Here is a 144179-nt window from a genome sequence, read left to right on the forward strand (position 1 = left end):
GTAACCCCTGGGCTTTTTGAGAAGCGTCAGGCTGGATGAAGCTTCTTTTCCCAATGCAGCAGGATACATAAGTACAGGGGGCATCAGTGAGGGTGGGGTGAGTGTGAAGATACGACTACAGCAATGTTTTGTATTATTGTCTGATTTTATATTATCTGATAATAGCTGAGTTTAAGTCGGCAATATGTTTGTGGGACAAATTAATCCATTTTTACTTCGGGAAGTGAAATTCCACAAAAACAACAATTTTTTTTATAAGTGGAAAGTTTACTCTACTATAGGAAAAACCTATGTCTGTGAGTATTTTCTTAATAAAAGATTAAATAATTTCCAAAACAATATATTCACTTCTTAGTATCCTAAAAACCCTGTTTATGTCTGGCTGTAAACTGCACTCCATTCCGCATCACAGGGACCACAGAATCACAGCAACACTGGGCTTGGTGAACTCCAGTTCATCACGGTGCAACTTGTGCATGCTTTTTTACTTCAAGGGACAATTAAGAATAACCAGTCCACCTCTTAGAAGGTTTTGGAAGCTCGGAGGAAACCAGACAGCACAGAGGAAACACCTTCAACCATGCTATAACCAAACCCCTGACACCACCGCTAACCCCACCCATCCCAGCTCAGGGCTGAAGTGAAGACCCTAGAGCTGAGACATGGTAACTACCATCTGCAATATTTTGCTGCTCTTTTAAAGAGGGAAAATAGTTTGATTATTCTTAAATATTAAACAAAGGGTATGCCCAGTGTCTCACTCTGCATCTCTTTTCTCAGTTTACTTAGAGATGTGTCCCTCCCCCTCACACACACGCGCACACACACACACGCACACGCACACACGCACGCAAACTCTGACATATAGCGTGACCTGCTAGATGCTGCATGTCCACTAGGGGGCGCCGTCGCAGGATAAACACTTCAGTGACGAACCCCCAGGTTTCAAAGCCCGAATGTGTGTAGTGCGTACAGACGGACGGGCAGAGGGACATCAGGACAGAGCCGATCCGCGAGCAGGAGTTGCACAGTCCCTCAGCGCAGAGGACACGAGACACGAACGCATCTCCCCGGAGCCTCCCCTGCACTCACCCACAGGGGCACTTTAGTCTCAAACAAACAGGACAACAATATCAGGACTTTCGGATTTATTGCCCACATTTTTTTGGGGGACACGCAGAAAATTCCTCAAGGACACGTTTCCTGGCCGTGGCAGACATTTGACATTTTGGATCGGAGTGTTTGCGCGCTGCTTCGCGGATCGTTCATCTAATTGCAGCTTTGTTCGGGTTTCCCCCTGAAATCCGCGCAAGAATAAACTGCACAGCTGTTGCGAGCTGAAAGAAGGAAAACTGGACATATTTTTTGTACAAGTTGGCGGAATGGTAGAGGACTTTTGGAAACGGTTTCTGAACGAATGCGTCTGGAGAGTGGAAATGTCAACTTTACACAGGTACATCTCCAGCTTCCCCATCCATATTTCTCTAGACTTGTGTGCGCGTTGTGTGTGTGTGTGTGTGTGTGTGTGTTTAGAGAACCTCACTCTTATAGTCCGGTGTGTTTATCCTAATCATGCTTATGTGCCAAAAGTGCGTAAAACATGTGAAAACCTCAAAGAAACTAAAGCTTTTAAAGAAACAGTAATCGGACTTCATGACAGCACATTTTTACCAACCAGGTAAATGTCCATGTATATTTAAACAGAAATCATGCTTCATACTGAGTTATTTGTTTTTATTATATACTTAAATGCTTTTTTTTTTTTTTTTTTTCAAATTGATTCTGAAGGCGTACTGCTTCAGAATCTGACCCGGGGCTGTAGATCCTATATTTAGTTGACGCTTTAAATAAAATAATATATATATTTACACACACACACACACACACACACACACACACACACACACACACACACACACACACACACATGTATATATCAACTCTATTCATCTTTAATGCTCATTCTGATATTGTATTTATATATATATATATATATATATATATATATATATATATATATATATATATATAAATACAATATCAGAATGAGCATTAAAGATGAATAGAGTTGATTCGAGTAGAAATACACTTGGGACCGGTGCCATCTGTTTTCTTCTCAATTCTCATTGCCAGGCGCAACGCTTGCTTCCTGTCGGATCTCCCTCTGGATTATCACCCTGTAGTCTCCTATTAAAAGTGTGAAGTCTGTCCCTTCCGGTCCCCTTCTCATGTCTTTCCTCTCAGTGACAGGAATGGCTTTACGCACATAAGTTGCTTGACATTGTGGCTGGTTTGAGTGCGTTACCAGTTCAGTCGATCAGAAACGCGCACTTTGGAAACGCGATTGTTGAGCACGTCGGTTGTTGCGCGTAACTGCGGAGTTTGTGTAAAGAAAAAAACCCCTATAATTAAGCGATTACTGTACACGCGCGCATGTGTGTGCGCGTGTGCGCGCGCGTGCCTTCCTCGTGTAAATCCGTTAAATCTCCTGTGTGCGATATGAAGCGTTCCGTGGAAGAACGCACACGCATTTACTGCGTCTCTGCGGACACTGGACTAGTCCCAAAACATGTCTCATTTTAACAAGAAGATCTCCTTTTTCTGCCATGATGCTTACACAGTGCATGCACCTGTTATAAATAAGCACATGTTGCATTCATGATTTGCGCCTCCGAGCACACGAGAATGAGTGAGTCCGGGTTGCAGAAGGCGCCTGAGCGCACGGATTCTCGTCTGTAGTGTAGGCTTTGACCGATAGGGGGCGATGGTATGCGCGCACTATTTCCCTATTAACCAAAACGGGAGACACCTCATTGCGCACGACCAAGAGTCTCTATGGAACATATACCTAACCTCTGTCAGGGGGGCGCGCACACTCTTTCTATCTCTCTCTCGCTCTCTCACACACACACACACACACACACACACACGCACACACCTATGTGCTGCTCGAAGGTCCTCACCTTAGAGAAGTCTGAACGCTGACATTAAAATTGTCATGACATTTTTTATCGATTCTTTTCCCCCTTCAATGGTACCTGTAATATGCATCTTTTCACATGTAAGCACAAATATGTGTCTTTAAACAAGATCACTACATATATGTGCTGTAATGTTTATAGGTACACTGTACAAATTTGCAGGTAAAAGATAGAGGCTGAAGGTCAGGCGCTGTACCCTTGACTGTAACACGTCAGCTATAAAAAAACGGGGTAGTTTTTCTGTGAGTAAAGAGACAGCTTCATTGATTAAACAGCCGTAATGAGATGTGATCCTGCTGGGCTGGAATGGAAACTACTGATAAGACACCTGACCAAAAAGGGTATCATGACTTTCAGAAGAGGGAAGAAATACTCTATCAGTCATGTAATGCACTTATTCGTGTAACAGGAAAATGAACAACAAATGAATGTATTGTGTTTTCAATAATAATAAGGATAATAATAATAATAATAATAATAATAATAATAATAAGAGGAAGAAGAAGAAGAATAGATTTTTGTATTGTTATTAATTTGTTGCTTTTTTTATTGCTGTTTGTTTTGATGCTTCATTGCCTCCTTGTCATGCTTTTAACTTGGTTATTTCATGCTGCAGAAATTCAGCAGACAATGAAGTAACCCTGTGTTTACAGATGTTTGGCAAGCTTGGTTTACTTTTTTATTTTAATTTAAAGCAGAAGAAATAAGGGGCACATTAAGAGTGAAAATAGCCATTGCGAGAGCAGCCTGACAGCACTGTTTTAATCACAGAAGGGGATGAGATGGGGCACGCCGGCACAGTTGGCTTTTGGAGGGAAGCCATGCGTACCTTTCAGCCTAGATGTCTCCCTTTGTTTTTCTGCTGCCTCTACAGACTCTGTTTTCTCTCTCTCTCTCTCTCTCTCTCTCTCTCTCTCTCTATCCTGCTGTTTACTTCCCAATTTTGCCATTTGGGCTCCTTCACCCTGCCAGCAGACCCTTTATCTGCAAGCATGAACGTAAAAAGAGGAAAGGCTAACTACGTGTAAATATATATTCCCGTAAAGCAAGCCGGGCAAATACATTCCTCATTCTTCCATTTGCTCATCAACGTGTATGCCACCAGCACTCAGGACTGAGACTTGACACAAAGGTGTTTTCCTTTTTTTTTTTTTTTTTTATCAGTCTCTAGAAATAATATCAGCTCATTTCACACCAGGCTTTGAGATTCACAGCTGACAATTTAAGATTAGTGTAACTGAAAATAGAATATCTGCTGACGCTTTTGGTTGGAACAGATATGCTATGTGGAATGCATTGTAAATACAGTGTAAGAAAAAACACAGCAGGGTGTGCTGTTAGAGGAAATCTCTGACGAGGTGGTGTGGTGGGATGATGTTAACCCCAGGACGGTGGTAGATTATGAAGTGCTTTATTCTTCTTATACTACAGTGACTTGCCGATAAAGACCAAGGAAGCGTAAATCACAATGTTCACCGTCCTGAACACTCTCCCATTGCAGAAAACGAATTGACTATAATACCTGAGACTACTTCCATAAATAATAAGTTCTTTTTGCAGAAAACCTCACCATTTTCTTGATTAATAATAACACACTTTATTAATCTGTTTAAATTATGTGGAACATCTCCTATACATTATATGTTCCTATGGGTGAGTTGCTGCTATAGAAACAATAGCAGAGTACATTAAAATGAAGCTGTAATATGAAGTACAGCCCACGCTACTGTCTAAACACTAATCAACAACTTCCGACTAATCAGAAATGAAAATTAAACAATGTTGGGATATAAATGTCTATATATCACACATTATGTGGAGAGTGTAGGCACCTCAGCATACTGAAAGTGTAAGTGTAATTATACTTGACTCTGAATAATAGCTGCTATGTCTGTGAGCTAATTTGGCCACAATTAAGCGCATTGAATCTGCTAATTTTAAGGCTGACAACACTGCAGCCCTGTACAAGCAAAGGACATAGAAAATTTGTTCTCATTATACCAATTGAGCTCAGACACTCTGATGAAGCACCATGACCTTTTTGCTGAACATTTCCAGAGCTGGAACAGAGAAAGTTTGCGAGTATGAGGCAGGCTTCATGATTTGTGGGTTAGAAATTCAACCGAAAGAATTTCTCAGCCTCTGGCCGTCCTCAGGCCAGCAATCAGGACTCAACTAGATTGCATTTGGTGGCTCGTTCCTCAAATTGGGGTCCTAATCAGGGTCTGTGTTTCTCTCTAATGAAGCTTTGCCGGGCTGCTGGCGGACACACAAGTGACCATGGGCATAGAATAAAGAAGGGAGGAAAGACATAAAACATTAGCTGTCCCTGTCCACGTCCCCTGCCTTGTTAAAGAAGATGGCGACTTTCCACTGTCGCACAGAGATGCTGAGATGGATGCAACACTTTCATGCAATCTGCTCAAGCTGTTACTATGAACAGAACGTAATCTATGCTAAGAAAAGTACTGGATTTTTCCCCCTTGTTCTGCTACAGGAGAGAGAGCATACAGTAGGAAATCCTACCATGATGTGATTACATTTTCTAATCTGATTGGTAAGCAGGTGCTTCATTATTTTCTATAACAGCGGCTCAGACAACAACTTGGCTACAATTCAACGGATTTAAAGAAAGAAAACGGGTTTTTGTTTAACAAAGATTTTTCAGGACCGAGAAATTTTTAATATCGTTCCATATTGTGATTTGTATTTTAATAACATCAAGAAAAAGATACAGATGAAGAAAGCAGTGCTTATAGCTGCTATAATTTAATAACCAACCTGTATGTCTGAAAACATTAAATGTATAATAGATGGAAAGGCATAAAATTGGATAAATGGATAAAAAGCATTGCCAAAAACACCATTTATTAAAAAAAAAAAATATATATATATATATATATATATATATATATATATATAGAGAGAGAGAGAGAGAGAGAGAGAGAGAGAGAGAGAGAGAGAGACAGTAATCCCCATTTAGCACGATGGTTACGGTCCAAAACCGCCCGCGATAAACGGACGCCACCTCAAAAATGCTATTTTATGGATACAGTCCTGTACTATAGTAACAATTTACGTCATTTTATAATTAAAGCGGGAATATATTTATATATATATATTAATATATACTGTATATATATATATATATATATATATATATATATATATATATATATATATTATATATTTATATTTATATATATTTTTATTCCTCTCAAAGTATAGCAATTTGCCAACAAATTATATATATATTTATACATACATACATATATATATATATATATATATATATATATATATATATATATATATATATATATATATATATATTGTTGGTAAATTGCTATACTTTGAGAGGAATAAAAGCAACACCTTGCTCTTATGGGAATCGAATCACTCCACTCTGTCATGGGGTAATTTAACAATAACGGCAGCTTTTTAACATGTTTTCTGGCCATGACTGAGCGTCTTTTTGCCTGCAAGGGCATAGAGCACTAAAAATAATGCTGTGAGGCTTGTGAAGGAGAACACACCTCTATCACAGTGTTCTAATTAAGGAGTGTAACCTCATGAGAGGAAACAAAGTGGAATTCACATGTGCAGGCGCAAATTTGGTTGGAGAGACTTGCCACCTATCTTAGCTAATTGCATATGCTAAAATCAGAGTGATGCACGTCAGTGGGAACGCCACATATATAGTATATATTCTTGCTATTTGTCAGCCACAGGGTGCGTGGAAGTGCCGCTGATGCTAATGGCAGATGAGATAAAACACAGCAATGCATCGAATGCAGCTCTTTGTTGCTCTGTGAAGCTGCCTGCTCGGCACATATAGTCGATAAGCACTGATAACTCCCTGCTATTGAAGAAATGAACATCAGTTTTGGAGACTTTTGTTCAAATCAAGTCCCAGTCCTTATTGGTGAACAAGTTCATATAGGAGTTAAGGCAGTTACAATTACATACAAATGCAACACAATAACCAGCTGCAAAGAGAATAATTTTTACTTTATACTATACATTCTCAACTCTAATTTGACATGATACATGTAACGTTTTTCATTTTTTCTATTGTTTGCAACACACTTGCATACACTCACACATGAACCATGTGTGACGGAGATTGATGATGGTTGTTGTTCTATTTTTACATCCATTTTCCATTAAATGGTTTCTGACCTTTTAGTTACACTTTTAGTTACACAGAGTCCACGTGAAAGCAGCAGAATATCCTCACTGTTATCTTTTTCACAATACAGTACATTTAATAATCTTTCCATTATCTAGTGATTCATTTTGCTGTTGTTTACAAAATGCAACTGTCTGCATTTCATCCTAGGCTGGAAATCATTTCAGTGACTCTAAATTATTACATCTTGGACTGCCTGTGCAATTTTAGCCAATAAATGAATGAAGTTTTATTATTTCCATTGCTCCTTGGCGTCAGTTTAAAATCAGAGTGTGTACAAAATGCAATCAAAGCATCTTTTATGCAGCACTTTTATGAACTTGGTCTTTGTGTTTGTGAAGCGGTTCATAGAGCCAAGACACTACATGCTTTTATCTTGGTTCTATGATATGTCTATCTTGGAGCAAAGGTTAACATGCGAAATATGCAACAATTCTGAGAAAGTATTTATTTGGTCTAGTTCCAGGTCTTCGGTGCATTTTTGAAAAATGTTATTGGTATGGAAATGTTGCAAAAACCAATTAAATCATTTTTGCCTAAACACTAGTCTGTTTAGCTAAGGTTTAAACTGTTCAAAACAAGCTGCTGGACAGTTAGCAAGATCACATTGTTGTTTATTTTAACATGCCTAATACAGGGCTAAGCTTCATTCACACAAACGGCAACTCGCACCAACAAAGTGACTGGAAACCAATAATTTTACAGCCAGAGCTGGCAACCTAAGTAAAATTAACCATTAGTGATTAGATATGGGAGTCTCCAATGACACAAAATGTTGAAAAAAATGCAGCAACTAGCAATGGGAGCTACGGAAAGTGGTAGCTCAATACTTAATTTGTTTTACTTCTGAGCGGAATGGTTCAAATCCCAGCTCCACCAAGCTTCCACTGCTGGGTCATTGATCAAGGCCCTTAACATTTAATTCCTCAGCTGTATGACTGCCAAGTGGCATTAATGTAAATGTAATTTCATAGTACCAATAATATAGACTTTCAGTAATATAAAAACATTAATCAATTCAGTAAATAGGTTATGTCATTAATGTCATTCTGCCACATCAGGATCTATTGTAACACATTTTCAGCATACTGTTGCTAAAATATCTAGAACAATTTGGAACATTTAGAACTAAACGGTGTAGTTATCTTTTTTGGACTTTCAATAATGGAGTTGGTGCTAGGTTTTTCAAGAAAGTGCACTCATTTTCGAAACTCATTTGGTACTTTTGTGATATTGTGCCAACTATTGTAATTGTCTCATGCTGCTCTGTGCATATTGTGGAGGAACAGATGCATGCAAATGCGTCTTGTCCACTAATTTCTCATTTTGTAACGTGGCTGTGAGAAAACAGACTTTGAAGTTGACTGGAAAAAATTCTCAGTAATCAGGCTTAGATCTTCTTGTTTACTATAAATATATGTTTTTCATGTTTTCCCTTCAACAGAAGAGAAGAAAAAGAAGAGAAGACAGTAGAAGCAGCTGTTCACTGTAATGCAGACTGTCCAATCTGGTCCTGTCAGCATTTTGAGACTTATTTGTTTGAGGCGGCTCGACCTCTTTCTTTCCATCCCATTACCTTCCAAATTCTGCACAAATGTTTTTTTTTTTTTTCTTAAGGCGATCTACAGCTGCACATAGTGTTTAGTGTGCACATTTAAAGCTGTGTGCATGTGTGTGACTTATTGTGGCTCCCCAGAGTCCATTAAAAAGTCAAAGGTCCAAGCCTATCAGGTTAGAGATGTCCAATGTGTCTTCTCTATGTCTTTAGTATATATATATATATATATATATATATATATATATATATATATATATATATATATATATATAGGCAGTTTGATGGATTGAGCGGGTCATCTCTCAGTAACTGACACCAAACATCTGACTGTCAGCATTCAGATAACAGCAGAGCTCTTATCCCTCTTCAGCCATATAGCAGTGCTGAGGTGATGCTGCTGTCACTGCCACTAAGAGTCTACAGACAGGACAAAGTAACAGCTTTACTTATTTTTCCTGAGGCTGTGATGTTGAGGACATGAAACTGACACATATGGATAAGCAGACTATCAGTAGTACGCTCAGGGCTCTATGAGACCCTGCTGTGACGCCAGTATGTGAGTGAACTAACTGTTGACATTGGGTAATTATGCCCTGAAGGCCTGTTGTGCTTTATTCAGCTCTGTGATGAGCAATCGCATTAAAGCCCTACAGCTGCCTGAGCCACAGCACAGTCAGATACAGAGTTATAAAGGTTCCTACACTTAACTGTTCTTCAGTGGTGCTTTAAGAGTTGACTGGATAATTAAAGGTTCTGAGCTTCCAAAAATAAATTCTATTTCAAACTATTTCTGAGACAGAACGACTCTGCTGTATTGTATTATTCCACATCTTTTTCTTTTTAAGGGACAACCAAAAATACCTCCAAGAGTTTCATATTTTTAGTGAAAAGATGGACGATAATGTGCTAAAATGAAGCTCATGATTATTTTATTTTGTATAGACATTTGTATGAAATAAACATTGGCACAAAAATAGATTTACAAAAATCCAGATGTTCTGTAGTTCTAGATCCTTAAAGAGAAATCGTGAGGAAAAACCTCTTACACATATTGAAAGAAATCAGACACAGAATTCAACTTGATCCTAAAAATGATTTTAATTGCGCAGTATTATACAGTGCATCTTATCTTCAACTATGTACATTACAAGCGAGGATCTTTTATATATATTGGAATCTTCGAATCAGAATAGGAGTAATTAGTTACAGTTATTATCTGGATGAATATCTAAATGCTGAATATAGACACAGTTTAGGCTCAAAATTAAAATACATAAATACATAAATATGTCTGTGCGATCTGCTACCGCCTAAGGTACACTTTTAAATCATAATATTAAAATAAATCAGGTGTTTGTGATGTGTGTTGAATTAAGTAAAAGGTAACATATAATCTTAGTTACACAACTCTAGCTAAACTGGATTTCTGCTTTTGTTTCCTAATGTCCTGATAATAATAAAATATTCTGTATTTGAGGAAACTAAAAAACAATCACAATTTAAATACAAAGAATAGTAGAGTCATAAAGGTTTGTGTTTTACATTGAATGTGGGATTGATTGTATGGCTATTTACTGTTGCTATTATATTTCAACACAGTTTTTTGTACACTACTGAAGAAGTGTAACATGGCCTAAAAATCTTGTTACCTCCGAAAAGATCACAGTGTTTCCCCCTTTTATCTGCTGCTGCAGGTCTGAAGTGAACACATATCCTCACTTATTTTATGTGTTTATGTATGTTGATTCATGCCTGTGTACGGAGACATTAATGTCTGTTAGCTCAGTGATGCCTCATGTAAATTCCCCCTATTGATTTCTATTAGATATGGATTTCCCACTCTTTGCGAAGCGGCAAGCTAAAATAAGCTGTGTTTGGTAGGTTGGACTTGTGTAAATCTGCCTGTGACATTTTGATAGCCGACAAGTGTGCAGAGGAGAAGCAAATATCATTAGAGGAGGACAGGATTAAAAACTGTCACTCAGCATCACCATTATCAGCCAAAGCAGCACGCCAGGCTCAGTGTTGTGGGTTGGAGAGAAAGAGAGAGAGAGAGAGAGAGAGAGAGAGAGAGAGAGAGAGAGAGAGAGAGAGAATTTAGAGGGAGAAAGTGATGAACCCATGGGCTCATAAGTCAGGTTCTCTTTTGTTAAACAGCAAGTCGTAAATATTTCAGCCGTCATGGCAAAGTGTGGACAGATGTTCCCATCCGCATGTTAATGAAGGCAGAGGCGAGCAGCCCGTGTTCAATAGCTCCCTTCAACTCAGCTTTCCCAGAGATTCTCTACCCTCTATCTCATTCCCACATGCTCTCAGCCTCCCTCGCACTCTCACATCTCTCTTCCTCTCTCTCTCCCACACTCTGATTCTCAGTCCCTCTTTCTGTGTCCCCCTGACTCCCACAGCACTCGCACTGAGCTGGCATTGTGCACCCAGCGCCCCCACACACATAAACACACTCAAACACTTGTTTTCTTCCGAGCTGCAGTGAGGTCAGTGGGCTACAGTGTCTCTTGCCTTGTTCAGGGAAAGACAGGTGCTTGAAGGAGGCCAGCAGGACTGTTATGATTGAGAGTGAGGTCAAGTGAAGGTGAGTTTATGATCAACAGTGTCGCCTTAGGGTTCTTACGCTAACGTATTACTTTCAAGTACTGACGTTAACACCAGTGAAACAGTACAAGAATCATAGCTGAGGTAATCCGCTGCAGTGGCAGTATGTTCGTTGTCTCTGCTGCATTTTCCAAATGAGGGGGAAGAGTAGAATGTCTTCTGTGAAACTGATTGGCCAGGACAGTTTAAATTTTCATGGGGTAATGAGATGCTCCAAATTTTAAGATGCAGTGAATAGCATATACTGTATGTAGTAATCATAGACTAGATTTTTTAAAATGTTATTTTATTAAGAACAAAATACAGAAAAAAACTCTTATTTCGAAACTCATTTATAACAGAAGTCTGAGAGTGGTTTTGGAATTAAAACACCTTTTTCATCACATTGTGATGTATTTCTTTGTGATTGTGATTGTGAAGACGTAGGAAAAGAGATTTATCAAGACTCTTCTCTGTTGTGGCACCGAGGTGGAATGAACTTCCACAAGATGCTAAATCATCGGCTATCTTCAAGTGACGGGTGAAGACATACCTAAAACACTTAAACTAGCACTTATTTTTTACCTGTTTGTTTTTGTCATTGTTTATAAAAAAAAACACGTGCTATAATTTCTTTCAAATAAATTAATAATGAATGAATCTAGAGAACCAGTGTTGATTTATTCATTGATAGAGACTCTGAGCACTTTTTTATATGTCACTCCGGATAAGGGTGCCTGCTGAATGGCGTAAATGTAAATGTCAATGTAAAGAAAATGCCATATTTAAGTGGGTGTAATATAAGTGAAAACCAATGGATTGGTTTATCAGCCCATATCTACACGTAGTTAGGGTTGCTGCTTGCTAGTTTCACTTTGTTTTAAACACTTGCTCAAGTGTTGCAAGTTGACATCCTGATCATCAGAATTTGTATAAAGGTTGAAAAAGCCTCTTCAAACCGTCTTCTGTGTTTTTTGATACAAACGAATCATGCCTAGAAAAACAGTTTTGATTTTGATTTGACATTTTATTTTGTCTGTACATTCAACCACTCTGTTTCAGAGAGAAACATTGTTTTTTTTATATGTTCTACTTTGTAACATGTGGCAAGAGGCTAGCATGTAAATATCATTCATGAGCTTTATTGGTACAAATACAAGAATCATAATTCAAGTCCATAGCAGGGGTCAAACCACAGACAGGGATCATCAAGAAAGGATAATCTAATAATTCCTGACAAAACACCGTTAAGATTGAAAACCCGAATGAATGTGACAACAAGAAACCAAGTCACAGGTTTAATCAATTTCACGACAGGGCATACATAGACAAATTATTCAAAGACTATCACGTAACAGATGAACACAATCTGATAACAAACCAATGATTGGGCAAGGGCAGAGACAGGACTAAAACAATACCAAAATCTGGTACCAGTTTCTCCATGGTGTAGTTCATTTGTGGAGGTGAGAACACCGCAGCATTCAGACCATCTGAGCGAGGTGATCTTAGTACAGATCCAACTGAACTCGTGACATTTCTGAAGATCTGAGTTCCTAAATTGAGCCAAAAGAGGTGTAAACGGAACCAAGTGACAGAGCTGCGGAAATATGTGTATATGTGTAGAGATCTGGACTGGCAAAAAAAAGGAAAGATCAATATGTATGTGATGTTTTAAAATAGTAACTTTCTAATATTATGAGTGGGGCTTCTTGAACATGTATTTATTAGTTTTTTCCCTCAAGAACAATGAATGAGTTTTATGATGTTTGTTTTTGTTGTGTTGCTTTTGTTTCATTCAATTTCTGTTTTTTGTACAGTAAGAAAACAAATCAAACCGAATAGCCAACAACCCAAAAGTGTTAATTGTGAATGCCAGAAAAAAATAAAATCGCTAATAATCTGATGGGGTTTTTTTTTCCATGTAGTTCTCTGTCCACTGTTCATTTCATTTTGACTAGCGGTTAACTAAAGCACATCACTTCAAACTAGAGACTGTTCCAGACTGTTTTGTGCAAATGACATTGGTGTATCCTTATTTTACCAGTATTACCATGTTTTACAGATGTATGGTATATTTTGGTATAAATTGGTGTCATAGATATCTTCTCTTATCCTCCATCTACTTATGGAGATGTCAGACGTTCAGAATAGGCAAAGCCAACAGGCTACAAATGACAGTGAAGTCATGAGAGGAATTAAATGGAGGAATTGAACAGATCTTTGTGCTGTGTGTGTATGATTAAGGCAACTGAAGGGAAGTGAAAACTCAAAAGTGGCTTCTCTGTCTAACTATTACTGTTATTCAAATATACACTGGTCATGGAGTTACTTGCCTGAAGTTAAATAGCACATTGTTTGTTGCTAGTGACAATGCAAGTTTTTCATTGAGCAAATATTCTATATGATTTTGCATGTATATTTTTTTCTGGAGGGTAATGCTCTTTTCTCTTCATGAACGCCGGCGTTGTGATTGCAGTGTAATTTGCGTATAACTTGGCATTGTTTTCTTGGCCTGACTAGCAATTTACCGTGCGCTTACATTGATTCTCCTAAATGAGTCCATCTTATGTACTCTGGATAAAAGAGGTTACTGCGGCAGAATACAATACCCCGGAGTCCTAATCCATTCCTCTGTGCCTTTAAAATGAAACGAGCTGCCTGGCTCATTTGATCTGAATGTGATATGGCTTGATTTGATTTGCTATCCAATACAATTCCCTCTCATATGTACTGTATATGATTGTGCATTGGCACAAAGCCCTCATTATCTGTGCTATTATTTGTGATAGAGAGGAAGGGACGTTTTGACAGTCTCTCTGCCATCTGCAACATCTCCTTTGCGAGACATTTGAATTATGAGCGATTAGCCATTTCATCTTCAGAGTTCTGCCCAAGACACACACACACACACACATACACACACACATACACACACACACACTCCCAGAACACACACACACACACACACACGTTCTTGGCAGCAGACGAAAAAGGAAGCTAAAGGTCTTTTTTTTAAGGGCCTCTGCTTTCCAAAGGCCGGTATCTAAACTCCCCTGCAATGAATTTGTCATTAACACCTCATAAAAATGTTGGCAGTGCCACTTCTGTAATCTGTTTTGTGCTCTAGCACAATAATACAAATTACAAACAGATTTCGCTGGCGTGAAACCCAAATTAGGCTTGTATTAAATGTACCAGTCATATTATGCAGGAGGTAATTGCTTTCATTCACATTGCTTTCATGCGACGACGTTGCTGAGTATCACAAGACAAATGGGTGGAAAAGCTGAGCACAGATGCTGGACAAAACCAGGTGGATATACAGTGCAACGTCGACACTCGTGGGGGTTACGTTCTATGACCCGTTGTGAGTAACAAAAAATTGCGAGGTTTTGACTCTTTTTTTGATGGTTCCTTTTTCAAGGGGAATTGTACATGTACTGTACTGTAAACTCAACAAAAAGTGTGAATTACTTGTCAGAAATGTTTTATTTACTTTTTCAAATGAATAATACAATAATAAAATCGTTTTTGAAACATTTTTATATAATTTATTAGTACAAACTTTGTTTTGAAATGTTACTCCAAACTTTCTAGCCACTTACGGCGTCTCGCGATCAGATTTTCCGCGAGTTACTCTTAGTCCGGTTCCAAATGAAAAGTCGCAAACTATCGAAGTCGCGAGTGTCAAGGTCACGAGTATCGAGGTTCCACTGCATTCACTTAATTCACTGTTGCTTTACCTTTGTAATCAATCATTAAAAGAATTGGATATGGTGTAAGAGCTGTTTGTTTTTCATGAAGTTTCTAACCAAAGCTTTAAGAGAGATTAAAAGAGAATTTGAAGTGAGTAGCATGAAAAAATCAACAATTTCTACACTTGAAGAAAAAATTTAAATTAAAAAAAAAAAATATATATATATATATATATATATATATATATATATATATATATATATATATATATATATATATATAATAACAACAACAACAACATTAATAGTAATTGTAGTAGTAGTAGTAGTAATAGTATTTGGAATGTTGCTTTCTATTACATTGTCATTCTCAATGCAGCATGACAGTTTACACTTTTTTACACAAAATCCCAAATATTTTTTATTTTGTCCAAAACTATGATGAATGTGTATGAGTGTTTTAACTTAAATGTATTGTTAAAATATAAAATTGTTAAAATAATTTTATTTTAAAATAAACATTCTTTAAATATATTTTAGATCTGAATTTTGATTCCTATTTTAGGAACTATATATTTTACTTTTTTTTTTACTCCAGGCATTCTTACTCATGTACAATCCAATTAATTTTTAGAATAAGTGATTGTTAGAAAAGTCTAATTTGTAATCATTTTCAGTAGTTCAAAACATCTAAGGAATTGTGATATATTTTTGTGCACTGATGTTCTAAACTGATTGCAACACTAGCAAACATAGTATGGCTGAAAATATGATTGGAAATAACAAAAAAAAATTATTTTACAAATGTAATCATTTTTGAACATTTCTTACAAGATGAGTAACAAACATTGTTGTGAACCTGCATAGAAAAAAAATCTGTCTAGACTGAAACAATCTACATAGCTCTCTTTAGCACATGTATGCCTCATGCCACTGTTGCAGAAGTGTGATCATGTAAAAGAGTTGCGAGAGACCATGTCCCACTGCTACATCCTTAGCTTCATCCATTTCAGGAGACAGTTAGATGACTAATTGAAATTAGTCTCAGGTAAACAACCGTCTGGACTCTTGATAACAGCGTAAAAACAAACAGATCTGGGCTGGATGTGTTGAGGGAAAGGGTGCGTGCAGACACAGCCTGCTTCATCATTTTAGAAACAGATGTGAAGCGCTCTCTCCTCTCCACCAGCCGGTCTGTCTAACTCTTCCTCTTCTCGCTTGCTATGTCATTCAATGCCATATCTCTCTCTCTCTCTCTCTCTCACTCACTCTCTCTCCCTATTGCTCTCTCACTCTCTGTTGTTCAATAATTGCTTCAACTACTGAGAAGATGTTCTTTTGATTGTTCTCCTCAAGCACTGAGTCAGACTTCATCATTATCTGCTCCACACAGTCAAAATGCATGCAGTGTATAAAAAAATAAAAAGTTTGAGGGAACAGGTCCAACTGTCTGGCCACATGTCTGATCACAGGGAAGCTTGTACAGTTTAGCTCTCTTAATTCCTAAGTCAGAATCTTTAAATATAAATTTCAGAAGTCTGCAAATGTAAATATACCTTTTTTTTGTAAAACTAACTATTTTAGACATGTAAAGGAGATGGACAGTAAAACAGAAGGTATCATTCTAAATAAAGAGACCTGGATGGACAGTGTAAAAAAGCTTCATGACAAAAATCATTAAATCTTTCTTTGATAATGTTTGTATCATCTTATTTTAGGCTATTAGTAAAACAGCTGACCTTTTACATGTACAAGCTGTCACAGTGAGGTAAAGAGGTCACGTCTCACAGGGAAAGCAAGCCTAAGGCCATCATTTAAATGACTGAATCTTGTAAACAGGATGTGCTATGTAACAGTCATGTCAGACAAAGAAATGTCTTTCCCTATATCTCTACTGTGTAAAATAACAGGAAAAGTCCGTAGTCTGAGAAACTAAAACATCCGTTCAAAGGAAATGCAGCAATTGAATATCTTGTTGATATTAGTAATCCTGTTTTCTACAAAGGCTAGATATGGTTTAAGGTTGAATGTTTAAATTATTAATACAGTTTTATTTTTACACTGTTTTTTATAGTATTTTATAACAAATATAGACGTTATACAAAAATCCTGAGGTAGCTTTTAGACCCTGAATGAGAAAACCAGAATCAAAACTGGCAAAGAAAAGAAAAACTTCCTGAGACAACATGAGAAAGAAACCTTCAGAGATTTATATTTGGTTTTGTTCTAGAAACTTTGTTTCGTGGTATGAGAAATGAAGCACCCATTCAAAACAAAATGCAGCAATTTTACATCTTAACCACATGTTCTACTAAAGCTGTTTATTCAGCCACAATTTCCTTAGTAAAGTTCAGATGCTGATGTAGGGTGAGGAGGCCTGGGGTGTAGTCAGCATTCCAAGTCATCCCAAAGGTGTTCAATATGGTTGATGTTAAAAAAACCTCCTGGAAAAGGTTTGGCTCTCATATTTCATGTGGTACTCTGTTTGGTCATTTTATCCTTCAAACTATAAAAGCAGTTTTTTTAAAGCAGCACACTGGATACCATAAATGCAATTAATTATTAATATGATAATCACAGCAAAGGAGACTTTATGATTAGAAAAGCAGGTAGAAGATTTGAAGATATGTTATTACTGTGATTGTAGGAAAACCTAATCTTTAGGGTATCCTCATGTACAAACCACTGCAGCAGAAAGTGAGTCATAAATGTAAAAGCACCAAGCAGAAGAGGTATCAGGATGAATCAGGCAGGTCCTGAGGGTGAGATGAGCTTTAGAAGAATCAGGTACTAGCATCACATCCGGAAGCAGGAGAACACATCCAGCACAAAAAAAGGAGAACGAGAGAACAGATTATTAGGCATGCTCTTGCCCTGCAGTGGTTTAGGGGGTGTGTATTGTGATCAGAGTGCAAACACAGACTTCAGCTAGAAAGCTTGAGCCAGAAGGTAACACCATCTTTTATTTTAGGTTACTATAAGAGATTTTATTTCTGTCCACGTACTGAGGTGAAAGTAACCCAATTTTTACCAGTTTAAGCACTTTTTATTGGTCAGGAAAAATTATATTTATAAATAATCAAAAATGTATAAAGTAAGCAGAATGATGAAACAGGAATAATTGGTCCTGATTTTCAATGGGTGTAGAAAGGAAGTTGCTGTAGTAATACTTTTTCTACCAAAAAGTAAATAATTGATCAAGTGTCTAAGACTCTAAAGTGGTCATTAATTTAGGTTTGATTTATTTCCTCTGGGATGTGAAGCATTAGGGTTGCCTTTGAGTCTTTTTTTTTAATCCTTGGCATAAAATCATTGGCGCCAGCTGATTGTCAGTACGATGATGTACATACTTCCCCCCAAACACACACTTTTCTAATTGTCTAATGCTATTAAAGACTGTTTGCTAAATCTATCCAGTTTCATTGTGAAGTAAATCTTTCCACCTCCTCGAATATTAGCACCTCCATAATTTTCTTGTTGGACATTCCTGTCACCTTCGCAAGGCAGAATTGAACTTACTTCAGCGCTAATATTAGGAGAGGGAGACCATTTGTAATTTAACATGGTAGATGAAAGAGCTTTGCTAAGCAGAACATGAATTTTCCTTTCCTCTTTGTGTAATTTTTATTTTTTTTATTTCTTAATTACTAGACTTTTTGGAATTTCTGTTGCACCTCTTGGCAGTTTGCTATTATCCATCTCAACGTTACACATAGCCTAAGAAATGTTACTGAGTTTTCCAGATGTGTGTGAGTGACACAAATTCAGATAAATGATTAATCTCTGACCCTTAGAGGAACATAGCATTAGCAAAACCGCAGTGGCTTCAGGACATTCTCTTTCTGTCCCATAAATCTAAACTACCTTCTATTAAATTCAGCATCATTGGCAATCATGGTATAGCAGAATCCTTCAAAAATATACCGCTTGTCAAATTATATATTTTTTTGCCCTTTTTATGAAATTCTGCAAGTGATGTTCCAGTTGTAACCCATAAAACACCATAGAGCAATACAGCAGGTATATGGAGAGAGAGAGAGCGAGAGAGAGAGAGAGAGAGAGAGAGTGGTGGGGGGGACTGTGCTGAAAGTAAAACACTAGCATATTCAGCCTGACTTTAACCTTGTCACACTGCTCTACTAGAACTGAAACAATTTAAGCACAAACTTGTATAAAATTCTGCAGGAGGCATAGCAGAACACTGCTGGGGAAAAAAAACACCTGTCCATATGCCCTTATGTAAGTACAGTGTAAGTTCAGTTTTCTTGTCAGTTTCTAGAGAGAAGAGAGATATAGAAGAGAGATTGAACATACCTACATTCAGTTAAAAAAAACACAGTCAGCTAACAAACTTCATGCTGAGTTAATTTAGGATTGTGCATGTTCATAATGAACATTACAAGCACACTCATCACTCAAGTCTTGATCACTCAAGTCATCAATTATAACTTGCAGCTAAGAAAAACTGTATGTAAATTGTTTCAGCAGCAGGACAAAATTATGCATTTATGAATCATACAAAGACTGTCATATATGTAACTTGCTCACTCTTAGTTTTTACTGAGCACTTAGAATTTAATGAAGAGAGCGAAAGAGAAGAGAAGAGAAGAGAAGAGAAGAGAAGAGAAGAGAAGAGAAGAGAAGAGAAAGCGACATTTATCTATCGTACAGTGTATATTACAGCACTGCCAAATTCACAACTTCATTTGTTTATATATCTTGTTAGGAAGTTGGGGTCAGAGCACAGGGTCAGCCATAATAAAGCACCCCTGAGGCAGAAAAGGTTAAGGGACAAATAGTGGCAGCTTGGTGGTATTTGAACCTTTGACCTTTTAATCGATAACCCAATTGTTGATCCACCACTGTATACAGACTATTTTCAAAGTATTTATTTATTTAACATACAGTCAACCCCTAATAATATGCAATTCGGAACTCGCGGCTGGGAAAATCTGCGGGTTCTCATTTGGAACCTAACTAACAGCAAGTTAATCTCAAGGAATCCGCAGCAGGAACGAATGTTCAGGAACGTAAAACAATAACATTTTAAACTTTGTTTTCACTAACAAATTCCATAAAATAAAAAAAATGTATTATTGTATTAAAGTGATTGAATGTCTAGATGAATTTACTAAGGTACTATAGGGGCTGCGGGAGTGCGTCCAAAATTCACAGATTTTCAGAACTTTTCTAAGACGTATAACAATAAGCGAGTTCCGGGGGACCACTGGATGGATGGATGGATGGATGGATGGATGGATGGATGGATGGATGGATAGATGGATCAGGGACAGGTAGGCTTTGCTTTATATTTTGTGATTAATAATCACAAAATATATCAATAAGGCAAGCAGTATAGAACATACTTTATTAGTTATCATTACTTTTGAAATGAAAATAATTTTAAGAGCTATATTTATACAATGAAAGTTTTTTTTCATGCTGGATCTCAGGATCATCAGCCTAATTATCTAATTAGAGCAGGTGAAGAAGTCAAACTTACATTTTTTGACCTGTAATTTCACCAAAACTGCAGAAACAACATTATGAATTTAAGAAATTATACAAGTATTAACAAATTGTGCCCAGTCTTAACTTCCATTACATTTCAGAGGAATTATTTCTTGCAAATCATCATCATCTAAATTCGGAGGTGGTGGTGATATGTGATGGTGATACAGTCATTACACTGGGTGGCTATTGTAATTAAATTGATAATGAAATCACTCCAAGTGCTCATGCAGTTTTGTTTATTTATTCATTATTCTGCATACTCAGAGCACACCACTTCATCTTTTGTTTCCTAGCCAAGCTGCTGAAATGGTTTCAATTCAAATTATATACAGAATCCTTTCTGGCATGTGTTCCTGCTAAAAAGTAAGCAAATCTTCATTAAGGTGGTACATGTCCACAATCTATACTATATATAACAATTTTCTTTTTAGTTGCTCGGCAACTTTTTTAGTCACACAAAGCAACACTTCATTGACTTTTGACCTGAAGATAGATTTTCAATCAGATATATTTCACTGCTCAATACATCATCCTCATATTATAATCAGCAGATCACACATCATTGTAATCTCTGCCACTAGCCAATATTGGAGGTGTGTACTTTGTTTTAATAAGACAAACAGAAAATAATGTCTACAAGACATGAATGTTCTCTACATCATCCATTAGATAAAGAGTGTTAAACTGTAAAGCATGTGGTGAAAGGAGAAAGTAGCCGCTTCAAAGTTCATGACCCTTAAACAGGAATATGAAGTGCTGGGTATGGCAGCATATAATAATGTATTTTGCAGTCGTTTGCCTCGGAGCGAGAGCAGTTTCTGAGTTGATGAAAAAGCTCGGCATTTAGCACAGTAAACACATTCATCATCAGAGACAGATAATTATCTCTTTAATTCCAGAGCCATGTGAGGCCTCCCGTGCTGGTTGTCATAGACGTTAAAGTGTAGATAGAGGAGAATGTGAATAGTCTTGAACGAGGATAAGCCGCTTGTTGCTTTCCATTTTCTCAAATAACCTTGTTCACTGGGTTTGTCATTTATGCTTTTCATTTGGTGAACTGAAAAAAGAATGACATCATGTCAAGTAAGAAATATGATGAATGAGAGACATAAAGCATACCCAAGAGAGAAAGCAGTCACATGTGTTATGTAGTTTCTTTGTCCCCCTTACCTATGCTCTTGATCTTTCTCCTTCTGTCTCTCTGACTCTCTGAGTAAGGGCTTTGATTGCTGTAGTTTTTGACATAAAAGCTAACAGCAGCCACTATTATGGAAGCAACAGCAGAATGTACTGAAAATCCAGATGACTCCTTCTCATAGATTCCAAGAGCACAGTTCTCAGCATCCCACACCTGCTAAGTAAAGGATAACTGACCCAACTGACCAATTATTAATATAATAAATTATAATACTACTAAAGAACTTGTAAAATCTCCTGTAATTTCACCCTAGCATCACGTCAGTCATCATTATGAGCGCAGAGAGAGCTTAGGATTGTCATCTCATTACAGTGACTGTGCTATTGCTAAGAGATCCGGAGAAGGCTGTGGTGACTAACATCCTGGGAATGTGTGTATGACTCAACGTAGCACCTGCCTACTGATCCCACTTTGTTACAGCTTAGATTCTTCACAGCCTTTGTATACGTAACTGCAGAGTCATTTAGATGGTCCCACGCCATCAACTGGGAAATGTACTTTTCCAACTTTTTTTAGTTTCTTTCTATGTCATGCTTGAACAATTGTTTTGGCTCTTGGGTAATATTAAATATTGAGACAATATTTATTATTTTACCATATCATCTCTGCAAAGTCAATGGAATTATTTTTTCCACATTAAGGAGATAGGAAACTTTGAAGATCTTGATTATGATTAATGTTTTAATAATAATAAAAAAAACACAGGCTGTACTTAACTAAGTTCTGTTTTTTAAATGTCAAAATAATCAGGATGGAATGCATATTCTTAAACAAGTATTAAACTTGGAGGCAATAAATTTCATATTAATCATTTTGAAATTATTGAACTTGAGACCCTGACTAAATGTCCCTTTAGTAGTTTTGAGAGGTGCTTTAGAAAGGCAAACAGCATTCAATGTGTAAATGTGTTTACTTAGATTTAGAAAACATAATTTACCCATACAGTTACATGATTAGACATGCATACATATTTATCAGAATTTCTAACGAGCATAGAATAAACTGTAAACATACAGTAACATGCATGTGCATTGTGCTATGATTTGTATTCCAGTTATATGGTTATATCTAGTAAAATGGAAAATGTTGAATTTAATAAATGTTCTACTACTGATATTAGTAACATCAGGTCTGTCTGACTGGAAGCTTCTCCATTTATGCATCTCTTTCACTAAGCATAGTTTAGTTGAACTGTGTAAATTCAGCACCACGGAGAGCGACTAAATATCCTGGTTGACATTAAGGTTTATATTTAACAAGTATACATTTCCATATAAATACCCAAATAAAATTAAGAAAAGGTAAAATTTGTATTAATTCTTGATCTAACTGTTACAAGATCTTAATATAATCATTAGTTATAAAGGCTTCAACCAAAGGTTTTAACATTTTAATTTTTACTGTAGAGATTAATAGTTTGTACTGAGATTTTTTCACAGTTTAAAGGGCAATAGGCAATTCAATTATTTATCCAAAATCTAAAAAATTTAACAATCCAAATTCTCGTATTTTAAAATTCTCCATTTAGTAGCAATGGATTGATTTTATTTTACCTCCAGAATATGAATAGGGGTTTGTTTAAATAAATAAGAGCTACTTGGGTGTCCTTAAGAACTTCCCGTAGATGCTGGGAATGAAAACCTAATAAGGTGTCAAACATAAAGTGGAATTCTCTGTCAATATCACTGCCCAAACAGGCATATTACTTTGCATCCCATCATTTGCCCAACACTGATGGGGCCTATTAATCAGGCAGTACTCACATCTACTCACTCACATGGTTTTCTGCAAAGCATGAAGAAATGGATTAAGTGAGTAAATGTGCTTGGTCTGCTGTTAGCGAGCTCATTGATATACACCCTGATGTCATAATAATACAAGCATCATACAGTAGTGATAGCTTGCCTAGTGCATTAGATGATAGCAGAAGCCACTGGGCTGAAGAGGCTAAATAGATTCTGCCATAAGCTAAAAATCACATTATTTGCAGTTACTGGTTTTGACAGAGTTTACAGATGCCAAAGGGGTTAGGTCTGTGGAATCTTGGTGCTATCGCTAATTCTACGTTATCCCTGAGATTAAAAAAAGTAGCTACAGCTATACTCTTGTGATGTCTTTGCTTTTTAAACTCTGCTGCCCATGAAAAGTACAAGGTAGTTTTCTTTCAGCCATTTATTTACCTCGAAGCCTCCAGAGTGCATTCACAGAACACAGAGAAGTGCATGGCAGTGTGGGAGCATTCATGTGATGCTGAGTGCTGGAAGTCATGCTTTCATGCCAGATCGCTGCCTCCTGGGAAACATGGCTTCTCAGGAAATGAGACAAGCCAAACAGCTATGTTGATGCTCAGTGCAGCCCCCCTTTCCTAATGTTGGGTGCATGCCACTGGACACTTGCCTCTGTTTCCAGGGGAATCATGGCCTTCTATCTGCAGTAAAACAGTATGTGTGGAGCACTGCTTAGTTTAGTGCTTGTTTGGTTCCACTTTATGTAGAGAACATAAATGAAATAAATCCGATAGATAACCAGCAAGTAATTTTATCTACTGATCACTGAGGCATTGTACTTCTGAAACACCTACTGTAGGGTCTCTTTCTTATTCTCATCCCACATTGTTCCTTTCTTATTAAATATATACACAGCTGGATAATGCAGATGGGTTCTACTCATTTCAATCCATACTGGGGAAAAAGAGGAGAAAAATAGAGCTTTTAGCAAATGCTTATTAATCCAGAATAGAATCCCACATGGTGTGTGATTGCAGTGGCTCCTCAGTTCTTACAGTTGTTTTGGCAGCGTGCTTCCGTTTGCACAAAATAAATGCCTTCTGTTTGGCCTCCTCTTTATTCACTGCTGGAATATCTTCCATTAAATATACCAGAGTTGTACCCAGTATATGCTGTTGGAGTTATTGAATTATCTGTGGGAGTGGTGACAGACAGGCATGAAGAGTTGGTACATTTGCTTTTAGCTTAATGATTCACTAAGATTGAGGCTATTGATCATTTTGCCAAGCGGCAAATGCAGTGTGGTAATGATTGACTGCAGGTGTTCAGATTATTTTTTTTTAATTAATTGCTCTATAATTGGATAAAATATCAGGCTCACGGATGAAATACAGTAGGGTGACATTTTGTGAAAAGTAGCTGCCTCAAACCAAATGGGTTTTTGTCATGAGCAACAAAGATGTACAATTCCATTGTTAGTCCATGCAAGTGTCTGTCAAATTATACTTCATTACAACTCTGAAGTATGTATCTATGTCTATACTCATATTTGTTTGAATTTATTACATTTCAGGTTTTTGTTATTTTTCTGAATGATAATTTCATGACTGGCTTTTCTTCTTAATTCAAATGGATTTTTCATCTTAATTCAAATGTATTCTCTAATTTTACAGATCTGGCAAGGCATGAGGCATCATCAACATCAGTCTGGATCAGCGAATCAAAGCTGATTCTCATCCTGAGCAAGAAGCACAGCCAGCTTTGGCCCACTCCAGAAGATCTCTCTCTCTGTTATTCAAAAGACATCGTTGACTTCAAGACAGGGGTACAAGAGAAACCAATCTTGCTCTTTAGCCCTTATTTCCATTGGACAGCATTTATGACCATGATATCCAAAGTCTTGAGGACCTGTCCATTTTCACTCCAGCTCCTCCCTCTCCTGTTTCTGTTGTGGCTGGGTGGTCTCAGTGCTGCTCCCTCTGGCCCAGAGTCAGACACCTGCTCCACACTTGTCCAGAACCGCTTCTTTGGCTTCTTCTTTTCCTCGTTTGCCTTTCCCAATGCTCCTTGTTCGTGGACACTACAGAATCCAGACCCTAGGCGCTACACCATTTTCATCAAAGTCACCAAGCCCACAGAAGACTGTGTGCCTAGGCAACACCGCACCTTCCAATACGACTCCTTCTTGGAAACCACACGTACGTACCTGGGCATGGAAAGCTTTGATGAAGTCATGAAACTGTGTGATACCTCCACCCACATGGCCTTTTTGGAAGCAGGGAAGCAATTCTTGCAGATTAGGAAAGGACCAGTAAGAGAGGGTTCCGGTCAAGAAGAGGGGAATGGCGAGTTTAAGGTGGAGTACTTGGTGGTGGGCAAGCGGAACCCCAGCATGGCGGCCTGTCAGATGCTGTGCCAGTGGTTGGAGGACTGCTTGACTTACAGCACTTACAACCGGCCCTGCGGCATCATGCAGATTCCTTGCCAATGTGGCCATGCTCCACTGCATGACAAAGAGGGTAATGGATGCTACAGAGATGGACTCTACCTAGAGAACTGTTATCCCACCGTGAAAGGAACACCATCTGACACAGATACCACTGGTGAGTTGGTAGCTAATGGCTGCAGTTCTTTTTCATTACGATGGCACTGTTCTCATTAAAATATAGCTGCACATTAATTTCACTTATACTACGCTTCATTTTTCCTCTTGAAAGATGTTCACAAATTAAGAGAGTTTGTATTTTTGCTTAATAAACTCTAAGAACTTTCCAGTGTCTCAATTGTCATGTCACATGAAATAATATACCTCTTAGTATCATTTTATTTATGAATATTTCATCATGTTTATTGAATAATATGCTTATGATGGAAAGCTGTATCATAACCTAAGAAATTATGCGATGACTTTGTTTGGAACTTCCAGTGTTCAATGAGGTCTGACTTTACAAAGCTGTCATTTTCTCTTCTACTCTCTGAGCAAAGTGAACATATCATACACAGTATCAAATATGATTCTCTTCCTTTCCAGCACAATGAATGAAGGTACCTTTGTTGAATACTGATGACACATCTGGTGAATAAATCATTCATTTGTGCCTGTTCATGTTCTCCTACCCAATATCTATTCTTAACCAAAAAGTGTGAAACAGCTCAATGATAAGCGTAAAAGTGAAGGTTCACAGAACAGCTATTCTGAATAGAATGCATTGGAGATACTATATACCACATACAGGAAACTTATTTTACTAAATTTAGAATATTGCCAAAAACTGTATTTTCTTTATTTACAAATTGTGATCAGAATATAAATATTAAAACATTCCTGAAAAAGGTTTAATACCATCCTGTAATAACATGGTCCTAGGTAATTAATTAGTGCGTTTGGTTCATGACAAGTTGACAATTTATTGAAACGCCCACCGAAATCCAAATTTAGTTAGAACCGCCGAAATCTGTCAGGATGCTCAAAAGGGCACTAAAAACAGGGTTTCTCTTGGTGCTTATTTTCAAATTGCAAGCTTCTGTAAAATCATTACAACAAAGGTTAATAGTGGTATAATTAGCAAACTGTATTTTGTAGCTCTGCTTTGCATCATCTATGCCAAGCATGATTCGGTGCAGTTGCTCAATAAATAATCATTTCCCCAGTTGATTTAAGATGTACATATATGTATATTGCAAAAGCCAATGCATGTTTTTTCTATATTGTTTTTTATTCATTTTTTTTTTTTATCAGTACTCAGTGTGGTCCATCTCAAATTTGGAAAATGTAGAATTTTATAATATATTAATTTCCACATAAAGCCAAACGAGAACAAAAAGTTTTATAGTGAAATAACAGTAAATAAAACAAAGAAAAGTGAAGAAAAATAAATATCTCCACTGTTCACTTAAACAAATTGTGATAATCATGTTAATGCTGTTCTAGTTCTACAAAAGGTCAGATTTTCTTTAATATTTTTCCTTCCATTTAAACTCATATACATGGCTAGTGACGTATAGTATAAGCAAAAAGTCTCAAACAATACATAAAAGGATTTACAATGAAAAGTACTTCTTACTTTTTTCACTTCTTGGCTTGGCCTTTCGAACCACCTTGTCAATTCTACATGTTCATTTTCTTCGATCCAACCTATTGATAGTACTGTATATAATGTCAAATAAATCACACTCTTTAGGTCAAATGTGAAGTATTGTGTTCTAGTCTTTGCTAGAAGTGTCGACAATAAATGATGTAAGGTAGACAGAGAAGAAGAGAGAAAGGGAGAAGGGCAGAAATAGTGGTTTTAGATTTCGGCTGATGTGTCATGGTTGGGTGACCTTGGATGCCTGGCGCCACATGCTGCCTGTGAAGGGCTCAGCTGGGGATATCAGGTGGACTTGTGGGAGCATCTCTTTGGCAGGCAACCTTCCAGACTGATACAGGATAGGGATGGTGTTACACTGTGGGATTTGAGGATGGGAAGGGAAGGCTGGTCACTGAATCTTTTCGCTATGCTCTGATTTCTTAGAAGGGAGGGGATGTAGGTCGGCAACTTGATCCTTTATTGATACTGCTGCCATGACCATAGAGGACAGTTGCCCTTTGTGACTTTATAAAGTGTCATTTTTTTCCTTTCCTTTTTTAAAAAAAAATTTAGATTTTTCATTAGTGAATCATATTGTAAAATTTCTTTCCTTTGTAGTGTTTAAAAATATATAAATTATACATATTTGACAAGGAGAAGGTCATTTAGATGGTTAGATGGATAGATGGATGAGTGGTTGTCATCTGAGATAGATAGACAGTTACAGAGAGAGGGAGATAGAGCGAATAAATAATTGATTAATGTGGCATGAAGGTCCATTTTTTTCAAGAGGAGAGCTCAAAAAGAGAGCCAAGCAAGAGAGGAAATAACAAATGACTTATGGCAGACAGGTGGTTTATCAGTACAGTGCAACCCCCTCGGCTCTGCCTCTCTGTGCTCGCCCACAAGAGAATTAATGGAAAGCTGTCCGTCTCAAGCCGGCCCAATCAACTGAGCCCAGACTAAACCCTCCAGCAAAAATGCTTGGCTCTGGAAAGAGAGGGGAAAAAAAGATTCGAGTAGGGCGTGAGTGAGCACTTTCCTCGTTAAAATGCTAAAGGCGTGTCTGTTGTTTGAGTGTGACCCATTGCTCAGAGGCGTCATAGAGGACGAGGAGACTCATTACACACTCAATAGCTCAGAGCAGAAACAGATTATTGCCTGTGCTAGAAAGACTGATTGGAGAAAAAGTGAGTTTGCAGGGTTGAGGGTGGCTACGGAGGAATAAAGCGCATTTTCGAGGAGGCGGTGATGATAGACCTTCTTCGGTATTCTGGTCAAATGTGTTGCGGAGGATTTAGTAAAGTAAGATAAATGTGCATTGTGGTAATGTCTTTGCCATGCAGTGTGAACTTGGTTCAGCGTGATACCCCTGAGCTCGGCAAGAGGATTTTTTGAAAAACTGTCCCTAAAGAACTAAGTGTCTAAAAGCCGAAGCTAAAAATCCTCAAGCTATTGTACACTTTGCTATCTCTTTCTCACTCTCTTTTTTCTCACACTCTCTCTCTGACACACAGACACACACACACACACACACATTGTCCAAAAATCTGGACAGATATAGTGTAGGTGTCTGAAAACGATTGTGAGGGCACCATTCAGTGTGGAGGTGTGTTGTGGGACTGCTTGGCCACCTGGGGCATTCTTCTTTAACACATGACGTAGACAGCTCAACTGCCCATCTTCAACGAGTGATGAACACAGCGCTTATCTCGGCTAGATGAACAGCCATTCTCCCTCTTTTTCTCACTCTCTCTTTGTCTCTCTCTCTCTCTCTCTCTCTCTCTCTCTCTCTCTTTTTTATCACACTCACTCTCTCAGAGGGACGAGGTCTTAGTGCTTACTTTCTATCTCCTTGGCCTTCCTCGCAACCCCAGGGCTCATTAAAATTTCATGTTTTAATTAAGCAATTTTACTGCTGCTTCTTTACATCTGATAATAAACGACTGACCCGGCCGCGTGTCAGAACGTGTGCGTGAGTAAATGACTGCATTTGTTTCTCGAGTTTTTGCATGTATCATTAAGGAAGCTATCGATTTTCCGCTATAAATAGTCATCCGATAAGCAGATTCGAACTTTTTTGTGTTGTCTCTATTGCAGTCGAAGCACATTTCTCATCGGTGAATTGAGGATAATTTGCTGGAAAAGCACACTGAGCTCAACTCAGGAAAGCTGCAAGAATATTAGCTCTTACTTGATGGGGGGTCATCTCTTTTCATGGTTTACCCCCATCTCTCTGCCTCTGTTTCATGCTTTCATCTTTTTCCAACCCATCAGTTCGTATTTTTCATGAAACTGTACTTCTGTCATGCTCTTCCATGAGATAGATAGATATATATTTCAGAGTAGCATCCAATTGTGTTTTTTCCATGTACTTGTCCCCTGGACTCTCTGCAGTAAGTCATTAAAAAGCACATGCCTGTCTAAATAAACCTAACATTTGTAAAGGTCACCTTGAACTTCCAGTAGCATCTTCCAGTGTCAGGTTAAAGCCAATTTAGCTACTAAGCACATCAAATTTTCGTCATCAGTCTCAGCACAAAGCAAATGGGTAAAGAAAAAAATACTCTTCTGTTTGTTTTTCGAAGCTTTTTTAACATCTGAGTAAGTAAAACATTACCAGACTTCACCAGTAGAACATGTATGAGATTAAACATTTATTTTCATTGTTTTAAATATTTCCCAATTTTAAAACCTTTTAGGTGAAACACTTGACTAACAATAATAAACATAATGTGTAAATAAAATCTTATTTTTACAGACTTATGTTATATTTTAGGATAGGACAGTGCATTGTTTTAAACATTTAACAATATGTGGGCACTGTGTGTGTGTGTGTGTGTGTGTGTGTGTGTGTGTGTGTGTGTGTGTGTGTGTGTGTGCGCACATGTGGCTTGCACGGTGTATTTAAAATCGTAATCTGGACTTAATTTCCCCTGCACCATTACATCCTCAGTTCCAGTGAAAGCAGGAATCAGTGAATGAAGACAAATTGGCTTTGTATTTATTAGTATGTACATCACCGACACAGTAAACATGCTTTCCCCTCCTGAGGGCCGGCAATCAGGTGTGAGCTCAGGCAGAGGAGCTACCTCTCTCTCTCACTCTCTCTCTCTCTCTCTCTCTCTCTCTCTCTCTCTCTCTCTCTCTCTCACAAACACACACACACACACACACACACACACACACCTACACATTTTAGCCTGGCTGAGCTCCACCAAAGAGGCCCTGGAGAGCACTCCTTAATGAAAACATATCCCATCCCTTTTTTCTAGACAGACCTGCAGCAGAACTGTTGTGTTTCTGTTTCTCTTTTTGTGTGTGTGCGAGTAAGTGTGTATATGTGTGTGTCTGTGTGTAGAGGTGGGCTCTCAGGCTGCCTCTCTGTGTGAGTCATAGCTCTGGAGGTGGAGACATGTTCCACACACACAAGAACCCACACAGACACACATGCGCTTGCCGCTTACACAAACATCCTTATTTGCTTAAGAGCTTTAAGACAGAGAGAGAGGGAGACAAAATAAAATCTAATAACTTGAGATAAAATCAGCATGTGAGGAAAAAAAAACTTGATAATGAGAAGGAGTATTGGGAACTGTTTGATGGGATGTGTGTGTGTGTGGGGGGGGGGGTGTAAAATGTACACTTCCCCAAAAGGTCATACAGATGGCCATGTAGGATGTTATATACTCCAACTCACAACATTTGAACAGAGCCTGTGTGGTTTCCATAGGAACACTAGCTATACTGCTAACACGGAAGATTACTATTTTAAAACTTATAAGTTGGGCTCAAGGGTTCGACCTTTTTTTATCTATGATGTCAGGCTATATGTTGTGCAAAACATTCATACTGTATATACATACAGATTAAGATTAAATCTAAATATTTTTTATTGATACATTTTCTTTGTCGATTCTCATAAAGCATATTACACTAAATATGGTTTTACAACACCAGTCTGTTATGTACTATTTGGTCAGCATACTGTATATACAGTAGAAAGGAATTTAGTTGCATTGTATGTTAGACAGAGATGAATCCCGAATGAGGATGAGTTAAGTAATGCTGCCTCTTTTTTCATTATTATTATTAAATTTGAATACAAGTGACAAAACACAGGCAGGCAAAAGTTAAATATGGACAATCCATAATCAAAAATGAGAAACAGGAACTAGGGCAAAAAGCAGATGAACAGGGAACAGCAATAATAATCAACAGCAATAATCAGAGACCAAGGCTTCATGATGATATATTGACCCAACGGGCACATACAACAGAATTAAGGACTAACATGGAAAAGGTGGACACAGTCAATTAACAAGCCAATGAGAGGACCGGGGTAGAGACAGAGACTAGAACAAAACCGAATGACATATTAAATTGTTCTGTAAAATGTAGCCAAATATTATGATACTGCGATGTTGTGAATGTTTTTCACAACACTTACCATCTGTGGTTTATTGTGTAGCACTATTAGTAATGTCCATGCTGTCTGTGACAGTATAACATTTTAGTGCATTTGAATTTTTAAAGGAATTTGACAGCCCTGGCAGACTAGATGTTTAGTTCTCAAACCCCTTTATTGCCTATGTAGTAATTTGGATTCCAGCTGTCCTGACTTCCACACTGATGCCTGAATTAGGAACAGTTTGAGTATGAAATTAAATGGAGCAAGTCTGATTAGCTGTGCACACTGTGTGAAACAAATCAGAAGCATTGAAGGATTTAGTGCAAAAAATTCACTTTGTAGTATGGTGCTGTGAGTCCAGTTCATATGGTTACCTGAAGATCTAAACTATTTAGATGATAAATAAGTCAGGCAGTATATATTCATATATACACAGCACATAGTATTGGGTATGTGTCTGTATGGACTCTCAAAAATGCTCCTGATTAGATGGAAGATGGTGTACTGAGGGATCTCCTCCAAGACCTGCATCAGGGTCCTGGACAGTCTGTGATGCTACTTTAGATGCTCCTATGCATACCACACCAGAGGTTCTAAATTAGATTCAGGTTTGTGGACTGTGAGGGCCAGTCAATGGCATCAATGCTTTTATCATCAATAAGTCCATACATTCTGGCTAGATGAGGCCAGGCATTGTCATGCACCAGGAGGAATCCAGGGGCCACTGCACCAGTGTAAGGACTGACAATTGCTCTAAAGATTTCATCCTGGTATCTGACAGCAGTAAGGGTATCTGGCATATGCTATTCAAGCTTCATGGGCAGGGCTATGAGCACAGGCCCCATTAATAGATATAAGGCTCTAATGCCACCTAATGCCAAAGTCTGTTTCTGACAAGTTTGGTCACCTGTTAAAGGTCATTTTGTAAGGCTCTTATAATGCTCCTTCTGTTCCTCCTCACATAAAGGAGCAGATTCCAGCCCTGGTGCCTAATAGCTTCCCTTCTACATGCCTGTCCAACTGTCCTCCTGTAATGGCCCTTCTCCTGGTATCTCCTCCATGCATTTAAAACTGTGCTAGGAGACACAGCAAACCTCCTTCTCACGGCACATATCGAAGTGACATCCTGGAGTAGCTGGATATTCTGTACAAGCACTTTGGGCTGCAGTTACTGCCTCATGCTCATGCAAGTAGTGGCAAGGACTCTACACAAAACACAAAAATAGAGACAAATTACTTAGGAAGAAGGCTAACAGGAGACAATTGTCTTTGGCCACCACCTGCAAAACCATTCCCTTTTTGGGGGTTGTCTTGCTGCTGCATCTCCAGTGTAGCTGTTGCCAATTTCATTTGCAACAAAGCAGGTAAATCTGATTCACAATTACTTTCTAACCAATAAAGTTTAATCGACTAGTCTTTGTAGAAAGATTTTTTTTTACACAACAGCGTTGCCTCGATTTGTTTGATTGGTCATGCGGATGGAGATAACCTGTAATGCGGATAAGGAGGCGGAAGCCGAAGTAAACGCAAACAAAGTTTATTGAGAATACTCAGGAGATAATCCACCAATACTTGTAGTGAAGCAGTAATATCCAGTGGTGCGCTCCGGGAGCGCGGCCCACGAAGTTCTGTGAAACCAGAGACAGTGTAGAGAATCCACGCAGCAACGGATAAACGTGGTACAGACAGCGTGAACATGGAAAACAGCAGGATTGGGGTAATCCGGGGTGCCGTTGAGAGAATGCGGAGTCCGAGAAGAAGGGTACGTAGCGGGATACATATGCGCGATTACACAGACCGACATGAACCAATAATGAGGGGCTTAAATAGGAGATGGGATGAGTGAGTGAATGAGAGTCAGGTGTGTGTGATCAGCATGACTGCGACGAGCTCAGTGCTCAGAGAAGAAGCAGGGTGCTTCGGGGAATGCCGCCGCCGAAGGGGCCGTGGCAGGGGGATTCCTGACATAACCGACGTTAAGTGGCAAATTTGCCCCCCCTTGTGCTCGAGATATTAGGGTTCGGCGACATAACAAAATTTGGCGGTTCCACTTCAAAAACGTCGACTTAATAGGATTGCCGAGTTAACCGAGGTCGAGATAAGTGGGTTCGACTGTATATATATATATATATATATGGGGTGCTGCGCCAGATGACCTCGCCTCCACAGTCACCGGACCTGAACCCAATCGAGATGGTTTAGGGGTGAGCTGGACCGCAGAGTGAAGGCAAAAGGGCCGACAAGTGCAAAGCATCTCTCGGGGAACTCCTTCAAGACTGTTGGAAGACCATTTCAGGTGACTACCTCTTGAAGCTCATCAAGAGAATGCCAAGAGTGTGCAAAGCAGTAATCAAAGCAAAAGGTGGCTACTTTGAAGAACCTAGAATATGACATTTTCAGTTTTTCACACTTTTTGTTATGTATATAATTCCACATGTGTTAATTCATAGTTTTGATGCCTTCAGTGTGAATCTACAATTTTCATAGTCATGAAAATAAAGAAAACTCTTTGAATGAGAAGGTGTGTCCAAACTTTTGGTCTGTACTGTATATATATATATATATATATATATATATATATATATATATATATATATATATATATACACATGCTGTGAAAGAACTGGTGATGACCAGGTATTTCCCTGATGAAGATCGATCCACGTATCTCATCTGATCCCTTTAGCGGAGGTACATTTGATGTTTAGCTGATTTTTTTCCTTTTCATTTCTGCTGAGTAGAGGCATCCATCTTCGAAATTGAAACGTCGACTTGCCTGACCCACAGCTGCAACCAAAGAACGCTCTACCAAATACATGTTTTTATTGCTATTACATTCTTTATCCGTTTGACTTCATTCTCATTTTTATTCAAAATCACTGCTTTTGCTAATGTGTTTCTTGATATGCATCATAATCTACTCTCTCTCGGAAGTAAGCTAAATAATTTTTTTTTATATCTGAAGAAAAGGCGAACTGAAATAACTTTACCCATGATAGTAATGTGGGAAATATGGTGAAGAAAATTAGCAATTAAAGCAATCTGGTGCTTCAATAAATGGTCTAAAGCAAATTTTATGTTTTTTGCCTTGTTTGACAAGTCAAGTAGCCTGAAAGTGTTCTTAAAAAGTGTCATTACACCATAGTGTGTGTTTATATAATGGCACAACTATGCAAGCTACACATTGACACTTTTTATTTCTATATATGCTTAGTAATTTATATATATTTATACATTGTTTTGGTTTATTTTTGGTTTTAAATAATAACCCTGTGACCCTTGAAACACATTGAGTTCACTTGGGTTCATAATCCTTTAGTTATTTATTTAGTTTGTACCCATTTTTTTTCTAATTGATTTCTTTGTTCTACAGTATTTTCTAAAACATAAACAAATTACCACCTTAATATAAACCACTAAAACCCTGACAGGGGAGTTACTTATGACCAATGAACATTTATGTTTGCCCCTTGGGTGTTATATCTGTAAGTAAAAATCTCTCGCTCATTAACATTTTTGTTGTGTCCCACAGGACCCCAGCCTCATAGAGACTTTTGGTTGTGAGCTGGATAACCCATTCTTGCAATCCAAATAAAATCTAGTGCACTGTCTATTCATGTCTATATTTGAATTTGTTTAGAACACACAATCTGTTCATTCCAAATACTGCATTCATATTCAGTTGCACCCTAATGTAAGCATTTGTTCTATCGTCTGGAAATTCATCTGTAACTTCTAAATCCTGACAGTTTCACAGCCATCCATGTCTAAGACTTGAAGAGAGCATAATTAGCCCTGCTCTCAGGGTGGGAAAGCTGGCAGAACTCCCTCTGTTGTCAAGCAGAATGACAGTCATATGGAAGAAGACAGCTTGTGTCTCCACAAAGTGCTTTCTGATGCCTGTGAACAGAAAAAACAAAACAAATGCTGTAACTTCCTGTGTATCAGAGGTAGCACTTGCTAGCCTTTGACTGCACTGTTAGGAAAAAACTGCTAGTGGCTGAAAAATTGGGTTAATATAATAGCATAGACGTGGAATTTCCCAAATTTCCAGTGGAAGGCAGAGGGCACGAAGGAGACATGTAGACATGGGAGCAGCAGCGAGATTCGCTTCCTCCACCTGGAGTGAGATTAATCGACAACTTGCAATTGTGCGGGAGCAACTGTTCAAATATTTATCCTGAGCAGGATAGAGACCGCAGGCACATAGACAGAGAATACAGTGAATTAGACCTGTGAGCTTTTTTCTAGGAAAAAATGCAGAGAAAGTGAGAGAAAGAGAGAGAGAGAAAGAGAAAGAGAGAGAGGCTGAGAGAAAGCACTCTTCTCACCACATGAAGGAGCCTACATGCGGTTTATTTATCAACTTGAGCAAAGAAAAGTTAAAAATTTACCAGCATGATATTTTTGTGTCTATTTATATATATAAAAAGGATAAAATAATTCGTATGGGAATGTGATGCAAAAGATTATGTGGTTTGCATTTATTTCGCATTTCATCTCGCGTAGGCATCTGTGATTCATTCCGTTCCTCTCTTCTTTTCCCATCATAGCAATACTTGCTCCCACTTCACCGCCCTCTCCTTTCTCTCTTTCAGCCACTTGTGTGCTGTCTGTTTCTAAGTCGATGGTGTGTGTGTGTGTGTGTGTGTGTGTGTGTGTATGTGCAGTAGACTGTGTCTGTCCTCTGGGTGTCAGTAGCAGCCGTGTGTTGGAGAATCTGCTACTGTTCCCTGTGCTTTTCACTCCTCAACTAACAAAAAAACTGTGTGAACGTAACATCAGATCTTATTATGTAGCACATCTAAGGAGGCAGAATGATCTAGTGATTACAGAATGATATGGGAATAAGTATGGAAGATACTAGAACAATATGTAACCGGATCCTCCACTCGGCTTCTGCCAGGCGCCATACGGGAAAGCAGAGGTGACTTTGAGGCTCATTTGAGAAGGATGCACACATACACATGCACAAACAGGACACAAGTGCCAAAATGATGAGCAGCGTGACCCACATGGTCCCTGCAACGTGGTGCAGATAAACAGGGAGACGGATACACAATGGGCAAATGCACAGAGGGATGAGAAACACAAGAGAATGCGAGTTTAACGATGATAAAAAAAAAAAAATACTACACAAAGCCTGAATTTACAGGGGGTACCATGGGCAAGAGAAGCACAGTGAATTATTGAAGGCATAATAAAATGTCCTTGGGGTGAGAAAAAGAAAACATTACATTATTCTTCCTCCCTTTTCATGCCGAGGTTGTGATTACTGAGCCGAAAAAGTTCATATTCGCGGACCATTTTTCACCGGAGGAGAGAATCTTATCTCCAAATGGAGTTTGTTTTTTTATTTTTTGCCTTCTCATTTTTCCTGAGAGCTTTCATTTGACAGAAAGCCTTACCCTCTACGTCCCTACCGTATTAGCCAACCCTCTCTTGCTATTCATAAGACCCATTTGTTTTAAATAAGCTTGAAATCATTCTGAAGGGAAGCTGAAGGTTATTTCACTCAGGTTTTACTTCATTAGCATTCCCGTGAAAAATGTGACAGCCCTCAAAATGATTTCCCGTAATCCATGAGGGACTGGCCGAAAGCTCGCTGTTTATTCTGTTTACTCGCTGCATTATCGGTCGAGGGGAACAATCTGATCATGGGCGCGGCTCACCAGTGAGGTTAAGCAGGCTGCTGCTGGAAAGTCTTCAGGGTTCATTTTTGGCTCATAATTGTCACTGGCTGTATGGATTAGATGTTTTGTTGTGCATTCAAAGCTGGTCGTTTATGGATCGGGATCAATTATGTTGTTTGGCAGGTGAATTCGCCTGCAGCAAAACCAATTCCAACACCATGGGTAAACAGTGTGCCTTTAATCGCTCAATCTGCACAAACAAATAGATATTGATGCTGCTTGTCAGTGCATGTTTAACAGCCATAGGCCAGTTTTCCTTAAATGTGAATATTCCCAAAATTTTAAAGTTGAATGTTTTTTTTTTCAACACACAAAGGAAGTCATTAACAACTCAGCAGGTCAAGATTCCTGCGGTATCTGAAATCACACTCCTATGGCTTATCTTAAATATTTAAAATTGCACTTATAGTACAAAAACATTCATTCTAAAGCCCCCCCACCCTCCTTCATTCCATCTTTCGCTTTGTCTTTGGTCATTGAGGATGCATTATGATATCAGCTCCTGTCTTCCCACATAGTTGATTTGTGAGTAATTAAAATCGTCTGTGCCAGAACATGGGCCAGCTTCATGTTCTATTCATGCAGATTAATACATATTTGTCGGGGCCTGTGGGAGCAGACAGGCGGCACTGTCTGCTATTAAACATTCATGAGCGCACAGGACACGGAGAGTCACATTCTACTGGTATTTATGGGCCCATTCACACATCCGTATGCTATCATAATGGGATCATGAAACGGGAGACATCATTGCTGGACAGGGACTTTTAAATGACACTGCAATTTAATACATATAAATTAGCAAGGGAAAATTGGGTTGGCTCCAGAAAGACTGCAGTAGCCAGCTAATTTATGTATGTGTGTGTGTGTTGTTGTATCTCAGGAGGCTGGAGTAGCTGGGGGAACTGGGGAGAATGTAGCAGTGAGTGTGGGGGTGGTGTTCAGACACGTACACGTGTGTGTCAGTCATCGCCGGAGGAGGTGTACCTATGTTCTGGAGTGCTGGAGGAGGGCCGTCCTTGTAACCCTCAACCCTGCATTGGTGAGTTCTCCTGTGTGTCTCTGTGTTTCGTGTGTGTGTGTGTGTGTGTGTGTGTGTGTGTAGAAATAATCGCAGATGTTGCAAATGTTTATGTTTCTTCACAGTTCTTTTCCATGTCTGCCCCCTCTCTATCTCTCTATTTATATTTCTCCCTTAAGCGGGCATGCCGTGTACAATTTGTGATCAGATTGTGCTGTCACCCACAAAAAAAAGTCACATTGTGAAAATGTTTTTGGTCATGAGTTGAGAATTGCAATGTGACCGAAAACAGCTGACATCAAATTCGGATGCTGCTGCAATAAAAGCTGTTGATAGGAGGACAGCATAGGGTGACACAAAACATGATACATAAAAGTTAAATGTTTACATTTGAGCTCACAATAAAATAACAACAAAATAAAAATGTAATTACCACCTTACCAACAATAAGTATAATAAAGGATAGATAATGAAGGAAAGGCTTATGCTCGTCACATTATGCTTGTACTTTACAACAGAGTGAAGTATAGAAGCTGTGGCCAGAGTGCAGGGTCAGCCATGATACAGAACCCCTGGAGCACAGAGGGTTAAGGCCAACAGTGGCAGCTTGGCGATAATGGGGGTTGACCTTCCAATCAGTAAAACAGAGCTTGAAACACTGAGCTACCTACCTAATAAATATATACCAGGGCTCAAGTTTAGTGAGTTGCTATATATATATATAGTTTCACAAATTTCAAGCGGAAATTTCCGAACGGAAACGAAAAAACGCACCTCACCTGTGTGATAAACTCCCCAGTGAAATACAGTGGTACCTTGACCTACGACTTTAATTCGTTCCGTGGACGAGCTCGTATCTCAATTTGCTCGCACATCAAATCGGTTTTCCATATTGAAAATACTTAAAATGGCATTAATCCGTTCCAACCCTCAAAGTGACACCCCGTTTTTATGTTTCGTGTTATTAAATTGGAAAATACATTTCTAAATAACAAATCTAGTATAAAAACATAATAGAAAGAGTATGTAAAGATATAATAAGGTTTTATTCAGTGTATTTTCCTTGGAGATGAGACGACTTGAGCTAACGAAAACGCCGGTGGTGTGTGTGTGTGTGTGTGTGTGTGTGTGTGTGTGTGTGTGTGTGTGTGGAGGGGGGTAGAGGCGATAAGCGGAGGTGTGGAGGGAAAACTCGTTTTTTATTATCACTCCTGTACACTACGTATCCCTAAACTTTAAAATTTTTACTTCTTCTTTGCTTATCTTAATTTTCATCACAATCTTCACTTTCTGACTTCGCTTCGCCATCTAGCAGCGGCGTCTCGAGCGCGTACCTCAATTTTTTGCTCGCGTAACAAAGCAAAAAAATCGATGCGTGACCGCTCGTACCTCGGAAAACTCGTACATTAATGCACTTGTAGGTCAAGGTACCACTGTAGTTGTGAAAGGAAGGAGGAAGACAGTGAACAATGACTTTCTTGGTAGGCTACTGTTTAGATACAAGCCGTTGTAGCGCGTTAAATCTGGGTGAAGGGAGAGCTCGCTAACTCCAGTTGCAACAGAAATCATATAAGCACAGACAGGTTTCCAAAACTTGTGCTTTTTTATTTTTCTTTGCAACAGCTTTACAGGTTAGTCAAAGAAACTTAGAAATGAGCATCAGAAAAAAAAAAGCACATAATCCTCAGTCTCCACACACACAGTAATACTGAAAGAATGCAGTGCTGGTCTTTTCCCAAAATACCGCTATGCTCCTAATAGAAGCGCAACATATTTCACCCGTTACACCGTGTGTAACGTGTCTTTTGTTAAAGCCTGTGTAAAGTACATTAGTGTAGACACCTGCGGCTTATAGACAGGTGCGACTTATTTATGTTAAAAATAAAAATATTTGTCAAATTCAGTGGGTGCGACTTATATAAGGGTGCGCTTTATATTCCGGAAATTTTATTAGAGGATCTTCAGCGTATAATCTGACATGAAGAACACACCGCACAGTCTGTTATAGATTTGTTATAGATTATATTGGGATCATCTCTTATAGCTTGACAAGAAAAATATTGAACCAGCATAATCACGCAGTCTAAAACTGGCTGCACATTCTGTTTGCCTCTGTTTTTGAATCCAGTCATCCTCTCCTTCATAAGTTCATACTATACAGCTCGGGTTTCCCCGCTGTGAGCCTTGATAGAATGATTTTTCTTTTTCTTCCTCTCTGCATGTTGTTTAGGCTACAGCCAATACTCATCTAAAGCGAAGGTCTTAAACACGCTGAAATATACCGGCCTGGAGGACGGAAACCTTGGTAAGGACAGCTCTGACGTTATGACAGTGGCAGTGTGAATGAGGCTTACACTTCACAGTGAAGAAAAGGTCATGAGTTAATTGACAGATTCATGTTCAGGGTCATGAGCTGTAAATGTCCTCATTTATATATGTGTTCCATTCATGCATGATCCACGTTTGCCTTCATCCTACATCCACTGCTCACTCCATCTCACTCTCTCAGCCTTCCAATACACCAGCATGTTCAATCTGTCCAACACACTTCTTCTCTCATTCTCAAATAATTATACCATGATTCTATATTATTATTTAGACTCTACTGATCATACACACAGACACACACACACACAAAATATCTGCTCAACACCTCTGTGCCATTGTAAAACAACAAGGGAGAAAACAATCCCACAGGCACACATCCAATGCACACTTCTTATTGGAATGCGCATAGCCCCAGTAATCAGCATCGCCGTTATTTCCGTATCTCTCAAGCATGGCAGACGCTGATGAACAGCACCCACAGCTCTGTCCAATAGGAAATCCAGTCTAGTCGCTAACCCCACCCCATCCTGCAGGCACAGGCCGATACAGCTCTCGTAGCCAATCTCTGCGCTCGGCGGACAGCCGCAAACGAGAGGATGTGGACAAGAGCCGTGCTGGACAGCAATCTCCTCAGACAGGTAAGAATGCAGGCCTCTCTTTTACAGCTTGGGCTTACGCACAGGCATACACACAGGCACACACACACACACACACACACACACACACACACACACACACACACACACACACACAAGCCAAATTTAATTCTGTTATACTGTAGTAGTGTAGGATGATTAACACTGATGCTTGAGAAACAATTATTTACCAACTCTCATGTAAGAAAATTGATTGAGAAAATCAATTGATAAAATGGATACAATTTCAAGTCACACCCAAATCCATTGTCATTGTAACTTAAGTTACACTTAACACACATACCATGAAGCATGTCGATACACACACATATTTGTGGCCACCTATCACACCTAGGTACACGCAGGGGTGTAAATTGGATGTGCATGTGGCTATGGCCTCATCTTGTCTGAATATGAGTGGGATGTGTGTCCCATGATGTGTCTTGGCATGGTTCATAGTGAGACAGCAGTTTGTTTATGTTTTATGGACTCAATATTTCAAAATAGTCTTCCAATATATCCAAGAGCCTGTTGAGCCAACATCTCCACTCCATAACCATTAAAGGCAACACATGGCTTGGGTCTGGTCATGCTATCTTTTGTCTTTGCATGAGTGATTATTTGGTATTGAATTGAAGCTTGAGACTTCATATTAGACACTGATTCATGGTACAATATAACTGGCTGCATAGGGTTATGTGAAACATTGCATGCATCACTTTGTGTTCTTAATTATGCCCAAGACAGCCAGGGGAGGTGTTTATTTTAGGTTACATCAGAATAAAACATTTTCTCAGAATAGTTCAGATACTTTATTTGTTTTTAAAATTCTCTCACATTTTTTCTCCTTCACATCTTCTGCTGAAAACCCTTCACTGGATTTGATGTAGAAATTAGATTCGCCTTTATTTAAGTGAGGCTTTCTAGCTTGTATGCCCTGAATCCTTGACAACTCATATCATCTTACTGGATAGTCATGACAGCTCAACACGTCCTACTGAACTCTCATGAAAGCTCTTCAAGCCCACCATGCACATCTGCTTCGTGGAGAGTGATGAAAGTCTGCTGCTTTTTATTGAACAATTAAGATGGTCTTTGCATGATTGCCATGATTTTCCTGCTCCATCAAGTGTGCTTTGTCAGCCTGCTCTGTCACTTTTGCTCTGCTTCCCTACTGGCTGCAAATCACAGGTGTCTAAATCATCTGCTGAATAGCCATTTAGAAATATCACTTGACATATCCTGAAAAGAAGCATTCACTTATTTGGAGATGGATGCTCTGGATAATGAAGGAGGCCTGAGGGTGGTGAAGCCTTCGCTGTTAGCGTAGAAAAGCTGTTCCTGCATGTTGAATTCCTGAATTATTTTCAGCCCCCTTTCTTTCTGCTCCTTTATGAACGTGCCTCTTCCTCCCCCTTACTTCCTTTCCTCTACCCCCCCACCCTGCCCTGGTAGACTCTCCTGTGGGTGAGGAGTGGTCCCAATGGAGTGTGTGCTCAGCCACATGTGGCGAAGGCTGGCAGAGTCGTACGCGCTTCTGTGTTTCAGCCTCGTACAGCACGCAGTGCAGCGGGCCACTGCGTGAGCAGAGACCCTGTAACAACACAGCCGTGTGTCCAGGTAAGAGAAGGCCTCCCCACCCACCCCAATACCATCAACCTCTCTCTCCCTGAAGCTCAATGCCAAGTCCCCACACACCAGCTGTCCATCTCAGAACCCCCTCTCCCTGAGCCTGGCAAGAGAGTAATGGGTTAAAGTAGAGCCTAGCATGACATACAAAAAAAGCCAAACTTCTCCCATGGCATGATGGTCAGTGTCTCCCACTCCATCTTCTCCTCTTTTCCCCTCTCCCTCCTTTTTCTACTCCCTCACTCTTCGTCTCCAGCTTTTTGAAAGAAGTGCACATCAGACCAAACCCACATCTTAACTCCTCTGGGATACACATGAATATGCAAAGTGATCCTCGAACAGCCACCCACATACGAAATACACTGAATATTTCCAAACACACACACACACACACACACACACACACACACACACACACACACACACACAGTCATGCCTCATATTACTAAAATATTAAAGACCTCAGTTGCCTCATATGTGGTGGTTTGCAGGCATCAGAGTTGAAATAAAACAGTGAAGTTTTTATTTGTGTACACTTTTTTTTTAAGTGGGTACAGCAGTTGTTTGGTGGGTACCGATGTGTTTTTGTGTGTGTGGACCAGTGTTTTTCTCTCTATAAATCATCCCCTAGCCGCTCTGATTGCAGTGCATGGTGCGTGGGATGAGTGGTCTCCATGGAGCCTGTGTTCTTCTACCTGTGGCCGTGGATACAGGGACCGCACACGCACTTGCAAGCCGCCGCAGTTCGGAGGTGATGAGTGCGTGGGCCCAGAGAAACAGACCAAATTCTGCAACATCGCCGTCTGCCCAGGTGAAGATCTTTAAATAAAGAGTGCCTCATTTAGCTTTAATGACTTCCATCAAGTGTCACAATTAAAGGCAGATGAGAGTCTGTGTAGGAGGGTGGATATTGAAAGGTGGCTTTGTCAGCCTCATTCACAGAGATGGTGACTAAGGGAGCTTTTAAATCACGCTAGAATGGACTAAAGGTTTGGCAACAAAAAGCAACACCTCTCTCATTCTCTCTCTCTATATATATATTTCACCCTATGAATTCTTTTTCCTCTTAGTGGATGGTGTGTGGAATGAGTGGTCCAGTTGGAGCTCTTGCTCCGTTTCCTGCTCAAATGGGACCATGCAGCGTACACGAGAGTGTAATGGTCCGTCATATGGGGGCTCCGAATGCCAGGGTGACTGGGTGCAGACACGTGCCTGTTTTCTGAGAGATTGCCCTGTGGATGGACAGTGGCAGCCTTGGAGTTTGTGGTCAAGCTGTACTAAAACCTGTGGTGGGGGAGCCAGCAGAGGCAAAGAGTTTGCTATGGGCCCTTCTTTGCTGGGGAGCCATGCCCAGGAGACCGTGTAGAAGTACAGCGTTGTAATGAGAAAAGATGCCCAGGTACAATGCTAGTAATGACAGTCAGTGTTTTGCTTGTACTATATATATACATAAATTTTATTTATTTATTTATTTATTTATTTTTAATTTGTACATTTTGTTTTGATTTAACCCAGAGCCCCATGAGATTTGTGATGAAGAGAATTTTTCAAATGTAGTCTGGAAGAGAACCCCTGCTGGAGATACAGCAGCTGTCCGTTGTCCACCAAACGCTGCTGGTAAGAGACCAAACTTGTGGCACATCAGATTCAGTGTTATTAGCTTAATAAATTCAAGTGTAACTTATGGTTAACAATATTTCAGATCAATAGTTAACCTTAACAACTTCATTAACTAACTGAATGTATTTTCAACAATAATAAGCAAAGGCATTTTATCTACCCAGAGTATACTAATTACGGTATTGGTTCATAGTGGTTCCTGTGGACTTATGTTTAAGCAGGAATTGAATAAGAAATAAATAAATCATGACAGGGTGATTTAATGAGACCTGATGCAAAGCAAAGTTACTGTTGACATTCCAAAGTTGGATAATTTTTTTTACATTTCAAAAATATTATTATTATTATTATTTTTTTTATTTATTTATTTATTTATTTTTTTTTTTATTATTATTAGGTTGGGGTGTAATGGCACATGTATTCCTCAGGAATGTATAAAGTGGTGGAACACAAGTTAGTTTGATCTCTGCCTCACACATTGAGCATTTTTTTATTATTATTAATAAACATTTAAACATACACAACAATGCCAGCTAGCACAGTGGCTACTCACTTCGTACTGAAAATAAGACTTGTTTTGTGTAAGCATAAAAGAATCAACAGTGCTAGTGGTTAGCGGTTAACGCTAGCGATATGCATTCTTTGGCGTTTTATATCTGTTTCACGTAAATGGAAAAAATCCTTACAGTTCTGCATATTGAGGGAGTGACTGATTGGAAGAATTAATCTATATTATCCAAATGGGGTCTAACAAACATAACTATTTAATTACATTTAATAAAATTTCCATTTATTTAATATTATTCATTAATTTTAATTAGTGCTAATTTAATCCTTAATTTTGTGCCTGAGGAATGGTAAAAGGAGTGTACTGGTACCGTTTTTTAAGAATAAGGGAGATGTGCAGACCTGCAGTAACAACAAAGGAATAAAGTTGATCAGTCACAGCATGAAGTTATGGGAAAGAGTAGTGGAAGCCAGGCTGAGAGAAGAGGTGACCATCCCTGAGTAACTGTATGGCTCCATGCCGAGGAAGAGCACCACAGAAGCATTATTTGCTTTGAGAATGTTGATGGAAAAGTATAGAGAAGGTCAGAAGGAGTTGCATTGTGTGTTTGTGGATTTAGAGAAAGCACGACAGAGTCCTGAGAAAGGAGTTGTGGCATTGTATGAGGAAGTCTGGTGTGTCAGAGAAGTATGTGAGGGTGGTGCAGGACATGTATGAGGACAGTGTAACAGCAGTGAAGTGTGCAGTAGGAATGACAGACTGGTTTAAGGTGGAGGTTAGACTGCGTCAAGGATCGGCTCTGAGCCCTTTCCTGTTTGCAGTGGTGATGACAGGAGTCTCTGTGGACTTTGATGTTTGCGGATGATATTGTGATTCGTGGTGAGAGTAGGGAGCAGGTGGAGAAGAGACTGGAGAGGTGGAGGTATGCGCTGAAGAGAAGAGGAATGAAAGTGAGTAGGAGTAAGACAGTGTACATGTGTGTGAATGAGAGGGAGGGCAGTGGAGTGGTGCGGTGCGGTTGCAGGGAAAAGAGGTAGTGAAGGTGAAGGTGCCTGGGGTCAACAGTGCAAAGTAATGAAAAGTGTGTTAGAGAAGGGAAGAAAAAAGTGTAGGCAGGGTGGAGTGGGTGGAGAAGAGTGATAGCAGGAGTGATTTGTAATAGAAGAGTATCTACAAGAGTGAAAGGGAAAGTTTATAGGACTGTGGTGAGACCTGCAATGTTGTATGGTTTAGAGACAGTGGCATTGATTAAAGACAGGAGGTGGAGCTGGAGATAGCAGAGCTGAAGATGGACAGGTTTAGAAACAAGTTTATTAGAGGGATAGCCTATGTAGGACGTTTTGGGGACAAAGTAAGAGAAGCAAGATTGAGATAGTTTGGACATGTGCAGAGGAGGGACATGGGGTATATCGGTAGGAGAATGCTGAGGACTGAGCCACCAGGTAGGAGAAAAAGAGGAAGGCCATTGCGGAGGTTTATGGATGTGGTAAATGAAGACATGCAGGTAGTTGGTTTTAAAGAGACAGATGTGGAGAACAGAGTAGTATGGAGACGGATGATACGCTGTTGCGACCCCTAACGGGGAGCAGCCGAAAGAAGAAGTATTGCCTTAATTTATTCTATTACATTTTTATAAAATATTATAAAATATTTATTTGTATATTCTTGAACCAAGCTGGCATTTTATTTAAAATTAAAAAAAAATGTAAACTGTTTAAACGTTGATGATCACAAATATTATTGATAATGAACCGAGGTACATACCGAACTATGATTTTTGTGTACCCTTATACCCCAATTACTAGGATGCAATTAATACAAATAATTATAACAATGCATAACTAATTAATCATTTATAGCATTTTTCAACTTTTTGTTTATTTTTCTTTTATTTAATAAAAAAATATATTTGGATTGTCTCTGGGAATGAGTTGTTGCTATATAAGTGATAAAGTGCATAGAGTGCATAGATCTGTGTAGTCACTTGCACTACTGTCAAAGTAGAAATTACAAGGAAATATAACAAATCCTCATGACCAAATATGACCAAATACATGAAATCCAATTAATTGTTTATTGTACATTGTACATTGTTTATGTAAATTCATACACAAGTGCATGTGGTATTAACAACCTGCCTATTACAGGCTAGATTTATAGCTACTTAGTGTGTTACTTCTTCAGGCACCATATTTCGTCGCTGCTCTCTAGATGAAGAGGGGATTGCATACTGGGAAAGCCCATCTTACATGAAGTGCATTTCTAATGACTACCGCAGCATCCAAACCCTGGTAAGCCCTCTGATTACACCACGCTGACTAAAGCATCATCAAAACTGAAAAACGTTTCAAACGATAATCTTTTTTTTTTTTTTTTTTAGACCCGTGACCACCTGTCAAAGGCTCAAAGAGGGCTTGTGGGAGATGGAGTTTCAGAGGTTATAAACAAGCTGAGGGTGACTTCCAGTGAGGGGACTAGCTACAGCGGAGACCTGCTGGCTATAATTGACATCCTGAAGAACATGACAGAAATCTTTAGGAGATCATACTACAGCCCCAGCAGTGCTGACATGAGGGTAAGCGCAGGACAATATTTCACTCAACAAAAGACAATGAGGGGCATAAAGAAGAACTGTTCTATCCTGTTACACTAGATTAAACCTAATTGTGTGCTCGTTTGGTCTGCAGAACTTTGTTCAGTCAGTGAGTAATCTCCTGATGGAAGAAAACAGAGAGAGATGGGAAGAAGCACAGTTGGTGAGTTTTTTTTGTTCTTTCTTCCTTTTTGACCAGATCTGCTTTAAAGGTATTCAATTCACACATAAGAAGTGTGTATTTAATTTATTCCTGGTTAAGTTTTCTAGTTTTATTAGGAAGTTTTCTCTGACTTCATGAAAGAATGGCCTTTATGAAACCTATTATTTAACTGGGACCATATGACTAATGCATTATTACATTTAGTTTCTGAAGGTGGACTTATCACTTATTAAACTTTTGTTCTTGTACACATTTGTAAATGTCAGAGAGTGAGAGAGAGGGAAAGAAAGAGAGAGAAAAAGAGTGAAGCAGGTATGACTCAGTTTGCTGTGGTCTGGAAGAGGAGTGAGTGCCGTAGGAGCACTACAGAGTATTGAGTTTCCTATCCCTTCTATTAGTTCTTAAAAATTCAATAGTTCTGTTCATTACTGTCACTAATCAGCTATACATTAAGACCACTTCCACAAACTTAGAACACCAAGTAATTGATATACATTGGCGCATAGTTTTGGACTTTATAAACCTGACAATTTATGAATACAATTATAAAATGACATTTATGATTAATAAGGGTGGGCATGTGATAGATCAAATATGAATAGTAAAACTAATTCTCTGCAGTTATATCAATAATCCTGTCATCACATCCACAAATGGTTTTCTGAAGATCACTCTTTATACTCACTCTAACAGCAAACTTTTTCCAGTCTAGAATTGTTTAATCTTTTTTTTGGTATCTTTATTATTTAGCTAGGTCCTAACATTAAGGAGCTCTTTCGTCTGGTGGAGGATTTTGTTGATGTCGTCAGTCTCCGTATGAAAGACTTTCAAGATAACTATGAGGTCACCGACAACCTTGGTAAGTCAACTTATACTTTAACTGCAATTTTGGAAATATGATACATAACTGAGCATTCGAAAGTAAATATATGTCACATGTGGACCAAGAGTCGGAAACCGGAGTATGGTTAGACACTTTATAAGTTTGAATACACAAGGCAGGGGGTCTTGAGGAAAAGCACAAAATGGAGAGTAGGTATAATCCGTAATGCGTGTATAATCCGTAATGCGGGTCGTCCAGGGATGATCGCCAGTGCGAACCGTAGATCGGACGTTGAGCGAGTGGAAATGGGCTCCTGGGAGAGTAGATTGGAGACAGGTGAAGGTGATTAGGAGGGCGAGGCTGTGCGAGTGTGCTGCGTGTAGGAGGGAGGCGTGGCTGGTGGTTCGCGGACAATATAAGGATGCAGAAAATTTATTTATACATTTCAGTAGTGGGTTTTGGCACAAAGAGTTGGAAATTCACACTGAGAGGAAACCATTTCCCTGAGATGCTTACACTTCTTCTGGGAAAAGCAGGTGTATGTACATTTACCCAGATCCTCTAGCTCTGGGCATTCGCAGGGCATTCATATCCCACTGTGATCCACCCACAATTCCACAGCACAGGGCCCACATGGGAGATGTGCTTTACTCACACACAGAAACTGGCAGAGACAGGCAGGAGATGAGCTGTTTCTCACTAGGACACTCAGGGGGACAAAAATGACAGATTGGTGAGGAGCAGGTGGGGGCGTGTGGGCCGAGAGCAGTTCTTTACAATCACCTGTCAGAAATGCATGTCCAGCTATGGAACTGTCATCTGTCCTTGAGCAAATGGCTTCTTTCTCCCATGCTTAATCAGATGCATGCAATACACAGGCTGTAAACAAGCATTTTTAAGTGTATTCTGTCAAGCTATTAAACCATAGGAATTATCTCTGTAAACTGCACAAGAACAGGTTTGGTTAAGCACCATCCCTGTTTATTTTAGCTCTAATGGCTGTCTGTGTGTCTTTTCAGTGTTGAGCCTTCACAAGCGACCTGCTGCAGGCAACGCTGATATCACTTTTCCAAAAAAAGGCTGGATGGGAATGGAGGATTGGGCTCGCAACTCTGAGGACAAGGTCATCATCTCAAAAAGCATTGTCTCCTCTGGTAAATCAGGTGAGGAGCTGGGACCTATTTTATACAACATACACAAGGTGCATTTATGTTTACATATTTTTTTTGGTTTTTGTTGTACTTTGACCTGCATATTTCAGAAAGAGTCCCGGACCAATTTTTGCCATATTTTGGGAAGGGTCTTAAAATCTTATGTTTGTTGTCATGTTTAAGAATACCTTCTAACTGTGCAATTCTACAACTCACTTTTGGTTTGCACATTGGGAGGTACTCATTTCATCCATTTACCATTTTACTTCCGGTACAAATACTCAGACAGGGAAGAACAGCACTTTTCTTGGATGCACGGAATCTCGTTGTGTAGGAATATTTGCAGATGCAGAGATGAAAAGATTTTAACCATGCTTTATTTGTGATCCTTGTGATTTGTAAGGCGGCCGTCCCAGCGCTCTCCCTGCTATCATGAAAAGGAAAGTAAATGAATCACATTGCTTGGTTTGCATCATAGGGATTGAAATAGAAATTGCTTCCACACCTGATGTAGACTTTATCAGACTGCAGAACACTGATATCAAAAACAAGAAAATGACCCAAGACTTTACAAAGTAAAACATTATATAAGCATACACCTTTCAATGTAATGCAAATGACCCGTGTCTACAGATAGTATCAAACAAATGCAAGAGAAAAACCTTTTTTTCTTTTTTTTACTTTTGTTTCAGATCAGAGGGCTGAAAATGTGTTTGTCTAAATATGCACATCAGTTGAGAAGTTCCCTTCCCTGTGACTATGCTAATTGGGCAGTTGCTGCTTAATCAGGAGTCAACAGGAGCCAATCAAGAGCAATTAGGCCTAATTTTTCCACTCCCATTGGGGGCTCCGTTTCCATGACACTCTTAGCAGATTGATAACAAGTCAAGTTTGATGCATGCTGAGAGTGGTGCTTATAGGAAATAAACTTTGAGATCTTTGAGAGCTCAGAGGAGAAGCTCCAGAGGGTATTTTCACCATGACTCTACTTTTGGTCCCATAGTGGCTATAGCTGTTTTGTACTGACAGATAGTAAGTGGAGGCCGACAGGAATAAAACTGTCCCTAGGGATGGGAGGAAAGTAGCGCAGTCTTTTTCAGCTCTGCACTCCTCCATATCCGTGCAGGCTTAGCTGCAGCCCCAGAGGTGTAGTCTGTGCACACACTGTCTGGCTGCCAGGCTTTCCCTCCCTTTCCCTGAACTCTGCTTCTGCTAGCCACACACTGTGTGTGTTTGTGCTTGCATGCATTCATCCCTGGGTTCTGTCCACTTCTACTTTTTCCTTTCCAGCTGGGAAACATGCTTGCACTGTAGCACGTGTTTTCCCATGCTTCATCTCTCTGCTTACCTGACTTTAGGCAAAGCCTTGACAGTTCAAGTCAAGTGGGTTTTACTTCTATACTTTGAAACAAAGTGCCATTTCTGCAAGGCAATGGAGAAACACAGATCAGCATGCAAGACTAATACAATGAAATAAACTGTATGAGGTAAGTTAGGAAAAATCAGTGGTGGACAGTAATGAGTATCTGTACTTTACTGAAGTATTTCCATTTGGGGAAACTTTTACTTTACGTTCATTACATTTCAAAGTCAAATGTCTTACTTTTTCTCAACTACATTTTGAGAAATCAGTCGTTCCCTTTTATTTATAAGTATATAAAAACCGGTCAAGCACGCAGCAAGCCACCAATCAGGGTCAAGTCTACGCTCTGTTTTAAACTTGTATTGATTGCCGCTTGGTGGTATCTAACTTGTTGGTACCACAACACCCATGGCCTTATTTGCGCAATATAGTTGAAAAGAATGTTTCGGGCTCATGATCATTTTAATACATATTAATCAGATTTTAATAAGAGTAATATCAGAGTATTTCCACATATACTGATTTGATTAAGAATAGGACATTAAGGCCATAATAAATCATAGTACTTTGGATACGTATACATTTGAAGGGAATATTTTTGTACTTTTACTTAAGTGAAAGTTTAAAGAGAGCATTTTTACTTTTACTGGAGCAATATTTTAGGTAGTGCATCTCTACTTTAACTTACGAACATGGTTTGGTTACTTCATCCATTACTTGGAACAATAAATTTATTGAACAACAGATACATGGGACAATACATATACAAAACATGGACTGTGTACTTTAAAGTATTGTGCAGCTTAGCAGCAATATTGTAATAAAAAAAACTGTCTGATGCATCTTCAAAAAATGAGGTGTCCAGTGGGATTCTGTCTGCATTTGCCAGACACTCTTATCCAGAGCAACTTCCAATCAACTCATTTATACAATTGAGCAGTTTCAGCCTTTCTCAAAGGCTCAGCAGAGGCAGTTGATGTTCCTGGGATTTGAATTCACATCCTTTTGAAGTACAACATCTAAAGCACCGAGCTACCACTTTTTCTGTCATGGTGAGTTAAGTGTTTGCTAGTCCAGGTCAGCATTGAGAGATAGCGTGGTGTGGAGTAAGCTGACTGCCTCAGGAAGAAACTGTTGCAAAGTCTGGTGGTGGCACGGATGCTCTTGTACTTTCTGCCAGATGCCAGGAAAGTAAAGAGTCTATGAGAGGAGTGAGAGAGGCCATCTGCCATTCTGGTAGGTTTGCAGCTGCAGCATTTGTTGTCTGGGCAGAGAGACTGAGATGATCTTTTCAGTGTTTCTCACAATTTGCTGTAGGGACTTACAATTGAAGGCTGTGCATGTCCTATACCACTCTGTGAAACAGCTGGCCAGAATGCTCTCTATCCTCTCTTTGTATCTTTGTAACTTTGGAGTTCTTTAGTTTCTGTAGGAAATGGAGATGCTACTGGGCCTTCTGGGCTAGGCAGGTGGAGTAGAGTCCTGGAGTGGTCCTCCATCACATGCACACTGAGACACTTGAAACTTTTGATTCACTTCCTTATCGGTTTTTGATGTGCAATAATAAGTGGTCTACTCGAGTACTAATGATGTTAACATCATTTTAGTTTTATCTTCCTCTACTCCATTTTGCAAGCTGGTTTACCTCCTGTACGCGGATTCATTGTTGTTCATTAGGATGCACAACTATAAAGTCACTAGCAAATTTTATTGTATGATTTGAATGTGGTCATCTAGAAGGACACATGGACAACTGCTTGGCTCAGAGAAATATCGAAGATGTTTGTAAGCCAATTAGCAAGCAGATTGTGCAGCAGACCTAGTGTGGTGTTTCCATTCCTTACCATGTGGCAAATATATACAGAGTCTTCCTCACCTCTACTGCTGTTAGACAAAGTACTTGGTAGGTGAGAGCTGGATTTGTTTTTTTTCTGGTTCTTCACTTAAGTAGAAGTACAGATACTCATGTTTTAAAACACTGTTGAAAGTTGAAGTACTGACTATACATATTTATTCAAGTTAAAGTAAAGAAGTTTAGGCTCGGACATTTAAAAAGTAGCCATCACTACTACCTGTTTTAGAGTCACGTGGGTAACTGGACCTCTAATCAAATTAATACAAAACAAATTAAAAATGTTGTTACCTAATAGATGTATCCAGGCTGAACAGCCACCATATAGAACACAAGCATAGAAAAGATGATAATCAGGTGACCAGGAATGTGTCTGTTCTCAGTCATTTACATCAGTGACTCCCTCTGTCTCCTCCACGATAGCCATACTTTTTGTTGCCTTCTGCCCTGTTCGTTGTTAGCTTCACAGGCTAGTCTATGTCTGTGGTGTGTGAGAGCCAGGTAATGATACACCAATGGTAGATTGATAAAGGCCATGCAATGACAGGAAACAGGTTGATGGGGTAAAAAAAGGCACGAAATGAGAAGAAAAAATATTGACCATATCACCAAATATATTAAAACTAAAGTAACGAGGCTGGTTTGAATATGTAAGAAGTAGAAAGTACAGATATTTATGTAAAAAATAAATGAGTGCAAGTAAAATGTTGTCCAAAAATTAATAGTTAAGAAAAGTACTGATACCAGAAAAATCTACTTCAGCACTTTAACAAAGTATTTGTACTTCATTACTTCCCACCTCTGTGGCCCTGTATTCTTTTTTTGCATAGTTGCTCTTGATCTCTCTAGTAGTTGAGGGTTGTATGACAGCGCTTTCTACAGCAACAACACTTCAGCAGTCATCTCTGTTTTCTGGTTTGCCCACATGGTGATGGTCCTGAAGGACATGATGTCATTTTTTTTTACTTTTTGCAAATCACCAATACTATGTACCGAATCTGTGGTGGAATTTTAAAGTTGTGGGGTTAAATTCCATAGCAACAATAAAAAAATCTATCTAAGAGTGCTGTCTGTGATAGTTATGTAGAGTTTCTGCATTGGTGCCTAGTGGAATGTACATTGCAATAATGAGCAAACTGGTAAACTCTCTGGGCAGGAACTATGGCCATCACTTAATTGCCATAACTCCACCAGTGATGAACAGTACCCAGCATCATTCCTGCACCATTTGTTGTGTAAGCATACAGATCACCACCAAGTCTTACCAGACAGGGCTCATTTCCTGTTGGTGTTTAGCCTTGCTAGGTGCATGGCTATGTCCAGAATGTTGTTGTTGTATTAATAAAAATAATAACAGGACTGTCTCTGACTTCACACTGAGTAGCTTTAGTCTGAAGAAATTCTATTTATTGTTGAGGGAGTGAACATCAGAGTGGGGAATGGATGGCAGAACCAGGTTTCTATGGTTAGCCTTTAATTTAGGTCTGATATTAGGAGACTGTAGCATAGCCAGTCCAGGTATTAGCATGATTAATTGGACAACATGTGAAACTCAACACAGACTGTAACATGATCTTCAAATTGATTGGGGGTCCCTTTAGCTGTGAGATCTAACTGGTAATCCTTCCCACCCTTGCTGCCAAAGTAACTTTCCCTTACACATTTGTGTGTGTGTGTGTGTGTGTGTGTGTGTGTGTGTGTGTGTGTGTGTGTGTGCGTGATGCATTGCAGCTGAGGACGAGGCTTCAGAGTTTGTAACCGGCATTGTTCTCTACCGAAACATTGGCAGTATCCTGTCTCTTCAGAGGTAAGCAGCAATTGCATTTCTCATTTTCAGTCTTTTGAAGCTAATCCGGGCTAAAATGCAACGAACAGGAACTGATTGCAGTCATTTATTAATTTATCGGTATGCTTCTTTTTAAGTTATACACAATTATGGAGAAAGTACTTCAAGGTTAATAGCTGGGGAAGTAGAAATAGGGCTGATGTTTTCTCATTAGGTTAGTGTGTAGTAGTATTTTTTTTATTATTATTATAAAATGTATTTTGTTTTACTTCCCCCTGCTCTTAGCATACATTTTTATTCTAGTTATCTTTTTTTTATCACACTGAGTGTGATCATGTGGGGTTCTGAGAGAGACACCAGCTGACAGAAACACTCATGCTGACTGATTATGTACTTGTACAGGTGTGTGTGTGTGTGTGTGTGTGTGTGTGTGTGTGTGTGTGTGTGTGTGTGTGTGTGTGCTCAAACATATCAGTGCAGTACAAGTTTGCATTGCCCATTTGATACATAGTAATACAGTGGTAATCTGTATAGCAGTGGTCAGGCTGAAGCTCAAGGTCAGCTTCTCTTTTGTCTCCATTCCCCCTCGTTCTCTCACTGTCTTTTCTTTTTGTCCTCACAGAAACAGCACTGTGTTGAACTCCAAGGTGATCTCTGTGACGATCAAACCAACTCCCATTTCTCTCTCTGCCCCAGTGGAGATTGAATTTTCACACCTTTACAACGTAAGCCACTCTGACCCCTGAACTCAATCAGATGAAATGCACACAGATTAAAAAAATATAATAATGTTTTTGTCTTTTGGAACCTCAACACCAATAATAATAACAAAAATTATAATAATAAGAATAATTGTTATATGGCTAAAACAAAACAAAAAACCAAACTGTAAAAAGGTTGGTTACTTATTTCATGCAAGTACAACCTAAAGAAAGAGCATTTTGTTGTTTTAATAGCTTTCTTTGCCTGACTGCTTGCCGGGAGGGTAAATAGAAAATGTATTAGATCATTAATTTCTTTTGTAACAAGTAAGGTATAGCTTTTAAAGACTGAGAAAAAAGGCAGCAATATTTTTTGCCTTTTGATTTTGTGTAAAAGCAAACATTCCTACTTCCATACTTATTAGTACTTCCATACTTATACTGCATAATCTTTTTTGAATGTAAATTTACAAAAAAAAAATCAGACTTTTGTTTATAACCATTTAAGAATGATAATTGAAAAAAAAAATGAATTGATTGGTCAAGCCACATTCCAAGAATGCATATAGTATTTCCTATAGTGCACTGTTTCCCTGTTTCTAGCAGTCCACTTGTCTGTGGTCATCACAAAAAAATCCTATTTCTAAATAGTTCCTAAAGAAGAGTTAGCAAAATCATCAGCAGAAAGGCCAGCCTAAAATCTTTCAGCACTATTTTTAGCTAAAGGTTTAAAAGCATGTCAGTTAAAGATAAAAGGAAGAAGGAACACCAATAACCGGAGGTATCTTTAATGTAATGTACAAACCAGTGTCAGTTAGCTAGCCCACTACCCAGCATAAATACATAAAGTATAAAACATAAAGACAGAAAGAGTGTGTGCCTTCGTATGTCCAGAATGACTGTGTCATCCTGTGTCTGAGATATCTCTTACTTTATTATAATTTATTTTTTTATATATTGATCAACCATTACATTAAAACAACTAACAGGTGGAGTAAATAACCTGAATAAATTATCCCGTTACAATTTTGATTTGTTTGATTTGTTAAAAAATCACAAGTCAATTGTCACTCAGACACATTGTGATGGCTAGAGGACTGGGTGAGTGTCTCCAAAGGTCCAGGAAGGACCTTAGGGCTCAATGATGTGTGCAGGTATCAAAAGTTATTCTGGTTCAACTGCACAGTAGAGCTCTTGTAGCACTGTAGAAAATGTAAATGCTGGCTATCATAGAAAGGTGTCAGAACACACATTGCAGTGAAGATTGGTTGGAGTTCGCTTACTTACACCTGTCAACCACCAAAATCAACTGCAATGGCCACATACGCATTAAAAATGGATGAACGAATCATATGGATAGCCAGGTACATTTGTTTCAAGAATACACTATGGAAAGAAGGCAGGACAGTGGATGCAGCGTGATACCCTAAACAATTCTGCTTTGGGTCGTGACCTTTGGTCGTGGAACGCACATGTATGTTACTTTGTCTACTCTACCTAAACATTACCACAGACCAAACACATCCCTTCATTACAATTAAAAGCAACTGATTACAATTAAATTTTCAGCTGGATAATGCACCCTGCAGTGCACACTGTTCAAAAACGGTTTAAGCAGCAGGATCAAGGAGTTCAAGCTGTTCAAAAGTTTTGTGGAGTCCATATCTCTATGGGTCAGGACTGTTTTGTTTGCACAATATTAGGCTTTTAATGATGTGGATGATAAATGTAGAAATGTTAGAATCAGGTGTCTTGTATCTAATATACAAGAATAAGAGTCATAGAAAGCTAGAAATATATAAGCTAGAAGACCTAAGTCTCCGTGTGGTGTAGTTCAGTCACACAAGGTAATAGCCATCCCTTTCTTTTCTTCACACAGGGTACAACCAACCAAACATGCATTTCCTGGGATGAGAGTGACAGGTAAGAGGCTTGCTTTCATTGATCTGATCTCACAAACCCTTATTTTCACTCTTTGCCCTGTCTGTTGTGAAAGACTGGCACTCAAATGGGAGACAAGAGCAAGTGATTTTAAGAGGCTTGTCTCAGAGGACACTGAAGTGTCATAGTGGAAAGGTTCACTCGCCATTGCCTCTGTACTGCTAGCGATCAAACAGAGAGAACACAATCTATTACTCTTACCATTGTTCCCCTTCCACACTCACACAAGCAATCAGAATTAGGAAAGCATGTCTATCACATACAAAAACAGCCGGGTAGCAGATAGAAAATGAATGAAAAAAAAAATTTTGACTGAGTGAGAGTAAGTGAGAGGGACAATGGAAATTAAGCTGAGAAATAGTAGCATCATTCGGTGTAATCCTATGCCTTGTGTAGCCCTGTATCTGTCCTGTTTTCACTTCATGACATACACTTGCATCCTATTGCTTGCGTTTTTTATCTTTTGATTGAAACAGAAAGAGTGCATATATTGCATTGGCCAGCACATTTGCATTTAAATGGATAAAGTGCACAAAACCTACAAGCAAAATGCTTCCTGCATTGTTCCTTAAATGAGTGAAGTGGGAGACAGTTCGGGGTGACAAGACAGAGAAGGACGACAGCAAGAGTGAGGGGGGGACTAGGAAAGTCACAGTTTGATGAAAATACTAAAATGCAATCAAGGTGTATATTGAAGTGAAGGGCAGTGCGGTAGCATGTGGGTTTGGTGCAAAATTAAAATCTAACTTGGACAGCTGCTATGATTAATGAGTTAATATTTGGGAAAGAAATTGGAATGTGAAGAGGCGCCCTTGTCACTGCGTGTTTTCTTGATAACAGCTTGAAGGCGTGTGGTCCTTGTGTTGCCTCACACTCTTCAATCTGCACAATCAATATGACTGACTGCTACCAAGACTTCCACTGGCAAAAATAATACAATAAACATTTATACATGATAAATGCTAATAGAAAATTAATTATTAGGTATTTGTAGGGTTTAGTATATGATTTTTGTCATTATGATCATTTTGCCTTTGGCCTATGGACTTTTTTTTTTTTACTTCAGTTATGCTCTCTCTCTCTCTCTCTCTCTCTCTCCATCTCTCTTTGCATTACTGTAATTTCCCTGTGTCTCTTGTACCCAATTCTCTGTTATAGGTGTGTAGTGAATACCACTGTTCTTGTTTCTGTGCATGCCCTATATATACAGTAGACATTAAAGAATACACTATAAAACTCCAAAACATAACTACTTAAACACAAAGTGAGTACTTACACTTAATCGAGGCACAATGAGCTCTGATACTGCCTTCTAAGCTTTTATTTTTCTTCTTATTGTCTTTATACACATTAAATAAGCGGTCGTATATGGCAGGATAATAACAAACCATGGTCAGAACATTTTGCTCCATCCTTATATGAAAGTCAGATAGTAAATGTTATTAATTGCCAGTAGGAACTAAAGTGAGTAGAAATGTCAGACAATGCCGGAGTGCTTTGAGAATCTTTTGGATTTATAGCATCTCAGTTCCAATGTTGTGCCTGTCTCGCTGTCACTTTGAAGCTTGCTGCTGTTGCTGAAATCACGTCTCGGTGTCGTGCACTTACATAAAAAATAAATGATCGCCTGCCCTGTTGTTACTTGCTAGTGTAAATGCAAAGACACATAGACCTGCTGACACAATTTTATAGAATAAACACACCACAGACCTGCCAACTGAGCGGTTTAAAAATCCAGCTGTGCTGACTGTAAAAATCTGTGTGGTCGACAGAGTTAATCTCATTATTTACACAAACTCTGCTGGGGTAATAATATATTGGATTCCAGAAAAAATGCTGTTAACATTGAGCCTTCTCCTGGAGCCACAGACATGACCCTTATTGCCTTTCCATTTGCCCCGAGCTGTTCTCTATGCCCCACTACACAATGGGTAATGGGGGTTCAGGTTATTTGCAGTTACTATATGTAACCCTGTTTGGACCTGTGTGGTATCCCAGGGTCTCAACTGCCCATATCTGATGCTGGATATGTATTACAGAGTTGTTATACTATGTTGTAAAGCATATGCTTCCTGCCTATGGTTCCATAACTCAATATGATCACATTTTTATCATAGCCAATTCCCATCTGCTATATAAGTTTCCTGTAATGGACACCTACCACCAACCTAGGAGGATTAGAGGTTGGATGTGCTTTGATGTAGCCAGGTTATAAAGCCACTTCATCTTCAGGCATCTGAACATGTTAGAGAAAAGCCCCTGACTGAACAGTTTTTTCATGTATCTTTAAATAGCTTGTGTGGATCTGATCAACAAGTGTAAAAGGTAGGCTGCTTCTCCCATCCAGAAATTAGGGCCGATAATTCCTAAGGTGCAAAAAAAAAAAAAAAAAAAAATATATATATATATATATATATATATATATATATATATATATACACACATTTTCACAATTGGGTTCTTAATTCAGCTTCTAATCAAGATACTCAGTTTCAAGTGTAATCAAACTTGCAGTTGATGTGTTAATAAATTTAGGTCTGGTTTGCGTGGATGTGAAACCACTGCCATAAGAAATATTACACTGGATTTTTATTCAGGAAAGAACCTGTAAAGCTGTTGCTTTCAATCTGTCACAAATGCCTTAAGCCAAATGAGAGAACCTGGCACACAAAGTTGCGGCTAATTTTGTCTGGCAAAAACACTAACCAGGCCAAGCACACTAAAGTGAGCCACCAGTATTAGTTCTTATCCAAATCTTAATTAGGGAGGACAAGTCCCCAGTCACCATTCAAATATCAATTTCTAATGCAAAAGTAATTGCAACACCATCACTGATGAATGTAAAGTCAGGCCAGGAAGACCTTAACAAGAGGTGTAGCACACAGGTTAAAATAAACCTCGCCAAGCCAATTTTCATCCCAGCTCTGACCTCAAATCACAATCTCTAAATAAATACTTCTATACAGTTCATGAGGATTTAAGGGGAGCAATTAAAAGCAGTTTAAATTTATTGTTAAACCTAATTTTTTTAGCAAATTCTGTATACAATATAACAAATAAAAATTTGTTTTACAAATAATTACCAGTCATTGAGTTCTACGTTTTTTAGATTTATTTGTAACTCCTATTAATTATTTTAATTCCACACCAGTTTTGGCATATACTATTATCAGATTAACCTGGACAAAGGTTATCAAAGGAACTTTAAATACTTTACATGGTCTGCTTATAATGGGCCAATTAACTTATAGCAAAATCACCAAACAGGAAGTGTGGCTGTATCTCAGCAATGATTTTGTGCATTTTGTATGTTTCGATACCTTGCTAAAAAGTTACAACATGCAAAAAATGTTTGTCTAATTGCCATTTTTGTTACTCTTCCTCCAAAACCTTCACTAGATTTGGCTTGCATCATCTTGACACCCTGCTGCCCATATGTTCATCTAGACCAGAGGTGCCCAGTTTCTTTTTCTATGAAAGGCCAAAAATCAATCTTAATTGAGGGCTGTGGCCAAAAATACATGTTGCAATACACCAAATTTTATATTCAAATGAAAGATACATTGGTTCCTATCATTATGATTTTTATTATGTAAATACAGTGGAACCCGGTTATGTCGATGTCCTAGGGGGTCGCCAAAAAGCATCGAGATAACCGATGATCGAGATAAACGAAAATGGCGGCAATATATTAACGTGCTTGAAATTTCTTTATGTACATGATGTGCATTAATAAATGAGAATGTGCATGCACGTGTTTTTGGAGGTTTTTTTACACAACAGCATTGCCACGATTTGTTTGATGAAGGCATGCTATAAAAATACATACAGTACATGTTTGTTAACTGTCAGGAATCCACCTGCCACGCCCCTTCGCGCCTTCGCGTAGTAGGTGCTTTCGGCCGCTTTCTGAAGCTCCCGGCTTCAATCGCGCACATATGGTGCTCGTTTAGCATCATCACCAGCTCCTATTTAAACTTCCACACTCTCACCGTCTGTTATTGTTGGTATATGTTGGTTCACGGCGGTCGTTGTTATCGCTCATGTGTATCCGCTTTTCTTCCCAAAACGCACCGCGGATTCCCCCCGATCCTGCCGGTGTTCATTCTATGCTTTTGCTGCTCATCTCACGTTCTCCCGTGTGCTGTTCACCAGTATACAATACAACACCTGTAGCAGCTGTAAGGCTTGATTTTTCCGCCACTTTCGCGAGTTCTTCTGCGGCTGCACCGAGATAACCGACGTTAAATGGCAAATTTTCCCCCCCTTGTGCTCAAGATATTAGGGTTCGGCGACATAAAAAAGTCGACATAACCGATTAAAAAATGCGTAGACAAAGCGAGAATTTGGCGGTTCCACTTCAAAAACGTCGACTTAATAGGGTTGTCGAGTTAACCGAGGTCGAGATAAGTGGGTTCCACTGTATATACATGTATTAAATAGAAATCAATAAATAGAACATTTTACTATGTAATCTGCTTAAATAATTGATATTTAATTTTTATTTTTCTAGTTTAGTGAAACTTAAAGCACAATGAAAACATCCTAAATGAAACATTTGCTTAAACCATTGCAATTGCTTCTCAGTTCCTCCTATAGTCAGAATTTTACCAATTACCGTGGTCAAAACATACACATCACCCTTGGGTAAGTAGTAGTATTTAATAATCAATGTGAGATTTAACTGGGTGCTAGTGTGGACTGATTAAAACAGGGGTGATGTGGTCATATTTTCTAAATGTAATAAGGACTCTTGCTGCTGCATTCTGGACCTCCTGAAGCTTATTTATGCAATTACTAGGACACCCAGACAGTAAAGCGTTACAGTAGTCTAATCTAGATGTAACAGAAGCATAAACAAGTTTGTTTGCATTCTGTATTGACATCAAATTTAAAATTGTAATAATATTTCTAAGGTGGTAATATTATTCACATGAGCCTCGAAGGAAAGACTAGGGTCAGTGATCACAGGAATGGTCTTTGACAGCTGTACACAATGTGATGGAAAGACGATCCATAGGTGCCACATACTGTAATCCGAAAAAGTATTCCCAAAAGTAAGTTATCAAGCATTTACATTCAAATGTCCTTCACACACTCCTAAACATTGTTAGGCTGATCTCTCTCATCTGGCTTTGCTGAGATATACAACTGTGTATCATAAGCATAGCAATGAAAGCTAATACCATATTTATGTATAATTTCCCCCCCGAGGCATCATATATGATGAGAAAAGCAGTGGGCCTAAGACAGATCCTTGCAGAACACCAAACTTCACCTCAAAGAGTGTGAAGAACTCACCATTTACATCAACAATAGTAGCAATATTGCTAAGAGTAATAATAGTAGTGGTAGTAATATAGTAATAGTAGTAGTGGAAGTAATAGTAGTAGTGGTGGTAGTAGGAGTAGTAATAGAAGTAGTGGTAGTAATAGTAGTGGTGGTAGTAGGAGTAGTAGTGGTAGTAATAGTAATATTTCTAGTAGAAGTAGTTATAGTAGTAGTGATAGTAATAGTAGTGTTAGTAGGAACAGTAATAGTAGTAGTGGTGGTAGTAGGAGTAGTAGTGGTAGTAATAGTAATATTGCTAGTAGAAGTAGTTAAAGTAGTAGTGGTAGTAATAGTAGTGGTAGTATGAACAGTAATAGTAGTAGTGGTGGTAGTAGGAGTAGTAATAGTAGTAGTGGTAGTAATAGTAGTAGGAGTAGAAATAGTATTAGTGGTGTTGGTAATAGTATTAATGGTAGCAATAGTTGTATAGCTAGTAGAAGTAGTAATAGTAGCAGTGGCAGTATTGTTGTTGTTGTTCCAAGTTAAATTATATCCATAGCTATCCATAGTTTATGCATGAAACATGAGATTCATCCTATCCAATAGCCAATCTGTCCATACAGAAATACAGAATAGCATCGCAGCTTTCTTCCATACTCTCTCTCTCTCTCTCTCTCTCTCTCTCTCTCTCTCTCTCTCTCTCTTTGTCTCTGATTATTTCCCATTTTGTTCTCTGGCTCGGGCTCTGTTGAACAGTGCGTATGACCGCGGATGAAACTGGAGCAGCTCAAGGGTTTTGGTTTGGTCCTTTTTCCGAGTGGGATTGAGCTTACTCTGTCCCTCTGTCTCTCTCTCTCTCTCTCCTCGGCTCAGCTCGTCGCCGCTGGGCTCGTGGTCGGCGCGCGCCTGCAGAGCCGTGCCCGTGCACGCCTTCAGGACCAAGTGCGTGTGCGAGCGCCTGTCCGCCTTCGCCATTTTGGCCCGTCTGAGTCCCGACGCGGTAAGTGCAGCTCGTCTTCTTGTCTCTTCGACGCCGCAGAACGCGTTTGTGTGAATGTGTCAGTCGTTCTTGTGCTTTTTCGGCGCCCTCTCGGTAACGTATCCACACGTCCCTGTGACGGTTCTCTCCCACCCCTCTGTCCTTCTTCCCTCCCTCCCCCATTTCTCCATTAAGCGCACTCTCCAGCAGGTCAGGGGAAAAACATTTTAGCATGTTTGTGTAACATGTAGCCGCATAAAACGAACAGAATCTAAAATGTATTACAACAAAAGCCTCAGTGCCATATAGAATGCAGATGGGAGCGCAGCCATTGTCTAAGGATGTCTGTGGGTACATGATATCAGCTCATGCAAACGACCAATTTCATGTATGAAAAGATTTTGTTCTTGAATCTTTACTGTTAAGTGCAGGAGAGAAAAATGTGACTATTTTAAAGAATTATTTTAAACCTGAATCTTACAGTTAAATGCAATCACAATACCTGCATTATGAAGCTTTGTGATGATATCCACAGCTGGACACTGACTACAGACAACTACATTTCTTTTGCATGTACTGTATTTACTTTTTACCCCCTCTATATAGAAATATATATGATAATGGATCCTATTATTTACCCCCTTTGTTTTTGTTGCAAAAACAGAAGCTTGGCTGCAATTCCCAATCCAGATGTGGCCTATGATAAGCAGCCTGACATAGTGCTTTTATTCCCAAAATCTGATTTCTTTTTTTAAAGCATCAGATGTGCATTCAGGTTGATGATCAGTGTCTTTCGGTGCATATTTTTCATTCAATGTGATTAGTTATTATTAGCCTGGAAACTGCCTGGAAAGCAGTTTGTTCACCAGTTGCCCTGGTAACAACATGGCCAGCCAAGGCTCTTAAAGCTACACAAGGCACAGTAACGTTCCCTTTCTGCTGCTTGGCCCACATCGCCATCAGGCCACACGGTCCCAATGGGAAAAGAGAAGCCACCCACCCCAGTCACTCTTTCTCTGTCTTTCATAAACCAGAGATGTGCTTTTTTTTCATTCTGAGCATCGAAAGGTTTGTGTACACATAACCGCGAAAGCATGAAGCATCACAGTGCAGACTGAAAATGAAACCTCAACTAGGTTTTACTGCATCGGGTAGGAGTTTGGAATGAATTCAGCCCGCAGTGCTTCAGTATACGGTACAGTAGGTCTACAATAGACGTGTGTGTGTGTGTGTGTGTGTGTGTGTGTGTGTACAGTATGTATGTATATATTTGATGGACAATGATTCTGTTACCCTATCCCAGCCCATGTGGAACAAACTAAAATAATTCCTCATACGACTTATAGTGGTTTTAAAGGTTGCAACAGGAATTGTTTTATTTTTTAATAAAAATTGTAATGTCCCTGTAGGTTTTTTGACATTTGTAGCATTCTGTTGATAGCATGCTATATATGGTGTACTAATCAGCCTGCCGATTAATCAGGCCAATTAATGCCATTTTTTTTATTAATCCGCAAATTGGACAGTTTATTAGGCAGGCGCATCTGAGACACAAAACCGCACGTGAACGTTCTGCGTTTGCGTGAGAGGACAATACTCCCTTGTACCAGCAGGTGGCGTTAGTGTGTATTCGGCATCCAAACAGGGAACCCGGAAGGGCCAGAACTGTAAATAAATCAAGCGGCGTTTCCACTCATGGAGTTTCCACTCACTATTCCACTTATTACCAACAGATTCGTCTAGATTTTTTCAATCATATCTGCTAAGTTGCAAAGACAAGAGAAAGAAAATTGTGTTAATTTGCTATGTTAATTAGCCAATCAGATTCTCCTTTTCTCACCAACGAGCTCTATCGCCAACAGTGCGGGAAAAATCTAAAGCCGTCCGACACTCAAAACGCCTCCTGACATTCACCGATGGTCAACACATCAGCTTGTTGTGTACCAGGCTTCAAGTTTTTATCGTTCGTTTTTAATCTTGCCTTATATTTCATTGCTTAAATGTGATGCTGCTTTTGGAGCGAGAATAAGGATAACATTTTGAGATAATCAGCAACTTTTAATCAAAATTTAGAAAAAAAAATAAGAATAGCATTTGTTTATGTGGTCTTCAAGCATAGATTTACTTTGTGGTAAAAGCAAACATAACCTTATTGTGTCTTAAAATCATACTTTTATACACTTAATACGACAGGGGGGCTTTTTAAATATGTGCTGTTCTTTTTTCTCTCACCATGTTCTGTATATGCACATTAAGCTTGATCCATGTGCGAAGCCTCTCCAGTCCTGGAACAAGCTCATTGCCCTCTGTAGGCATCTTAGCCTACCTGGGCAGATGATAGCATACTCATGAAGGGTGGCACTTAGCTTGTTAAATTCCTCCTGTTGAAGCATATTGGGCCATTTTAATCGGTCATGCAGTGTGCCAGCTAAGTAGCATGTCCTCCTTCCCTGTCCTCTCTCCTTTTTGGCTCTGTGTCCTGCCCCCCCACCACTGCACTGCTAATTATTCCTGCCACTACACTAACCACCTCCTGAATGCTCCAAATGATGTTCCCTCTGTCTGCAACTAACCTTCTACAGCTTCAGAATGAGAATGAGCCAGAGGAAATGTCCCACAGACCTTCTTAATTCATGTCTTTCTCACGTCTATCTCGTATGACTCCCTCTGCATGATGTGGAAATTTTAGACCAAAATCAGACTTTGGTGAAGTCACTTATGTACTATGTAACCACTGGCATTCTGGTGTGTGTTTGCTTTTTTTTTTCCAGGATGTAATTGAGTTTAATAAGTTATTTTGCCCTGTAGCTTATCCTTCACAATTGTAGCTGCAGGGGTGAAAAAATGATAAATCCATTAGCAAGCTCACTATATAAGTGTGAGCTCCAGTGTGCTTGATCATACCCGTGTTTTGGGATGCAGTTTGCATCGATAGTCCTTTTTCTGTTTATAATGTAGCACTCATACTCCTCCTAGCAAAAAATAAATAAAAATCAAAAAAAAAGTTGCACACTAGTTAGTAATTAGTTTCACTTTGGTTAAGACACATTTATGCCATTGTTTTGATAAGCTTATGCAATGTTGCAACATTTACTTCTATCCAAATTTGCATTCTTTCCTCGCCAGATCTTGTATTGATAATGGGAGGGTCAGACCACTGTGTAAAGTCTCCTTCAGCACATCCCAATGATTCTTAATGCAGTTAACTCATTGGTGGCCAATCCATTTGTGAAAATAATGTCTCATATTTCCTAACCCACTCTTTCACAATTTGAGCTGTCGTCAGAGAAGCAAAAAAAAAAATCTATTGATGTATGTTCAGGAAGTACATTTTTGGCCACATAACATTGCTGAACCAAGACCTGACCAACTAAATCAACCCCAGATCATAACTCTGCCCCCACGGTCTTGTACAGTAGGCGCTAGTCATGATGGGTGCATCACTTCATCCGCTTCTAATTCTTACCCTCATGAGTCCATCACTCTGAAACAGGGTAGATCTGTACTCATCAGGCCACATTACCTTTTTTCATTTCTCCAGAGACCAATCTTTATGCTCCCTAGCAAATTGAAGCTTTCGTCCTTATTATCCTCACTGATCCACTGAGCTCCTTTTGCAGGGTTTCCGTAGGGTCTTAACAAGTCTAAAATCTAAAACACAACGTTTTAGGCCTTTAAAAGTCTTAAGTTCGCTGTTATATGTCTAAAAATAATTTTAAACAGGTCTTAATTTCCCAATTTCAAACAAACACTACCTCTGCCGCACTTTAGAATGTTTTTTTGTTAGTTTCCGTGGTGTAGTTCTTTCTTTCGGTAGTCCAAATATAATTCACTGTATTAAGACTACAAATAAGACCAACATTTAACAGCCAATGGGCTTTCTGTTATTAGCGCAAATCTCTCTTGGATTGTACCACAGACGTGAAACAGACTTTGGGTTTTTTTCCAGCTATGGAGAAGTGCAAGTTGGCTTGAAAAAAAATTAATTGATGGCTTAGTTAAGGCCAGTTGCTAACAATGTATTTGTGTGTGATTTTGATGTCATGATACAGGTCTTACATTTCATCATTAATGGTCGTAAACCTGCAGAAACCCTGCTTTACATTGTGCATGTGTGGAACTATTTTCACTATTCAGCTTAGCTGTTTTTTTTTTTTTACGATTTGGTTTCACCAAATTTAATCATGATCATTCATGACTGATGGTTTACCACTGTCTTTTCAGGTTTTAATATTGTGTTCAGTTTTAATCAAATTATAGCTTCAGCAATCTCTTTAGATGTTTTTTGGTTGATGCAGGCCAAAAACTTGGCCCCTCTGAAAGACAGTAACATCTTTTCCATGACCACAGGATCAGCATGTATGTTTTAAAAAATGAGACACTGCCCATTAACCCTCAGTTATCCATCAGTTAGATTTAAATAACTGTCTGTCGGATGAAACGTATTAATCACTGCAGTAATTATCCAATAGAACACTTCCTTATTTGTGTTGTTAAATCCAGGTGGTGGTATTTGCTCAAAACTCACCACCGTGCTTTCTTAGTAAAAGTAAAAGCTATTATGTGAGTGTGGTTACCATCTTTCTTTTCTTGATATGTTTAAATGCAAGAGAAGGCAGTAAGCAGTATGAGCACAGCGTTTCCATACACCTGCATGATTGTGGAAAACAGTTTCTGTCATTCTTGTGTCCTAAGTAATCTGCCTAGTAGAAAACGTCTTTCCATCAGACAGATTATTTTTCAGCTGGTGTTTAAAGGGAGTATGGTGGAGTATCACACCACAAAGGCAATATGGTTAAACATAGACAGCAGTTTTTTGGTTTGCAAAATATTTTGCTGAACCTACTTGACCTCTAAACAAGCTTGAATAAAGCCTAATCACCAAGACACAGAAATCTGCGTGTCTCGTGTCGCTACACCAGATTTTCCCACCCCTGAACATATGAGGCTTCACAGAACTGAAGGTAAGACTGAAATAACGTAGCATTGAATTGACATGCATCAGTTGTATGTTTTAAATGAGATGAATAAATAATAAATTCATTTTAAATCAATTTATTCACCACATCCATATTTCAAGTGTTTGCGCTGGCGCTTCACTTGACCGGTCCAGAGCATTTGCCCTTAAGTTGCAAAAGATGATAGATTTCTAAAAAGCTCTGAGTCATCAAAAATTCCTGGCAATATTTATTACAAGTGTTGCAGTAATTCATTAACTGACAGTTTATGACTTCATCCAGTTCGACTGTATCGATCCTGTAAAATGCTACAGCGTTCTTGAGTTGCCCCGAAGAAATCGTAATTTAGTTTGTATCTCCGTAACCCGTCTGGCCAGAATATTTATTTAGATCCACAAACACTGTATTTTAATAGTGAAAAATGTGCTGCATCACACGTTTATGTCCCTTTGAGGATTGTTTTTGATGCATTTGCATGTGGAATTAGCAGATTATTATTGTACAGGCACTTTTCTGACTTTCATACAGGAAGCCAGTGTGAGTATAGGGCATAGATTGAGATCTGTGGGAGGGGCGATTCAGATGATGTAGGCGCTCAGCATGTATTTTCCCTTACCAAAATTAGATTTTACACTTTGGTACTTAAACGCTGCTCATCTACTCTATTATCTGCACTTGTACCACAATGCATAAAATCATGCAGATCAAGAGTTTCACTTAATATTCACATCAAACATGATAATAGGAAAAAGTATGATCTTAGTGACTTTGACCGTTGAATATATTTTAGTGCCAGACAGGCTGTATTTTAAACTCAGGGATTTTCTGAGATTTTCAGACCCTGGGACATGGGATTTTCACACATAGCTGATTCTCGGGTTTACACATAATAGTGCTGAAAAAAACAACAACAAAAACATCCATTTAAAAAAAGTCTAAGATCTGAATATCTAAATTTTAGGCTTTAAAAAGTCATAAATTCGCTATTCTTGGTCTTTAATACTTTAAAACTGGTCTTAATTTTCTGATTTCCATGTAACGCAGTAATGCATCTAATGTTCATTGAAATGCTCCCCGTAGCACGTTTGTTTGTTTTCGTGGTGTTGTAGTTCTTTCTTTCGCTAGTCCAAATATAATTCCCTGTCTTACGACTACAAATAAGACCAACATGCAGTCAGCCAATCATTTTCTTTTTTAGCTATGGGGAAGTGCAGGTTTACCGATACTTGGCTTGAAAAAAAAAATAATTTTGGGTTTGGTTAAGGCCAGTTTCTGATATTGTGATTTGTGGTGAGAGTAGGGAGCAGGTTGAGAAGAGCCTGGAGAGGTGGAGGTACATGCTGGAGAGAAGGGGAATGAAAGTCAGTAAGAGTAAGACAGAGTACATGTGTGTGAATGAGAGGGAGGGCAGTGGAGTGGTTACAGGGAGAAGAGGTGGAGAAGGTGGAGGAGTTCAGGTACCTGGGGTCAACCGTGCAAAGTAATGGAGATTGTGTTAGAGAAGTGAAGAAAAGAGTGCAGGCAGGGTGAAGTGGGTGGAGAAGAGTGGCAGGAGTGATTTGTGATAGAAGAGTATCTGCAAGAGTGAAAGGGAAAGTTTATAGGACTGTGGTGAGACCTGCGATGTTGTATGGTTTAGAGACAGTGGCATTGAGTAAAAGACAGGAGGTGCAGCTGGAGGTAGCAGAGCTGAAGATGTTGAGGTTTTCGTTGGGAGTGACGACGATGGACAGGATTAAAAATTAGTTTATTAGTGGAAGAGCACATGTAGGACGTTTTGGAGACAAGTGAGGGGGGCGCAATTGAGATGGTGAGGATGAAGCCACCAGGTAGGAGGAAAAGAGGAAGACCAAGGAGCAGGTTCATGGATGTGGTGAGGGAAGACATGCAGGTAGTTGGTGTGAAAGAAGCAGATGTAGTGTCAGGAGGGTATGGAGACGGATGATCCGCTGTGGCGACCCCTAATGGGAGCTGCCAAAAGAAGAAGAAGGTAAAGACCAGTTGCTAACAACATGTTTTCCCTGTGTTTTTGATATTGTGACACAGGTCTTACATTTCATTCTTAATGGTTTTAAAAAGGTCTATAAAAGTCATACCTTCCATTCGAAACCTGCAGAAACCCTGTGTTAAGAGAAGTGAAGAAGAGTGGCCAGGCTAAGAGAATTATTTGAGCTGTGAAAAAAATTAACTCAAATAATAATTTTAATCAATGTTTAAATAATGCTTTTGATTTTATTGTGCATGGGCTTGAACAGGGACCACACTGGGTTCTGCTTTTGGAGACCAAGAAGACAAGACTCTGAAAATGCTAAATGAACATCTCGTCTCCACAACATCTCCAGGAATGTTTTAAATTCATTTCTGCTATTTAGGCACCTGTGTAAGTTACAGTATAAAAACATTAACATATTAGAATGCATACATTAACATACAGTAAACCTTGCAGCCAAAATAATATCAGAGTTGCAGTTATAGAAAATAAATCAGCACCTAATAATGAATAAATATTATATATAGTATAATGAATGGACATTCGGTGATTCCCAGATGAAGTTGGTTTCTCTTTTGAGTCTGGTTCCTCTCAAGGTTTCTCATTTGTCACATTCTCCACTGTCTCAATCATTAGGGATAAACCAATAAAGGACAAACTTATAGGCACTAAACTTATACTCTCCAACTTCATAACCTCTTTATCTCTGTAAAGCCACTTTGGGACAATGTCCAATGTTTAAAGCACTACACTGTGCTATAACTCAAAATAACTAAATCACTTCTCCTGGACAGTTCTGATAAACTATTCATGCAAAGTAAATTCTTCATGGTTTTGTTTGCGATGACATAAATTGTTTCCCGATTTTCAGCATGTGTACTGCACGTCGAGGTCTCCAGCGCCTCACACTGAACAGATCACACCGCCTTAGAATCAATTCCCGAGCCAAAATATCATCCAGACCCTCAAAGCTCCAGTAAGGGAATCAGCCGTCCCATTTAGGGAAGAGGAACATGTTCTAGGTACAAGCCAGTTATTTTGATCTAGTGAAGCGTGTAATTAGAGATGTGCTTAGGTGGGATTTGCTGTCTTTTTCATTAGGGTATAGCGCAGAACGGTTGTTGTCTATTACAAGCGCCGGGTTGATTCCACATGACTCTGTGGATTTTGCAACGATCAGGATTCTTTGAGGCAATATATATATATATATATATATATATATATATATATATATATATATATATATATATATATATATATATATATGAGAGAGAGAGAGAGAGAGAGAGAGATGTGTACAAACAATTTGAATGACAGTGCTCAGGATTATGTGTGGGGATGTTTCGGAATTATCACCAAGAATTATTCTTTCGAAAAGTACTTGAAAATCGCTGTATGTACATTAGTAATAATAAGAATAGTAGAAAAGAATTATGAACTCACCCCCCTGAGAAGAAGGTGAGCAATGTGTGGTGTGGGCTCTGAAAGTTGCTGTAGTTAAGAGTCCTTATGTTGGTTAATTCTGTAGATAATCAGGGCTCAAACCACACAGATAATCTTATAGACATTTGCGTTCTCAGAAAGCCCTCTACTGCAGAACTAAATGGGCTTTTACATTTTTGACATTGTAGTAAGTTTTAAAGGGAAATAATACTTTTGATTTTGATACCGCCTCGTATTACATGTAAAGTACATGCCAATCGTTTGCTCTATTTCCTCTGTATTGGGGTTTATGGATGCTCCATTATTTTGAACAGTTTTTTAATTAATTTTTTTTATTTGACAGTATGGTGTGTGTGTGGCAACAATTTAGGTACAGTATGTATCTATGTATATTTCATTGTAAAAAGAAGAAATCACTGCAGTGCTGAATAATCAGAAGGGTTTAATTAACTTTGTTAATTAACAAAATCTCCTGGCCTTCAGACCTGGAGATGTGAAAAGCTATAAACTTGCCTACAGTAATTGTGTGTGTGTGTGTGTGTGTGTGTGTGTGTGTGCGTGCGTGTACGTAGGTGATTTGCAGAGCATGCGACATGTCCTGTCCTTCATGCAACGTCTGAGTGCACACAGCATGTCTACAATCCTCCTTGAAAGCTCACATAGGACACAGTGTAGCAGCTTTTCCTAAAGTCCATGTCCATAGGACATCTGCCATGACTTCATCTGTTGAGTTTTGGTCAACATCTGTGCAGGACAGCTGTTCCTTTTTGCTCCTTTTTTGTTTATCAAACATTTGGTATATTAGCAATAATTTGACAGACATCATAATTTGATGTCTGTATTACAGTAGCCTAATTTTAAAACAAATTTCCTTCCAATGCAGTCATTTATCAGTTCCCAAATATTGGCTAGGCCTCCCCATCACAAAACAGATACCAACCAGAGATGGTGAAGGCTAGCAGCAACCTTCAAACTTCTGCCCATGCTACGAGTCTGAGAAAAGCATATACAAGTAGTCCCTGAGTTACGAGAATGCCACTAAAACTTTTTTTTATCTCACGACAATAATAGCGATAGGAAAATGTACAAATATTAGAGTTTTCGCGCATAATTTTTGTACGATAGGTTGGGACGTTGCCAGGTTGTGCGCATCTCCCCCTTTTGTGAGATGCCTTACTTTCGCCGGCGTTTAGTTGTCTCGGTGTTAGAGCGCGTATATTTCTTATGTGTTTTTTGGTGTTTCAAAGCCAATTTACCTAGCTCTGTCTTTTTTGTCTGCGTGAACCGGTGCTTGTGCACGTGCCGATTGCCACATACATATATGCTGTAAAGTATATATTACGGTAATGTAAATTGCTCTGTTTTGCTAAACTACGTACTTTAATTTTTTCAGGCTAGGACATGTCTCGATCTCAAAAGTATGTAACTGTACTCTACTCTTTTAGCATACACAAACTTACAGAAGCCCATAATTGGCTAGTGTCTCTTTGATTGACAGGTGGGGGGAGTATCAACCCTGAGAGCATGGACTTGGGTTTTTGTGCTCCTGTTCACAGATGGATTTTTATAATTTAAATATGTAGGTGAAATATATTGAAGGATTAAAATCAGTGTGATGTGATTTATCTGGTTGTATAGTATTGGCTAAAGAAAAACAGGCTCTTGATATACATAGTGAATATACACCTATGGAGTAGAAGCAGACACACAGATACACGTGCACAGTCGCATAAACGAATCAACGCAGACGCTCAGCACACACACTGTAGCTCATGTTGAACGCACAAACCGCCACCTTTAGTCGGGTTAATGCTGCATCCACCACTGCAGTGGCCGCTGTTTCTCAACTCCATCACCATGGAAACTGGAGCATCGGCTGCACCAGCATGGAAATGGCGAGATTCGTTTCACAAGGGTGACAGTAGCAGCGTGTTTACTAAATTTCTCTCGCACAGCGGCGTTATGGGCGTTTGCAGCAGGATTGTACGCGAGGACTGCCGTGACGGTTTTGCAGTTTGTCTCTGGTGTGTGTGTGTGTGTGTGTGTGTGTGTGGGCCTTCAGCAAGCAGCTTCTTGCTGAGTAACCTTGACTTGACCTTGCTCCTCAGCCAGTGCTTCGTGGACAGCACTAGTCTCACTGCAGCTTTCTGAAGAGGAGAAGAAGACAAACTCGTGCTATTCAAGCACTCCATTAGCTTTAACACAACAGTCTTTTTTTTTTTTTTTCCCTCACTGACAGAGCATGGATCCCTCCAAGAGCCAGCTTCCATCCGTGACGCTGATTGTGGGCTGTGGGGTCTCCTCGCTCACGCTCCTGCTCCTCATCATCATCTACGTCTCTGTGTGGAGGTATGCATCAGCTTAAAAAAAGAGATGAAACCGGCTTATTTGAAGCAAAACGCAAATGAGAGTTAAGGAGGTGTACGCGTATATCCATAGAAGATACGCATGCGTATGTATATACCACCATGGATTTGATTAAAGGAAAAAAGAAAGCAGATCATCAGAGAACATATACAGTATCATCATTATGCTTAACAAAATTTCCAAGCAGTAGGTCTTTTTTTTTTTTTTGCTTGAATTGTGTTTAAATGTTTGAAGGTTTAAGGGGACGTTTTTTTCAGGATGTAAAGTTGATAACGTGACGTTTGTTATAGCGACGCTCTTCGGTATATTTTCATAATTGTAAAATGGTGCATAGAGATCTAGTGCAGGGATACTCAACAGGCAATCTGCAGGCCAGGCGTGATGCCAATTAATGTAATCAATAGGAAAATTAAATCAGACACTGAAAAGATAACGAAGATTTTTTTCCTATATGTACCATTTGTCAGAAAACTGTATAATGCTACACTTTTACTATATCCTTTCTATGATCTATGGTGTGTGTACATATGCACAGATAATCATGCATAACATTATGACCGGTGAAGGGAATAATACTGATTATGTCTTCCTAATGGTACCTGTTAGTGGGTGGGATATATTAGGCAGCAAGTAAACATTTTAACATTTTTCTCAAATTTGATTTGCAGGAAAAATAGGCGAGGGCCAAATTGTGATGGCTAGACAACTAGGTCAGAGCTACTCCAAAACTGCAGCTCTTGTGGGTAGCGTCCGAGCTGCAGTGGTCAGTACCTATCAAAAGGATCTATCTCAATCTCTTGTCTTGAGATGGTTCAAAAACGTGATCACACCCTCCAAATTTTGACGTTTGCCAGTACGCTGCCGTATTAATTTTAAAATCGTAGTTTTTGTCTATAAAGCTTGCTGCATCCAAGCCTCGCTGACCTAATTATTCCTCATAATTCATATAGAACACTTAGATCAAGAGATCAACATCTCTTTTTCTCTGTCCCACGATTTCACCTACAAACGGAGGGGTGATCGAGGTTTCGCAGTTACTGTGGATCAACCCACCACTACACATTAGAACTGGTTCTACATAAGCTGAATTTAAATCCATGCTGAAAACTCATTTTGTTTTCTCTGTGCTTTCACTGTTGTACTATTCTATCTATGTTATTTGTTTTATTTTCTTTCTTTTTTACTATTATGTTCAGCACTTTGGCCAACCAGGGTTGATTTAAAAATGTGCTTTATAAATACAAATTTGATTCGATTTAATATGAAAAGTTTCCAATGAAGCCAAGGCTCAATGTTGCATGTCGGGTGCGACGGCTGGCCCAACAGATAAGCTCCAGTAACTCAAATTGCTGAAGAAGTTAATGCTGTTAATGCTTGACAGGTCAGAACTGTATTCTCATCAAAAGGGGGACCAACACAATATTAGGCAGGTGGTCATAATGTTATGCCAGATCGGTAAGCAAACGTAAGCAGAAGTGCACTGCAATTACGCCCTCTTCTTCTTCTTCAGAATTTTCTGTAATGGATAGCTCGCTTGCTGGTGGAGTTAAACAGCCCTAACTTATTCATCAAAGTCAGATATTCCTAATTAACAGCTCCAGTCAGGCAAACAACAATCAAACAGCTCATAGAAAACATGCTGAGAGCACGCGGACCAATTTCAGATTTCCGCTGAGTACAGTGTGCGCCTGCTGGTTGAATCGTAGGCATTCACACAGTTTGACAAATGCACAATCGTTGTGCAGCCATTTTTTATTTTATTTTACCATGCCATTAAAAAATTCTTTCCCCATATATTTCAAAGGAGTTTTTTATAGTAATATTCTGTTATAATAGGTAGAGCATCAATCTAGTATATCTAAGGACAAATTCTCTGTATTAAAATCTCAGCTCATATACACAGCTTCGAACATGGCTGTTTATGAATTTCATCATGGTATGTGGTGTCTGGATGAGTCATTGTGTGGAGGCTGCAGAATTTTCTAAGCAGACTTTCTCTTTTCTCCTGAAGGTACATCCGCTCCGAGCGCTCCGTCATTCTCATCAACTTCTGCCTGTCCATCATCTCGTCTAATGCACTAATCCTTATTGGTCAGACTCAGACACGAAACAAGGTACCTGCTTATAAGAGGAAAGTACAAAATGAATATACAATTTGCTCTAAACTTTATAAAAGCTTGTTGTCTCTTTCTGTTCTTCTACTCGTCAGGTTGTTTGTACTCTTGTGGCAGCTTTCCTGCACTTTTTCTTTCTCTCCTCGTTCTGCTGGGTTCTTACGGAGGCCTGGCAGTCTTATATGGCTGTGACTGGCCGTTTGAGAAACCGCATCATACGCAAACGCTTCCTTTGCCTGGGATGGGGTGAGCTCTGTCTGTCTGCTCTATATTTAGCGGTCTTAAATCAGTGTTTGCTACTCTCTTTGATTCAGTTTCTCACACGCCATATGTAGCCTCGACCGCCAGACCAATAGACCTTGTTCTATTCACTGACTGTTAAAACACACAGGAGTCACTAGAGAGACACTAGAATGGTGGCAGAAACCTCAAGTGTGGACCAGCGAACCAACAAACTCCAGTAATTAAAATAAAAGTCATAGGATTGCATTCTGCTGGGACCTTCTTATATTTTCATCCAATCACCAGCTTGCTATCTTTTATCACACAACAGCTACCACACACTTTTTTAATTTTAAATTTTTTTTTCTCTCGAGAAAAATACATGAAGTGTATCAGCATATATGAAGATACAGGTTCCTACGGTTGGCCACCATTGCTGCTATTGACAGTGAAGAGACTTTACTATCCCTCCCTCCCTCCCTCCCTCCCTTCCAGTTGTTCTGTTGGCTCTCAGCTGGATGAGGATTAGAATCGAGCTCTCGATTTCCTAAGAGTAGTGCATTATTATGGCAAATTCCACCTTCTTGGCTTGTAGTTGTTATATATAAACAGTCCAAATATGATTAGAATGGTTGATAAATTAAAATATTTAGGAATGAATTAAAGGGTGGAAAAGCAAAAAAGGTTTTTTAGTACCGTTGAAAGTAAAGTGTTTTTTCATGCTTGCTATGTAGCTGCGATCTTTACTAGCCATACCCGTTTTGATTAAATGTATGCATATTATCTGATCCCGAGATCCTGATCCTGTCTAATCATTCATCTCCCTTTCTGTTCTACAGGCTTACCTGCTCTTGTTGTGGCCATCTCTGTTGGCTTTACCAAGGCCAAAGGATACGGTACCGTTAACTAGTAAGTCTCCGTTTCTTACAGCTTTAGCAGTCTGCTGGAATCGATTACTAGATCTTCCGCAAACATGCAGACGTCATCGTCTTCTATATTCAGGGTTTCCGCGGGGTTTTAAAAAGGCCTTGAAAAGTGGCTGTTCTATGTCTTCAACTATTATAATTATGTCTTATATATTTTCTGATGTCCATGTAAAGCTACATTTATGCTCATTGAAATGCTCTATTTAGCACTTTGAAATGCTTTTTTATTTAATATTGTTATTAGAGCAAATCTCTTTTGATTGTACGACAGAAATAAAACGGATTTTATTTTTCAGCTATGGGGAAGTGCCAGTTTAGTGATACTTGATGCTTGAAAAATAAAATAAATTGATGGCTTTGTTAAGTCTAGTTGCTAACAATGTATTTGTGTGTTTTTGATACAGGTCTTGCCTTTCATTCGTAATAATCCTTAAAAGGTTTTAAAAAGTCGTGCATTTGACTTTTTTCTGTAGAAACCCTGAGATTGGATTCACACAGTCTGAAATTACTGTTCTCAGTCTGACCAGCTTATATCCTTTACCTGTCTATTTTTCCTAACCCTTCCTTCTCTCTCTCTCTTTCTTTCTATCTCTCTCCAACTTCCTTTCTTCTTATTCTGCTAGCTGCTGGTTGTCTCTGGAAGGAGGGCTCTTGTACGCATTTGTTGGACCGGCTGCAGCTGTAGTCTTGGTACTTTCTTGGTCTTTGCTTTTCTGTTTTGAGAGAAAGATTTCTTGCCAGCACTTCTCCTAGCCAGCTTCTTCAAAAAAATTACAATCTTTTAGGGCAGGCACTAAGAGGTTTGTTCGGAATAGATAGACAATACTTTTCGGCTTATCACAAGTTGGCCATTGAATTAGCTAAAACACCAGTCCCAGAAAGCCTGCAGCGCAATATCTGGTGGAGAACATTTATGGATTTTGGTGTCTGTTTAAACAGAATAGCATAGACTAATCTCTATAATTGAATCTAGAGAGTTAATCTCTGCTTTGTGTAATCGTGTTTTGGGATTTTTATTTTTATTTTTTAATCAGTGAGAGTGTTGTGTTTTGTTTTGTGCATGTCCTTTCAACTCTGTGTTCTCTCTTCTCCAGGTTAACATGGTTATCGGGATTCTGGTTTTTAACAAACTGGTGTCCAAAGACGGCATTACTGATATGAAACTGAAGGAGAGGGCAGGGTATGCCTCATATCATATATCCATCCAAGCCACAGAGCATACAGACTCAGCAGCCAAGCTTCTGTCTCTCTCTCTCTCTCTCTCTCTCCCTGCAGAGTGCACAAAGAAAAAGTAGATTAGTCACTGATCAAGTCTGAAAGAGAGGCCACGATTTAAACAGAATAAAAAAGGTCAAGAATAGGCATCATTTGTTCTAACAGTGCAATAAGAATAATCTAATGGTCTCTTAAGGATGGAAGTAGACAAAAGACACAGGGAAGGAAGTGAGGCATAGAGACCAGAGGGAGAGATCAGACAGGACTGGCTGTTGATCCTTTCAAAAGCACATGTATACAGCCCTGCATTCCTTTTTCCCTTTAATATGTTTCCTCAGCTTAGTTTTTATTTCTGGTAGTGCAATTTTTAGTAGATGTTCCTAAATTTGTATATGTCCATGTCTGTTTAGTTTTTCTTTCTTTGTTTTTTTTATTTATTTTTTTATATTTTATGAGAATGGTTGTTTAATGGAAAGCAGTCAAGCCCAGCAGAGGCAAACATCAAACAATAATCCTCTAACATTCCATATATCTAATCAATATAGTTCAGCCTGAGCAGTTTTCCTATTACCTTTCATCGATTTCCACACGTTTTAAATCATAGAACTTAAAGGGGCTACTGATCATAATCCGTAGTGAGAATTGTTATAGCTTTAAATATAGTGCTGTATGGATTAGTAATATTGTCCAACTTTATGCTTGTACACTCGGGACAGTTATTCTACTGTGGTCATGGATCATTAATACCACAGATGAGTAATCAGGTTCTTCCACAGTCATTTATGTGGGACAATTTATTTCTGACACTAGACTGCTCTTTCTGATATTTCTGTCCTGTGCTGGGCACCTGCTTATGTTTGCCTGCTCGCTGCTGCGTGGCTGTTTCTGCCATTGTTTCTGCATCGAGCAGCTTCACGTTTCTCCTTTATTTTTTATTTATTTATTTACTTCTCACTCTTTTTCAGAACACAAGAGTGTCTTCTGTCTGTGCAAACGATTTTTATGACCTCTTTCATTTTTGGTTTGTTTGTTTGTTTGTTTTTTGTTTTGTTTTATTGTGTCAGGGTTACCACAGCATCCCTCTTTGCTCCCACTCAGGGCTGATCTTTCTGCCCACCTGGGCACTGATTGGCACAGACAAAGGCCCCTCAGATCACCTTGATAGCTGGCTAATGTCAATATTACTAGCTCTTGGTAGAGTGCCGAGATTAATTCTCAGACTTTTTCCACAGCCCATTTGACAGAATAAGTGGCTCTCAAGGCTTTGACTTGATTATTTAAAATTTAGCTATGTCAAATTAAGGAATGCAAATGAATCCAGAAATGAGACCAGGAGGTAAATTTGAATTAATCTCCTTCTGCCTCTTTTCTCTCTCTCTCTCTCTCTCTCTCTCTCTCTCTCTCTCTCTCTCTCTCTCTCTCACACTCTCTCTCTTTCTTTCTCTCACACTCTCTCTCCTGCTCCGTGTATGTGTGTGCGTGTGTGTTGTTAAGCTTCAGAAGGACATCTATTCCTTTAAAGGCTCCCTCTCCCCTTCTGTCTTTCCCTCGGCCTCATGGAGGTTCAAATCCATAGCATGCTTAATTAAAATGTGTGCTGTGCCTAAGCACAGTCAAGAACCTGCACATGGCCAGTGTGTTAACACCTTCGAGATCTGGCAATGCAGGTTGGGATTTATATTCTAATGAAAAGCACAAATAAAAAATTAAAAAGGCCGGACTAATGGTACGCATTCTTATAGTACAGAACTTAGAAGGTGAATAATATTATGTCGTTTCAATTTGAACGCTAGCATGTACTCTATTTGTGTAGACTACACAAACACAAAACGCATTCAACATTTCACATATAGTAAGCAAATTATTGAATTGTTATGGAAAAGTGTAGGGGTCATCAGCTGGCATTTCAGCAGACTGAAGGGGTGGGGGGGGTAACATTGCTGTTAAAATGTATTTAAAAAACTGCTCTGCTACAGCTATTTTTTAATTAGCACAAGGCATCTTATCAGATTAATGACTAGCTACAGGGCTAGAGACATTAAAACAGAAATAAGAGAGATGGTTTTTTCTTTGCCACTTTTTTGCCGAGTAGTAAACTGATAACATGGCTTGCGTAAAGAAAAGTAGCCAGTGAAACCTTCTAAATGTTTTATTCCCGATGTAGTCTCCCTTTGCTGTTCTAATAATAAAGCCCACTCTTCTGGAAAGGATTTCCTCTAGATTTTGTAAGGCTGTAAAGATTTGCCCATTCAGCCACGAGCGCATTATTGAGGTTAGGCACTGATGTCGGGAGCAGAAGTCTGGCACAGTAAGCATTCCTATTCAGCCCGAAAGGGTTCAGTGGGGTTAAACACGGGGCTTTGTGCAGGCCACTTAAGTTTTTCCCACTGAGCATTGACAAACCATGTCTTAATAGATGGTGGTTTGTGCAAAGTGGTATGGTCCTGTCCCTTAGTTCCAGTAAAGAGGAATCGTAATGCTTCATCATACCACACTATAATATACTTTGTTTGGAAGTGCACATGTGAGACTGATGGTCAGTTGTTCACAAATCTTATTTGATATGCTTGAAGGTGAATGGATAAAGAAGTATGCGTTTCTTTACCTTGGATTAGATGCAAAGTGTTTTACATCTGTTCAGAATCTGGGGTTCTGAATCGAGAAATGCCACTTGAAATCAAACATAACCACTTCAAATTGACTTCTTTGTAACCAGAGATTATTGTAAGTAAATAGTCTAAGCATTAAAAGATAGCTTTCAGTCATGTGAGTTTCTTTGATCTTTATTTTGATACGTAATTACTTTTAATATGTAATTTATTAGAACCACACTTTTTCTGTAGGAACTTTAATTTAGTATTGAGAAAAGCTATTTATATGCTTCGCAATATATCAAGTGCTTGCTGTTACAGTAGTAGAATGATTCATATAATTAACATTTTTTTAATTCTCTTGCTTCATTAGGATTGATGAAGATCCTAAGAAAAAAAATGACACAAGTCAGAAGTTTCAGTAACATGAAAATCAGGTATACGTTTATTAGACCTGCTAGAGGCTAAGCATAGTGGTGGAATAACAGTTACCTCAATCCCAGCCTGGTTCACATGCCAGGCAGGGGAAGCTCCTGTTGGTTTCTTTGAAAAAAATCTCGCTTTAAGAGATGCAGGGCAGAAGGAGGATGTCTGTGCTGTCGAACTGAATAACCGGACAACGGGAGATGAAACCAGGAGGAGTGCGGTGTATTAAGAGTTGATCAGCAATGAGCTGCTGCAGTAAAGCTGTGCTTCTGAAATGCCTCTAGCCTTCACCATAAAGACTAGTAAAATGACCTTGTAATTCACAAAAACACTGATTGCTTTTTAATATCACCGCCTGCAGCCACCTTTTATTGGTTGGAATGGCCTTTAGCATGGAATTGGATTTTTGATATTATGTGGAGTTTAATCTACATGTCTGCCAGATGCAGGATCGATTTGTCGGCCATGAGACCAACCGTGTCGTGCTGATGGCTTTAATTGCTATTTCACAAGTGGCCATTTTGTGTCTGTGGACAACAGTAGAAATCACAACTAAGCAGCCTTTTACACATCAGAGATGCGAGCATAATGTTCTTTGTTTAGTTCAGTTGGCGAACATGGCAGGCTCTGGAGATGTTTGCAGTGAACTTATTGTGTTTTACACATGGTAACTATATTTCTGCAAGCATTCAGAGAGCAGCGATGAAATTGAAGAATACAGATGGTCTCGCGATGGTTCGTTTTTATGATCTTATGAGGACGATAGCGATACGACAAAATAGTAAATATATTTTTGGTTTTGCGTGGCAGGCAAACAAAGCAGCGTGCGCTCGCGAATCGGCACTCGTCACCGTACTCGTTTACAATTCGGTACTTTCAATTGCTCGGTTTTGCTAAATGATTAACTGTAAATTGACGAATTAATTATTAAAAATAACAGTATTCCTTCCCTATACTGATTATTCTTTAAGACTCCTGGGTAGGCCAGGCCATGTCTCGACTTACAATATTTTTATTATTATTATTATTATTATTATTATTATTATTATTATTATTATTATTTTAGCTATGATGGGGTTGTCGGAACGCATTTCCATCATAAGTTGGGGACTCCCTGTACCCATAAAGAGATGCCAGCTATATTCATTTAACAGGATTTTGTATGCACTTTGTATAATTGGTGCAATGCGTGTGTGTGTGTGTGTGAATCTGAGTGTGTTAGGTTAAGGTATAGGTGTAATTAATTATATCAGTGGAAGGTCTTTAAAAGGTTACAGTAAGTTAAATATGTTTTTGTGTGTGTGTGAAATTTTATACCCTGGTGGAGATGAAATATCCCAGCAAAGCTAGAAATACATGACAGTTTGACCTTGATTAGATATTTGTCAGGTCCACAAGGAGGAAAGAAAAAGAGAGACATTTGATTACTGAGGTAAAGGTTAGGGTTAGATTTAGTTGTTAGCATAAAAATGTTATTACCTGCATGTATAATGATGTGAATGGAAGAAAATGAAGTCGTGTGCGTGTGTGTGTGTGTGTGTGTGTGTGTGTGTGTGTGTGTGTGTGTGTGTGTGTGTGTGTGCGCGCACTTGTATAATATTAACATAGCTTTGAGTGTGTATGTGTGTAAGATATTGTTATCTGGTTGAGTGATAAAGACTCTATGATGAAGTTGTAAACATAAAGTAGCTGGAATCTGGAATGAAGCATAATGTTAAACTGTGTAGAAACTATCAGGATTTCAATATGTCAATCACATCTCATAACAGCTATATAGCAATAAATTTTGGCAGTCACACAGTAATGAAAAGTTCTTTAGCATGTGCCACATCTGGAATGTGGCCAATTAGTAAATTGCCATTTCCCCAGTCCCCAAAAGTCACCCCATAGCCCTGACAGAGAGCTGGAGAGGGGATCCTGTGGCCAAAGCTTCAGTTTGTGTATATTTGTTAGTGAATGTGTGTATTTTCAGTGTGTTGATTTGACTTTGCAGTCAGATGACAGTCCCACTGTACAATATGACGCTCAAATGTGCCAAGTGCGGAGTTATCTCGTCGGCCGACCTTTCCACCACAGCTACCAGTAACGCCATGTTAGTCCTGCTAATTATTTACCAATTCTCTACCGCTCGACCTTCAGTTCTCTTTTCCTTTCCTGCTTATTTCTTACCTCACTCTTCTTTGGTTCCGGTTTTCTCCTGATACATTCTCCACTCCCCTTTGGTTCGTCTGCTCGAGGGAGCTAGTGAGAAGCACCACCATGTTTCATGTTAGGGAATAGGATATGCTACGAGAGATTATGAAAAACGTTAAGAATTTGTTCATTTTGTGTGCATGAGTATGTGTAGCACTGTATGTTAACATGATAGATAAAAGTGTGAGATTACTGTGAGAGTCCTTATTTTACAGTGACAGGATATTTAATACAAACGTCATTTAGGTTTCCAGTTTCTCTGGAAATTTTGTGTACAACACTGTTTTTTTAATAACTATAATAATACTGATTATAGAAGAACTCGGCAGTTACCCTTCATATATATTACTACAGAAAACATGTTTCCTAATAAGAAAGGTGTTGTAAAGTTTGTTTAGATAGTGTATTAGTCTCTTACTTGCAGTGTGCATGTGTGTGTGTGGGTGTCTGTGTGTGTGTATGCAGAAGGGAAGCAGGTGATGAAAAGTGTAAACTTATAGTAAATACATGGGGTTATCATATATCATATTCTGTGGCTTCATCTGACCTAAAACAGTTTTTTTATTAGTTTTATATTTATTAATGCACAGGCCTCCATTAAGGGTCATAGAATAAAAATTGCAAGAATAGTTGTTGCTGATTGGTCAGTTCAGTTTAACTACGGCTGAATTTAAGGAAATGACTGATGAGGTTACAATCCCAAATCCACAAGAACAATAATATAAAATATTCTTGAAAAAAAAATTTAAGACAATTTTATTATCATGCTATGGATGAGGACAGGGAGCTTTCCATGTCCATCACTGAGTCAAATCTTTTTCATTTTCTCATTCACCTTTCATTTATCTTTCTCTTGGGTTCTTCATAGTCCTTCATTAAGATTTTAACTGCTGTTCCTTCTTCCAGGTTCATTCATATCAAACATGCATTTATATTGTATATGTGAATTATACACATATAAGAATATAATTAAAGGATGTATGATGTGTGTGTGTGTGTGTGTGTGTGTGTATATATATATATATATATATATATATATATATATATATATATATATATATATATATATATATATATATATATGTATACATGTACATACATACACACACACACACAGTGATGGGTAGTATTAATGATACTGTAGATGTATTTCAAATACGTATTTAGACTTAGAGACTTTATTGTTATTGTAAAATTTGTTTGGTGACTCTCAGAGTCCAGCAGCAAAAAGAAATAGGAATAAAAAGGAAATATAAAAATAAACAAAAGATAATTGCACTAACATATTTCAAATATAAAATAGGATTTTGTCATTTTTATTTGACAGGGTTAATGAAATGTATCAAAATACTGTTTTGTGTTTTTAAAATTTTTTTAATTCTGTAAAATATTTTGTTAAAAGTCTACACGAAGACATCATAAAAATACAGCATCTGATTGGTGCCTACTCATACCCTACTGATTGGTTTGCCCAGACTTAAGATCAGGGCTTTTAAATAGGTGTCCAATGATCGATAAATAAATAATAAATTGCAGAATATTGTACCCTTATTGAAGTTGAAGCCGTTTAGTAGGTTAATGATTTTGCATACCATTGCATGAATGACTGCCTGGCACATAATATATTATATTTATAATTAACAATCAAATGATTAATTAGTTAGAAACTAGTTGCCATGAATACTGGTGCCATCAGTTGTCTTCTTATTGAATGACTTTTTGCTGATGTAAAGTAGCCCTTCGTTACCAAACACAAAGTAACTAAATTAGGATACAATTATGAGTCATTCACAAACTGTTCAACATTAAACTGTTGGTTACTTAAAAAACTACCTTAATGTGGGAGATCACAGAAAAATGCATGTAAATATTTTATCTGTTAACTGGTGCATATGTCAAATTTTTTGTGTGACTCGGCCCGAGAGAAGCTGTTGCTATCAAACATTGTTTACGAAATTAGTCAGTGTAATAGTCACTGAATACAGTAGATCAAATTGGCCAAATGATTGAAGGTTTGTAAATACTTCTTTTAGGCTCCGTTATAAAAAAAAAAAAAAAATACAGTGGTTTATTTTGATACAAGGTATTTGGTATTTTAAAATACATTTTGATGTATCATTGCCCAACCCTGTATGTATGTATATATATATATATATATATATATATATATATATATATATATATATATATATAAAATATTGAGTATTTCACACTGTTATACTGAATGCTCAATAGATCTTAAAATTGAAAACAGAATATAAATTATTTTACTTCTTTGTTATTTGATTATGTTGTACAGCAGTAAAGGTAGGAGTGCTTACCTGTAGACTTTGCTTTTCCCCTCTTTTCCTGCAGGGCATCATTGTGGAGCTCCTGTGTGGTTCTGCCACTGTTAGCGCTCACCTGGATGTCTGCAGTGTTGGCCATCACTGACCGCCGCTCGGCTCTCTTCCAAATCCTTTTCGCGATCTTCGATTCTCTTGAAGGCTTTGTCATCGTGATGGTGCACTGCATCCTGCGCAGAGAGGTGTGCGAATATAAGCAAAACTGAACCTTTAAATAAATAAATATAAAGAAGTTAAATCTTACAGTTTGTTATTTGCGCCGGGTTTTTGGCTTTCTTCACATGGTATTTAGGTCCAAGAAGCAGTAAAGTGTCGAGTCGTTGACCGCCAAGAAGACGGAAATGGCGACTCGGGTGGATCGTTCCAAAACGGTCATGCGCAGCTCATGGTAATTAACTCAGTAATTCTCCACAGCAAGGATGTAAGTGTACTAACTCTGTCCTTTCTGTCACTACTTTTCTACTAACAGTAACCTTTCTATTTGCATTTCCCACAGACTGACTTTGAGAAGGACGTCGACATTGCTTGCAGATCAGGTACGCCATCGCTCGAGATGTTTTAGAGCCTCTAAGTGAGAATTGATTTTTTTTTTCAAACTGCTTCACATACTGAGAGCCATTGCAACGGTGACAGCCTCTTGGGGGTGCGGCCGGCTGTTTTGACAAGAAGCACACCACATTACATACCCATAATGCAATTTCTGCCTTGAGGGCCGCAGTGTGATTGCCGCTGAGTTGTAATGTTCAGGTAAATAGGGCTGCCTGTCCCTTGTTGCGTCTCAGATCCTCTGCTCCTAATTAAGTCCCTCCCGACGTCTCACCATCAAACAGCACTCTCTTCTCTGATATCCATCAGAGCTGTGAATCTGATTATCTCTGTAGACACCATATCACACCGGCATCTAGCCGCATAGCATGGCTAAGACACACAGCAAGGCTGACAGTGCGTTTAAGGAGTGATTTTTATTTTCCACTTTGTGTGTATGTGTGTGTGTGTGTAGATCTGGCCAGTTACAGTATATCAAAGATGGCTGCATAAGGAATGTGTTTCTAGTGACAGCACTAGCATCTGTTTATATTGTCATTGTTGTCATTGGCAGCGTTGCATTCTCTTCCCAGCTTCCAGCACATAATGATTATTTTCCAGAACATCTCTTATTATTTGCTTAAATCGAGTAGAAGCAGTAAGCCAAGTGCTGTGTGCTATATGAAATAACAAGCTACTTTGGTCTCTTAACCGATCATAAACAGAGGCATTACGCACTAGTTGCATATTTATGTCTTTCGAATAAACAGATATGGATAAAACTGTACTCAGTCCAGAAGTCATAATCAAGAATTGGAGCCAACATAATGGAGCTGTTATAGTCCGGGCAAAAGTGTGATGCTTCAGTGAATAAATAAATGAATTAATTCAATTATAGATTATGAATGTCAATTTTATTTATGGTTAATAAAATTGAAACCGTTATACCATTAATATTAATCTATACTAGTGCTGATAATTACAGCACAATTAATGAATGCTACATACAGTACGTTGCTACGTCCTTAGAGATGTTCTAGTAGAGATTTTTTTTTTTTTAAATGTATCTTTGAAAGTACAAATATCATTTCTATAATGTCCCTGCTGCTGCAGTGTAATATGTCATTTAATGTCAACCTTTTATAGCAGGCTGTAGGATCAGTCAGGCTCACAGACTCGGTTCCATGAAGATAAACCATCAATCTTTTAATCTTGCACTAATGCCAGATTCTGATCCACCAAAAACCTGTGATATTGGGCTATTTGGTTATCATATCGTTATAATGCCACTTCTTTTGCACGTGGAGAGTATATACTGTAGCAGTAAATACACTATATAGACAAATGTATTGGGACACCAATATGTTTTTTTTCTCCAAACTGTTACCACAAAGCTGGAGGCACACAATTGTATAGGTCGTCTTTAAATGCAGTATAAAAATACTTTGCAGAAAGCTGACTTTTCTAACACCTTTGTGGCTGAATAACACACAAATGTCCACAAGCACACTTCAAAATCTAGTTGGACATCTTCCCAAAAGAGTGGAGGAAATTATAAGAGCAAATTGGGACTTAATGTGAATGCGATTCTCAAAAAAGCACATACCATACTTATGACTGGGTGTCCACATATAATGTATCTGTCTGTATGATTAGTAGCAACGAAGTTGTTTCTGTGGAATTTATATTGCCTATGCCAGTAGTAAATTGCAAATGTTATGTAAGTTTGCAACGGAATCTAATTAATCTTCAGATTGAAAAAACATTTCACATCTTCAAAGTTGCCATAGCAACAACAGGGATATTTATGGGTACATGTTAAAACAAAACAAAAAAACAAACAAAAAACAACCTTTTCTGCTACTGGCATGTTTTTATAAATAAAAACCCAGACAAAGATGCTGTCAGGTAAGTTTCCTAGCTACAACAGAGGAACCCAACATTTGTTTCTGTGGTAATTGCACCCCCTGGTGTTTGTTTTTTATTGTTATTTTCCTAAGCAGATCTTACAAATGTTGGCTTAGGATTGTGATGCTAAAAATAGTGCATCGTGATCTTAATAAGTTCCTCATGCTACAAGCAAATATCCAGAGGGTGGAGTCAGAATTGATCCAGGGTCTGCTATCTGAGACAAAAGCAAAAATCAAAGGGTGGCACTATGTTTTAGGCTGAAGTATGATAGGTGAGATGTAGAGTCTCTTGTGGGTTAGGGTTTATAGGATTGTTGGTTGAGTTTGATTGGGTCCGTCTCCACACTCTATCTCGAGCTGTGTATTGATGCCTGTTCTTTTTTTCTTCCAGGTCCCGGTAAACGCTCTTCCCTGCAAGGTGAGGAGAAGTTGGCCTCTCAGCAGCTAACAGTGCAGAAAGGCTCCAACTTTAACACGATGCCTGCCAGCATGGCCAAAGTCCATCTGCAGAATGTGGCAGAATATGGCAGCCACACGCTCACACTGCGCCGTGACAAAGGAGCTACAGCAGGCATCAGCACCGAGCTGCCTGGTGCCAAAGCCATCTACGTATGTGACGGAGAGCTTTTCAAACAACTAGAGGGGGACAATGCAGGGTCCGATGGAGGTGGAGTGACACAAGGCTACAATAACAATACCATAACTGCCACCACCCTCAGGACGACCAAGCCAACCAAAGAGGACTCCAAATACAACATCAGCATCGAGCATGTGCCACAGACCAGACTCATCCATCTCAGCAACACAGCTAGCACAGAGCCTGTGCCGGGGTATGGGCTAAAAAGTTTTCCTGCTGAACGAGTGAATGTACAATGCTCAGAGAAGGATCCCCCCTTGCAGAACATCTCCGGTGAGGCGCACAGGACTAACATCGCATTAGAGCCAGTGGACTCAGGGAATTCAGGCATGATGTCGAAGAGCGAGACCATCTCCACACTGTCCATGAGCTCCTTAGAGGTGAGCCAGTAAGACAACAGTTTATAAGGCTATATTTTAGGATTACACGGGAGTGTAAATTGCTCTTTCCACATTTTAATTCATAGATTATAGAGTCCATTTGCTTTTGTGCAACAATCAATCAACAATTGATTAATGAGGATGCTCTCTTACTGATTTTTGTTTATTTTGCTATCGCTGAAATCAAGTCTAATTTACTATATATACTATAAACAATCTTGCAGTCCGCCCATTAATCCATTCCCGAGGGAACTCAGTTTGCACACGTAAAAAGGATTGCATTCGGTCTGACAGAATTGATACGTTAATAATGCATTAAAGCACGATTAATGCAGCACGCATTTCTAATTGACCAATTTTAATTAAAAATATAAATAAATATAAAAGAGGTGAAATTAAAACCTGTAACACAACACGCATTTATTTACGACATCCTTTCTTTTCTAAAATAAAATAATAAACTCCAGCAAAAAATGTTTTTTACTTATGCACCAGGTCGCAAATCACCACCAAAATGCGCCACGATTCTTCTTCTTCTTTGTGGGTGGTTCGCATTTTTAAGTAGAGCATTGCCGCCATCTTTGGTGGTAAAGGATCAGAGACTTATTCCCCAGTCCAAAAACGCATGATGCCCACATCTGGCAATTAAAACCGTCCAAAAACTTTTGCTATGTTTCCAAACGCAATTTAAAAAACAATAATTCCTTTAAAAAACATTTACAATTCAAGTCTTCGTGCTCTATGTTGCATCTGGTTTCACTTATAATAAACATACAATCGCATAAAGCATCCATTTTTTTGTCCGTACCCATGTTGATTAGAGTATTAAAAACTTGAAAAGTATTAATTTAGGGTACATTTAATTTAATTAATCGTGAGTGACAGTCGTGCGATTAATCGCGATTACATATTTTACCTGACCCTCCGGCGCAAACCAACAATTATGACTAGAAGAGAATTTAGCTGAATACTGAGTGTAAAATCAACCCAGTGGAATGAGAAGGATTACATGTCATTTGTTTGTAGCAAATGTAACTTTTAAACAGTCCAGAGCCACAAAATAGAATTACAGTAGATAGAGTGGATCTGCTGAGGGAACTTTAGAGTTACATAAATGATTTTTTTAATGTTTTTTTAAAGCAACTAAATTTCATTTAAAGCCTGTAACTCACTGCACATAATCTTTACACTTGCCCTGAATGCCTGTGAAATCCAGGCAGTGTGCGGCTTTGTTTCTATTGTAACATGTAAATCTTATGAGACTCTACATATCAGCTCTGTATCAGAGTTCATTAAATACACAAGTGGCATAGATTCAAATGGAAAGTGTTGTTTTTAGTGTATTCGATTTTTACAAATGTCTACAAAAACACACAAGAACTTCACCAATTAGTTCAGAAATTTGATTAACATGTTTGATTCCAGAAAAGAAAAAAAATTGCAGCATGTGGAGTGTTGGGTCAGTTGACAAGCGTGTCTAATATAATTTTTATCATTTACTAGAAGGTTATTAGCATGGCCCTTAGTTTAACCGGGCAGAAAAGTGAGCTAGTGTTAATGAAACTCCATGTATCAGTGTACCTGCGGGCTGTATGAGGATGGAACTTAGCTACTGCGGCACCGTTCTCGTGAAGCTTAATTAAGAGAGGATGCGCAGCCTGAATTATTCATGACTCCGCTCATACTTTGTTTTCTAAATGGCTGTGCATTAACTATACATGCCAAAAGGCACTATCATAAACCTCTCGTAGCATTCAAAGGGAACATGCAGTTTGTTTAATTGTTGTGGCTTCCTTAATTTAGATTATGCCTGTTTTATTTTCTTATTCTTTTTTTTCTCTCTCTCCGTATTATCTTGTACATATTTTGTATAATAGTTGTTTCTATTTTTCTTAACGGGAACCTTTGGATATTTTATTTGAAGTTTTTTTATATATATGTATGTATGTAGGATATAAAGGATAATGCTGAAAGAACATTTCTGAGCAGAGAGTGCAACGGCTTGAGAAATGAGGCATAGAAATGAATTAAAAGCATTTTTAGACAGATTTATTATCAGAACAAAAGCAAATCAGAAAAATCTGTCGTTCTGGAGGTTTTTCCCCCCGAAATAAAAGTGGCACAGACACCCAAAATTAGCCTCTTCAGCATTAAGGATGTTCTCCAAAGGTCAGATCTTGTTCACGTTTTTTGAATGTTAGCCAGTGACTAGTGCGGACAGCCACAGAGTGACCACACAGCCCAGGGTGCTTTTTCTGACCTCAGGCCAAACATGTTCCCAGAATGCAGTGCAAGGTTGCAGCTTCAAGCAGAAGGTCAAGTTGTCCTCAGACACTTTGAGACAGGCTAACGAAAGGCCATGAGGTCACAAGCTGTTTACTGTATGCTCATGCCAAGTTCTCGGTGGAAGATACGGTACAGACTTTGCCCTTATATTATTGTGCTCTGTGCTCTTTTCTGTGCTCTTTTCTTATATTACAAAAAAAAGGCCATAAATGGTGACACTGAAGATCCTAACAGTTTTGTTTTTTATATTTACTCATTGCAGAGACGAAAATCACGCTATGCAGAGTTGGATTTTGAGGTATCTGCAGCATCCTTTCATAACCAATATTCATCTGTAGTTTTTGGTAAGGAACGTATTTTCATGTATGCACGTTGCACGTTGATATTTGTATTATGGTATGTACTCTTGCACAGAAGATCATGCACACGAGAAAACGCCACCAAGACATGTTCCAGGACCTGAACAGAAAACTGCAGCATGCTGAGAAAGACAGAGAATCTCCGCCAGTGGACAGCAAGCCTGGGAAGAGGTGGAGCGTGTCATCTGGAGGCAGCGATAAGACCAACCTTAGCGTAAGCTTGCTTGCCAGTCTCTCTTTTTTTTTATTTTGTATTCCGTTTTTTTCTCAGTGGCACTTGTCCTGTTAATTTCGCTGCCAGAGTGGAGATATATCAGGTGATTATCAGCATGATGTGTAGCTGGAGGGAAGTACTGGTTCAGTGCGTAGGTAACATTAGCCAGATAACTAGTTTGTTGTTTGTGAGTGATAAGGCACATTGTGACTGAGAAGCGTAAAGTCCTTCTTGTCAAGGAGAAACTGTAAGAATAAGCAATTTCTCCATGCTGAGCATTCCAAAAAAAAAATCCCAGGCTCTGTATTTGATTTCTATTGGGCCATGACTTTCGAAATTCAGTGGACTAACAAGGTTAAACTCAGCATGTAATCTGAGAAGGTGGATGTGAAATTGTCTGCTGCTTGAAGTGAATGCTACATTCTGTTCCATTCGTGTTAAGGGACAGTTTGAGAGGTGGCTAATATTTGTTAAAAATTTCAATTTAAGGCTGCTGTAAAATTACTTTATTCGATTTTTCCTTTTCTGTTCCTCCATTGGATTATTTGATTGCGCCCAAGGTTCCATTTAAAATGACTAATATAAATTGGAACACTTTTTAATGTGCAAAGACTGAATCAGTCACTCAATTAGTTATTCTCTGAATAACTTATCAAGTCCATCATTTATTCACTCGGGCACTAACTCACTTGGTCTTTTACTTACTATGGCTTTCAGATTTTTGCTTTCAGTCACAAAAATGACACTCATAACTCAGTTTATTAGGTCAATCACACACTCACTCATTCACTCTTAGTTACTCATTACTGTCAGTTGGTCACTCACTTGACTGTTTAATCATGCATTTAGTTCATCCCTCACTTATTTACTCATTCACTCTCTCACTCACTCAATTCACATGAATTCACGTAGACACACACTCATTGAGCCAGTCAGCCATTCAGTCAGGATTCACACAGTTAGCCACTCAGTTGGTCAAACACGCACACAGCATTTGTTTGTGTGAAAATGGGACGAGGCAGCAGGGGTGCTATGTAGTAGTGTTGTGTTGTATGAGTAACACTATTCCATATAAGTTCATGTGCTTTTGTACTGTGTAATGTCTAATGAGCATAAAACTGCATTATATTATATTTAATATATGCACCGAGCTGGCATAACATTATGACCACTGACAGGTGAACTGAATAACACTGATTATCTCTTCATCATGGCCCCTGTTAGTGAGTGGGTTACATTATGTAACAATTGAACATTTTCTCCTCAAAGTTGACGTGTTAGAGGCGGGAAAAATGGGCAACCATAAGGATTTGAGTTAGTTTGACAAGGACCAAATTGTGATGGCTAGACGACTGGGGGTCAGAGCATCTCCAAAACTGCAGCTCTTCTGGGATGTTCCCGGTCTGCAGTGGTCGGTATCTATCGAAATTGGTCCAAGAAAGCAACAGTGGTGAACCAGCAACAGGGTGATGGGCGGTCAAGGCACATTAATGCATGTGGGGAGCGAAAGCGGGCTCCGGTGGTCCGATCCAACAGACGAGCTCCTGTAGCTCAAACTGCTGAAGAAGTTAATGCTGGTTTGTTGCGAATGTGGCTGCGTATGTCTGATCAGTAGCTTCGGGGTAAGTTCGGGATGATTTGTTATTTGTCAGTTTCCATAAAACCCCTTGATCCTTATATGTCCCGATTTTGTTTGTCCCATTAACAGGACAAGCAGCAGACGCCCAGCAAGCGAGCATGGGAGGGCATCAGAAAGACTCACTCTCCCCCGTCGTGGGTGCGGAAGGAGCTGGAGCCATTACAGGCTTCTCCCCTGGAGCTGCAGGCTGTGGAGTGGGAGAAGACCAGCGCCACCATCCCATTAGTGGGTCAAGAGATCATGGACCTGCAGACGGAAGTCTGAGCAGCCTACAGCTCCACACAGAGGTGTAAAAACAACAAAAAAACTCCACTGGCAGGGAAAAAGAGAGAGACATGCAGGGAGAGTGAGATGTGAAAGAGCGATGAAACAGGGCAATTTTGCTAGTGTACAATTTGTTTTATATTGACGCTGGAATGGCAATCATACTACGTGGAATTAAAGTGGCCTGAACATGTTGTTGTATAAACAGCCTGGGATTGGTCAGTCTGTTGAGACTGGCTGAGTGTAGTCTTGACATTTTGGGGTTTCTATGGGAACAAAAAAGGGAAAATAGAGGACAGAAATTCAGGTGGTTGGATGGAGGATCCTGAATGTGTGGCCTTCCGTTTCTTACATTTTTTTTGGACACACACACAGACACACACACAACAGTTTTACACCATTCTGGAGAAAGGATCTTGAAAGGTATCTTGAAAAAACCTTAGCATTTCATATCCTTAATCTGTCATCATGAATGTAATGTTTTATTATTATTATTATTATTATTATTATTATTATTAATGTTCATGTGCCACATAAGATTCTGTGCTGCTTCGGCTGTGATTGGCGGCATGACAGTAAAGTTTCCATTAAACAAACGTAGAGCCCAAAGACATCAAAACATGACTGTTATTGTAAGAAAGAGCTGCCCATGTTCTCTCCACTATCCCAAAAAGCAAGAATTGACCACACAACCCTCCTCAAACTAAAGTGCCCGTGTCAGTGCCACTCCTGTCTCCAGCGAGCCACCCATCCATGGATGCTTTGGAACCATCTGTGCAAGTCTGCAGTTTTTAATCCGCAGCATCTCACCGATTCAAGTAAATCGAATTCAGTGTTTTTGATGGATACTTCAGTCCAGTTTTGAAGAGAAAGGACATGTGGTTGAATGAGAACATATTACCCATCTGTGCTGTGCCCATGGCATGTTAGCATGATGCTCTTCAATTTATGGTGATGCCTTGACACGCTCGTCAGAACTCTCAAACGTGTCAATCACTAAGCACGAGAAAGCAAAAGGAAAAGGTGTTTCACGTATAAAGAGTGTGAATTTGCAGAGTTTATGAAATGATGATGGTTGCACACAGAGAAAGCACAAGGCTCACTCTTCAGAGTCCTGTTGTATTGTACAGTATTGTAATTATTTCCAAAAGAGTTCTACACAACAAATTTTAGCCTATAAATATCTTTCTTACTGTGCTTGGGGAAAATATTGTTATTCTTATTATAAAAATCATTACGGAATCCCCAAATCTTGTCAGGTTACTGGACTATATGAGTGTTCTGTAACTTTATGTAACAGTGTGTGTTTTAATATCACTGACTGTCACTCAAGATCTGTTCTTGTCCAAAGTCCCTGTTCCCTGCCATCTCCTCCCCACTCTCTTTTTTTTTTTTTTTTTACGTTCTCTGGGTCTTTTTTGTTAATGTACAGTTTTCAGAGCACAAGATGAATGTGTCATATTTCTAATAAAATGTCTATATAATCGTTTGTAATGTGGGACACACTGCCTGTTCGTTTCTTATTCTCGATAAGTGCGTCTCGGTGCATTTGTGCTCCCAAACATGTAAATACGTAAATTAGCAGAGGCAGACAATCATCATGGAGAATATTGAGGTCTAGAGTTGCTTATTTTTGTGATTAGAGGAGGCAGAGAGGATGACTGGAGTGGCCTTGAAGTTATTTACACTCTGTGAGCAGGAATCCAATCTGAACAGCACAGCAGTGTACTGATTTCACCCATCATAAATAGAGGTTTTAAAAGGATGAGTTATTAGTTTTTTAGTTTGTGCACTCTTGCATAAACATTTAAGAAAAAATTCTGGTGACTGTGATTGGTGGCATGATGGTAAAGTATAAAATGTAGAGCCCAAAGACCTTAAAACATGATTGTTACTGTAAGAAAGAGCTGCCCATGTTCTCTCCACTATATTGAGAATTGACCACACAACCCCCCTCAAACCAAAGCGGCCGTCTCAGTGTCACTTCTGTCTCCAGCGAGCCACCCATCGTAAGCCAACCATGGATGCTTTGGAACCATCCGTGAAAGTCTGCAGTTTTTACTCTGCAGCATCCCACCAATTCAAGTGAATTCTTTTTGAGGGATTGAATCAAATTGCCCCATCCTAATTATTCTACCATTATTCATTTTTCTTAATATTTCATTAAAGATTAGATACAATTTCATAAAAAAAAAAGACTGAATGCAGACAGGAGATATGCAATTTTATTTCCACATACAATGCAAAGTTTGGAAATACCCTGACTTTTATGGTTTTGAAAGACACATGCATGTTCTTTAATTTTATAGCAAACAAACTAGATATTCTTACAGTGTGTACTTTGACCAGAAAAATATATAAATGTACAGATGTTGAACTATATTTAATTGAATAATCCCACCCTTTAACCGCTTTAATAACAGCTTTACACACTCTTGGGATCCGGACAGTTAGTTTCTTTAAACATTCAGCTGAAATAGTTTGCCATGCCTTGTGTAAAACTTGCCCAAGGAGTTCTGTGCTTTTTGGATATTTCTTTTCTACCTTGTGATCCAGTTTTATCCCAGAGCAGTTCAATAGGGTTTAGGTGCAGTAACTGGGCAGGCCATTCTGTGTACTGTAGATCAGACTCTGGCAGACTGTTTGCTCTCTAAATAATGCTTACACATTGGACATATGCATTGGGTCATTGTCTTGTATGGTGAAATCCAGTTAAAATCGTACGGTGTAGTCATGTTAGGGGTTTAGTATTCCCATTCGATATTTAACCTACATGTGTATAATGATTTAGCATGTTCTCCGAATATAAACAGGAACTTGTGGAAAGTGTCATATCTAAATGTAATTAACCCAAAATCTAATGTTTTTGCCTAAGGAGACAGACTGATGGTTAATTAGTATTTAATTCATACTGTTTAATTACTTACTTTCTTACATATAAAAAAAGGCTCAAAAATGGGACTAGATTAGACAAACTTTTGACAGCACTATAGTACTTTACAAGGTTGAGCTTAATTTGAGCAGTCTAGTTCGAACTGATTACATTGTTATAGTTTTTTCCACATTGAATCGGCTTATGTTGTACTGTTGTACACTGAAATATTCTTTAGAACTGATTAGGTGCTGTTGTGAAACTAATCTGTTTTTTTTTTTTTAACCCTATGAACTTGTGTATATATGTCTTCTAGGATCCTGTGCCTCTGTGAATGTTCAGTTCTAGCATCAAGTCCACACACATACACACACCTACACATAACTAGGAGGGCTAAAGTCACTGAATGATATGAAAGTAATAATTAAATGAACATTTCCCCTCTAGCATATTTTATAAGGCAATATTTCATAGTTGACTAATTAATTCATGAGGACATCTGTTTTCACAATTTCCTCTTCGCTCGGTTGGGCGAAATCTAGCTGCTAAGTGTTGTACAAAATGACTGTTCTGCTTGCTTTGAGTCTTACATGGCCAGGACAATTCTGTGGTATTCTGGTGAGGACAGTCATTTAAATACTGACTCATCTGACCAGAATTATATAAATGATGAAAACATGCTTATATTTATATCAACAGTGCTACTTAAACAGCTTGATATACAACGTGTATAACAGTAGACAGGTTTTAAATCTTTAGTGGACCAAATAAAATACTTGTATTAAAAAGTTATCAGTTTTGACTATTCATGTAAGTATCGTTTCAAAGTGATTAGTTCATTTATAACGATTCTTCAATATAATTTAGAACGATTCATTTAGCACTTTCTTTTTTAGAACTATTTTACAAATGTATGAATGGAATTGTTGAAATTCACTGTGGTAACAGTGCAAACCATTTACAAAACCTCAGCTGGGAGGAAGAGTTTTTTGTCATATAAATCTTTCACAAATAAAGTTAGTTAAAAAAGTCTTAAGAGAGTTCTGATTGCTGATTAACTGTAATTATGGTATTTAATAGCAATTAGTAACTAGGATTTGTCCATAAGTTAGTCATTTAATTAAAATTATTTTTGTAGTCTTTATTTGTCACATTCATTCATTACAGCACAGTGAAAATCTTTCTTTGCATATCCTTGAAGGCTGGGGTCTGAGCGCAGGGTCAGCCATGATACGGCACCTCTGGAGCAAGAGAGAGTTAAGGGCCTTGCTCAAGGGCCCAAGAGCGGCAGCTTCACAATACTGGGGCTTGAACAACCTTCCGATCGGTAACCCAGCACCTTAACCTCTGAGCTACCACCTGCAGGAACATTTTTGGGCCTCTTAGTTAACAATGTATATGCTACCTATATCAGTAATTATATAAAAAATATATAAAAATGTAAATTACTCAGTGTGTATTAATGACCTAGAGGTCCCTGGAGTAATGGATAACATTTTTCTTTGGTAATAAACAAGTTAAAAACACGTAAACAATTTATTAATATTGTCCTACTTATGGTATTAAATTATAATTATTATATTTTAAAAGTAAGTTGTATTTTTATATGTTCAAAATTGAAATTTGTTCATAATGTATTCATATTCAGGTATTAATAAAAAAACATTATTTAAAATTGTGAATTATTCATAGGTCATATTATAATTATAATAAGTCTTATTAGGTATGCAGATGCTTTGAGAGCAGAGAAACTGAATATTTGGGTTAGTAAAAATTGAGCGCCATTAACTAGAGGTAAACAAAAAAATATTTTATTAATGTCTGGTGATTTAGTAACAACATTGGAAACAAACTATTACACTAATTACTAGTTAATAGCTATACAATAGGATGATGATTCAAGTGAAAACCTTTTTTGCACTATGCAAGAGTGTTGACTCCTTCAGGAAAAATTATTTAATTCTAAATTTTTGTTCCCTTTTATTTGACTTACTCTCATTATTTAAAATATTATATTAACATATGTTTTACATATAAGCTTTCCAAAATATTATGTATTCATTTAATTTATTCATTTTTATATTCTTCTAAAGATACCCGTCTCTTTTACATAAAATGGCTCAAGATTTTCAGGACCGATTTACATACCCAATAATTTTGCTTTTTATAAAAAAATATTTTAGCTCATATCGGTGAAAGCATCAAAGTAAATATATTTTTTATTATGAAGATATATTTTTGGCTTTGCCGAAAGCTTTACATATTATTCGTGCTTTTTGGTTTGTAGTTTAGGTTTTATTATAGTTTGTCTTGTGTTTTCAGTGAAATGCTTGAGCTCATGCCAGCTAAAATGACTAATTAAATGTAATCTGGATTCAATTATATGGAAATCACCCCTCTCAGTGCATCTGCTATGTAATTATGCTCTGCATGTGTTTGCTCATCAGGTAAAATCAACAAGATAACTTTGAAAATTCTCACCTAGGATGACTTGATTAGATCCCATATGATGCAGCCCTATAAACTCAGGGAACAAAAAAGTAGTTACAGTCTAAAAATAACACTGGGCTTATTAGATAAAAGGTGACTCGGCTATTATAGTATACGAAAGTGTCAGGGCATAACCTTCAAAAATGTGCCAAATGTACAGTTGTGTGCCTCCAGCTTTGTTCTAACAGTTTAGAGAAAGAACTGCATATGGCAGGAACGGTTATGTGTCCCAGTATTATTGCCTATATAGTGTATGTATGGATGCTTATACCTGTATCTGCTGTCTAGCTTTTATCAGCCAGTGATGCTGGGCAAAGTCAAAGTGATGCATTTTTTTTCTTCTAGCTCTCATTACTTTTCTCAACCTTCTCCTCACTGTTCAGGGCAACAGTTTGCTTCTGAAATTTCTGTTAAATTTATAACAGTTATAGAATGTATAATAGTTGAAAACTTTAGTTGACTTGTTTTTTTCCCTTTTAAAAGCCTCTACACCAAGCCATTGTGCATTCAACAATTCAGTTTCCCTCTTTTTAAAATGTGGTCCTAAAACTTTGAAGTGCTATACAACAGAGAAGAATAAAGAGTCATTTAAAAATGTCCACTCTAGGGGTTTCTCCTTCTCTATGGCTTGTTTGCTTGTTAGTTCCTGACCTCCCTCGTGCCTGTAAGTCTACTTTTGTGGCAAATCCCGCTCAGATCCATCTACTGTGACAGCCGCAGACAGGCTCTGATTTACAACCTGTCATTCCCTCTCTCTTGACTGGAGTGCTTCCAGAGAGACCTGGACTTACCCATCCACAATAATCTGTGTCTGCTCTAGTCAGTGATTAATGTTCCCCCCCTATTTTGAACACCTACTTGGATACACCCCCTCACAAATAGGCATGCTCTTTACGTCTTTTACACACAAACACACACACACACACACACACACACACACACACACACACACACCGCAGCAGGTGTTGTTACCACTGCTTTGTGCTACTTTACTTTTACTTTACTTCACTGAAAGAACATTTCATCTGCATTCAAAAAGACTAATGTGCCATTAATTGAGTTTGTTGGCATGCCAAGGAGCTTTTATTGCCATTTCAACCATATACAGCTTCCAAAGTACACAGTGAAATGAGACAACGTTCCCCCAGAACCCTGGTGCTACATAAAACAACAAAGAGCTACATCACACAACATAGAGCACAACGAGAGCTACATACAGAGCACAAAGCAAAGGACTACAGAGCACAAAGCAAAGGACTGAAGCAAGTTGTCCTAGCAACATAAAGTGTATTGTGTGCAACCGAGTGCAAACAGTGCAAGATAAAGACAGTGCAAACAGACAACACAATGTGGGACAGATACACAAAACACAAAATAGTGCCGACCAGTAAACCTTTTGTATAATATACAGTACAATGTGCAAAAGAAAGAACTATAAAGAGTGTACTTGTAAACATGAATACAATGGTGTGCAAAAACAGCAATAGCAGCAATCAGGAGGTGCAAAACAGCATGTAAACAGTATAATATCATTAAACATAATATGAGTGGTGCTGAAGACATGGATGTGTATGAAGTAAAGTGAAATCAGTATTGAATGTGTGTTTCAGTTCAGGTTGTAACAGTTCAGTAACACACAATTGAGTGTGTGTGTTAGTTTTGTGTGTTAAGGAACCTGATGGCTTGAGGGAAAAAACTGTTGCACAGTCTGGATGTGAGGCCCGAATGCTTCGGAACTTTCCTGATGGTAGGAGAGTGTGTGTGTGTGTGTGTGTGTGGGTTCACGCACAATGCTGTTGGCTTTGTGGATGCAGCGTGTGGTGTAAATGTCCATGATAGAGGGGAGAGAGACTCGGATGATCTTCTCTGCCTGATGAACACCAAGGAATTTGGTGCTCTTGACAATCTTCACAGAGGATCCATCGATGATCAGTGGCGAATAGCCGCTTTGTGCTCTCCTAAAGTCAACAACCATCTCTTTAGTTAATTATCTGTTTTTAGCTTACAATCTTTTTATGTACAGACTTTACCTTAGTAATTTTCCCTCATGTTATTCACGACAATTACACACATACAGGTGAGTCTCAATAAATTAGAATATCATTAAAAAGTTTATTTATTTTAGTGATTTAACACAAAAAGTGAAACTTGTATATTATATAGATTCATCACACACAGACTGATATATTTCAAGCAGTGGCAGGTCGTGCATTTGGTACCTGGGCCTTCATTAAAGATTTACCCGACTTAATCCACCTCTTAATACCACCTCCACTTTCACATTGTGACCATCACAATATAACAACGTGTGGCATTACAGAGAGAGAGGCATTTCACATATGGAGGGTGAATATCATTTTTACTAAAGCAAGAAACCCACTTAAGACTCTACACTACAACTGCAACTGTGCCACCTACATCATCAAAAACATTGAAAATGTAAACAAAATACAACCTACTCACCAGAGATGCAGACTAATTTGCACCGCTCCTCAGAGGCTGTAATCCAGTGGTACAACTCGTATTCACTGGTCTGGGAGTGGCAAACAAACCCTTTCCCGGGATGAGACAAGCTAGCTAGCTTCGGTGTTGGCCAAACTCTCCTCACAACGTCTAGCTTTACTTCTAAATGTATTTTTAAGTATGTCTGAGACCAAATCAATTTCTCTTCCTCCATAGGCATAAAAAAGTCTAACTCAGACGTATTAATGTGTGCCGCGCTACACACGTTTTTTGCCAGTCAAACTTGGCTATAACAGTTTCCTTCTGACCAACCAATCAGAGGATGGAAAAATGCTGACGCTATTCTGGGCCAGTTAGCTGGCCCTGTGAGGCGAATATGAAATCTGATTGGTTAAACAAACAGACTCATTGCTAATATTCTCTATGGCCAAAGAGTCAGCAGTACTGACTTTGAAGGCCCTGGGCAGATTAGATTGACATGGCAGCACATAGAGGCTGAAATCTGATTGGACAAAAAATCTAACATACACGTTCTGGAAGCAGTTCAGCCAAAAGAAACGCTACGAAATGAAGAGAATAAACTGTTGGGAATAAATTAATACAATTTCATGGAACAAATATTAGAATTTATGTTGTAAATGTAGGTCAGTGCTTCTGATAGTGTTTAGGCCAGCAGAGAAGGCTTTGCTGACCCTGATTGCCACCACTGATTTCAAGTGTTTATTTATTTTAATTTTTTTATGATTATGGCTTACAGCTAAAGAAAACCAAAAATTCTGTATCTCACAAAATGAGAATATTGTAAAAAAAGTTCAATATTTGAGACTCGTAGTGTCACACTGTAATTAAATCCAAATACCTGCAAAGGTTCAGGCTACAAAATCAGACTGCTGACTTGACAGTTGTACAGAAGATGAACATTGACACCCTGCACATGGAGGGTAAGACACAAAAGTTTATCGCTAAAGAAGCTGCTGTTCACAAAGTGCTGTATTCAAGCACATTAATTGAAAGTTGAATAGAAGTCAAAAATGTGGTTGAAAAAGATGAAACGAAGCCCATTCAAGAATTTGGTGGAGATTCACAAAGAGTGGACTGCAGCTGGATTCAGTGCTTCAAGAGCCACCACATACAGATGTATCCATGGGCTACAACTGACCCATTCCTTGTGTCAAGCCACTCCTGAACCAGAGACAATGTCAGAGGTGTCTTACCTGGGCAAAGGACAAAAAGGACTGGACTGTCGCTCAGTGGGCCAAAGTCGTCTTTTCAAATGAAAGGAAAAAAATTTTGCATTTTATTTAGAAATTAACTTGCGGGGTACAGTGATGGTGATCAGACGCAAACTGTAGTCCTGAGTCAGTGTAGCAGACTGTTGACATCAACTACAGTCCAAATCCATTCTCAAAGCTCCCGTTCTTACTCCAGAATTTCATGAAACCACCCAAGGCGTTGTGAGAAACCGTCCCCAGCTGCACAGAGTGGCTTCCATTCGAAAAGAACAATATCCAGAGGCAGGCCTGGACAAAGTGGGAAGATCCACAGAGGCAGTAAAGGAGCCCCTACCAAGTATTAAGTAGTACAGTAAATGAATTTCCAGAAGGCCAACAATTCACTAAAAATGTTTTTTTGATTGGTCTTATTAAGTATTCACATTTTTTGTTAAATGTGAGCCAAAATCATCAAAAATAAATGAAATAAATAAATACTTGGAATATATCAGTGTGTGTGTGATGAATCTATTTAATATACAAGTTTTACTTTTTTTATTGAATTACTAAAATATATAAACTTTTTAATGATATGGACTGGTCTGTGTCAATATATATATATATATATATATATATATATATATATATATATATATATATATATATATATATATATATACCTACTAAATACAAACAGTGTACAGTATATGTGTGTACAAATCAATCCAGTTCTATTGTCTTCATATATAGCATTTTTTTTGGTTGTTTTATCTGTTGGCTTGCCTTTCTTTTTAATTTTTACAATCCTATGCAAAATAACATTAAGACAGGGCAACACGATGTTGTTGCTAGCTAAGCTGCTAAATAAAACAGTTTTAATCATGGAGGATCTAGACCTAAATATATGCAAACAAAAATTTTAATGATCAAATTCTATGACTTCAGACTTACAATTTATTTAGAATAACTTTAATTTTATAGTGAACCAATGATAAACTATACTAGTTGTGTAATACAATTAATGAACAACTGTGCTCTGTCTGATTGGCACCAATGATTGACAGTCATGTTCATTACCATTTAATTGACAGGCAGTCGGTTATGATGTCCATTATAGTGAGAAGTGAGGGTCTATGTAAGAAGGGCAAATGTACACTGTCCAATTAACATTTTCCACCCAAAAACATGCCTCACAAAACGTGTGTGTGTGTGTGTGTGTGTGTGTGTGTGTGTGATGTCCTGCAACAGAATGTATGCCATCCAGGTTGTATTCCCATTTCAAAGCTTTTGTCTCCAGTATGGGCCACAGAGAAAAAGCAGTTTAATCGAACAACAAAGAATGACTGTCTTGATAAATGGGTGATTCATTAGTTCTTGTTACTTGAAGTTGAGTATTAATACTGATTCCAACGACATATGCAGCAGTTAGAGCTCTGACATAAACCAAATCATCAGTTTACATCATCCACAACTCCACAGAAATACCCGTTCCCATCGTTTCACAGTAAATGATGAATACTTCGAAAGCAGCGAAAGAAAAGAAATAAAATAATTCATGACCACTGTTGTCCAAGTGCTTTATTTGGCTGTTCAAATTCATCTGAGTATAGACCGAGAGTTCCTGATTCATAACAGCAGACTAGACAAAGATAATCAAAGTGATGACAAAGCTAACTACGGAACGGCACTTCAATTGCACCAGCATACGTCAACAATAACTTCTAATGGATACTGTTGCTTTCATAATTGGAAAAGCCATTAAAAATAAATCAACAATAGTGCTTAGCTCCACAGCCATAATAGCCAACCCATCAGCCACTCATTCATTTGAGACGCAATATTGGAGGAGTGCGCAGTCATTTCACAAGACAAACAATGGGTCGTTTAATCAAAGGACATTCAGCACCAATGCCAGACCATACCTTCTCAAAGTGAAGATTATTTTGATGATGATATTATATGATACATCATACATAGCTATATATCTCCGAACAGTTCTATCATAACCAATTTTTTTTCTGACCACTGTTTCTTACTACTGATTATGGAAGTCCTACGAGGCCAAGCATTGTTTTTATATGAGCTCGACATAACAGAAGTTTCTTTCTTGTAATCAGAGCTTTAATTTTCAGTGTACTGACCATTACAAAATGCGTTTTTATTGTTAAAAGTATAGCACAATACAGCAGCACCATAGATGAACAAATTTGGTTTTAATTTGATTAGGGATTCACTCATGCTGAAATAGCTCAAACTCTGTCAGTGATTGACAACTTCCACATCAGTTTTCAACAACCCACCATTAAAACATGCATATAAATAATGTCAGCTGAAATGTAATTATTTTAATTTTTTGTTGCAAAAAGGGGACTTAGAAAACAAGCTCAAATTGAACAAGCAAATATTATATATATAATATTATATATTCTCATTTGGAACCTAACTAACAGCAAGTTGCGGATTATCTTAAACTTCCCAGGAATCTGCATCATTTTAAACCTTTTCACTAACAAATTTCAGAAAAATGTAAAAACACATTATTGTATTAAAGTGAAATAATGTCTACATGTATTCACTAAAGTACCAAAAGGGCTGCAGGGGGCGTCCAAAATTCACGGATTTTCCCTGAGAGTTCCGGGAGACCACTGTATATATATATATATATATATATATATATATATATATATATATATATATATATATATATATATATATTATTATTATTAAGCAATTATTGTCTAAATACCTGGCAACAAAAGTGAGTACACAAGTGATAACAGCTGTATGTTGATATACCATGCAAAGCCACATGTTCTATTCATCATGTTAACACAAAGATGGCAGAGGCTATAAGAAGATCATTTACACCCTGAAACTGAGTAACAGTACAGTGGCCAGGGTCATACAGAGGTTTACCAAGATGGGTTCCACTTGGAACAGGCAAGGGTCGATCAAAGAAGTTGCTGTGCGTCAGGTGCAAAAGACAATAATGGTTGTATGTTTAGTTATTTTCAGAGGACAGTAAATCTGTACTGCTATACAAGCTGCACATTGACTACTTTAAAATATATTTTAATAATTTAATTTCTATGTTATTGTCCCTTAAGAAGATTATACCAAAATGGTTGCTGAGATGTGAGAGGTGTACTCACTTTTGTGAGATACATTTACATAATTTACATTTACATTTGCAGCATTTAGCAGACGCCCTTATCCAGAGTGACGTAGAAAAGGGTTTTAAGTCTCTTGGCATAAATACACTGGTACGCCAGATTACAAACTTAATATACAGTAAATATAACTTTTGAATTCTAAAAATCTAACTTGGAAAGTGCTAATTTCAGTGTTTCAGGAAGAGGTAGGTTTTCAATCATTGCTTGAAGATAGTCAGGGACTCCGCTGTACGGACATTTAGGGGAAGTTCATTTCACCACCTCGGTGCCAGAACAGAGAAGAGCCTTGAAGTATACTTACCTCTTATTCTGAGAGAAGGTGGTACCAGTTGAGCAGTGCTGGAGGATCTCAGACAGCGTGGTGCAGTGCGAGATATGATGAGGTCTCTGAGGTAAGATGGCAGTGGTCCATTTTTGGTCTTGTAGGCAAGCATCAGTGTTTTGAATCTGATACGTGCAGCTACTGGAAGCCAGTAAATGGGAGCGCAGCAGTGGGGTGGTGTGGGAGAACTTGGGCAGATTGAACACAAGCTGTGCAGCTGTGCTTTGGATCATTTGCAGTGGACGAATAGCGTTCAGGGGAAAACCTGCCAGCAGAGAGTTGCAGTAGTCGAGTCTTGAAATGAAAAGAGACTGAACAAGCACCTGGGCAGCCTGTGTGGACAGAAATGGTCGAATCCTTCAGATGTTGTAGAGAAGAAATCCACAGGAGAGAGCCACATTAGCGACATGTGGGAAGAAGGACAGTTCATTGTCCATAGTTAACCCAAGGTTATGAACAGTGGCTAAAGGGGAGAGCAGAGAGTCATGAAGTGTTATTTGGAGATCTTGACCTGGAGCTGAATCACATGGGATGACCAGCAGTTCTGTTTTGCTGGGGTTTAGTTTTATTTGGTGAGCACTCATCTATGAAGATATGTCTGTCAAACATGCCGAGATCCGAGCAGGAGCTGTGGTATCTGATGGAGGGAAAGAAAAGATTAGTTGAGTGTCATCTGCATAGCAGTGGTAAGAAAACCCAGGATCCCCTCCATGTTACCAGGTATGAGCGACCTTCCAGGTAGGAAGCAAACCATTTCCATGCTGTTCCATGGATACCGAGGCTCTTGAGGGTTGACAAAATAGTCTTGTCCAGGAAGATAAGTACAGATGACAGCTTGGCTGACCAAACAGCATGCATTTTCTCAGAAACAGTCAAAAGGGCTGTCTCCGTGGAATGTGCCGCTTTGAACCCAAACTGGTTCGGATCATGGAGGTTGTTCTGTGTGGGATAGACAGACAGTTGGTTAAAAAAAGTGCGTTCCAGAGATTTAGAAAGAAAGGAGAGAAGTGATACTGGTCTGTAGTTGTTGATGTCTGATTGATCCAGAAAAGGTTTCTTCAAGATGGGAATGACCCTTGCATGCTTGAAGGTAATTGGTACATAGCCAGATGTTAATGACCCGTTGATGATTGTGGAGATGAAGGGCAGGAGATCTTGTGTGATTGTCTGAGGCATAGTTGAAGGGATTGGATCCAGAGGACATGTGGTGGGATTGCAAGATTGGATGATTTGCCGTATCTCATCTTCTGTTAAGGTTGAGAAGCTTGACAGAGGTGTAGTGAATTGCTGGCTGTGTTGTGTAGTCATTGTTGGGGAGGAAGTAAAGGTCTGGCAGATTTTCTTAATCTTTTCATTATAGAAGGAGGCAAGGTCATTAGCAGCTAGGGAGGATGGAGCAGGTAGATACCAAACAGACAGACAGACAGACAGACAGACAGACAGACAGACAGACAGATAGATAGATAGATAGATAGATAGATAGATAGATAGATAGATAGATAGATAGATAGATTGATTGATTGATTTATGCAACAACCTTTTTTATGTCATAAAAAGATAACAATGCATTGCCTCTAGAGGCTTCCGTAACTGATCTCACCTTATTATTTAAATAAACAAAATATCTTTATGCAGGTTTATTCAACTCAACAGAACAGTGATGTCAGTCACCTTGACTGCTGCACACTTAGGATGTTTGTTTGCCACCTCTTCTGTCTGAAAAAGAGTGTATTCTTGTGTATTTAAAATAATAAAAAAATGAAAATGAAAAAGCAGAATATAAAGTCAATTACAAATAATGGCATCTGTACCCTGCTTAGATTTTTTATTTTTTATTTTATTTATTTTTTTAAATAATGTGCCTACTGAAGCTACAAATGGATGCCTCTGGGATGCAAGGTGAGTGCCTCTGTGATGCAAGGAGAGTGCAAGGTGCCAGAAAGCCTTTCATGCTAATAAAGAAAAGTGGAGATTGATTTGACTCACAAGCACTGAGGCTTCACTTAAGTAGTAAGATGTTGCAAGTAATAAGGAGAGGCAGAGCCCTTCTATTCATAATGCACTCCCTCTCTGTAAAACTCCAATTTCTACCTGGAAAATGGAGACAACTTAAAAGGAACTTCATAAAGACAGAAGGCATATTTCATTTTGTGCCACTTTCAAGTCAACATAGCAGCTGAAATGTGCTCATAATCATCCTCATGCTAGTAAAAGACGGTTTACACGTCAGCGTACTTTCCAACATCTACTTTATTGCCTTTTGACAAATTTGTTTAATACATGCTGAAAATGTCTAAAATGCAATGTTTATCTGTGCATCCTTCATCATCCTTTTCATTTCCTTTAGAGAAAAATATCATAAATTTCAAAGACAATATACATTACTTTAAACATTTCCAATATTTTTGTTTTAAATCGTAGTAATATAATAATGAAAAAGTTGACAATGTCCAATTACATTTATTTAAAAGTAAAAATTGGTCTAAAAATTAAATAAACATTAGATAATACAGAATGTGTTTAAAAAGCATGATATTGTACTTATTTTCTTATCATAGAAAGACAGATTTTAAACAAATCCTGGGTTGTAAATTGTATTTATATTCTTGCTGCTTCTTGAAATTTGATTAACTATTAAATGATTAAGCCATAGAGGTTGCTGTAATTTGGAGAATGACGCTTAGTTTGAGCTTGAAATATTTAACTAATCAAGGAAATTCACTGTTGCACTCTGGTCATCACTGAAATTAATGAATTCTATGTACTGTATTGGGACACTTTCATCCGTATTTAAACTGGGAAAGTTCTCAGTGTTCATACCCAGTTTACACTGTTTAGGCGCCTATAATACACATGATCTTTTCAGTCTTTACCACTCCTGCTCTCTGACATCATTCTAAAACACACAAGTGTTTAGTGTAGAGATCAGAAACATCATTGTGGTTACATTTTGGTTGTAGTTAAGCAGTAAAAGATGTCTGTGCTCTGTACAATTAATAGCATTTACTACAATATGGATCTCTTGTGAAACCAGTAGATTGTGAAAATTTTCAACTTTATTGTATGCCTACTGCGGGCCATTTCACTAATATTTTTTTCCATGCATCACATTTATCAAGCTCAAAGCCTCTTTTCATTCGGCTCTTGGGGACTGTGTTTTTGCGCCTGATGTATATATCTGCCAAACTTGTAAATCAACTGTTACTATAGAAATAATAATGTTTACATTATTACATTTATTAGTACATAATAATATATATTTTTTTGCCATAGATTGCAAAGATGGCAAAAGTAAACACAAACTTTACTTAAGTAGAAGTACAGTTACTCATGTTTTAAAAAGACTCTGGTAAAAGTTAAACTGACTATACTTTTTCACTCAAGTTAAAGTGAAGAAGTTTGGGCTCTGACATATACCCAAATTAAAAAGGAGCCATTACTACTACCTGTTTTAGTGTCATGCTGGTAACTGGACGTTATGTCATATTAATATATTAATACAAAATAATGTAAAATTTTGTTACCTAATGAATGTTTCCAGGCTAAACATCCACCATATACTGTAGAACACTTCTTCTTTCGGCTGCTCCCATTAGGGGTCCTCTTGCCTGTTGGCATCCTCAGCATTCTCCTACCGATATACTTCATGTACATACCTCCTCTGTACATGTCCAAACCATCTCAATCACGCCTCCCTCAACTTATTTCCAAAACCTCCTACATGTTCTGTCCCTCTAATAAACTCATTTCTAATCCTGTCCATCCTCGTCACTCCCAATGAAAATCTCAACATCTTCAGTTCTGCTACCTCCAGCTCCACCTCCTGTCTTTTACTCAATGCCACTGTCTCTAAACCATACAACATCGCTGGTCTCACCACAGTTCTATAAACTTTCCCTTTCACTCTTACAGATATATTTCTCTCACAAATCACTCCTGCCACTCTTCTCCACCCACTCCACACTGCCTGTGCTCTTTTCTTCACTTCTCTAACACACTCTCCATTACTTTGCACAGTTGTCCTCCACCTTCTCCACCTCTTCTCCCTGCAGCCACACCACTCCACTGCCCTTTCTCTCATTTACGCACATGTACTCTGTCTTACTCCTACTGACTTTCATTCCTCTTCTCTCCAGCACATACCTCCACCTTTCCAGGCTCTTCTCAACCTGCTCCCTACTCTCACCACAAATCACAATATCATCCGCTAACATCATAGTCTGGGAAACTCCTGTCTGACCTCGTCCGTCAACCTGTCCATCACCACTGCAAACAGGAAAGGGCTCAGAGCCGATACTTGATGCAGTCCCACCTACAAGCATGAACCAGTCTGTCGTTCCTACTGCACACTTCACTGCTGTCACACTGTCCTCATACATGTCCTGCACCACCCTCACATACTTCTCTGACACACCTGACATCCTCATTCAATACCACAACTCCTCTCTCAGCACCCTGTCGTACGCTTTCTCTAAATCTACAAACACACAAATCATTTTGACCTTCTCTATACTTCTCCATCAACGTTCTCAAAGCAAATATTGCATGTGGAGTTCCTCTGCATAAAACCATACTGTTGCTCACAGATGGTCACTTCTTCCTTCAGCCTGGCTTCCATTACTGTTTCCCATAACTTAATGGTGTGACTGGTCAACTTTATTTCCCTGTAGTTACTGCAGGTCTGCATATCTCCCTTATTCCTAAAAACTGGTACCAGCACACTCCTTCTCCATTCCTCAGGCATCCCCTCACCTTCCAAAATCTTGTTAAAAAATCTTGTTAAAAACTCCCCTGCCATCTCTCCTAAACCAAATGAACAGATGACATGTATGTCATCTGTCCAACCGACTTTCCACTTTTCATCCTCTTAATCGCTGCTCTCACTTCCTCCTTACTAATCCTATCCACTTCCCGCTTTACCATCTCCACATTATCCAAATATCTCTCTCTCATTTTCCTCATATATCAGCTGCTCAAAATACTCCCTCCATCTTCTCAACACACTCTCCTTACTAGTCAACACATTTCTATGTGCATCCTTTATTGCTCTAACTTGTAGCACATCCTTCCTAGTTCGGTTCCACTGCTTGGTCAATTGATACAAATCCTCTTCTTCTTCCTTAGTGTCCAACTTCTCATACAACTCCTCATTTGCCTTTTCCTTTACTTTTGCCACATCCCTCTTTACCTGCTGCCGCATCTTCTTGTACTCCTGCCTACTTTCTCATCTCTCTGCCGATCTCAATTCTGTTTCACCAACCTCTTTCTCCTTATCCTTTCCTCCACATTCTCATTCCACCACCACGTCTCTTTGTCTTCCTTTCTCTTTCCAGATGCCACACCAAGTATCTTTCTAGCTGTCTCCTTTATCACTTTTGCAGTTGTTGCCCAATCATCCAGCACCTCTTCACCACCACCGAGCCCCTGTCTGAACTCTTCCCTGAATCTCACACTACAGTCTTCCTTCATCAGTTTCCACCATCTTATTCTTTTTTAGTCTTCACTCTCCTTCTCTTCTTCATCTCCGAATCTATGCTACAGAACTCCATCACCTCTGTTCTCTGTTCCTAGGTACACTCACCACCACTTCATGTAACTCAGTCTGGAATTTTTCCCTCTTCTCCATCTCACAACCCACTTGTGGAGCATAAACTACCTGTGGTGGTCATTGGTAACCCAAGCCTTGAGCGATCTGGTATGAAATTCTGGTTTGTGAGCCGCATATTTAATTTGGCACGTTTTACGCTGGATGCCCTTCCTAACACAACCCTACTCATTTATCCTGGCTTGGGACTGGCACTAAAAATGCACTGGCTTGTGCCTCCCTAATGGCTGGATTATCCACCATATAGAACACAAGCCGAGAAAAGATGATGATCAGGTGTTCAGCAATGTCTCTGGTCTCAGTAATGTTTACATCACTGACTCCCCCTGTCTCATCCACATTAGCCAACTTATTGTTGCCTTCTGCCTTCTGCCTTGTTTGTTGTTAGCTTCGTAAACTAGTCTACATCTGTGGTGTGTGATAGGAAATGATAGATTGAAAAAAGACAGAGCAATGACAAGATATAGGTTGATGGGCTAATAACAGTGCGCAATGCGAAGAACAAATATTGATCAAGTCACCAAACAGTTTAAAACTAAAGTAATGAAACAGGTTTGAACATGTAAGAAGTAGAAAATACAGATATGTATGTAAAAAAATTTAATGAGTGAAAGTACTGATACCAGAATAATTTACCAAAGTACAGTAACAATGTATTTGTACTTTATTACTGTACATTTCATTAAAATCCACATGATCAAAATCACAACACTTGTGAGGGTGTGAGGGTCTACTGTTTACTGATTATGCACCATCATGTGGTCATGATGGTGCATAATCATTAAAGACCAAATCATATGCTATTAAATGTTGCTATTATGACAAAATAACTAATGTGTAAAGGTACTTTTGGAACACTTTTTTATAAACTTTTATAATATTATATATAATATCAGATATTTTATTTGTATTTTTAATACATCCTGTGTTGGTGTTTTTTTGGGGATTGTGGTTAATAACTGATTAATGGACTTCCATTGCAACCTAAAACTCTGATAACTTGTAATTAAGAAAGAAAGAAAAAATATTGAAAAAATATATAAAATATAAAAGAATATATATATATATATATATATATATATATATATATATATATATATATATATATATATATATATATATATATATTTTTTTTTTTTTTTTTTTTTTTGCTGAAAGGAATTGTATAATATATGTATGCATGTATCAATTAAGGTTTAAGGTAAACATTTCATTATTTCACAGATGCCATAAACAAAATAAGGCATTTATTTTAGACATTATTATTTTATTTATTATTATTAAAGACAGTATTAGATCACCTTATATGAATGTTATCATTGCATCTTCCCAGGTATTTTCAAACTGAAGCCAAATAAGCCCATAGAGGTGAATGCTTCTGCTGTCTGAAGGCACTTGATTTAGAGCCTCAGAATAGATTGAATAGAACCAAATTTTGTCCCACTTGGTGAGCATTATCTAAGACAATGATCTCCTTCAGGGTCATACAGGTCATGGCTGAAAGTGCCAGAGCACGCACAAAGATTTAACTACTCGGGTGAAAAAAACGAGGAAACATTTCTGTATAAGCTTTTAATACCTTTTCATTAAAGAAAATGACTAAATTAGAAAGAGAATTAAATGTAGCTCGAATAGTCCTTTGAGTTTATATTAATTGTTGTATTGTTAACAAAAAGGACTGATTGCTGAACCAGCAAAAATTCAGTAAGGTATCAAAAGTATTGAATACCTTAAGAATAATGTTTAAAAGCACATTTTTTCCATCTGATGCCTGGACAACTTTTCACTAAGGCAGCAAAATGCACTTCGGAGTACAATTCATTGTGATCAGGCAACTCTGCACTTACAGCACTCAGATTATACTGTAAGCCTCCTGTTTTTTTTTTTCCCCCGCAAGTCTTTTTATAGTCTCTGGTTCTTTGGAGACTTTTTTTTTTCCCTATCGTTGTTGTTGTATTTTACGAAATATAAAGAAACTGTAATAATGATGGTGATAAACAACATCTAAACTGATTTTTTTTAATTGAATTGAATTTATGTTTAATATGACATATTGTAAAATCATGGCCAGGGAAAGAAGAAAGCTTGCTGTTTTAATTCATGTGCAGTGGGAAAAAATTTCAACTACTATTTGATGGAAGGTCCTGTCATGCCCATTGTGTGATATTCAAGTTGGTGGAGACTTTGAAAACCACTTTGCTTTTGGGTTTCCATCAATCACATAGAGCTAACGTAAATGCAGCATTTGGTACATTCTGGTTAAGGAAGGTACTGTACATATAGCCAACATAAATCTTAAATCCACTTGCTTTAAAAAAAATCAAATAAATAAATGAACCAAATAACCAAATTTTGGTTATTTAACCAAATAAATAATAAGCTAATTTTTTTTTTTATATATATGAGCAAATAACTTTCATAATTCAGTTAAGAAATATAAGCATTTCTTTGTCTAGAATAAGAGGCTCAGAATACTATTACAAATTTTATTCTGGTGTCATGTCTAAAATGCTCTGAAGATAGCATGTTACTCTTAATCAATAGGGTGTTGCTTCAATGTGTATTGAAGTGCAGACTTGTGCTTTTGTCTCTAGAGAGATTCATTAGTGGTCATTAGCCCCTCTGGCTGCTGTCAGTGTGCTGATGTTGCCACTGACCAACAGATAAAATTCCTTTATTCGCCTGATAATTACCCTGGCTCTGTCAAAGGCTGATAAGTTCAGCAAGGCATTTGTGGACACTCTCTGAGCTCCACTTAGACCAGTCGCACAGTCCTACATGCCACCATCACAAATTATCCACCAGAAATTATCGAAGGTCAGACAAGCAAGCTTGGAGTGCATTCGCTATTCCAGTTTATCATGAGGTTGAGGTCATGGCTCTGTGTAGGTGCCTTGAGTCCTTTCAAATCCCAATTGTCTGTACCATGTCTGTATAGACATTGTCTTGCTGGTGCAGATTTACAGTGGCAAATGGAAAATATATTTCAGAAACATTCTATACAAATGTGTGCTATCAGTTTTGTTCAGAAATTGCTGAAAACCTCGAAATGGGTGTGATAGTCAGGTGTCAACAATTTGCTGATAATATATTGTATGCTATTATTCAAAAGCGTACAATTCTGATAAAGTGGGATTATGGGTTCAAGGTGGACAGACTGGTTTAAAGCAGAAAGCTGATAGCCTTGCTTATTAAAGCAGCATTAACTTTATACTGAAGAGATGGCTGCTGTGCAGGAAATTAGTGGAATTCACTAAAAACACCATGAAATGTTAAGACTCTTTAGATATAAAGTAGAATTGAGGAACAAGGCTGACAGTGTTAAAAATAATGGGCAGGGTCAGGGCCACACCATTTCCTTCGGTGTAGGCCAGCAGTTGGCTGGTCCAGCTGCTTTGCCAGTGATATCCTAAACATGCCCACTGAGACTTCAGAGCGATGGTCGATGCTGTTCAACTGCACACCCACTAAACAGTTTGTCTTACTCATGGACCAATATCAGCAAAACATATGTACCTGTTCCAGACATATTTTATTTGCAGACTGGTGTACAGGAACCCACAGGTTGCACCCTGGGATTCCAGCAAAGGAGAAAGATTTGGTCATTCCTGTAAGATGACCAGTAAATATGACAGGTCCATGCCTGGTGTTGGGACACTGAGGTCCTCATCAAATGATGTTCTTTGGTATTAAAAAAAATAGAACATTTGCAAAATACATCACAAAGTCATGCTTTAAAATCTAGTTAAAAAGTAGTGAAGGATGACATAGCAACAAAGATGGAGACATTGGGATTGTTATAGTCAGATGTCTACATGCTTTTGGCAACATAGTGCATTTTAGTTGAAGCATTTACATTATTATAAGTGCTGATGCTACAAGCTTTAAAAAATGCTAATGCTGCAGTGCCTTTTAAAAAATAGATGATTTACATTTATATACGAGGCATTCTTATTTATGACTATAGTCTTGTTTTGTTATAATGTTGGTATAATGTGGCATCATACATTTAACCTAATATAGCCCTGTGTTACAAAAGCGATACAAATTCCAAAGCTTATGTTAGCTCTAAGTCAACGCCTAGCGATGGGTAATACAAATCCATCAGAAACTGATGTTACTGCTTTACTTTGGACAAAATAATTTTTTCTACTCTAAAAACTTGTACTAGTTAATCTAAATGTAAATCAGACACAAATCAACTGTTAAACAACATATCATTTATTTGTAGATAAAAATTATATTATCCACAAATTATTAATTCTAGTAATCTAAATTACATTTTGGTTTCATCTAATTCCTCCTCTGAACATCTGCCTTAACATTTGATCAATCATTTTGAAATAAAAAGAATTCTGGATACAAATTTGACTATTCCTCTCTATGTATCTTAAATGTGCTTACTTCAGTAATAAATCATTTAGAACACTGACAGTGAGAACAATGGTATGCATTAGTGTATATGCAACACATGCTGCATTTTCAGCCATGTGAATTTATCCCATGCTATTTGATTAGATGTGATATTTACATATCTGACAGACCAGTACACACATATGGAGAAGATCTGCTTCTCTCTTATCCATTGTGTAGTAACGCTCAGATTTAAATGGCTTGAATAATTGGATAGATTAGTTTGATAGAATGAGCAGGAAATCATGCAGTGGAAGAAAACAGCAAAGTCTTTTTCCTGGTCAATACCACAAGCTTTTTTTTTCTCACAAAGAGAGCAGACACATTACAGCCAGCTAATTTCTGCTTATCAGATTTGAAGCTCCAAACCTTTAAAATCCTTAACTTAGGGGGAAAAAAATCTCATAAATATCCATTGCAATCAATTGATTTTTTTAATGAGGTTTGCTTTATCACTATGCTTTTTCTCTTTGATTGAATAAAGAAAAACAATAAAATTGACAGGTTTATATTGCCTATTTTGCAATTTTCGAGCAGTTTAGCTCAGAGGCATTGTTTAGGTGACTTGGCAGTTCTATCTGAAGGTACAGGAACTCATTCAGGATAAGCTGTGATGTTATCAGTAAGGCATGGTAAGGCAAAAATCCACAAATCAAATGATGAATCTTAACAAGTGTTTAAATATCTAGTGTTTTTAATTAAATTCATGGCATTCCTACTGGTTCCACCTGAGTAAATAGTTATTTAATAGGTAAAGTCTGCCAGTGTAGAAGCAGTATGACAGAAGTAATAATATACTGAAGGAAATACTGAGTATACTGAAGTGTGACGCATTGTAATGAGTGCTTTTTCTCCACAGTTTTTAGAAGATGGGAAATAAACTAAGACAGAAAAAGTTTATATTTATATTGTAGTGACTATGTTGTGAACAGGGTCCAGTATATCAGCAATCTTAGGTCCGACCATTCATTGTGCAGGCGTGTTGTCAGCAATGAATTTAGCTAAGAAAATCTGTATTAATTCTTTTCTGAAAAGAGAGACTTTGTGAGTTGAGGTGGGTTAAAATGTCACTTTGCCATGGCAACAATAAGGATGGTAGAAGCATGCTGAAAGGTAGAGGCATAGAGATAAACATCCTTGCTGCAGTCGTCACCAAGAACTCCTAACATTCTTCCTACTGAACCAAAATGAGCTGACTTGCAATGGTACTGCTGGGGTGTCATTTCTACCTTTATCTTCGTCCTCCTAAATGCATTAACATACAAGATCATTGTTTAGCTACATCAGAATCTCTCGCCAAGTACAATTCAATACTAAGAAATGGAAACAAATCATATATTAAAACCTCTGGAGGTCAGTGGTAGATTGTTAGGGTATCGGATCTATTTTAATGAGTAGCAACATATGATATATACTCAAAAGTTTTGAGACACCTGACAAGAACACTCATACATGCACTTTGAACAGATTTACTTCCAGATCAAGTTTCTTGTTTCTATAATAATAACCTCCACTCTTCTGGGAAAATTTTCCACTAGATTTTGAAGTGTGGCCATGGCCCATTCAGCCACAAGAGCATTTATAAGGTCAGGCAATGATTTTAAACAAGAGGGCCTGTGGTGCAGTCAGTGTTTAAATTCATCCCGAAGGTGCTCAGCAGGGTTAAGGTCAGGGCTTTGTGCAGGCCACTCGAGTTGTCATGGACACAAGATGTCATAGACCTCACTTTTTTAGACAGGGGAATTGTCATGCTGGAACATGTTTCAGCATCTTAGTTCCATTGAAGGTAAACTGTATCATCATACAAAGGAATTCTATACAATTGCGTGCTGTGTGATGGGTGTCACCATGTACTCGTCTTCTTGCTCGTTCTTTTACTTACGTGTTGTATGTTGGGCTGAAGGAATGTGGTCTGTTTTGATTATGGATAAGTTGACTGGCTGTAGTGTTGTAGCACATTGGGGGGAAAAATAAGAGAATACAAACCCAAAGGTTTTCTGCCTAGTTTATTTGTAATGCATGCAGATACTGAAATTCCATCTCCTCTGTAGTTCAGACTTCTGAAAAGTTCTTGCTTTCAGTAAAACCTAAACTAATGTAATAGTGAGAGTTGTTCAGGGAGAGTTTGAAACTATTTTATTCAAACTAGATCAGTGCAATGCAGGAAGAGCAAATGGAAAAAGTGAATGTGAAGAAAGAGAAAGAGACAGGTTGTTCTATGTAATGTCTTAAACTAACACATTTCATTGAAATCCCCACTTTTTCCCCACTGCTACCATGTCCATACTTATTCACAGTCAAGAACTCATGGAAATAAGTTGGCAAAAGAGATACAAGAGCAGCCTAAGCCAAGTTGTAAAGTGGTACCTAATGATGGAATTCAGGCTCTTCTAATTTCATCACATCATTTGGCTGATTTGGCTTTGCTCATGGAGTTTATTTCTACCAAATAAAGTGTCGATGCTGGCACTTTCACGATCTAACTGACATAAGTGAAAAGAGTTGACTATTGGTTTCCAAACAGTCCATTCTTTTTTCAGCTCAATCAGAAAAAAGCAGCAAAAAGATATACCGTATTTTTCGGACTATAAGCCGCTACTTTTTTTCTACGCTTTGAACCCCGCGGCTAAAACAACAAAGCAGCTAATTTATGAATTTTTCCTGGGTTTTTCCCGGTTTTACAAACTCCAAGCCAAAAAACTGAGCGACATAACATTAGACCAATAAAATTTCCGAACGGAAATGAAAAAACGCACCTCACCTACAGTATGTTCTGAGCTGCACGGCATCGGGAGAAAAAAAGTTTTTTTTTAAACGCACGACGATGCCAAAAGATAAACTCCCGAGAGAAATAGTTGTGAAAGGAAGGAGGAAGACAGTGAACAATGACTTACTTGGTCGGCTACTGTTTAGATACAAGCCGTTGTAGCACGTTGAGTCTGGGTCAAGGGATAGCGTGCAGACATAATTTAAGCACAGACAGGTTTCCAAAACTCATGCTTTTTTATTTTTCTTAGCAACAGCGTTAAGGGTTAGTCAAAGAAACTTAGAAATCAGCATCAGAAAATAATGACATAATCCTCGTCTTGAACACACGCAGTAATAGCGGAAAAATGCAGTGGCAGGCTATTCCCAAAATACAGCTATGCTCCTAAAGGAAGCGCAACATATTTCACCCATTACACCGTGTGTAACGTGTCTTTCGTTAAAAGCCCTATTCGGACGGGACTAGTTTTACAGGGGGTCGTTAGAGAAATTTCTGTTTCACAGAGGTACTTTGTGATTTTAATCTGGTCTTTTTCTCACACGACCTCTGTAAAAATTCCAGAGCAAATTACCTACTGTTTTTTAGCAAACTCAGCGCTCCTCTGAGAAATCTAATCCCGTCCGAATGCGAATGTCTGTGATTGGCGAAAATGTTTTTTTCCAAAACGCGTTTACTTGTGTGTTTTGGTCAACGTGAACTACCGTACTAACCCTAGCGTGCCGGTATTCAAATTTCTGCTTTCTGCGCACCAATAATGGATGTAGAGGTCTTGTGCCACGCTTACACATGTAAAACACAGACACTCCTACCTCCGCAATAAACACGGAGATGTTAGTCCCGTCCGAATCCATACATGAAATGACAGACGTCGGCTGAAAAAAATTCTAACTCAAACGTCGTTTGGAAAACTAGTCCCGTCCAAATAGGGCTAAAGCCTGTGTAAAGTACATAGTGTAGACAGGAGCGGTTTATTTATGTTAAAAATAAAAATATTTGTAAAATTCAGAGGGTGCGGCTTATATATGGGTGCGATTTATAGTCCGGAAATTACGGGAGATATAATGACCATATATATATTTTTTTCTTTTATATAAAAATAACTAATCTAATTTGGATCTTATGTGACCTTCTACATAACAAAATATCATTAATGTCTATACATTTTAGAAAATCTATTAACAAATGGGTGTTAAATACAGTATGTGGTCAATTGTTTAATATAATATACATTTAATACAGTTAAGGTTATTCCATGGAAGCATGTCAATGAAATTACACTGTTACTGCCAACAAAGAAGTTTGTATATCCAAGGCATTCTACATAAACCTAAAAGAACCAGACAAAAATTACTTAAATAATTATTTCGAGCTGCTCATGCATTTTTTCTATCTTTCTCTTTTCTAGATGATTCGGCTCCCTTCTTTTTTTTACCATTAAATTGTATGAAACTCTCTCTTCAGTCTCTCCACCGAGGTGGTAGAGACCATTCTCCCATCTAGAGCTCCCTCCATGAGGGAGCTTTTTTTTTTTTTAAAACCAAGATGGCGGCGCGTGCACAACGCGAGGCCCAGCGTCTCTCCAGATTTTGCGATTCAGTAGCAATTTCTCCATCAACAGCAAGTTTATTCACGCAGAACAGGCTTGCACACATCTCATACAGCCGAGAAGCATTACTAAACATCGGCAACACTCACAGATACGGGCTTTCATAGGACTTTGAACTCCCTCGGGAAATTGCCCGAACACCGCGGACCGCTGATCCAGCTCGGCCGACAGTGAGACCACAGCGCGGCGGCGAGACCGTAAACAAAGGAGGGGGAAGCGAGGCGGCATCAGGGCTAAGCTAAGGCTAAACCCGCATCAACCAGCGATTCCAAGCGTCTTCCTTGCCAATGTACGGTCTCTTGCTAATAAAATGGATGAGTTGCTGCTCCGGATATCATCACACAAACGGATTAAGGAATGTAATGTCATGATTTTCACCGGAAACATGGCTCAACAACAACATTCCCAGCAGCGCCATTGAGCTCGGGGGTCGCAGTGTTTATCGGGCGGACAGGACGGCAGAGGACTCTGGTAAGCGCAGAGGTGGAGGTCTGTGCATTTATGTTAACAACTCATGGTGCACGGACTCTACTGTTACTGAAAGTCATTGCTCTGTTCACTTAGAGTATTTGATGATTAAGTGCAGACCCTTTTATTTACCGAGAGAATTCTCAGCCATTGTTGTGACTGCTGTGTACATTCCACCGGATGCTAATGCTAAGCTAGCTATGGAGGAACTGCATGCAGCTATCAGCAAACAGCAGTCTGCACATCCTGAAGGAGCTATCATTGTCGCTGGAGATTTCAACCACTCCAACCTGAAATCTGTCTTACCAAAATTTCACCGCAATGTCTCCTGCTCTACTAGAGGGGACAAAACACTGGACCAGGTATACACAAACATACCTGGGGCATACACAGCCATTCCTCCCCACCTGGGTCAGTCTGATCACCTCTCTTTGTTCATGCTACCCAAATACACACCACTAATCAAACGTGTGAAACCAGCTGTGAGGACAGTAAAGGTGTGGCCAGAGGGGGCCATTTCTTCTCTACAACAACAGTTTCAGGATACTGACTGGAACATGTTCGCTTCACAGGCCACACTGGACTTTCACACAGACATGGACAGTTACACATCATCTGTTTTGGACCATATTAACACGTGCATTGACAATGTCACTACTGTCAAACACGTGAAATGCTTTCCTAACCAGAAGCCGTGGATGAACTCTGAAGTCCGTCTCCTGTTGAAAGCAAGAGATGCTGCCTTTAAATCTGGCAGTGCAGAGGACTACAACAGAGCCAGGGCCAACCTGAAAAGAGGCATCAGGAAAGCAAAGCTCACATTTAACCGCCACATAGAGGAGCACTTCCACAACTCTGACCCCAGACGCATGTGGAAAGGCATCCAGTCAATCACGGACTACAAACCCACAGCTCAACCAACCAGCAGTGCCTTCCAACCGAACGAACTTAATCACTTTTTGCTCGTTTTGACCAAAGCACAGGACATTTTACACCAACCACGGACTCTGCTACTGCTTACAGCCCACTTTCAATCTCAACAACGGACGCCTATTCAGTGTTCAGCAGAGTGGATGCACGTAAGGCAGCTGGCCCGGACGGCATACCGGGACGTGTTCTCAGAGCATGCGCTGGACAACTGGCACAGGTTTTTACTGACATTTTCAACCTGTCACTGGCCCAAGCCACGGTACCAACATGCCTGAAGACCACTACTATCATACCAGTGCCTAAGCACTCAGCTGCTAAATGCCTAATGACTTTCGCCCGGTTGCACTCACCCCATTGCTATGAAGTGCTTTGAGAAACTGGTCCTGAATCACCTCACTGCGGGCCTACCACCTACACTGGACCCATACCAGTTTGCCTATCGCCCGAACAGGTCAACAGAGGATGCAGTTTCCACAGCTCTTCATTCTGCTCTCACCCACCTGGATAAAAGCAACACATACATCAGAATGCTGTTCATTGACTTTAGCTCTGCGTTCAATACAGTCCTCCCCACTGTACTGATCACTAAGCTCAGTGAACTGGGTATCTGCACCTCCACTTGCAGATGGATTCTGGACTTTCTCACCAACAGACCTCAATCTGTCAGGTTGGGAAACCAGGTATCCTCAACCCTAATTCTGAACACTGGCATACCGCAGGGCTGTGTTCTGAGCCCACTGCTCTACTCCCTGTTCACCCACGATTGTGCTCCTCTGCATAACTCCAACATCTTCATCAAGTATGCAGATGACACCACCGTGGTCGGCCAGATCGACAACAACGACGAATCGGCCTACAGGGAAGAGATCCGTAATCTGGCAGCATGGTGTGCCAACAACAACCTGACTCTCAACGCCACAAAGACCAAAGAGCTCATTGTGGACTTCCGGAAATCCAACAGCAGGAGACATCTACCAGTCAACATCAATGGAACCGAGGTAGAGCGAGTCTCCAGCTTTAAGTTCCTGGGAGTTCACATCTCTGAGGATCTGACATGGCAGCAGAACACGTCAGCTCTGGTTAAAAAAGCACAACAACGCCTGTACTTCTTGAGAAGTCTCAAGAAATCTCATCTGTCTCCGGGGATTTTAACGAGCTTCTACCGCTGCATCATTGAGAGCATCCTGACCAACTCCATCACTGTATGGTACGGAGGCTCCACTGTGTGTGAACGTAAAGCACTGCAAAGGGTGGTCAAAACCGCCCAACGCATCACTGGCACTACACTACCTGCCATTGAACACCTTCACCACAGCAGATGTCTGCGCAGAGCTCACAGCATCATCAAGGACTCTTCACATCCCAGTCATAAACTGTTTAACCTCCTTCCATCAAGAAGGAGATACAGGAACTTACGTACCAGAACCAGCAGGTTCAGGGACAGCTTTTTTCCATCCACCATCACACTACTGAACTCAACACTACACGCTAATCACTACACAACATCCACCATCACACTACTGAACTCTACACTACACGCTAATCACTACAAAACAAACATAAACAAAAGACTGTATATAACCTCTGTACAATACATGTACATACTTCATATTATATCTTTTTCACTCCTCAGTACATCTGCACTTTTATATCTGTATGTATACTTATCATCACTGTACATTCTGCCCAACATTTCACATTCAATCTGTGTACATAATGTATGTGTATATATTTATATATATATATTTTTATATATAGTAGACTGTTTATTCAGCTTGCTACTCCTTACTGCCATAACCCTGTGATCTGTAACCTTCATAGCCTTTATATTTATTCACTGTATATACCTCATATATATACCACTGCTGTAAATATGCCAGATAGTTATCTGCACTGTAAATATGCTAGATATTTATCTGCACTTTTTGCACAACTGCTACATTTTGCACTTCTGGTAGATGCCAAACTGCATTTTGTTGCTGTGTACCTGTACAATGCAATGACAATAAAGTTGTATCTATCTATCTATCTATCTATATGCCGCGAGATGGCGCCTGTTCACTGCGTTGTGCTCCCGGCACCATTTAGACCCAGTCTACTGCCCAGTTGGTTCAGTGCTGGAGTTTCTGCAGGAGCAGTTTGCAAAAGGGTTGGCTCCGTCCACCATTAAAGTCTACGCATCTGCCGTTTCTGCGTTTCATGCCCCCGTGTTCGGGCATTCACTGGACTGAGGTGGGTGATTTACAGGCCCTTTCTGTAACCCCCTCTTTCCTGGAGTTCACTCCAGGCATGACCAGTGCCTTTATGCACACTAGAGCGCGTTACGTCCCCAAGGTGCCCTTGGTCGCCCCAGGCTTCAGGCATTTAATCCTCCTCCATTCCAGACCCCAGACCAGGAGAGATTGAACTCAGACACAGCTTCCAAAGCTCGAGGGGTGGGTAAACTATCATGCCCCCTGATCGAGAGAGGAGATCTCTCCTCAGAGGAATCTCCCATAGAGGCTGTTCGAGGAGGGCCACCAGGTCCCTGAACCACGGATGGCCTGGCCACCGTGGGGCTAACAGGAGGAGGCGGACTCCGTCCCGGCGAATTTTCTCCAGAACTCCCAGAAGCAGCGCGATGGAGGGGAGGCAGAAAGGCACAGCCTTGGCCACGCGTGTGCCATGGCATCTAGTCCCAGCATGGCTATTAGGGCGGCCATAGACTCATCGAGCTTGCCCGAGGGAAGGGCTTTATGCTTACCAGCTGCCCAAGCATGTGTCACAACCTCCAGGAGCTCCTCACTATCGGGTTTGCAAGCCACCCCTCCCTCCTCAAAGAAAGAGAGGCGGAGCTGCGTGCTCTCCCGATTGGGGAAGAAATCACAGAGAGGCGTCTCTCCAAAGCCGAATGAGAGCTGGACTAAGCAGAGGAGGAAGGAGAAAGGGACCAGCCTGGCTAGATCAATGAGCGACCCCCAGGAACCGGAGCGCCGCTCTGCCTCAGCAAGAGCTGGATCAGAACCGGTGAGGAGTGGGGGCGCCCTCCTTAAAGAGCGCCCGCCGGGAGCAAAGCAGCTGCATAGGCATGCGAGCGCAGTGCTGGTAAATAGCATGCTCCGCTCCCAAACAAGTCACACACAGGCTGTGTATATCCCTTCCTGTAATAAAACGGGGGCAGCGAGAAGCACACGGCCGAAAAGTGTGCTTGGTTTTCTTCTATGCTTTCGTTGTATTTTTTTGACATACAGACAGACAAACATTAAATTTACACAGAGCGCTTCATAAACAAACAGAAGCTGAAGCCAGCTTCTCTCCATGGGCGTTTTATACTTCCTGGTCATGACGTCACCCTGCCGGTGACAGCCTGCCTTCAATTTTGACTGATTAGACTCATTATTTAAAGCATGGACAACGCAGTCACATTCCCAAAGTGTTCCGATGCAGCTCAAGTTTCTAAAAAGGAACTGAAATACAAGGAAACACGGAAATACGACCGAACCAATAGACAAACTTGGCCCCAACTTCTCTTACTGACAGACTTTCGCTCTCTGACTTTAAAGTTGGACTGTGCGTTGATACTTCAGAACAAAATCTATGAATATAACAGATTTTGGAACCCACTTTAAAAACCCCTACACAAACTCTCAGTAAGCTTGTAGTGTCAGTAGCATTCTTATATCAAATGCAATGAAGAACACCTAGACCATCTCCCAGAATTATTCTTCAGCTGTCAAAGAGAGATGACAGATCAGATGTCCCCCTGTTCTTAGGTCTGTGTACTATAACCTGAAACACCTCTTATAGTGATTCTTAGCCAATAAAATCACAACATGGTGATAACTTCATGCCTGGATGATCACCTGTCTGGAAATGTCACTAACCTGTGGCCATATTTAGCCATATTCTCATATTGTTTTTCCCTTTTATGTTGCATACACTTCTTTGTAGCCACCTCAAAATAAGCAGGGAAATAGGTAGAAGGTGACAGTACAGGTGAAATGTGAAAATTATGTCTTAACCAGTTTGATGCATGTCATTCTTTGCCCCATTTTAAGTTTCATGCTGTGGTCTAAAGCTCTGTTTCATTTTAGTTATTATTTCACTTACAAACCATATACATAGTGAGTGGCTTTTTGTAGCTGTAAAATCAACAAAATTTAAAACAAAAATGAATATAAACGTTTTGAATGTGACACATCTGGGACAGTGGTTGCTTAGCGGTTAGGCTCCGAGTTACTGATTAGACATTCTTGGGGCCTTGAGTATGACCCTTAACCCTCTGTGCTTCAGGGGTGTCGGCTGGCTCTGACTCCAGCTTCCTAACATCGCTGGGATATGAAAAGAAAATTTTTTACTGTGCTGTATTATGCATGTGACAATATAAAGTTCCCTTTCAGCAACTCGATCTGCATCACCAACACTATGGGAACAATTTAAATATCTTTTAAAAAAGACTCTTTGAGATTTACTGTCCATTATTTAAAGTTGATATTGTTTGAAAAAATTATAATTTATAGAAAGTTATAGATTATGAAGTACCGTGAATATAAATTTCCTAAAATTTAAAATCTTTATTTATATCATATTCATATATAAATACATGAAATCAGTAATGCAATCCAGAAAAGTAATGGGTTAAAAGCCACATGTCTCGTGAGTTTATATTTTAAATTGAATAAAGATATTACTGACAAAAATTTTATTCCTACAAACATTTATCTGAGACTATTGTCTGGTTTAAGGACTTACAGCTGAAATGCCCTACCTAACTTTAAATGTTAACAGTTCCTGACAAAACTGTGCTACATACATAATTTAGATATCTTTGGAAATAAGACAATTATAGCTTTACTGACAATCATCAAAAGCTGATATTGCCCAAAAGGATATTAATAGATGATGAAGTGCCATGGATATACATTTACTGCATTGAACATTATTTTTATTTCATATATATATATATATATATATATATATATATATATATATATATATATATATATATAGTATTGGGTTGAAAGCAACTTGTCTCATGAGCTTATATTTAAAATTTTATGAAGATTCATTTACAAAATATTTCATGACAAATGAGATTCCTACAAACATTTATTTGTGACTATGTCTGATCCTTTTCTCCCTTCCCCTGTTTAAGAGCCACCTGCTAAACTCAGGTGTCTATTCATACTCTATTCATACAGTCTGCTTTTAAATAACTGGCTGACCATTAAAGGCTATTGTTATACATGTTATGCATTGATGGCCAGGTAGCCAGACAAGCTATTGTTTTACTGTCATGACCATTCATATTGATGTTTGCCCATTCCAATCCCAACAATCCACACACACACACACACACACACACACACACACACACACACTTACTTTTCAAGCATTTCTCTTATAACAGGCAATAAAATTGAATAAAACTGTAAAGGGGGATATTTTGTAACTTACAAATGTAAAATAGGCTCAGATTTTCCATCTCCATGCAGATCTCTGTTTTCTGTTGATACTCCGCCCCTAAGAATATTTTCCTCATCGTTGCTTTGTGCAAATCTCACACAAACAACTTTTTTGACTGTCCGTTTTTTTCTTTGTTTTCTTTTTTTGTAAACAAAGCCCAGTCAGCACGAGCTGGAAACAGCTGTTTTAGCAGAACCGAGGCTGCAACCACTTTCTGGTTTGTGTGCACGTGTGCTGTTTGACCATTAAGAGTTGGTAAAGAGTCTCACCCACATGGTGAATAAAATCCTCCCATATATTGTTGAAAATTATAAGTTTGAAATGATAGGTGGTGCATAATTAACGTCAACTGGACACCTGCCTATGGATTGTAGAATCAAGCCTGAGAATCCGCCTCTTTTACTGTATTTATTTTTTTTTTGTGTGTGGTCTCATTTGTTTTGTAACACTATACTCTACCAGCCATATTTGTTTTTTTACCAGCAAGATGTCGTTTTTTATGTAAAAGTTATTCCAAAACGTTTATAGACAATACACCAAACGAAGTTATGTGAAACAAAATAATAACTATCCAAATTACAACACAACAAACATGCTTTACGGCATGTTGTTCAGTCGAGCCTTATCTTTCCGGGATTTGCAGCAGTGGATGTGTTTGTGACTGGCTATTACAATAATAATGTAAGTACTGCATTTTTTAATGCATGTTGTTTGTGTGTACTGCCTACACACATTCAGCAAATACATTCGTTATACGTTTTTTCATTGAAAAACAGTGATCTGAAATCGCTGGTTGAGGCTTAGACCTTTAAAATGATGTATAGTAAGTCATGGTTACACTTGTCCCTTTTTATTTAATCTATTGCTAAACAATAACACCTGCGAACAATGGGATATCCGTCGCACTGGGATGGCGCTGAAGACTAAGAGGTTGAAAGACTGTCTGGCAGCCTGGAAACGCCTGCCAGACGTGTGGGTCCTGCGCAATGTAGAGAGGGGCTGCTTGATTCAGTTCGAGTCTATCGTAGGACCTGATTAGCCTCTGGTCATGGAATAAGAAGTACACACTCTCATAAGGAAGAAGGCCATCGAGGTGGTCCCTCCATGAGACAGAGAGTCTGGGTTTGACAGCCGGTACTTCATAGTTCCGAGGACTGGTTTGTCACGATAGATCTAAAGGATACTAATTTCCTTGTATCCATCCTAAATTCGCACAGGAAGTTCCTGAGGTTTGCTTTCGGGGCCAAAGCTTACCATATCGGGTCCTTCCGTTCGGCCGTGCACTCTCTCCCTGCACCTTCACAAAGTGTATGAATACGGCTTTGGCCCCGCTGAGACTTTGGGGCATCTGGATTCTGAATTATCAAACTATATTAATGATTAGTTGATACTAGCTCAATCTGAGCTTTTGGCGGACCGGCATCAGAATGTTTTTCACTTTCAGGAACTCGAGCTGCGTCAACAATGCTTTGGGAATGCTTCCCCATTGTCCACGCTCTGAATCACGTGTGATATCTTTCTAACGGAGAGACATGATGTCACCAGCTTCTGTTTGTTCAGGAAACGCTCTGTGTGACATTTGACGCATATTTGACGCGTTTTCTTTCCCCTGCATAGAGAGCGCTATGCTCCACCTCTCTTCCTCCAAGGAGGGGCGGGGTGGACACTGATTTGGATTTTGAGGAGCTGTTGGAGGTAGTGACTCACCGTTGCCAAGCTGAATGTCACTTGACCAGCTGAGCAGCAGAACAGCATCCATCCAGTAAACTTGACGATCATTTTTTGCAACCTGCATTGCTGCCTCCAGACCGGGGACTGCCCCTTTTTTCTACTTGAACGTAGTAGGGCTAATTAAGTGCGGTTATGGGACAATGACCAGGGTTGAAGAGATGCTGGCAGGCTATCTCTCTCTCGAGGCCCCTCAAGTATCTATGGCCTGGTCTTCTGGAGTGCCACTCCAAGACATTTGCAATGCAGTGTCCACCCCAGTGACCTTTGTCAGGTTCTGTAACACATCAGTGGTCTTCTACATCAACAATCAGGCTGGCACGTCAGATTCTCCTGTGGGCACAATGGAAGCTGCTCTCCGTGAGGACAGCATATATCCCAGTGTAACAAATTTAGCTTAGACCTCAAGCATCAATTTTGGATCACTGTTTTTCAATGGAAAACGTATAACATATGTATTTTTCTGAATTTGTCTGAACAAACATAAAAAATGCAGTACTTACACAATTTTTGCATACACAAGTAACAAACACATCCACTGCTGCAAATTCCGGTTTATTTGTAAACATAAGCATCCACTGAACAACATGCCGTGAAGCATTTTTTCTCCAACCAAACAATCGTGTTGTTATTTAGATGGTTATTCTTTTACGTCATAGTACTTTGGTTTGTGTTTTGTTTGTATATGTTTCGGAATAACCTTCGCATAAAAAGCTTCATCTTGGTGGTAAAAAAACAAATATGGCTCGAGGCCTCGAGGCCCTGCCCGAGGTTCCCCTTAAAGTTTCTTACAGTCAAGACTGTTTTTCTTCTGGCTATCTCCTCCCTAAAAAAGTTTTGGGGGCCTTTATACCCTTTCTGTGGCCCCATCTATCCTGGAGTTTACCCCAGTGCCTTTCTCTACCCCAGACAGGGGTATGTTCCTAAGGTGCCATTGGTTCCCCCACAACCCGTCATGCTCTAGGCATTCTATACACCGCCTTTTTAGGCCTAGACCAGGAGAAGCTTAACTAGTCGGAGCAGCTGTTTTTCCGCTACAGTCCCAATAAAAAGGGGCTCCCTGCAAACAAGCAGATCCTCAGTAGGTGGATTGTGGATGCTATCTCATCCTTTTATGAGTCCTCTGGTCTCCCCGCACCTTTTGGGATCAGAGCTCACTTCACTTTGAGTGTGGCAGCCTCTAAAGCCTGGTCCTTTGGAGCATCTCTCCAAGACATTTGCAATGCTGCAGAGTGGTCCACCCTGCTGGCCTTTGTCAGGTTCTGTCTTGACCTTAGAGCATGCTCATCTGTCCTTCCACACTAGGCAGGGAATGGTCAGTCTGGTGGTATTGTACTCTCGTTCCCAAAGCGTTGTTGACGCAGCTCGAGTTCCTGAAAGGTAATGTCTCTAGGTTATGATGCAACCCTGGTTTCCTGAGGGAATGAGATGCTGCAACTACAGGCCACACTGTCTGCATCCCTGCAGCACTTTCTTCCATTGCAGACGCTAGCATTGTCTCCACTGCATTTGCTTTTATAACTTCCTGGTTGTGACCTCACCAGGGTTACATCCAGGGTTACATACATAACCTAAAGATGTTTCTTACCTCTTATCAACTCAGTACCACAAGTGAACATGAGTGATACTTGACCATAAATTTAACCTCTTAGCTCCAAGATTTATTGAATAACCTTTCGGGCACTTTCAGTTCTTAAACCTATGCATGTGGACAGAATACTGACAGACACGCTAACACTGACAAAGGAGAGGCACCTTCCATTATGTTATGCCTTTATCAAACATTAAACCTGACCACAGCCCATAGAGTTCAATGTTAACAACTAGAGGTTTAAGGAAATCATTGTCAAACTGATGAAATATGTGAAAGACTTTCAGAAGACCATGTTTCATAATTATTAACTTTATAGCTGGTTATTTGCACATTCCCCTTAATTTGTAAGGGAACACGGGTGCAGCAGTAGGTGCAGAATGACTGGATGGGAGGAACCAAATGCAGAATGCACACAAGGTTATGGAAAAACTGAATTTAATATATCAAGTATAGCAAAGGGCAAAAGCAAAAAAAAAAGTCCAAAAACAGTCCAGGGTCGAAAACACAGGCAAACAGGGTGATGCAGAGAAGACAAAAACCTAATCCAAAAAAAAAAAACCAGGGCAAAGAACAGGGTACAGTTGTCCTTATATCCCAGGAGGCGCAGGAAAAACGGCAAGATGGCCGCCGACCCAGAAGTGCTCACCGCGGAACCGGAAGTGCGCCACGAAATCGGAAGTGTGCACAGTGTGCCCGGGAGATCCTGACAGTAGCCCCCCACAACCGTCTCCAGACGGCCTTGCTTAGACCGATGCTGCAGGAGTAAAAGGTGGCAGAACGAAGGGGCATGGCCTCGCAATCCGCCCAAGGTGGGTGGAGGGGGTCTGGTGGAGGGAAATGCTGGAAAGGCACAATAATCCTGTGGCACAAGGCAAGTGAAGTGCCAGCGGCAGACACAGCGGGGTTCGAGGCGAACTGCTACGGGGTAGAACGCCTTGGAGGTCAGGAAAGGCTGAACGAAGCGTGAAACGAGCCTCCAGGTGGTAAGATAATCTGGCCAGGAGCTTCTTCTTCTTCTTGTGGTGTTTTATGGCGGTTTGGCAGACCAACGAAAGGTGCATTACCGCCACCTACTGATCTGGAGTGTGGAGCGAACACAGAATAGGGAAAAAAAAAAACTCTTTAAAAAAGTTTACAGAAATAAATAACTACCTATATTCTGTCTATAGTCCCTGTATTCTTAAGGTACTCAAATAACAGTTCAAGAGATCTTGATTGCCCATACTCGCATCATAACAGTACCTTCAAAGAGATATTGCCCACTCCTATCCACCCTAATTCCTAACTCAACTGGAACCTGTCCCTTTCATATGCAGGACACTTGTACAGAATGTGTCTCACTGTTTCCAGTTCCCCACACTTGTCACATTTACCCGATTCATGCTTACCTATTCTAAAGAGATAATTGTTTAATGCAGCGTGTCCAATTCTTAGCCGTGTGATGATAACATCCTTCCTCCTATTTCCCAATCTTTTCCTCTCTTTCCCAACATTCTCCTGGATCAGGAAAAGATGTCTTCCATTAGTCCCACTGTTTCATACTTCCTGCCATCTTTTACACACTTTTACAGATGAAATCACTGCCTTGAATTCAGCTCTACTCAACGCTACATTGATGTCTATCAGGGAATGATTCAGCGCTTTCTTTGCTAGCATGTCCACCATTTCATTTCCACCCACACCAACATGAGCAGGTACCCAAAGAAAATTTACCTCCACCCTCAGCTGCCTAATTCTAAACAGACTTTGTAAAATCTCTAATATTAAGTCTTGCCTCGATTCGGATTTACCACTTCTTAAACTAGTGAGGGCTGCCATCGAGTCACTACAGATCACCGTTCGTTCTGGTTGGACTGACCAGGAGCTAAAGTCATGGTTGTCCTTCTATACCGGGAGGCGCAGGAAAAATGGCAAGATGGCCGCCGACCCGGAAGTGCGCGCCGCGAAACCGGAAGTGCATACCGCGAAACCGGAAGTGCGCACAGTGTGCCCGGGAGATCCTGACATGATTCCTAATAAAATCAAAAGCTTCTATATAGACGTATGGCAATACTAATTCCACATGCTACTGACTGAAATATGAAGCACTCCACCAAGCTAAATGCAGCTGATATATTGCATGATAATCTGGATCATCTGTCTAAAAGGTTTGTTGGGGCACATTGTATCTCAATGCTGATTCTGACCCTTAAAAGATTTTGGAGGTTGCAAATTGGCAGATGAGTCATTTTACACACTAAATGGTGTTTTCCAAGCTCTAATTTTCTCCTTAGTCTGTACATATGTACACAACTGTTTTAGTTCTCTCACAACAAACAGATGTGGCAAAACATATTTTACTCACATACAGTATGCTTGTCATGTGCTGTCAGCCTAAAAGCGGTGAACATTCATAGTTGTATGATGAGAATTGTTGAAAGTGATAAATAGAGAGTGTTGAATTTGTTTTGAACTTGATAGTATTTCCCACATACTGTACAACCCCAGTCTCTGTTGACAAGTAAGTTATCACCCTCTACATTAAATGTGACTAGTAACTTGCATCACTTCTTGCAAAATTATTTACAAACACTAATCTTTTCAAATACCTTTTTAACTGTTTTCTAAGAACAGTTCAAGTGTTCAAGTCTAAGATGAAAACATTTATTTAGTCAAGCCTTTTCTCAGTCGTTTTTTTTCCTTTGGTGAAGGAGAAGACCCGGAGGGATCATGGGTAAATTGTTTTGGGGAACTGAGATGTTTGGATGCTGTTGTCCCTCACTCTCTTGCATTCACTTAGGTTTGTTGATGGTGCTATTGGCCGTCTCTTATCCCAGAGATCCCTCGTGTCTGTGCTACCTTCTGGCTCTCCCTTTTAACAATAAGGATACTTAATAATCCCCCCTCTCTATTTGTCAAGTTAAACATATTCCCGAGGCACTACTGACTAGTGATCCTGTTCCTTTCTTCTTACTGGAATCACCCAGAAATAGCAAAAGTATAGTGAGCAACACTAAGAACTAAGAATATCTATTTTGATTATTAATAATACAAACAGTCTGCTACAATGGCTAAGGACTACAGTTGGTATGACAATACCACTGAATAGTACACCTCAACAATGATAAAACTATACATTAGGTGCCACCCAGTCTAGAATGCATCCACTTCTGACTCAGGCTATATAAATTATAAATCAATATAAATGTAATTCTTTATAATCTTTTTATCTCTGCAAAGCTGCTTTGGAACAAGCACCATAACAAATTGAATTGAATTGAATTAAATTGACTTAAATTGAACTGAATTGAACTGAATTGAATTGACAAATCCATGTACACATGTCCATAACCCCAGGTCACTGAACAACAAAAAACAGAGAAAAGGTGTTAGATATAAAGATAGCTAAATGTTTTGTTCTCTATGTTTTGATTCAATTTAAACTGAGAAAGTGCAAAAAGAGAAGGATTTTTGAATGGAAGAATGCAGTGGGGGGTGTAAAATAATGTGTGTCGAGATTGTAATCCAATACAGAATATTTGTATCTGCCTCTGTTTATTGATCCAATTATCCACATTTAAAGCCAAAACAGATGTGGCTTCAAAGGAATTGTTTATGCTTTTCCAGAATGTTGTCCCCATTTTGGTCATCAGCCAATTCCAATTCAATACCACAGCTTCCAACAAGGGTGGGTGAAAGCTAAAACATTCTTCTTCCAAGCCAAACAAATCTTTTTAAAATGCAGCATCTCAGGCCAGCAAAGCATTCTCAGAGGAAAGAGCTGCTTTGCATGACACCCATGAATGACTAGTGTCACTGTGACTAACAGGAAAAAGAGAGTTAGTCAAAGAGTTTCTCCTACCATTAGAGCATCTAACATTTTTCCAAGAAATTAAATCACTGGGATTCTAATTTGACATAAAAACAAATATATAAATAAATTAAATGACAAATATATTACTGGTTTGTAAAGTATACACTAATTTTAGATGAATGCATGGACTGTTCATAAGATTAGCATTTTGCTATATATTATCTGCCATTGGCTCAGTGGTTAGATCCTTACAGCTCCAGAGTGCCTGGCTCAATACTGAGCTCAGATTACTGTCTAAGTTTACTGAATATCCCCCACAGTAGAAGCTAAATGTCCTGTAAAGTATTTGACTTTTCAGTCAGTTTGTGTTTTAAGTGCCGCTAGCAAAGTGCTCACTGAATCGAATGGTGCAAGCAGACTTGCCAACATCTGCTTTCTCTTCCTAAGCTGAGGATAGGGACAGTTTGCATGGACAGGTTGACAAAGATGCTCCGTGGGTGCAATGTAAAGTCAACTACATCAGAGCACAGCTAAATCAGGCTGCAGTCACAATCAAAAGGGTCAGATCAAACCCGGTCTGACTGCTCAGATCCACAAAAGGTTATACCCTTTAATTGACCTTTTCCTGTCTGTCATCCCACTTTCTTATTTCAAGTCTAAAAACTTCAAAGGGCTTTATAACAATATAAAAACTAGTGTACAAGTGTTCAATTATTCGATTTAAAAACTTTGATGCTTTATAATTCCATGCCACAGTAGCACTGCTATTAGGAAATTATTACATTTTTAAATTTCAGCTATTATGAGGGGGTGATTTTTTTTTCTGTGGGTAGAAGTAATAGGCAAACACCTTTTTTTTAATAAGCCAGTTGCATGATAGTTGACATCCATATTTAATTTCATATTAACTGTAAAACTTGATTATCAGTAAGCATTGATTCTCTACGATACTATTTTACAGCTTGGTCATTTTATCGCCCATTTAATTACAGATGAAATAAAGAGGAAACGACTATTTGAATTTCCTCTGTGATAAATGATCAAAAGCAGGGCACATGCACAGTACATTAAGATCAGAAGTGAGCCCTTGGGCAGAATGTCACAAGAGGCCATAATTGCAATGGAGCCATAAATATGGGAACTGGAAACTAACCTAGTATACTGTAAATGTGCTCTGTGACAGAATGTGTTGTTTAGTAATGTGTTGAAGTGTTGAAATGTATTTGGTTAAAAAAATAAAATAAAATAATGTAAATAATATCAATTTGGTGCTCTCTTTTTAACTAAGATTATTATTTTGCTGTTGAGTACACCATTGTAAACTGCTACTGTCAAAGACAAATGCACCCGACACTGATACTATCGACCTCCCAATGCTAATAACGTGTAACCTTTAGATGAAAAGTGTTGCATCTTATGAACAGACATGCAAATTGACTTATGGTGTTGACTTCCCATTTCAATTCACCGGCTTCCACATCAGTGATAGCTTGTAGCAATACAATGCAACACCATGTAGTGCTGCCCTCCAAAAAAAACTGGACGTGGAGAATGTTGATGAGTGCATGTCCCTTGATTTTAGGGGAAGTAGAAAGGCATCCATTGTGCGTATGTGTGGCCTGTATTTTGTCTGTCGGAGCAGCGAGTTTCTCTGTTTTGTTGCCAGGGCAGCTGGGGGAGTCTGCAGGTGTGCATGAGGTTTGGACAAGATCTCTGATGTTCTGATGTGAGGGACCGGATGATCGACTAAGCATGCAGGTTCCATTTAGGAGAGGAACGCACCTGATGATGGTGGAACATTGGGATTCTGGGGTGGCACAGCTAATCAACTAATGAGAAAGGCATTTCACCATGAAGCTAGAACTAAAAGGTTTTTTTGGGTTTTTTTTTTTTATTGAGAAGATCTCTGTTTTCTTTTTTGTAAATTGCTACATATAGCTTGATTGTAATGTTCTTCCTTTTAAAAAAAAATTTAATTTATACTTATATTTTAGAATTTCTTTTCCCTACAGGTATTTGGCTTGTTGTGTTGTGGTGGCCTGGTATACTTAAAATGATAAAAAAAATAAATAGAACACTTCAGGGAATGCCAGACATACTTTGTGATATAATCCATTTTGGCATAGCCAGCAGGATGCCTTGCCACACAGCACAGCCATCACACATAGGAGAGGAAATTCCAGTGTAGCTAGCACAGCAAGTCCTTCAGTAATTAGCTCTATGGTAATACCTTGGTTTATGGGTGGTCTATGGATACCTAGGATTTTAGGGCAAGGTAGCCAAATTAAATTTAGGAAATGGTAGCTGCAGATTGATGCAATGCTTAGAGTGCAAGGATGCGTAGAAACACTGAAAGTTGATTTCATTATGGGGGATTTAGAAGTAGAAGCCAAAAGGGAGTCTCACATATACACAATAATCAAGGCTAATTTTAGATGAACTGAACAGAATTTATGATGACTTTAGCCTGATTATGTCGTCAGTGTAGACAGCTAGAAGAAGAGAGTGTATGGCTTACATTCTCAATCTTCATGAGCTTTTCTACAGATGGCAAGAACAAGAGGCTGATGCTGTGCAATCAGGAGATCCTGGGCCTGGAGGCTGGTTTTATTAAGAAAAAAGATGCAGCAACTTCTCCAAAATCAAACTGATCTTACCTTTTCAGAGGTCTGTGCAAATACTTTGATTGCCACATAAAAAAATCAATGCTATTTTTTCTCATCAAAAGATATAGTTATTGTTAGAAATTAGTGTTTAGCAGCTGTAAATGATGTTATTTCAGTAAATTATATAGCGCATCTGCAGCTCAGAGACATTGGAAGTGAGACTTTATGATTTGCAGGCGCATGGTCAGTAACATTGAGGTTGCCTGACAAAGGCTTTATTCACTATATAAGCGCTTTCCACTGCTAAGAAGTAAATGATATCTAAGAAAATCATACCCGAATTTCATCATAGATTTTGCCAGAGATTACTGGCAAGTGAAGGTATGGATAGAGATTGACTGCTCTTACTTCTCCACTGGGCTTATTTGAATGGATATCAGAATCAGTATTAGAATCAGGTTTATTGGCCAAGTGTGTTGACACACACAAGGAATTTTGTTTCAGCTGTTAGTGACTCTCAAAGTACAGACATAAATAAAACTATACATTCAGCTTAGACTATACAAGACAAAAACAGACTATACAAGACAATAAAGACAATGTGAGACAATATAGACAGTATGAGTATTAAATAGGGATACAGATTATATGACAGATTAGTAATGTACATAAAGTGTGAGAGTGCATGGTATTTAGGTTTTTATACAGTATAGTGTGTGTAACATATACGGATAATGTGATGACTGACAGCTCTGATAGTGCAGTACTTATAGATATGATATAAGGCAGGAAATATATTTATGGTGAGTTGTTAATGAGGCTGATTGCCTGGGGAAAGAAACTGTTTCTGTTTCTGACAGTTTTGGTGAACAAGGTTCTGTAGTGCCTGCCAGAAGGGGGGAGCTAAAAGATGTTGTGTCCAGGGTGCGAAGGGTCAGTAGTGATTTTTCCTGCCCAGTTTCTGATTCTTATATGGTACAGGTTCTGGAGAGTGGGCAGGGGGCACCAATGATTTTTCAGCTGTTTTAACAGTTTTCTGCAGTCTGTTTCTGTCCTGTTTTGTGACTGCTCCAAACCAGATGGTGATTGATGAGCACAGGACAGATTCAATGACTGCAGTGTAGAACTGCATCAACAGCTCCTGTGGCAGACCGTACTCCCTTAATTGGCGTAAAAATTATATCCTCTGCTGGGCCTTTTTGAGAATGGAGTTTATGCTAGACTCCCTTTTCAAGTCTTGGGAAATTGTAGTGCCCAGAAACTTGGTCATATTGTGAGGGGGAGTAGTGTTAAAGGGTGTTTCCTAAAGTCCACTATCATCTCCACAGTTTTGAGTGTGTTTAGCTCTAGGTTGTTCTGACTGCACCATAGCACCAGTTGCTTCACCTCCTGCTCATATGCAGAGTCTGATGAGCGTGGTGTCATCTGCAAATTTCAGGAGTTTAACAGTTGGGTCACTTGATGTGCAGTCGGTCGTATAGAGAGAGAATAAATGTGGGGAGAGGACACATCCCTGAGGAGCACCAGTGCTGACTGTCCGAATACCGGAGGTAATACCTCCCAGTTTTACCTGTTGTTTCCTGCCTGTCAGGAAGCTGGTGATCCACTGACAGATGGCAGGGGATATAGTGAAGTTTAGGAGTTTGGAGTGGAGAATTTCTGAAATAATTGTATTGAAAGATGAACTGAAGTCGACAAACAGAATCCGGGCATATGTTCCTGGGCAGTCAAGATGTTGCAGAATGTAGTGCACCCCCATGTTGACCCCCACCGATCTGTTTGCTCGGTAGGCAAACTGTAGATGGTCCAGCAGCTCATCTGTCACCTTCTTTAGGTGGGCCAATACCAGCTTTTTAAAGGTCTTAAATGACGACAGATGTCAGAGCGACAGGCCTCTCAGTCCAGTAATGAAGGGTTTCTTGGGGCCGGGATGATTGTGGAGAGTTTAAAGCAGGAGGGGACCTTACACAGCTCCAGTGATCTGTTGAAGATATAGGTGAAGATAGGAGCCAGTTGATCAGCACATGCTTTGAGACGGGGGGGGAGACACCGTCTGGGCTGGGAGCTTTCCTTGTCTTTTGTCTCTGAACACATCCACACATACACATCCTCTTCACAAATCGTTAGCGCAACTTGAGTGCTGGGAGGAGTTGTTAGGGGTTCCCAGAGGTGTGATGGGACAGACAGTCAGTGGGCTGGGTTGGTTGAGAGGTGTGAAGATATTATTCTTGAATCTGCAGTAGAAGGTGTTGAGGTCGTCAGCCAGATCTTTGTTTGATTCAGTGGGGAGGGGTGTTCTCCTGTAGTTTGTGATATCTTGCAGGCCTTTTCACACTGATGCAGGATTGTTAGCTGAAGCTTCTTTCGGCTATTTTAAACTCTTTTGTCAGTAGGTTTCTGGCCTGCTTGTACAGTGCTTTGTCCTCCCCTCTGTAGGCATCTCTCTTGGCACTTGGATTTTTCAGTTTGGCTGTGAACCATGGCTTGTTCTTACTGAATTTGCAGAAGGTTTTGGTTGGCACATGTCTTCACAAAACTGATGTAAGATGTCACAGTGTCAGTCAGTTCATCCAGGCTGTCAGTTCCAGCCTCAAAGACACTTCAATCAGTGCAGTCAAAGCAGTTCCTGCTTTGCCTCACTGGTCCATCTCTTTTCACTGTTTTGACTACAGGCTTAGCAGATTTTAGTTTCTGCCTGTATGTTGGAAAAAGATGAACCAAGCAGTGATCGGAGTTCCCTAAAGCTGCCTGGGGGAACAGAGCGATATGCATCCTTAAGAATGGTGTAGCAATGATCCAGTGTGTTTCCCTCTCTTGTGGGACAATTAATATGCTGCCTGTATTTTGGAAGTTCAAATGTTAGTTTTGCTCTGTTGAAGTCTCCAAGGATAATAAAAAGAGAATCCGGATGTTTTTGCTCCAAGGTTGATATTTGGTTTGCTAGATTTTGCAGTGCATCACTAACGTTGGCCTGCGGTGGGATGTAAACTCCGGTCAGAATGAATGAGGAAAATTCCTGCGGTGAGTAAAATGGTTTAAAGTTTATGAACAGTGAATCCAAGTTTGTTAATGTAAAAGCAGATTCCGCCACCTTTCATTTTGCCCAAGAGAAGTGAAAGCCCGAGAGAAGTAATCCGCTATCCGGGATTGAGTGACTCAGCCAAATTTTGGTAAAACAGAGAGCAGCAGAGCATGCAAAGTCTTTGTTTGTTCTGTTAAGAAGAGTTAGTTGGTACGCTAGGTGAATCGATGGGAGCACAGTTCTAAATCCCCTCTGCCGTAGCTTCCCCTGCCGGCGTCTCCTCCATGTGCCATAGAGAGCAGCTGCTCCTCCAACTAATAGCTCCAAAAAACTTTCCGGGTTTGTAAAAACTGGTGTGAAAAAAACTGGAGTGAAGTGCCCGATGTTAAGCAGTTCTTCTCTAGTGTAAGTTATCGAGGTAGGGTAACCAAACACACAGACAATAAACAAAAAGAAAGAAAGTACTAGAGAGTCGTGTCGAGGATGCCATCCGTGGCACCATCTTGGATCCTACATCTATAGATCCTATATATAGATCTTAGATCATACATCAATTCAAATATGTATTTGATACAATACTAATACTCTGGTATTTTTGGTATCATGTTAAATGACTGAAATTGCATGATTTTATTGTTCTTTCAATAACTTTTCAATTACTATCAATTGTACTTACAGTAAGTGTTCTAGAAACTATGAAAGTATTGCCTAAAGTTCTAACTCCACAGATACAATGTAAATTTAATAATAGGTCCAATGTCTGAGACATGCATTGAGGAAGGCTGGGTAACTACTTGCCCAGAAGAGGCAATAGTAATGGAGATGTGGCCATGCCCAGAAACTATATAAGAAATCAGATCCTTTTGAATGTTTTATGGCTATTATAGACCACCCAGCTCTTAACAAGGTAGCAGTCCTCCTTCAAGCCCTTCTGCATGGTAAAAGTACATTAGGAAATGATGGGCGAGGGTGAAGCTTTGGCGAAAAATAACTTAAGTGCCCCAGTACTTGCATTTGGAGAGTTTTACTTTGCATTTCAATAAACAATAAGACTATGTGTTAATGTTTGGTAACATTGTAGAATTTTAAGTGTGATCATTTAAAAGCAATTCTTTGCTGAAATATATATAGGATGTTATGCTGTTTTTCATTTTATAATTTTTAGTTTCACACATGGGGCAATTTAGCAAAGCCAATCCACTTACCTGAATTAGATTTGTTTTTGAGCAGTTTGAGCAAATACTCATGTGTGTGCGGGTTGCAGAAGAATAAAATAATTTGGGGGACTCCTGCAAAATGTTCTTTCAAATATGAAAAAAATAATAAATTACTTAAAACAAATACACTGTTATGTATCTACTGCACAAAAGCAACAAAGGCAACCAAAAAAAACAACAAAAAAAAAAACGGTTTACAGGCATAAGGTCAGAAGCTAATTCTCGCGTGGTTTATGTGCAGTAGACTAATAGAGCACACCGAGGCACAATGTCTAAAGTGCAAGAAAGAGGAGAATTACTGGATGTTACAGATGTTACTTCATTATTAAAGAAAGGACTTACAACACAACAAATCGTTCGCCTGGTTTTTTGTTTGTTTTTTTTTAATAAGATTTCAGTTTTTTATATAAAATCCTTTCAGTTGATGTTTTACGTGTGACTGTGTCGGTAATGGTTGATTAATTCACGCTTCGAGTCGGGTGGGTGTTCACTTAAAGGCTTTTATTATTGTACTTGACAGACACTGGGACAAACAGGACCATAGGTTGATTAGATTGCAGATCACCGATGTTGCATGACAGTCAACAGCGAGGCTTTGTGAGACTGCTGACCCCAAAACTTAACACCGACAATAGGAGGTGCAGTCTACATGCTCCTTGTAGTAAGGCATGTATCTCAGCTCTTTGAATTTCTCTTAGTGCACACAAGAATCTTCTCAGACTTAAAGGGAAACAATTAAGCTCTTATCATATTTTGCTCAGATATAAAGCACCATTTAGACTCAAATGCACTAAACAAAAATGTTCCTTATCAAATCAACAATTTAATCTCTGAAAAATTATTTGTCCAATTCATAACGTTTTGTTGAACAATTTCACATATATTTCTGTTACTGGGTCTAATTCATTTCCCTACCCGTGTGGTGATGTGACTTGTGCATATGCTTTTGGGCTTTTCACAAATGACAGGTTCAGGTCTGTTATCAGGTTCTTTCACACAACTGGATGATTAATTGGCTCAGATGCAGGTAAGCTCTCAGTACTATTAACAGGTGCAGGGACATGCTTGGGTTCTGGATTTTGTTGATCATTGTCAGAACACTCTAAAGCAGTCATGTCATCAGGGATGTCTGAAGCTACACCACAATTGGCATCCTGCATATCATCACTCTCATGTATTCCATTTATTTGCAGTAACCATTTTGATGTCTTTGAAACAGGATTAGTATCATCCATCAAGGCAGAATCAAGAGTGCTGCCACTGGCAGCACAGGTGGAATTTGATTAAACATACTCCTCTTTATCATCATCCCAGGATAAGAAGTTTACTGGAAGCAACAGATTCCCAGTCTGATCATCTTTAATCCTCTACACATTAATCTCTGGTCTCACTGATTGTTCTTCGTACAGTCCCACTTGTCTGCACCTTTCTTCATGCCTCTCGCTCCACGATTAA

The 144179-nt window shown here is 39.0% G+C and overlaps 1 protein-coding gene across 1 annotated transcript; it reads left to right on the forward strand.

Moving 5' to 3' along the window:
• The first annotated feature begins 966 nt into the window (after positions 1-966).
• adgrb1a (adhesion G protein-coupled receptor B1a) lies at positions 967-96488 on the forward strand. The gene is given in 33 exon segments (XM_046847037.1): positions 967-1453; positions 25131-26060; positions 38515-38673; positions 40883-40957; positions 41514-41618; positions 43071-43235; positions 43876-44055; positions 44315-44539; positions 44542-44643; positions 44760-44861; positions 47557-47663; positions 47753-47947; positions 48060-48128; positions 48879-48987; positions 49971-50114; positions 55049-55124; positions 55726-55828; positions 57684-57727; positions 63890-64016; positions 74626-74735; positions 76765-76867; positions 76963-77113; positions 77929-77998; positions 78639-78705; positions 79110-79195; positions 84241-84339; positions 86796-86967; positions 87078-87173; positions 87282-87321; positions 89612-90237; positions 92786-92821; positions 92938-93096; positions 94805-96488. Coding segments are annotated over 32 exon segments (4821 nt in total). The 5' UTR covers positions 967-1453; positions 25131-25336; the 3' UTR covers positions 95000-96488.
• The last annotated feature ends 47691 nt before the right edge of the window (positions 96489-144179 follow it).

The sequence above is a fragment of the Silurus meridionalis genome, chromosome 4 (genome assembly GCF_014805685.1).
Source record: "Silurus meridionalis isolate SWU-2019-XX chromosome 4, ASM1480568v1, whole genome shotgun sequence".
Classification (NCBI taxonomy): domain Eukaryota; kingdom Metazoa; phylum Chordata; class Actinopteri; order Siluriformes; family Siluridae; genus Silurus; species Silurus meridionalis.